This window comes from Scomber scombrus, chromosome 16 (genome assembly GCF_963691925.1).
Source record: "Scomber scombrus chromosome 16, fScoSco1.1, whole genome shotgun sequence".
NCBI lineage: Eukaryota > Metazoa > Chordata > Actinopteri > Scombriformes > Scombridae > Scomber > Scomber scombrus.
Genome location: NC_084985.1, coordinates 6,448,916 through 6,593,094, shown reverse-complemented (window position 1 = coordinate 6,593,094; position 144,179 = coordinate 6,448,916). Strand labels below are relative to the sequence as shown.

The window sequence follows — 144,179 nt, the reverse complement described above, 5'->3', positions numbered from 1 at the left end:
AGTAGATATGTTTCAACGTTATAGTCTTTTTAATGCCAACGTCCCTCTTTTTGTTACTTCTACTTGATACTTCCACCACAGCTCAACAGAGAAACACAAAGAGGGAATTTGATGCTAAAAAGTAGTCAAGTAAATGTGTCAGATATCCACTTTATATGACTAACTCAGACTGCTGAAGCCTCATTTAAGCTTCAGATAAACATTAGTGGACCCACTTTGGATTTTAGTTCCTCATCACTTACACCGAAAGCACATTTTTTAGATCTTTTAATAATCAGTATGAACAGGAGGAATGATTACAGCGAGAAAAAAACCTCTTTCTCTGCTCATATGGACACCTGAATGATGTTTTAAAGGTAAACACAAATGACTGTGAACCTCTCCTTTAACGATTTATTTATTTATCAAACCTACTTTAATCAGAAAACAGTTTCGGCTCTCATGCACCACAGCTCCCAGTTCCTCCCTGATGTGTGTCATTAATGTGTAAATCCCAGCAACATTTGCACACATGTGTATAATCTCAGAAACTTCTGTATATTGCAAATTTATGTATTGCAGATATAGTTACAGAGATTGTTTTAGGGTAACTTTATTGTTACTTTAATTTCACCCAAGAGAGGGGTGTTTCTGATATTTTGTCGTTCCCCAGCTTATACCCAACATGATTTTAGATAAAACAACCTCAGAAAAATGGACAGCACAACATAACACAGCCACCTAAATAGCCATTAAGTTGTATTAACTTCATAGAAAGACATAATTATTCCCTTACAGCTTCTTAATTAGTTAATAATGCTGTATCATAGCCACATATGTGTATTAATTAGTTAATAATGCTGTATCATAGCCACATATGTATTAATTAGTTAATAATGCTGTATCATAGCCACATATATGTATTAATTTGATATATTTTGCTTTAAAACAGCCTCTTTAATAAACAATCTCCAAACACTATATACAATAAACAATAATACATTAGTGGGAGTGGGAGGTACTGGGAGCTGTGGTGTTGTACAGGCTGATGACTGATGTATAAATAGTATTTTAATTGATTTATTTTATAACTTTCACCCTTATGCTGCTACTTTTTTCCACTATACTGCTGTGTCAACTTAAATTTCACCCAAGAGAGACCAATAAAGATACAAAGACACATCTTATCCTATAAAGAGTTAATACCTACTTAGTTAATAATGCTGAATTATAGCCACATATGTGTATTAATTGAATATATTTTACTTTAAAACAGCCTCTTTAATAAAACCCAATCAGGCCTTTGGAGAGCCGGCGCCGCCTTGCTAACACTTAGCCAAAGATGACATGTTTAAACCCAAATTACTGCACAGTAAAGCTTGTATTTAATTATAAAAACATAGTGTATAATAAAGCACACTGTTAGACAACTCTCTGATATGTTGCCGCTGTTAAATAATAATAAGTTATTGATTAATGGTGTTTTTTACCTGCGAGGTTTGTCTCTCTCTTCGCTCTTTGGTCGCTTTTCTTTTTGAATAGTAGAAGAAACTTTTACAGAAGGTTTGTAATCAGAAACAGCTGATAGTGGAGAGAGAGCAGCGCCCCCTATTGGTGTGGAGGAGTGATGTATTACCCACCCTATTGGTGTGGAGGAGTGGTGTATTACCCACCCTACTGGTGTGGAGGAGTGGTGTATCACCCACCCTACTGGTGTGGAGGAGTGATGTATTACCCACCCTACTGGTGTGGAAGAGCGGTGTATTACCCACCCTACTGGTGTGGAGGAGCGATGTATTACCCACCCTACTGGTGTGGAAGAGCGGTGTATTACCCACCCTACTGGTGTGGAGGAGCGGTGTATTACCCACCCTACTGGTGTGGAGGAGCGATGTATTACCCACCCTACTGGTGTGGAGGAGCGGTGTGTTACCCACCCTACTGGTGTGGAGGAGCGGTGTATTACCCACCCTACTGGTGTGGAGGAGCGGTGTATTACCCACCCTACTGGTGTGGAGGAGCGATGTATTACCCACCCTATTGGTGTGGAGGAGCGGTGTATTACCAACCCTACTGGTGTGGAGGAGCGGTGTATTACCCACCCTACTGGTGTGGAGGAGCGGTGTATTACCCACCCTACTGGTGTGGAGGAGCGATGTATTACCCACCCTACTGGTGTGGAGGAGCGATGTATTACCCACCCTACTGGTGTGGAGGAGTGATGTATCACCCACCCTACTGTCAATTTAAACACATCACTCCTGCCCTGCAGCAACTTCATTGGCTCCCTATCAAATCCCGCATTGACTTTAAGATTCTACTCCTCACTTACAAGATCCTTCACAACCTGGCACCATCATATCTCTCGGAACTGATTCACATCTACACACCCTCCCGAACTCTCCAATCCTCCTCCGCCAACCAGCTCTTTGCCCCATCTGCCAACTTAACTACCATGGGGTCAAGAGCTTTCAGCCGATCTGCCCCCCGCCTTTGGAACTCTCTCCCACCAGACATTTGCACTTCTGACTCTGTTTCCACCTTTAAATCCCGCCTGAAAACGCACCTATTCAGAGTGGCATACTCTGTCTCACACTAACTATGCAATCATGTTCTTGCTTATTTGTTGCACTGATGCATTTTATAGTCACATTCATATTTATTTCTTTATCTTTGCACTAAAATTTACCTGATTTTTATTGTTTGATGTACTGTTGTCGTGTTTTATGTGCCTTTTAAGGTGTCCTTGAGTGCTTTGAAAGGCGCCTTTAAATAGAATGCATAATTATTATTATTATTATTATTATTACTGGTGTGGAGGAGTGGTGTATTACCCCCATCTGAAAACATGGATTAATAGGGGTCAGTGATAAATAAGGGTTGGCAAGATGAGCAATTCAAAAATATCCTTAAAAATTGTCTTAAAAGCAGCGTCCAGGTGACTTAGAAGCTAAAATATCAGACTGACGTGGGACTTAAAAAGTCCACCTGGAAAAAAAAGTTTTGTCTGGTTCTTTGAAGCGACAAACATAGAGGTAGTGGTAAATTTGGTGGCATGTAAATAAAGTGAGGAAATATGTAATACAAGTAAAATTCAATAATTAAATATCATAAAACAATTGAGTCAAATCTTCAGTTCTCTTTGATGTATGCCTCTTTATGATATTGTGCAATCATCCTATCAACCTCACAAAAACAAATTAAAAATATAAATTAAAATATATTCTGTATTTGGGTCAGTGATAAATAAGGGTTTGGCAAGATGAGCAATTAAAAAATATCTTTAAAAAATAGTTTTAAAAGCAGCATCAGGTTTGTTAAAATGTGTGTTTGGAGTTTTTGGTGATTTTATAAAATTTGAAATGACATTTGCACCTTTTTTAAAAAACAGGAGTAAGACTTAATGCTCCTGAAAATGTCAAATGGTGCAAAAGAATGATAAATATTCAATATTTTATCCACCTACAGTGTATTTAAGTGTGCTTAATGTACAAATAATTAGTGTTTTTAAGCAAGTTTAATTATTTGGTACATCGTTTTTATGGTTACACCACATAGACATTTTTGCCATAAACCTAAAATATATTCTCTCAAAATGGATTAAAAGCAGAAATATGATGCTGGGTCCACAAAAAGAATGTGTGCAAGTTATTCATACGTTTATTTTCACATTTTAACCATTTTAAATTTGACTAAACCACATGGACACAAAAAACGTCATTGACCCAAATGCAGTGGTCGAAGCAGTAGTCAGATATTTTACTTAGGTAAAAATATTAAGAGTAAAAGTCCTGCATGAAAAATCGTTCTTAAGCAAAATTATATGCAAATGTTAGCAGCAAATGTCCCGACCTAAAACACACTTATTCTGATTGGCATATTCTGTCTTGCGCTGGTTACGTAATCACATACATGTTTATCTACTGTACTATTAAACTCCGTTTCCAATCTTTGCTGATTTTATTGTGTTTGATTCACTGTTGTTTGTTTTTATTTGTTTCTTGTAAAGTGTCCTTGAGTGTTTTGAAAGGCTCCCATGAATAAAATGTAATATCATTATTATTACTATTATTATTATTATTGATAAATGTGGTTAAAGGTTGGTGTCTGTGGAGGCTGTTGAGCATGCAACATACAGTGTGGATGCTTTTTAACCCTCACATACAGTACTGCTTGTATCGTGACTCATCATAATACTTCCTCGTAATTAGTCTCTATACCAAACTTCAGAACCACAAATCATTCATAAATACCTCATCATTTTTGCATCAGAGCAAAACTACTCAAATTGCAAGAAAGTAAGGACAAATAATATTTTAAAGGCTAACAGCCAGTTATTTGTTTAGTATCACCCTGGGATTTTCACTTGTTTGTCTTAAACATCTGTCTGTGAAGCTGGTGAATGTCAGACACATAAAGGGGAAAGACCCTAAGGATAACTAAAAGGGAAAGATTCAAGACTTGAGGACAGATTTTTGTGGCGTGGGAATTCAAGTATACAGTGTTGAACCACCTGTGTGTGTAACAATTTCACCAGATTAGTGATATTTACCGCTGCTTAATAATTAGTAGCATTTGATGTTCATTTCCGACTACATTTGTGTACTTCTGATAAAGATAATCCAGTGACCATGATGTTTTTGTGAAGAGCGTCCTTGTGTACTTGCTGAAACCCAGTTTTATTTATTCATGTCACGTGAATCAATAAATAACTGTTTTTTAAAGTTAATCAGTTAATTTCCTTGTTGTTTTCACTGTATAAAAGCTCGTTACTCCACAGTTTTGCAGAACATTCAGTGGAGAGATTCAACTTTGCTGAAGCAGGTGAGATTTACAGGTTATATCCATCCTACTGAGCAGCTTTTCATGAGATGTTATGATATTATGTCTTCATTTGAAGTTGGTGAGGAGTCCAGTGTAAGTCTTTTCTGTCATTGATGTTTCTTCTCTGTTTCATTTGTCCTGCAGCCGTCCAACACATCACAATGAGGATCGTTCTTCTTCTCTGTGCTGCCTTCGTTCTGAGGGTTGCAACAGGTGAGACTAACCACTACTCTAATAATGTACTGTCACACTGTTACAAAGACCAAAAGGTAACCTTTAGACGTCATGGGTGCTCACTCTTTCACTTACTCTGGCTATCATTACAAAATACACTGATGGAATAAAACATGGGAGATGTTAAAATATGTTTTAAACTACTAGTAAATGTTAATGGGGCACAATGTCTTTACTGGTCGTGATGATGTTGTTTTTAATGTTTCTCCAGTTGTGCTGCGTCTATACAAACAACTTTCTCATACTTCAGCCATAATGGCAGTAGAGCTAGTTTGGTATTTGAACTTGTTTCTGAAAAGAAAGAAAGATCTCTCCAATGATTTCTGTAGCTGTTGTTTTATTGATACTCTATACAACAAGTTTTAATGCCTCAAGAAACAGTGTAGAAATGTCATATTGTTGTGCTGTAGGCTCTAACATCCAGGTAAGCAGATACAGAAAATGGATGGATGATTGTCTATCAATGAGACTAAAGATTAAAATGTGTTCTGCAAAAGCTAGTAGATAAAAAGCTACTTATATTACATGTTGTTAATTCTAGCTTATTCTTATTCCACTGCAGAGCCAATTAAGTCAAAGTTGGCTGTGCAGCCGAGCATGACTCAAGGTAAGAGAGAAAATCTTGGATGGCAGATAAAAGCCTCACACTTCAATTCCTCAAATTTGAAATCATGACAAATGAAACAGGATGTGATGAGTGTCTTTGTAGATTGTACTTAATGATGCAGAAGTGCCACTGAGCAAAGATTCATAATCTCTACACAGGGAATTATTTTTTACAATGAAGTAAATGAATTGGTTTGTTTTCTAGAGGCGATGCCAGGACCATTGTTGACCAAGGCGGCTGAAAGAAAGACCAAAGACCAGCCACTTCCTGTGATGGAGGCAGGAGTGGGGACAATGGGTGACATGAGGTTAAGTGGGGAAGGTTGTTTTTCTGATTGGTACCGATATGGATCCAGATGTTTCAAAGTCTTCACCACACCAAAGACCTGGATCGATGCAGAGGTAGACCCTGACACAGAGCGTTGTTAAATCCACATCTCATTGTATTTGATCTACAGTACTTCTACCTAAATACTCACTTGAATAGGGGTGAAGCACTCAGAAAGTCATAGAGCATTGATATCAAATCAAGTCATTAAGAGCTCTTCATCTCTTCATTTACAGAAACATTGTTTGTATTTTGGTGCCAACCTCGCCTCCGTCCACAACCCGGGGGAACATGATTTACTCCAGGGAATGGCGTCACAGACAGATTACAACAGAGCCTGGATCGGTGGCTCAGATGCTGTTGAGGTGAGAAAGATTAATCCAGTTTAGAGAGACTGATCTGTTGTTGTTCTTAGTCACATCTGTCAATCATGTCTTTATTTCAAAAAGCAAAATGTTGAGTAATTTAATTTTTAATAGTTTAAATCTTTGAGATGTTTAACACAGACAATTTTACACCATAATTTAGATTTATGTAATTATTTTTTCTTAACAGACCTACACGTGGTTATGGAGTGACGGATCCATATTTTATTACTCTAACTGGTATGGTAGCAATCCAGATAACTGGTATGAGGAGGAAAAATGCATGGAAATTGACTTTAGAGGTACAGTATCAGTGATGTCTTTTTAAAAATGATTTCACACTTTGCAGATTAAGGACTAATCACATCAGTTTAAACCTATTTCTAAAATACTAATTAGGAAAAAATTGCATTTCTCTCTTGTTTCCTTTTTAGGGTGGAATGATCGCAATTGTGAAGATAGTCTTCCCTTCATCTGTGGAACAAGACCAGATCGACAACTTTAACTCATTTAATCAAAGTGTGTTAGGTGTGTGTGTGGTCTTCTACAGTCTGCACAGGATCACACGTTTATAACCTTTGTAGATCAGATGAAACTCTATCAGAACCAATGATAACATTTCTGTAATCTGCATTTGGAAAATAAAGCTTTTCCTCTTACGTCAAGAGTCAAGTCTTGTTTAACTTCAATTTTCTGTTTTATGACACGGTTAAACATGAGGTCAGTTAGTTAAATGTGCCGATATCCATATGAGGTGTTAGTTACAGAATGGTACAATCACTTTCACTTTTATGCTTCACAATTGGATTTAGAGGAATGTTAGTTGCCAGACACTTTGTGAGCTAAGATATGTGACCCATTAAGTCAAACACTCTTCCCCTTCTTCTTTCATTACAACTCAAATATGCTTTTTACAATATCTACCCATAGGTTCAAGACGGGAGGCTCTTTAAGAAACCACCTTCTTGTAATTACTGTTTTGCTTCCTACCATGAGAATTATTTAGTAAATATATGTCTCTGATATCCAGCTCCTTTGATATGTTTCCTAGAAAGAGATACAAGTTAATTCAATTTCAAATCCTAATATAGCCTCTTCTTAGTGGCAGCTTGAACATCATGTAAAATGGGACATGAATAAAGGATGTGTGTGTTCTTCCATTAAGTGACCAGCATTGGTTCTGAAGTCCCTGTTATGTTGATTTTATTTTGGGGCGTTATGAAAAACAGTTTTTCCAGCAATGTCTCTCCAACTTTGTGAGTTTGTAGTACTAGTTTGAATATGACTGGGACATCTGAGCAAAGGCCGGGTGGTTTGTAGGAGTTTGTCATCTTCCAGTTGGATCGTTTGGCGCCCCGAACCACTTTTTAAAGCTTTTGTGCTGTGACTATGCTGCAGCTCCAGTTGACTTAGAAGCTAAAATCTGAGACTAAAGTGGGACTTAAAAAGTCCACCTGAAAAAAAAGTTTTGTCTGGTTCTTTGAAGTGACAAGCATAGAGGTAGTGGTAAATGTGGTGCCGTGTAAATAAAGCGAGGAAAAATGTAATACAAGTAAAATTCAGTAATTAAATATCATAAAACAATTGAGTTATATATTTAGTTCTCTTTGATGTATGCCTCTTTATGATATTTTGCAATGATCCTATCAACCTCACAAGTTTGATGTTGATTTTAAACTAATTAAAGATATACATTAAAATATATTCTGTATTTGGGTCAGTGATAAATAAGGGTTGGCAAGATGAGCAATTCAATAATATCTTTAAAATGTTTTAAAAGCAGCATCAGGTTTGTTAAAATGTGTGTTTGGAATTTTTGTTGGTTTTATGAAATTTGAAATGACATTTGCCTAATTGTTTTAGAAACAGTGGCGATTTTAGACCCTTTTAGTGGTGTTCAAACACCACTAAATTTTTTCCCCCTAAAAATGATTTTATACAGCTTAAATTATTTTGCGAGCCCATCTGTTAGTGATGGGACAAACAATTATGCTACAGGTTCAAATGGTTTTATTTTAACAGCTTTAATGAACTTTGGATAGTTCTGTCATTTATACTGTGTTTCCCTCAGGGTTCATTAACTATCTTTTTTGTCCTCTCTGTAGAAATCTGTGATTGTTTATTCTGAACCATTATTATTATACATTATAGTAGACAACTCTACTATGTATTAACATTTCTTGTTGTAATTTACATTATCCACTGAAATGAGTCATTTAGCAGAGCGGTTTGAACACTTGCAGGGTGTTGTATGTTACATTCTCATTAGGAGCTGAGCCCCTCTAATGGTCTGATCCTAGAATTGCCTTTGTTTTAAACCAAAAGTAAGACTGAATGCTCCTGAAAATGTCAAATGGTGTAACCACAAAAAAATGATAAATATGAAATATTTTATCCACCTTTAGTGTATTTAAGTGTACTTATACAAATTTGATTTGTTTTTTTGTTGTTGAAAATTTTACTTTGAACATGAAATAAAACTTGAAAACAGAAAATATGAAAAGAGAGAAATTAAAAATTAAAAACACAACAAACAATCAACACCAGCAGACAAATGAAGCTCAACACAATAAATGTTCAAAAAGAAGTGAGAAGAAGTCAAGACTTATCAAATCCCTCCCTTTCTCCCTGTTCAAGGAACCAACATGTCTGTCCCGCTTCCTTAAGAATACTACTACTAATAATGGTAATCATAGTAATAATAACAATAATAATAATAATATTAATATTAAACATGTTTTATACAACATTTACACCTATACGTATACATCTTCTATAGAAAAGGACAAAGACAATATCACCAAACAATGACAAAACACAACATAGACAGAAAAGGACCAAGTTGAAAAAGTAGATAATCATTAACACCCTCCTTTTAACACCTAAAATAATTACTTCATTAAAAAAAAAAAAAGATTTACATGATTAACATGATTCAACCAGAGTAAAAGTAATATTTAGATCATGCCAAACTAGTTGATATGGTGTTTAATTGAGTTTTTATGGTTACACCACTTAAACATTTATATTCTCTCAAAATGGATTAAAAGCAGAAATATGATGCTGGGTCCACAAAAAAGAATGTGTGCAAGTTATTCATACGTTTATTTTCACATTTTAACCATTTTAAATTTGACTAAACCACATGGACACTAAAAAAAACGTCATTGACCCAAATGCAGTGGTGGGAGCAGTAGTCAGATCTTCTACTTAGGTAAAAATATTTAGAGTAAAAGTCCTGCATGAAAAATCCTTCTTAAGCAAAATTATATGTGTATTAGCAGCAAATGTTATTCTGTCTTCACCTTTAAATCCCGACTGAAACCACACTTATTCTGATTGGCATATTCTGTCTCGCGCTGACCCAGCGGTTGGATACAAGCGGGGAGTTCCGGTCCTCTGAAATGACGCCAACGCGGAAGTAACTTAAAGCTGCATTCTATCAAAAGGCCACCAGGGGGCGACCGTTTTGGTGTCAAAAGGACTTCCGTCTCTATACAAGTCAATGGAGAATTCACCAACTTCTCACTTGATTTCTAACCTCAGTAAACGTTTTCATAATGTGTTTATGGTCTCAATCGCTAGTTTAAAGCCTTTTTCAATGCAGTATGATGTTCATTTGTGAAATTTTGGCCTCCCTGATTTTATATTTGACGATAAAGCAGGGTATGCATTAGGGCGTGGCTACGTCGTGATTGACAGGTTGATTGGTTCACAGGTTCAGGAGGGCGCCTCTTGCTCCTCCTGATGCCCATATAAGTAGAATCCGGGGTTTTTTTTTACCCAGCATGCACCGGAAATGTTCAAGATGGCGCTGCTCAGATCCGAAACTATTTGCTTCCAAGCAGCAGTCCACAAACCAATGGGTGACGTCACGGATGTTACTTCCATTTTCTATACAGTCTATGGTTGGATATTGGTTGCAACGTCAGACAACTAAAAACCAACGTTTAGACAACGTCTAAAACTGACGTCAGTTTCACATACAAATATCAACGTCAAGCTGACGTTGTTATTTAGTTGGTTTTAAATTGTGTTGGCAAGCAACCAATATCCAACGTCTAGTCAACCTCACCTCTTTACGTAAAATTTACATACAATTCTGACATTCAGTTAAATAACCAAAGCCCAACGTTGTTAAACCTTATATACACAACATTGTTGGATCTTGACGTCAAGCCAATTTTAAAAATCCATATCAAAATCCAATAGAAATCCAACGTTGGAGTACAACGTTGTTCTAATGCCACATTAAAGTCAGGTGTCAGCTGGGTGATTACGTAATCACATACATGTTTATCTACTGTACTATTGCACTTCTTTTGCAATCTTTGCTGATTTTATTGTGTTTGATTCACTGTTGTTTGTTTTTATTTGTTTCTTGTAAAGTGTCCTTGAGTGTTTTGAAAGGCTCCCATGAATAAAATGTAATATCATTATTATTATTATTATTGATAAATGTGGTTAATGGTTGGTGTCTGTGGAGGCTGTTGAGCATGCAACATACAGTGTGGATGCTTTTTAACCCTCACATACAGTACTGCTTGTATCGTGACTCATCATAATACTTCCTCGTAATTAGTCTCTATACCAAACTTCAGAACCACAAATCATTCATAAATACCTCATCATTTTTGCATCAGAGCAAAACCACTCAAATTGCAAGAAAGTAGGGACAAATAATATTAAGGCTAACAGCCAGTTATTTGTTTAGTATCACCCTGGGATTTTCAATTGTTTGTCTTTCACATCTGTTTATGAAGCTGGTGAATGTCAGACACGTAAAGGGGAAAGACCCTAAGGATAACTAAAAGGGAAAGATTCAAGACTTGAGGACAGATTTTTGTGGCGTGGGAATTCAAGTATACAGTGTTGAACCACCTGTGTGTGTAACAATTTCACCAGATTAGTGATATTTACCGCTGCTTAATAATTAGTAGCATTTGATGTTCATTTCCGACTACATTTGTGTACTTCTGATAAAGATAATCCAGTGACCATGATGTTTTTGTGAAGAGCGTCCTTGTGTACTTGCTGAAACCCAGTTTTATTTATTCATGTCACGTGAATCAATAAATAACTGTTTTTTAAAGTTAATCAGTTAATTTCCTTGTTGTTTTCACTGTATAAAAGCTTGTTACTCACAGTTTTGCAGAACATTCAGTGGAGAGATTCAACTTTGCTGAAGCAGGTGAGAGTTACAGGTTATATTCATCTTACTGAGCAGCTTTTCATGAGATGTTACGATATTATGTCTTCATTTGAAGTTGGTGAGGAGTCCAGTGTAAGTCATTTCTGTCATTGATGTTTCTTCTCTGTTACTTTTCTGATTATTACATTTGTCCTGCAGCCGTCCAACACATCACAATGAGGATCGTTCTTCTTCTCTGTGCTGCCTTCGTTCTGAGGGTTGCAACAGGTGAGACTAACCACTACTCTAATAATGTCATATTGTTGTGCTGTAGGCTCTAACATCCAGGTAAGCAGATACAGAAAATGGATGGATGATTGTCTATCAGTGAGACTAAAGATTAAAATGTGATCTGCAAAAGCTAGTAGACAAAAAAGCTACTTATATTACATGTTGTTAATTCTAGCTTATTCTTATTCCACTGCAGAGCCAATTAAGGCAAAGTTGGCTGTGCAGCCGAGCATGACTCAAGGTAAGAGAGAAGATCTTGGATGGCAGATAAAAGCCTCACACTTCAATTCCTCAAATTTGAAATCATGACAAATGAAACAGGATGTGATGAGTGTCTTTGTAGATTGTACTTAATGATGCAGAAGTGCCACTGAGCAAAGATTCATAATCTCTACACAGGGAATTATTTTTTACAATGAAGTAAATGAATTGGTTTGTTTTCTAGAGGCGATGCCAGGACCATTGTTGACCAAGGCGGCTGAAAGAAAGACCAAAGACCAGCCACTTCCTGTGATGGAGGCAGGAGTGGGGACAATGGGTGACATGAGGTTAAGTGGGGAAGGTTGTTTTTCTGATTGGTACCGATATGGATCCAGATGTTTCAAAGTCTTCACCACACCAAAGACCTGGATCGATGCAGAGGTAGACCCTGACACAGAGCGTTGTTAAATCCACATCTCATTGTATTTGATCTACAGTACTTCTACCTAAATACTCACTTGAATAGGGGTGAAGCACTCAGAAAGTCATAGAGCATTGATATCAAATCAAGTCATTAAGAGCTCTTCATCTCTTCATTTACAGAAACATTGTTTGTATTTTGGTGCCAACCTCGCCTCCGTCCACAACCCGGGGGAACGTGATTTACTCCAGGGAATGGCGTCACAGACAGGTTACTACAGAGTCTGGGTCGGTGGCTCAGATGCTGTTGAGGTGAGAAAGATTAATCCAGTTTAGAGAGACTGATCTGTTGTTGTTCTTAGTCACATCTGTCAATCATGTCTTTATTTCAAAAAGCAAAATGTCGAGTAATTTAATTTTTAATAGTTTAAATCTTTGAGATGTTTAACACAGACAATTTTACACCATAATTTAGATTTATGTAATTATTTTTTCTTAACAGAACTCTATGTGGTTATGGAGTGACGGATCCATATTTTATTACTCTAACTGGGCCAGTGGTGAGCCGGATTACTTGTATGGGCATGGAAAATGCATGGAAATTGACTTTAAAGGTACAGTATCTGTGATGTCTTTTTTTTAAATTACTTCACACATTGCAGATTAAGGACTAATCTCATCAGTTTAAACCTATTTCTAACATACTAATCAGAAAAATCTCTCTCTTGTTTCCTTTTTAGGGTGGTATAATTACAATTGTGAAGATAGTCAACCCTTCATCTGTGGAACAAGACCAGATGGACCACTTTAACTCATTTAATCAAAGTGTGTTAGGTGTGTGTGTGGTCTTCTACAGTCAGCACAGGATCACACGTTTATAACCTTTGTAGATCAGATGAAACTCTATCAGAACCAATGATAACATTTCTGTAATCTGCATTTGGAAAATAAAGCTTTTCCTCTTACGTCAAGAGTCAAGTCTTGTTTAACTTCAATTTTCTGTTTTATGACACGGTTAAACATGAGGTCAGTTAGTTAAATTTGCCGATATCCATATGAGTTAGTTACAGAATGGTACAATCATTTTCACTTTTATGCTTCACAATTGGATTTAGAGGAATGTTAGTTGCCAGACACTTTGTGAGCTAAGATATGTGACCCATTAAGTCCAACACTCCTCCCCTTCTTCTTTGTTTTCCAACCCAAATATGCTTTTTACAATATCTACCCATAGGTTCAAGACGGGAGGCTCTTTAAGAAACCACCTTCTTGTAATTACCGTTTTGCTTCCTACCATGAGAATTATTTAGTAAATATATGTCTCTGATATCCAGCTCCTTTGATATGTTTCCTAGAAAGAGATACAAGTTAATTCAATTTCAAATCCTAATATAGCCTCTTCTTAGTGGCAGCTTGAACATCATGTAAAATGGGACATGAATAAAGGATGTGTGTGTTCTTCCATTAAGTGACCAGCATTGGTTCTGAAGTCCCTGTTATGTTGATTTTATTTTGGGGCGTTATGAAAAACAGTTTTTCCAGCAATGTCTCTCCAACTTTGTGAGTTTGTAGTACTAGTTTGAATATGACTGGGACATCTGAGCAAAGGCCGGGTGGTTTGTAGGAGTTTGTCATCTTCCAGTTGGATCGTTTGGCGCCCCGAACCACTTTTTAAAGCTTTTGTGCTGTGACTATGCTGCAGCTCCAGTTGACTTAGAAGCTAAAATCTGAGACTAAAGTGGGACTTAAAAAGTCCACCTGAAAAAAAAGTTTTGTCTGGTTCTTTGAAGTGACAAGCATAGAGGTAGTGGTAAATGTGGTGCCGTGTAAATAAAGCGAGGAAAAATGTAATACAAGTAAAATTCAGTAATTAAATATCATAAAACAATTGAGTTATATATTTAGTTCTCTTTGATGTATGCCTCTTTATGATATTTTGCAATGATCCTATCAACCTCACAAGTTTGATGTTGATTTTAAACTAATTAAAGATATACATTAAAATATATTCTGTATTTGGGTCAGTGATAAATAAGGGTTGGCAAGATGAGCAATTCAATAATATCTTTAAAATGTTTTAAAAGCAGCATCAGGTTTGTTAAAATGTGTGTTTGGAATTTTTGTTGGTTTTATGAAATTTGAAATGACATTTGCCTAATTGTTTTAGAAACAGTGGCGATTTTAGACCCTTTTAGTGGTGTTCAAACACCACTAAATTTTTTCCCCCTAAAAATGATTTTATACAGCTTAAATTATTTTGCGAGCCCATCTGTTAGTGATGGGACAAACAATTATGCTACAGGTTCAAATGGTTTTATTTTAACAGCTTTAATGAACTTTGGATAGTTCTGTCATTTATACTGTGTTTCCCTCAGGGTTCATTAACTATCTTTTTTGTCCTCTCTGTAGAAATCTGTGATTGTTTATTCTGAACCATTATTATTATACATTATAGTAGACAACTCTACTATGTATTAACATTTCTTGTTGTAATTTACATTATCCACTGAAATGAGTCATTTAGCAGAGCGGTTTGAACACTTGCAGGGTGTTGTATGTTACATTCTCATTAGGAGCTGAGCCCCTCTAATGGTCTGATCCTAGAATTGCCTTTGTTTTAAACCAAAAGTAAGACTGAATGCTCCTGAAAATGTCAAATGGTGTAACCACAAAAAAATGATAAATATGAAATATTTTATCCACCTTTAGTGTATTTAAGTGTACTTATACAAATTTGATTTGTTTTTTTGTTGTTGAAAATTTTACTTTGAACATGAAATAAAACTTGAAAACAGAAAATATGAAAAGAGAGAAAATGAAAATAAAAAACACAACAAACAATCAACACCAGCAGACAAATGAAGCTCAACACAATAAATGTTCAAAAAGAAGTGAGAAGAAGTCAAGACTTATCAAATCCCTCCCTTTCTCCCTGTTCAAGGAACCAACATGTCTGTCCCGCTTCCTTAAGAATACTACTACTAATAATGGTAATCATAGTAATAATAACAATAATAATAATAATATTAATATTAAACATGTTTTATACAACATTTACACCTATACGTATACATCTTCTATAGAAAAGGACAAAGACAATATCACCAAACAATGACAAAACACAACATAGACAGAAAAGGACCAAGTTGAAAAAGTAGATAATCATTAACACCCTCCTTTTAACACCTAAAATAATTACTTCATTAAAAAAAAAAAAAGATTTACATGATTAACATGATTCAACCAGAGTAAAAGTAATATTTAGATCATGCCAAACTAGTTGATATGGTGTTTAATTGAGTTTTTATGGTTACACCACTTAAACATTTATATTCTCTCAAAATGGATTAAAAGCAGAAATATGATGCTGGGTCCACAAAAAAGAATGTGTGCAAGTTATTCATACGTTTATTTTCACATTTTAACCATTTTAAATTTGACTAAACCACATGGACACTAAAAAAAACGTCATTGACCCAAATGCAGTGGTGGGAGCAGTAGTCAGATCTTCTACTTAGGTAAAAATATTTAGAGTAAAAGTCCTGCATGAAAAATCCTTCTTAAGCAAAATTATATGTGTATTAGCAGCAAATGTTATTCTGTCTTCACCTTTAAATCCCGACTGAAACCACACTTATTCTGATTGGCATATTCTGTCTCGCGCTGACCCAGCGGTTGGATACAAGCGGGGAGTTCCGGTCCTCTGAAATGACGCCAACGCGGAAGTAACTTAAAGCTGCATTCTATCAAAAGGCCACCAGGGGGCGACCGTTTTGGTGTCAAAAGGACTTCCGTCTCTATACAAGTCAATGGAGAATTCACCAACTTCTCACTTGATTTCTAACCTCAGTAAACGTTTTCATAATGTGTTTATGGTCTCAATCGCTAGTTTAAAGCCTTTTTCAATGCAGTATGATGTTCATTTGTGAAATTTTGGCCTCCCTGATTTTATATTTGACGATAAAGCAGGGTATGCATTAGGGCGTGGCTACGTCGTGATTGACAGGTTGATTGGTTCACAGGTTCAGGAGGGCGCCTCTTGCTCCTCCTGATGCCCATATAAGTAGAATCCGGGGTTTTTTTTTACCCAGCATGCACCGGAAATGTTCAAGATGGCGCTGCTCAGATCCGAAACTATTTGCTTCCAAGCAGCAGTCCACAAACCAATGGGTGACGTCACGGATGTTACTTCCATTTTCTATACAGTCTATGGTTGGATATTGGTTGCAACGTCAGACAACTAAAAACCAACGTTTAGACAACGTCTAAAACTGACGTCAGTTTCACATACAAATATCAACGTCAAGCTGACATTGTTATTTAGTTGGTTTTAAATTGTGTTGGCAAGCAACCAATATCCAACGTCTAGTCAACCTCACCTCTTTACGTAAAATTTACATAACATTCTGACATTCAGTTAAATAACCGAAGCCCAATGTTGTTACACGTTATATTCACAACATTGTTGGATCTTGACGTCAAGCCAATTTTTAAAATCCATATCAAAATCCAATAGAATAAAATAATAATAATAATAATAATAATAATAAAATGTGATATTATTATTATTATTATTATTGATAAATGTGGTTAAAGGTTGTGTCTGTGGAGGCTGTTGAGCATGCAACATACAGTGTGGATGCCTTTTAACCCTCACATACTGCTCGTATATCGTGACTCATCATAATACTTCCTCGTAATTAGTCTCTATACCAAACTTCAGAACCAAAAATCATTCATAAATACCTCATCATTTTTGCCTCAGAGCAAAACTATACAAATTGCAAGAAAGTAGGGACAAATAATATTTCAAAGGCTAACAGCCAGTTACCTACAATAATAATAATAATAATAATAATAATACATTTTATTTAAAGGCACCTTTCAGAGCACTCAAGGACACCTTTACAAGGCACATAAAACACAACAACATCAACATCAAACAATATAAATTAGGTAACATTTAGTGCAAAGATAAAGAATACATATGAATGTGACTCCAAAGTGCATTAGTACAATAAATACACTTGTTTTTTTGTTTAGTATCACCCTGGGATTTTCACTTGTTTGTCTTTCACATCTGTTTATGAAGCTGGTGAATGTCAGACACGTAAAGGGGAAAGACCCTAAGGATAACTAAAAGGGAAAGATTCAAGACTTGAGGACAGATTTTTGTGGCGTGGGAATTCAAGTATACAGTGTTGAACCACCTGTTTAATCCAGTTTAGAGAGACTTATCTGTTGTTTTTTTAGTCACATCTGTCAATCATGTCTTTATTTCAAAAAGCAAAATGTCGAGTAATTTAATTTTTAATAGTTTAAATCTTTGAGATGTTTAACACAGACAATTTTACACCATAATTTATATTTATGTAATTATTTTTTCTTAACAGCTCTTTACATGGTTATGGAGTGACGGATCCATGTTTTATTACTCTAACTGGTATGGTAGCAATCCGGATAACTAGTATGAGCAGGAAAAATGCATGGAAATTAACACTTATGGTACAGTATCTATAATGTCTATTTTTAATTACTTGATCACAACTTTGCAGATTAAGGACTAATCACATCAGTTTAAACCTATTTCTAACATACTAATTGAAAAAAATTGCATTTCTCTCTTGTTTCCTTTTTAGGGTGGAATGATCGCAATTGTGAAGATAGTCTTCCCTTCATCTGTGGAACAAGACCAGATGGACCACTTTAACTCATTTATTCAAAGTGTGTTAGGTGTGTGTGTGGTCTTCTACAGTCAGCACAGGATCACACGTTTATAACCTTTGTAGATCAGATGAAACTCTATCAGAACCAATGATAACATTTCTGTAATCTGCATTTGGAAAATAAAGTTTTTCCTCTTATGTCAAGAGTCGAGTTATGTTCTGTCAACGTCTCCTTTGGTCTTAATGCAGCATTTTGGATGTGATTAAAGAGAGCCGGGAAGTTGGAGTTTAGTCCAATGGTTCCCAACCTAGGGGTGGGGCCCCTCCAAAGGGTCAGCAGGTAAATGTGAGGGGTGGTGAGATGATTAATGGGAGAGGAAAGAAGAGCAAATCTGTTTTCAGTTTTTTTAACTTTTTCTCTAGTCTCGGATTTTTGCTGAAATATTGGATCATTTGAACATTTATTGAAATGAAACCATGTGAGATGTTTAGAGGGAAAAATCACTATTTGGTGGAGCTGTTAACAATTCACAGACATCTGAAATGTGAGCGTGACTACACACTGCTTTTTGTAAGAGGTCAAAAGACCAAAAGGTTGAAAACCACTGGTTTCATCTTTAACAATGTGTTGTTATTTAAAAGCTTGTTGTAGTATTCATTTTTGTCAAATCTTCATCTGAATAGTAACTAGTAAAACGTTTTTAAATGGGGTAGAAAGTAAAATATTTCCCTCTGAAATGTAGTGGAGTCCAGGATGTTGGATTAAATCCCTAAACTATAGGGAAAATTGTGTGGAAACTTTGACTGCAAAACAATACCTCCTGTTAGTTCAGTGAGTCAGAAACAAATGCAAACTCTGTGTTAGAGCTGCAGATGATGGGTTTACACCAAGATGAAATCTTGTAGTCACCATCTCAAAACAAAATGACAGCACATTTAGAGATGGTATTAAATGGAGCCACATATAATCAGGAATATATAAATGATTTTTAATAGTTTTGAAAGGATCCCATGAATAAAATGTAATATCATTATTATTATTATTATTATTATTATTATTATTATTATCATTGATAAATGTGGTTAAAGGTTGGTGTCTTTGGAGGCTGTTGAGCATGCAACATACAGTGTGGATGCTTTTTAACCCTCACATACTGCTCATATCGTGACTCATCATAATACTTCCTCGTGATTAGTCTCTATACCAAACTTCAGAACCACAAATCATTCATAAATACCTAATCAGTAGACTTGTAGTCAAGACCGCCTAAACCGAGACCAAGACACTACCAAGACCAGAGAGTATCAAGACCAAGACAAGACCAAGACCAAGACCAGTCGAGGTCGAGAACAAGACCAAGACCGAGACAGAAACCCCCCCCCCCCAAAAAAACCCAGTTACACCATATTTTGCATGAGTTGTAGAACATAAGCACCATACTGGGTTCAGCTGCTAAGTATAAATATTAGATTGTATTATTTCAACTACAGGCTTGGGGTGGGCAATATGGCAAAAATATCATATCACGATTTTTTTTATAATAAAATCACGATTCTTTTTTACATTGATTTTTGAGACTAATTTGCAAGTTTCTGAACAGTGCAACCAAACCATTTCCCTATGTAAAACATAGCCCTAAAAGAAAAAAGAAAACAGACAATTTAGGCCAAAGAACCTTTCTGAACAGATTTTAAATGACATAGTTTGTGCAAGTTTTCCAAATAAAAAGGCACATTTAAGTAACTGTGGTTATCAAAGTGCAACGATTTAGAACAAAAATTATCAAACTGCAATGTCTGTAGCAGCTCTTCTGCACTTTATACTTTATACTGGTTGAAGCGGCAATATGAAGTCTTCATTTAGTGAACATTTAATTATAATTCTTCATCAGCAGATGTTATACTATATCTATACTATAGATGATTGGAGGTGGATGATATGAGGATATGATGATATTTGGGTGTGTATGTGTGTATGGTCTGGAAACTATATAACAAACAGTAACGTTAATCACCATGGCAACAATGGTATACAATGTCAATGGAGGCTATAGTAAATCATACACATTCAATAAACATAAGAATTGACTTCAATACACTTTACAGTTTCTCTCAAAGCAATATATTAGCGTGTAAATGGTGATAAAATAACTTGTTACTATTTATAGCACTGATAACAGAAAACCGTTATAACCGTTATAGAAATGTGCTAGCATAATGCTAACGAGTGCTATAACTGCCGTTTAAATTATATAAATGCCGTCAAATGTACATAAATCAATAAACAGGTTATGGTCAAACAAACAATCAGTGAAACATCACTTGACATAACTTACTTATCATTTAAGGACGCAATTTAGGGAGTTAGCCGGCTTCATAGCATGTAACGCATTAACCGGACAGAAGGAAACCATGGCAACAACAAACTTAGGTTCCGCCCTCAAGTCTTTCTAACAATGTCTATAACCTGATTATTAAAAATACAGCAGCTTTAGAACATATTATTGTTCAGACATTGTTTCTATTATTTTTGGTTTAACACTAGCTGTTGCCTCTGGCTGCGGTGTGGCCGGTCTGCACGTAGTTCGCTATGATTGGTTGGTCAGGTGGACGTGAAACTTCTGATGCGTCTGTGCGTCATCATAGAACTGCAACATATAGAATGTGGCCCATAGACGATTCTACGATCTCTCTGCTTTGTCAGATCGTCGACACGTTCTAATCCTTCACGATCTAATATCATCATATCACACACCCCTAACTACAGGCACAACAATACAGAGACAGTACATGTCTTGTGTAGGATGAGCGCCAACACATTTGAGTCACAAAATGCATGTCATTGACACAAATCCCCTCGAGACCGCTCTGCCGGTCCAAGACATGGCGAGACCGAGAGACCCAAGACCAAGACAAGACCAAGACCAAAGACCGTCGAGGCCGTGACAAGACCAAGACCATTAAAAAGTGGTCTCGAGACCTACAAGTCTACTAATCAGTCACATATATATAAACTTGTGATTGATCCTTAAAGACCGTGTAAAGTGAATTCAGACATTTTCTTCTAAACACATTAAATAGGTCATAAATGTATTTCTAAAAGAGGTGTAAAAAGCATTTCAATCATTTCGATTCCAATTGTGGAGCTAGGCTTCACAAACTGTTTCAAGATTTCTGTCTGGATTTAATGGGCGGATCTGAAAATCACCACCGCGTTACTTAACGGTTAACCAATAGTACGGTTACACACCGGAGTATAAACCCGCCCCTGCTGCTGTAGGTATAAATAAATTCAGCACACACTACTACCACTACAGTCTACAGTTAGCCAGTTAGCTGAGTTAGCCGCCGAGTTAGCCATCGAGCTAGCCGCCGAGTTAGCAGCTGAGTTAGCAGCAGAAAGCTCTCAGGCCTAGCGTCCATGTTTCTGGTAAAGGTGGTGACTTTGATTGACAGGTGACACTTGGTAGGGGGCGGGGTTTCAGCGAACTCGGTGGGCACTCTCACAGCGTTTGGGAGCAGAGAAATAGGCAGACTTTTACACAACTTTGAAGCCTAATTTCATATGTTTGGCAATTTCTTTAATCATTCAAATTTGGCAGGGTGGTTAACAACACACTTTTCTGTGGTATGTCAAACTCAAAACACATATTTATTCTTACTTTACACGGACTTGAATGAAGCTATCACATTACACACTGGTCCTGTGATGAAAAAATAGTGTTGAGGGGGCCTTTGCTGCTCTCAATGTGACCCTGAACAGAACTTGTACAAGGGTTAAAGAGTGTTTAAAACTGCAACAAATATATACCAAACAAATATATATATATATAGAGGCTCTGATGGGAAATTCATCCATCATCCAGACTGTTTGTACCCTGTTGTGTGTTTTAAATGATCAAACTTTCTTCCACACAGTTTGATCATTTATGTGTGAACAGATTATGTTATATACTTGTAATTTTACCAGATCTGTCTGCCTTGATTTACTTTGGCAGAGTTTCACTGAATAAATCACCTTTTAATGACTTTGGATAATGTAACGGTCATGTTGTATTGACTAAAGGCTGACATATTAAGTTGAAGTACTTCTTGGTACATAAGAGCCCAACTTTCTTTCACTGAGTTGTGCAAGTAGTAGGAACAACTTTACATTTCACAAATCAATCACTATCTATATTAATGTATCCTATAGAATATACAGTATAATACACTATGGTGATTTTATTTGTAGCATATGATAGGATCTTATCCAAAGGATTTAGTATTTTTTGCATCAGAGCAAAACTACTCAAATTGCAAGAGGCTATCAGCCAGTTAATCACCCCCCCCCCCCCCCCCTTTGTATTCCACATACGTGTGTGAAGCTGGTGAATGTCAGATATCACTACATTTGTGTACTTTTGATAATCCAGTGACGTTTTTGTTAGTTCCAAGTACCTTGTTCCTTGTATTTGTTATACTGTTATTTCCTTGTTGTTTTCTCTGTATAAAAGCTCTTTACTTCACAGTTTTGCAGAACATTCAGTGGAGAGATTAAACTTTGCTGAAGCAGGTGAGAGTTACAGGTTATATTCATCTTACTGAGCAGCTTTTCTTGAGATGTTATGATATTATGTCTTCATATGAAGTCGGTGAGGAGTTCAGTGTAAGTCATTTCTGTCATTGATGTTTCCTCTCTGTTACTTTTCTGATTATTACATTTGTCCTGCAGCCGTCCAACACATCACAATGAGGATCGTTCTTCTTCTCTGTGCTGCCTTCGTTCTGAGGGTTGCAACAGGTGAGACTAACCACTACTCTAATAATGTACTGTCACACTGTTACAAAGACCAAAAGGTAACCATTAGACGTCATGGGTGCTCACTCTTTCTCTTACTCTGGCTATCATTACAAAATACACTGATGGAATAAAACATTAGGTTTTTTTGTTAATTAAGCCTGGGAGATATAAAGTTGTTTTTTTTACCTGCTGGTCAATGTTAATGGGGCACAATGTTTTTTACTGTTAGTGATGATGTTGTTATTTGCGTTGCCCCAGTTGTGCTGCGTCTCTTCAAACAACTTTCTTAAACTTCAGCCATAATGGCAGTAGAGCTAGTTTGGTATTTGAACTAGTTTCAGAGCAGAGAGAAAAATGTATCCACCGATTTAAAAAAACACAACCTCTTGGTTTACTCTGTAGCTGTTGTTATATACATGCTTTGTATAATATATTACAGGTACTTATATGGCGGATTGTTAATTATAGCTTATTCTTATTCCACTGCAGAGCCAATTAAGGCAAAGTTGGGCGTGCAGCCCAACATGACTCAAGGTAAGAGAGAAAATCTTGGACGGCAGTTTGTACATTGTGCTAAATGATGCAGAGGTGCAACTGAGCAAAGATTCACAATCTCTATAAATAATATATCCAAATTGCATTAATAGAAACTTATTATTATAATTATTATTTTTTATATAATGAAATAAATAAATTGGCTTGTTTTCCAGAGGCGATGCCAGGACTGTTGTTGACCCAGGCGGTTGAAAGAAAGACCAAAGATGAGCCACTTCCTGTGATGGAGGCAGGAACGAGGACATTGGGTGGCATGAGGTCGAGTGGTTACGGTTGTTTGCCTGGGTGGGAGCAATATGGATCCAGATGCTTCAAACTCTTCACCACACCAATGACCTGGATGAATGCAGAGGTAGACCCTGACACAGAGGGTTGTTAGATCCACATTGCGTTGTATTTGATCTACTTAAAACTAAATATTCACTTTAATGAGAGTGAAGCACTCAGAAAGTCATAGAGCACTGACACTAAATTATGTCCGTCATTAAGAGCTCTTCATCTCTTCGTTTACAGAAATATTGTACGTATTTTGGTACCAACCTTGCCTCCGTGCACAACCCGGGGGAACATGATTTACTACAGGAAATGATATTACAGACAAATTGCAACATAGCCTGGGTCGGTGCCTCAGATGCTGTTCAGGTGAGAAAGATTAATCCAGTTTAGAGAGATTGATCTGTTGTTGTTTTTTTCAGTCACATCTGTCAATCACGTCTGTATTTCAAAAAGCAAAATGTGGAGTGTTAATTTTTGATAGTTTCAATCTTCATGTAATTATTTTTCTTAACAGCTCTTCACGTGGTTATGGAGTGACGGATCCGTGTTTTATTACACTAACTGGTACCCTGGAGAGCCGAATAACAGTAATGGGAGGGAAAGATGCATTGAAATCAACATAAAAGGTATAATATGTGATGTCTTTTAAATTACTTGATCACAACTTTGCAGATTAAGGACTAATCACATCAGTTTAAACCTATTTCTAACATACTAATTGAAAAAAATGCATTTCTCTCTGGTTTCCTTTTTAGGGTGGAATGATATCAATTGTGAACATAGTTTTCCCTTCATCTGTGGAACAAGACCAGATGGACCACTTTAACTCATTTAATCAAAGTGTGTTAGGTGTGTGTGTGGTCTTCTACAGTCAGCACAGGATCACATGTTTATAACCTTTGTAGATCAGATTAAACTCTATCAGAACCAATGATAACATTTCTGTAATCTGCATTTGGAAAATAAAGTTTTTCCTCTTATGTCAAGAGTCGAGTTATGTTCTGTCAACGTCTCCTTTGGTCTTAATGCAGCATTTTGGATGAGATTAAAGAGAGCCGGGAAGGAAGGTCTAGGAAAGGTTTATTATATAAAGAAAAGATTGTTTAACTTTCATTTTCTGTTTTCTAACAGTTAAAAATGAAGTCAGTCAGTTAAACTGGATGATGTACATATGAGTTGTTAGTTACCGAATGGTACAGACTGTTACTGTTGTAGCTGCTGGAGGTGGAGCTAGTTTATACCACTTTATATACAGTTAGCTAGTTTAGTCCAATGGTTCCCAACCTAGGGGTGGGGCCCCTCCAAAGGGTCAGTAAGTAAATGTGAGGGATGGTGAGATGATTAATGGGAGAGGAAAGAAGAGCAAATCTGTTTTCAGTTTTTGGACTTTTTCTCTAGTCTCGGATTTTTGCTGAAATATTGGATCATTTGAACATTTATTGAAATGAAACCATGTGAGATGTTTAGAGGGAAAAATCACTATTTGATGGAGCTGTTAACAACTCACAGACATCTGAAATGTGAGCCGACTACACACTGCTTTTTGTAAGAGGTCAAACGACCAAAAGGTTGGAAATAGCTTTAACAATTAGGGACACCGATATTTACTTAAAAATGTAATATCGGGAAGTATCGGTATTGGGTTTTTATAACCTAGTTTGTTCTGTAGGCTTCAGCATTTCCGAGCCTGCATGAACGCAGCATGGGACGTTTACCGGCGCGCGCTTGATGACGTATAACAACAACAACACGCTAGACTCGTGGGTCGGTAACTATGGCTAAGCATGGCTAAAAAGTTCATAGCGTCCACCGCCATGTACACGAACCATAGACTGTATATAAAATGGACGTAACATCCGTGACGTCACCCATTGGTTTGTGGACTGCTGCTTGGAAGCGAATAGTATCGGATCTGAGCAGCGCCATCTTGAAAATTTCAGGTGCATGTTGGGTAAAAAAACACGGATTCTACTTATATGGGCATCAGGAGGAGCAAGAGGCGCCCTCCTGAACCTGTGAACCAATCAACGTGTCAATCACGACACAGCCACGCCCTAATGCATACCCTGCTTTATCGTCAAATATAAAATCAGGGAGGCCAAAATTTCACAAATGAACATCATACTGCATTGAAGAAGGCTTTAAACTAGCGATTGAGACCATAAACACATTTTGAAAACGTTTACTGAGGTTAGAAATCAAATGAGAAGTTGGTGAATTCTCCATTGACTTGTATAGAGACGGAAGTCCTTTTGACACCAAAACGGTCGCCCCTTGGTGGCCTTTTGATAGTGTAGTATATTATTTCTTAAACCTGCAGGGGTTTTTTTTGTGAGTCTGTAGGACGGTGTGAGTCATCACAATGTACATTCCAGCCCACTGGGCTGGGGAGCGCCTTTTACGGTAAAATCTATAGCAGAGAGATAAACAGAGCCTTGTAAGAGGTTCTGTGTTTACACTGTATAAACATGGAATGGTCATACGACGATGTTCTGTGTGTTGTATGACAAGACATGACGTGTATTTTAATAGGGGTATAAAGTCACTGTTCAGACGACACTGAGGGAGAGATATCATAAGAGTTGCATGATTGGAAAGGACCTCTGAGCAGCTTAATTTGAACATTGAGATTCTCCCGCTGTATTCAAACAGTGTATTTGATTTGTTAATAAAGAAAACTAAAAAGGAACAGAGACGTGAGTCTGAGGTCATCTTCTTCACCCTGGGTCGTGTTTATGTTACTATAAACACCACAATAGAATGCAGTTTTAAGTTACTTCCGCGTTCGCATCATTTCAGAGGACCAAAACTCCCGGCCTGACACGAACACACAAACCAGAAACGAGGTTTATTTCCTCGTTGTTTTCTCTGTTATGTTTTCGGTGAGTCGCCTCTGTGATGTCACCGTCAGAGTCCGGTGGGTCCTATCTGAGTCTTACTCTGCTGGAGACACAACAGCTGAGAGGACCGAGTGAGAGGACGTTCCTGTACAGGTCCCGCCTCCAGAAACGGGGCTTATGTCTGTGGTTTGGAACTATTTCCAAGTGTGTCCTACGGATAGTAAATTTACAATTTGCAATTACTGCAAAGCAGCATAATAAATATGGCAGTGCCATATTGTCACTTTTTCCATAACTTAAGTTGAAGTTGTTCTCTTATTTTGCACAGACAGTGTTCACATTTTGGAAAGCCATGTTGCATTTAAGTTTGCATCCAGTGGAGCATCACAATAAAATTAGGCATAATGGGTTAATTCAACAGTAGGAGATATGTTATGTTGTTACCTAACAGTTTTGGTGTAAAAAGCCTGCAAATATCGGTATCGGGTGATATCGGTATCGGAAATCAAGAGTTGGACAACAATGTTTTGTACAATTAACAATGTTTTGTATTTTAACAGCTTGTTATATTTCTGTCAAATCTTCATCTGAAAAGTAACAAAGCTGTTAGAAAATTCCAAAGCAATCAGTTTGGATAATGTATTGGTCATGTTGTATTGACTAAAGGCTGACCGATTAAGTTGAAGTACTTCCTGGTACATCAGAGCCCAACTTTCTTTCACTGAGTTGTGCCAGCAGTAGAAACAACTTTACATTTCACAAATCAATCACTATCTATATTAATGTATCGTATAGAATATACAGTATAATACACTATGGTGATTTTATTTGTAGCATATGATAGGATCTTATCCAAAGGATTTAGTATTTTTTGCATCAGAGCAAAACTACTCAAATTGCAAGAAATTAGGGACAAATAATATTTCAAAGGCTATCAGCCAGTTAATCACCCTGGGATTTCCCCCCCTTTGTCTTCCACATCCGTCTGTGAAGCTGGTGAATGTCAGATACCACTACATTTGTGTACTTTTGATAATCCAGTGACGTTTTTGTGAGTTCCAAGTACCTTGTTCCTTGTCTTTGTTTTACTGTTATTTCCTTGTTGTTTTCACTGTATAAAAGCTCGTTACTCCACAGTTTTGCAGAACATTCAGTGGAGAGATTAAACTTTGCTGAAGCAGGTGAGAGTTACAGGTTATATCCATCCTACTGAGCAGCTTTTCGTGAGATGTTATGATATTATGTCTTCATACGAAGTCGGTGAGGAGTCCAGTGTAAATCATTTCTGTCATTGATGTTTCTTCTCTGTTACTTTTCTGATTATTACATTTGTCCTGCAGCCGTCCAACACATCACAATGAGGATCGTTCTTCTTCTCTGTGCTGCCTTCGTTCTGGGGGTTGCAACAGGTGAGACTAACCACTACTCTAATAATGTACTGTCACACTGTTACAAAGACCAAAAGTAAACCATTAGATGTCATGGGTGCTCACTCTTTCACTTACTCTGGCTATCATTACAAAATACACTGATGGAATAAAACAGTTTTTTGTGTTTTTTATCAAACTTGGGAGATGTTAAAATATGTTTTAAACTACTAGTAAATGTTAATGGGGCACAATGTCTTTACTGGTCGTGATGATGTTGTTTTTAATGTTTCTCCAGTTGTGCTGCGTCTATACAAACAACTTTCTCATACTTCAGCCATAATGGCAGTAGAGCTAGTTTGGTATTTGAACTTGTTTCTGAAAAGAAAGAAAGATCTCTCCAATGATTTCTGTAGCTGTTGTTTTATTGATACTCTATACAACAAGTTTTAATGCCTCAAGAAACAGTGTAGAAATGTCATATTGTTGTGCTGTAGGCTCTAACATCCAGGTAAGCAGATACAGAAAATGGATGGATGATTGTCTATCAATGAGACTAAAGAGTAAAATGTGATCTGCAAAAGCTAGCAGATAAAAAGCTACTTATATTACATGTTGTTAATTCTAGCTTATTCTTATTCCACTGCAGAGCCAATTAAGGCAAAGATGGCCGTGCAGCCGAGCATGACTCAAGGTAAGAGAGAAAATCTTGGATGGCAGATAAAAGCCTTTCACTTCAACTCTTCAAATTTGAAATGATAACCAACTGTGATGTGTGTGTGTTTGTACATTGTGTTAAATGATGCAGAAGTGCCACTGAGCAAAGATGCACAATCTCTATAAATAATGTATCCAAAATGTATTAATAGAAAATTATCATTATTATTATTTGGTTTTTTTTTTTTAAATAATGAAGTAAATGAATTGATTTGTTTTCCAGAGTCGATGCCAGGACCGTTGTTGACCCAGGCGGCTGAAAGAAAGACCAAAGATGAGCCACTTCCTGTGATGGAGACATTGGGTGGCATGAGGTCGAGTGGGTGTGGTTGTTTGCCTGGGTGGGAGCAATATGGATCCAGATGCTTCAAACTCTTCACCACACCAATGACCTGGATGAATGCAGAGGTAGACCCTGACACAGAGGGTTGTTAGATCCACATTGTGTTCTATTTGATCTACAGTACTTCTACCTAAATACTCACTTTAATAAGAGTGAAGCACTCAGAAAGTCATAGAGCATTGACATCAAATCAAGTCCATCATTAAGAGCTCTTCATCTCTTCGTTTACAGAAATATTGTATGTATTTTGGTGCCAACCTCGCCTCCGTCCACAACCCGGGGGAACATGATTTACTCCAGGGAATGGCGTCAGAGACAAATCAAGAAATAGCTTGGATCGGTACTTCAGATGCTGTTGAGGTGAAAAAGATTAATCCAGTTTAGAGAAACTGATCTGTGTTAATTTTTGATAGTTTCAATCTTCATGTAAATATTTTTTCATAACAGACCTTTACGTGGTTATGGAGTGACGGATCCTTGTTTTATTACACTAACTGGGCCACTGATCAGCCGGATAACTGGCATGGGCAGGAAAAATGCAATGAAATTACCATTACAGGTATAATATGTGATGTCTTTTAAATTACTTGATCACAACTTTGCAGATTAAGGACTAATCACATCAGTTTAAACCTATTTCTAACATACTAATTGAAAAAATTGCATTTCTCTCTTGTTTCCTCTTTAGGGTGGAATGATATCAATTGTGAAAATAGTCGTCCCTTCATCTGTGGAACAAGACCAGATGGACCACTTTAACTCATTTAATCAAAGTGTGTTAGGTGTGTGTGTGGTCTTCTACAGTCAGCACAGGATCACACGTTTATAACCTTTGTAGATCAGATGAAACTCTATCAGAACCAATGATAACATTTCTGTAATCTGCATTTGGAAAATAAAGTTTTTCCTCTTATGTCAAGAGTCGAGTTATGTTCTGTCAACGTCTCCTTTGGTCTTAATGCAGCATTTTGGATGTGATTAAAGAGAGCCGGGAAGGAAGGTCTATTATATATATTTTTAAAGTGTTTAACTTTAATTTTCTTTAGTTTTCTAACAGTTAAAAATGGAGGTGGAGCTAGTTTACACTACTTTATATACACTTAGCTAGTTTAGTCCAATGGTTCCCAACCTAGGGGTGGGGCCCCTCCAAAGGGTCAGCAGGTAAATGTGAAGGATGGTGAGATGATTAATGGGAGAGGAAAGAAGAACAAATCTGTTTTCAGTTTTTTTTTTTTCTCTAGTCTCTGATTTTAGCTGAAATATTGGATCATTTGAACATTTAGTGAAATGAAACCATGTGAGATGTTTAGAGGGAAAAATCACTATTTGGGGGAGCTGTTAACAACTCACAGACATCTGAAATGTGAGCCTGACTACACACTGCTTTTTGTAAGAGGTCAAACGACCAAAAGGTTGGAAATAGCTTTAACAATTAGGGACACCGATATTTACTTAAAAATGTAATATCGGGAAGTATCGATATCGGGTTTTTATAACCGAGTTTGTTCTGTAGGCTCCAGCATTTCCGAGCCTGCATTAACGCAGCATGGGACGTTTACCGGCGCGCGCTTGATGACGTATAACGTATGACGTATAACAACTTTGCTGAAGCAGGTGAGATTTACAGGTTATATTCATCTTACTGAGCAGCTTACTGAGATGTAACGATATTATATCTTCATATAAAGTCGGTGAGGAGTCCAGTGTAAGTCATTTCTGTCATTGATGTTTCTTCTCTGTTACTTTTCTGATTATTACATTTGTCCTGCAGCCGTCCAACACGTCACAATGAGGATCGTTCTTCTTCTCTGTGCTGCCTTCGTTCTGGGGGTTGCAACAGGTGAGACTAACCACTACTCTAATAATGTACTGTCACACTGTTACAAAGACCAAAAGGTAACCTTTAGATGTCATGGGTGCTCACTCTTTCTCTTACTCTGGCTATCATTACAAAATACACTGATGGAATAAAACATTAGGTTTTTTTGTTAATTAAGCCTGGGAGATATAAAGTTATTTTTTTTACCTGCTGGTCAATGTTAATGGGGCACAATGTTTTTACTGTTAGTGATGATGTTGTTATTTGCGTTGCCCCAGTTGTGCTGCGTCTCTTCAAACAACTTTCTTAAACTTCAGCCATAATGGCAGTAGAGCTAGTTTGGTATTTGAACTAGTTTCAGAGCAGAGAGAAAAATGTATCCACCGATTTAAAAAAACACAACTTTTTGGTTTACTCTGTAGCTGTTGTTGTATAGATCAGGCCAGCTGACAAATCAACTGGTTTCCACGTTAACTGGTTACCTTTGTTTATAAACGTTGGGCCTCTCTCACTGTGACTGCAGATGTTTCGATCACGGAGAGAAAACGTAGCTGACCTCGCGTATGCCTGAATGTACTTCCATAAATATCTGATGATCTCCCGCTCCACCTGGTTAATCCAAGCATGATGCTTCATGTTGTGATGTACAACTGTGGGACCCGAAATACTGGTCACCATATTCTGTATAAATGTCTAAATAAAAATAAATAAATAAAAAGTCACCCGACACGGGATTTGAACCGAGTGTGTCACCAACTGCAAAACCATTACAGCGTAGTGTTTAACCATTACGCCAGGCAATTACACTGCCTGGGAATGCTGGAGTGCTGCTGCACCCTAATCCTGCATTCCATCCTAAAGTCTGGTCTGAGTCCCAAGCCAACCAATCTCTTGAGCTGCGCCCTTTCCGCCCTCCTCAGGATGGGGTATACAGTGTATAATATTAACGCTATTGACGATTTTTCACAATAGAATTCCCCAAAAATATGCAAACTTTTTTTCCCCCTTAAATCACTGTTGTAGTATGATTATCAGGTGACCCTTGTTGTGTAGCATGATTTTGGTCATCCTACACTATATAATATTAACGCTATTGACGATATTTCAAAATAAAATTCCCCAAAAATATGCAAACTTTTTTTCCCCCTGAAATAACTGTTGTAGTATGATTATCAGGTGACCCTTGTTGTGTAGCATGATTTTGGTCTTCCTACAGTGTATAATATTAACGCTATTGACGATTTTTCACAATAAAATTCCCCAAAAATATGCAAAAAGATTTATTTTTTTTATGAAATGACTGTTGTAGTATGATTATCAGGTGACCATTGTTGTGTAGCATGATTTTGGTCATCCTACACTGTATAATATTAACGCTATTGATGATATTTCACAATAAAATTCCCCAAAAATATGCAAAAAGATTTTTCTGAAATGACTGTTGTAGTATGATTATCAGGTGACCCTTGTTGTGTAGCATGATTTTGGTCATCCTACAGTGTATAATATTAACGCTATTGACGATTTCTCACAATAAAATTCCCCAAAAATATGCAAAAAGTGTTTTTTTCTGAAATGACTGTTGTAGTATGATTATCAGGTGACCCTTGTTGTGTATCATGATTTTGGTCATCCTACAGTGCATAATATTAACGCTATTAATGATATTTCACAATAAAATTCCCCAAATTATGCAAAATCATTTTTTTTTTTATGAAATGACTGTTGTAGTATGATTATCAGGTGACCATTGTTGTGAAGCATGATTTTGGTGAGTATACAGTGTATAATATTAACGATATTGACGATTTTTCACAATAGAATTCCCAAAAAAGATATGCAAAAACACATTTTTCTGAAATAACTGTTGTAGTACGATTATCAGGTGACCCTTGTTGTGTAGCATGATTTTGGTCATCCTACAGTGTATAATATTAACGATATTGAGAACTTTTTAATATAAAAAATGTCAAATTATATCAAAACTAATTTCCCCTAAATAAATGTTGTAGTATGATTATCAGGTGACCCTTGTTGTGTAGCATGATTTTGGTGAATATACAATGTATAATATTAACGCTATTGACGATTTTTCATAATAAAATTCCCCAAAAATATGCAAACTTTTTTCCCCCCTGAAATGACTGTTGTAGTATGATTATCAGGTGACCATTGTTGTGTAGCATGATTTTGTTGAGTATACAGTGTATAATATTAACGCTATTGACGATTTTTCACAATAAAATTCCCCAAAAATATGCAAAACGATTTTTTTTTCTGAAATGACTGTTGTAGTATGATTATCAAGTGACCCTTGTTGTGTAGCATGATTTTGGTGAATATACAATGTATAATATTAACGCTATTGACGATATTTCAAAATAAAATTCCCAAAAAATATGCAATTTTTTTTTCCTGAAATAACTGTTGTAGTATGATTATCAGGTGACCATTGTTGTGTAGCATGATTTTGGTGAATATACAATGTATAATATTAACGCTATTGACGATTTTTCACAATAGAATTCCCCAAAAATATGCAAACTTTTTTTCCCCCTTAAATCACTGTTGTAGTACGATTATCAGGTGACCATTGTTGTGTATCATGATTTTGGTCATCCTACACTATATAATATTAACGCTATTGACGATATTTCAAAATAAAATTCCCCAAAAATATGCAAACTTTTTTTCCCCCTGAAATAACTGTTGTAGTATGATTATCAGGTGACCCTTGTTGTGTAGCATGATTTTGGTCATCCTACACTATATAATATTAACGCTATTGACGATATTTCAAAATAAAATTCCCCAAAAATATGCAAACTTTTTTTCCCCCTGAAATGACTGTTGTAGTATGATCATCAGGTGACCCTTGTTGTGTAGCATGATTTTGGTCATCCTACACTATATAATATTAACGCTATTGACGATATTTCAAAATAAAATTCCCCAAAAATATGCAAACTTTTTTTCCCCCTGAAATAACTGTTGTAGTATGATTATCAGGTGACCCTTGTTGTGTAGCATGATTTTGGTCATCCTACAGTGTATAATATTAACGCTATTGACGATTTTTCACAATAAAATTCCCCAAAAATATGCAAAAAGTGTTTTTTTCTGAAATGACTGTTGTAGTATGATTATCAGGTGACCCTTGTTGTGTATCATGATTTTGGTCATCCTACAGTGTATAATATTAACGCTATTTACGATTTTTCATAATAAAATTCCCCAAAAATATGCAAAAAGTGTTTTTTTCTGAAATGACTGTTGTAGTATGATTATCAGGTGACCCTTGTTGTGTATCATGATTTTGGTCATCCTACAGTGCATAATATTAACGCTATTAATGATATTTCACAATAAAATTCCCCAAATTATGCAAAATCATTTATTTTTTTAATGAAATGACTGTTGTAGTATGATTATCAGGTGACCATTGTTGTGAAGCATGATTTTGGTGAGTATACAGTGTATAATATTAACGCTATTGACGATTTTTCACAATAGAATTCCCAAAAAAAATATGCAAAAACACATTTTTCTGAAATAACTGTTGTAGTACGATTATCAGGTGACCCTTGTTGTGTAGCATGATTTTGGTCATCCTACACTGTATAATATTAACGCTATTGACGATTTTTCATAATAAAATTCCCCAAAAATATGCAAACTTTTTTCCCCCCTGAAATGACTGTTGTAGTATGATTATCAGATGACCATTGTTGTGTAGCATGATTTTGTTGAGTATACAGTGTATAATATTAACGCTATTGACGATTTTTCACAATAAAATTCCCCAAAAATATGCAAAACGATTTTTTTTTCTGAAATGACTGTTGTAGTATAATTATCAGGTGACCCTTGTTGTGTATCATGATTTTGGTCATCCTACAGTGTATAATATTAACGCTATTGACGATATTTCAAAATAAAATTCCCCAAAAATATGCAATTTTTTTTTTCCTGAAATAACTGTTGTAGTACGATTATCAGGTGACCTTTGTTGTGTAGCATGATTTTGGTCATCCTACAGTGTATAATATTAACGCTATTGACGATATTTCAAAATAAAATTCCCCAAAAATATGCAATTTTTTTTTTCCTGAAATAACTGTTGTAGTATGATTATCAGGTAACCCTTGTTGTGTATCATGATTTTGGTCATCCTACAGTGTATAATATTAAAGCTATTGACGATTTCTCACAATAAAATTCCCGAAAAATATGCAAAAAGTTTTTCCTGAAATAACTGTTGTAGTATGATTATCGGGTGACCCTTGTTGTGTAGCATGATTTTGGTGAGTATACAGTGTATAATATTAACGCTATTGACAATTTTTCACAATAAAATTCCCCAAAAATATGCAAAAATATATATTTTTTTTAAATGACTGTTGTAGTATGATTATCAGGTGACCCTTGTTGTGTATCATGATTTTGGTCATCCTACAGTGTATAATATTAACGCTATTGACGATTTCTCACAATAAAATTCCCCAAAAATATGCAAAAAGTGTTTTTTTCTGAAATCACTGTTGTAGTACGATTATCAGGTGACCTTTGTTGTGAAGCATGATTTTGGTGAGTATACAGTGTATAATATTAACGCTATTGACGATTTTTCACAATAAAATTCCCCAAAAATATGCAAAAACACATTTTTCTGAAATAACTTTTGTAGTACGATTATCAGGTGACCCTTGTTGTGTAGCATGATTTTGGTCATCCTACAGTGTAAAATATTAACGCTATTGACGATTTTTCACAATAAAATTCCCCAAAAATATGCAATTATTTTTTTTCCTGAAATAACTGTTGTAGTATGATTATCAGGTGACCATTGTTGTGTAGCATGATTTTGGTGAGTATACAGTGTATAATATTAACGCTATTGACGATTTTTCACAATAAAATTCACCAAAAATATGTAAAAAGTGTTTTTTTCTGAAATGACTGTTGTAGTATGATTATCAGGTGACCCTTGTTGTGTAGCATGATTTTGGTCATCCTACAGTGTATAATATTAACGCTATTGACGATATTTCAAAATAAAATTCACCAAAAATATGCAAACTTTTTTTCCCCCTGAAATCCCTGTTGTAGTATGATTATCAGGTGACCATTGTTGTGTAGCATGATTTTGTTGAGTATACAGTGTATAATATTAACGCTATTGACGATTTTTCACAATAAAATTCCACAAAAAAATATGCAAAACGATTTTTTTTTCTGAAATGACTGTTGTAGTATGATTATCAGGTGACCCTTGTTGTGTATCATGATTTTGGTCATCCTACAGTGTATAATATTAAAGCTATTGACGATTTCTCACAATAAAATTCCCCAAAAATATGCAAACTTTTTGTCCCCCTGAAATAACTGTTGTAGTATGATTATCAGGTGACCCTTGTTGTGTAGCATGATTTTGGTGAGTATACAGTGTATAATATTAACGCTATTGACAATTTTTCACAATAAAATTCCCCAAAAATATGCAAAAATATATATTTTTTTTAAATGACTGTTGTAGTATGATTATCAGGTGACCTTTGTTGTGTAGCATGATTTTGGTGAGTATACAGTGTATAATATTAACGCTATTGACGATTTTTCACAATAAAATTCCCCAAAAATATGCAAAAACACATTTTTCTGAAATAACTTTTGTAGTACGATTATCAGGTGACCCTTGTTGTGTAGCATGATTTTGGTCATCCTACAGTGTATAATATTAACGCTATTGACGATATTTCAAAATTAAATTCCCCAAAAATATGCAATTTTTTTTTTCCTGAAATAACTGTTGTAGTATGATTATCAGGTGACCATTGTTGTGTAGCATGATTTTGGTGAGTATACAGTGTATAATATTAACGCTATTGACAATTTTTCACAATAAAATTCCCCAAAAATATGCAAAAATATTTTTTTTCTGAAATGACTGTTGTAGTATGATTATCAGGTGACCCTTGTTGTGTATCATGATTTTGGTCATCCTACAGTGTATAATATTAAAGCTATTGACGATTTCTCACAATAAAATTCCCCAAAAATATGCAAAAAGTGTTTTTTTCTGAAATCACTGTTGTAGTATGATTATCAGGTGACCCTTGTTGTGTAGCATGATTTTGGTGAGTATACAGTGTATAATATTAACGCTATTGACGATTTTTCACAATAAAATTCCCCAAAAAAATATGCAAAACGATTTTTTTTTCTGAAATCACTGTTGTAGTATGATTATCAGGTGACCATTGTTGTGTAGCACTATTTTGGTGAGTATACAGTGTATAATATTAACGCTATTGACGATTTTTCACAATAATATTCCCCAAAAATATGCAATTATTTTTTTTCCTGAAATAACTGTTGTAGTATGATTATCAGGTGACCTTTGTTGTGTAGCACTATTTTGGTGAGTATACAGTGTATAATATTAACGCTATTGACGATTTTTCACAATAATATTCCCCAAAAATATGCAATTATTTTTTTTCCTGAAATAACTGTTGTAGTATGATTATCAGGTGACCTTTGTTGTGTAGCATGATTTTGGTGAGTATACAGTGTATAATATTAACGCTATTGACGATTTTTCACAATAAAATTCCCCAAAAATATGCAAAAACACATTTTTCTGAAATAACTTTTGTAGTACGATTATCAGGTGACCCTTGTTGTGTAGCATGATTTTGGTCATCCTACAGTGTATAATATTAACGCTATTGACGATATTTCAAAATTAAATTCCCCAAAAATATGCAATTTTTTTTTTCCTGAAATAACTGTTGTAGTATGATTATCAGGTGACCCTTGTTGTGTAGCATGATTTTGGTCATCCTACAGTGTATAATATTAACGCTATTGACAATTTTTCACAATAAAATTCCCCAAAAATATGCAAAAATATTTTTTTTCTGAAATGACTGTTGTAGTATGATTATCAGGTGACCCTTGTTGTGTATCATGATTTTGGTCATCCTACAGTGTATAATATTAAAGCTATTGACGATTTCTCACAATAAAATTCCCCAAAAATATGCAAAAAGTTTTTCCTGAAATAACTGTTGTAGTATGATTATCAGGTGACCCTTGTTGTGTAGCATGATTTTGGTGAGTATACAGTGTATAATATTAACGCTATTGACAATTTTTCACAATAAAATTCCCCAAAAATATGCAAAAATATATATTTTTTTTAAATGACTGTTGTAGTATGATTATCAGGTGACCCTTGTTGTGTATCATGATTTTGGTCATCCTACAGTGTATAATATTAACGCTATTGACGATTTTTCACAATAAAATTCCCCAAAAATATGCAATTATTTTTTTTCCTGAAATAACTGTTGTAGTATGATTATCAGGTGACCTTTGTTGTGTAGCATGATTTTGGTGAGTATACAGTGTATAATATTAACGCTATTGACGATTTTTCACAATAAAATTCACCAAAAATATGCAAAAAGTGTTTTTTTCTGAAATGACTGTTGTAGTATGATTATCAGGTGACCCTTGTTGTGTAGCATGATTTTGGTCATCCTACAGTGTATAATATTAACGCTATTGACGATATTTCAAAATAAAATTCACCAAAAATATGCAAACTTTTTTTCCCCCTGAAATCCCTGTTGTAGTATGATTATCAGGTGACCATTGTTGTGTAGCATGATTTTGGTGAGTATACAGTGTATAATATTAACGCTATTGACGATTTTTCACAATAAAATTCACCAAAAATATGCAAAAAGTGTTTTTTTCTGAAATGACTGTTGTAGTATGATTATCAGGTGACCCTTGTTGTGTAGCATGATTTTGGTCATCCTACAGTGTATAATATTAACGCTATTGACGATATTTCAAAATAAAATTCACCAAAAATATGCAAACTTTTTTTCCCCCTGAAATCCCTGTTGTAGTATGATTATCAGGTGACCATTGTTGTGTAGCATGATTTTGTTGAGTATACAGTGTATAATATTAACGCTATTGACGATTTTTCACAATAAAATTCCACAAAAAAATATGCAAAACGATTTTTTTTTCTGAAATCACTGTTGTAGTATGATTATCAGGTGACCTTTGTTGTGTAGCATGATTTTGGTGAGTATACAGTGTATAATATTAACGCTATTGACAATTTTTCACAATAAAATTCCCCAAAAATATGCAAAAATATATATTTTTTTTAAATGACTGTTGTAGTATGATTATCAGGTGACCCTTGTTGTGTATCATGATTTTGGTCATCCTACAGTGTAAAATATTAACGCTATTGACGATTTTTCACAATAAAATTCACCAAAAATATGCAATTATTTTTTTTCCTGAAATAACTGTTGTAGTATGATTATCAGGTGACCATTGTTGTGTAGCATGATTTTGGTGAGTATACAGTGTATAATATTAACGCTATTGACGATTTTTCACAATAAAATTCACCAAAAATATGCAAAAAGTGTTTTTTTCTGAAATGACTGTTGTAGTATGAATATCAGGTGACCCTTGTTGTGTAGCATGATTTTGGTCATCCTACAGTGTAAAATATTAACGCTATTGACGATTTTTCACAATAAAATTCCCCAAAAATATGCAAAAAGTTTTTCCTGAAATAACTGTTGTAGTATCATTATCAGGTGACCCTTGTTGTGTAGCATGATTTTGGTGAGTATACAGTGTATAATATTAACGCTATTGACAATCTTTCACAATAAAATTCCCCAAAAATATGCAAAAAGTTTTTCCTGAAATAACTGTTGTAGTATGATTATCAGGTGACCCTTGTTGTGTATCATGATTTTGTTCATCCTACAGTGTATAATATTAAAGCTATTGACTATTTCTCACAATAAAATTCCCCAAAAATATGCAAAAAGTGTTTTTTTCTGAAATGACTGTTGTAGTATGATTATCAGGTGACCTTTGTTGTGTAGCACTATTTTGGTCATCCTACAGTGTATAATATTAACGCTATTGACGATTTTTCACAATAAAATTCCCCAAAAATATGCAAAAACACATTTTTCTGAAATAACTGTTGTAGTATGATTATCAGGTGACCCTTGTTGTGTAGCATGATTTTGGTCATCCTACAGTGTATAATATTAACGCTATTGACGATTTTTCACAATAAAATTCCCCAAAAATATGCAATTATTTTTTTTCCTGAAATAACTGTTGTAGTATGATTATCAGGTGACCATTGTTGTGTAGCATGATTTTGGTGAGTATACAGTGTATAATATTAACGCTATTGACGATTTTTCACAATAAAATTCCCCAAAAAAATATGCAAAACGATTTTGTTTTCTGAAATCACTGTTGTAGTACGATTATCAGGTGACCCTTGTTGTGTATCATGATTTTGGTCATCCTACAGTGTATAATATTAAAGCTATTGACGATTTCTCACAATAAAATTCCCCAAAAATATGCAAAAAGTTTTTCCTGAAATAACTGTTGTAGTATGATTATCAGGTGACCCTTGTTGTGTAGCATGATTTTGTTGAGTATACAGTGTATAATATTAACGCTATTGACGATTTTTCACAATAAAATTCCCCAAAAAAATATGCAAAACGATTTTTTTTTCTGAAATCACTGTTGTAGTATGATTATCAGGTGACCCTTGTTGTGTATCATAATTTTGGTCATCCTACAGTGTATAATATTAACGCTATTGACGATTTTTCACAATAAAATTCCCCAAAAATACGCAAAAAGTTTTTTTCTGAAATGACTGTTGTAGTATGATTATCAGGTGACCCTTGTTGTGTAGCATGATTTTGGTGAGTATACAGTGTATAATATTAACGCTATTGACGATTTTTCAAAATAAAATTCACCAAAAATATGCAAAAAGTGTTTTTTTCTGAAATGACTGTTGTAGTATGATTATCAGGTGACCCTTGTTGTGTAGCATGATTTTGTTGAGTATACAGTGTATAATATTAACGCTATTGACGATTTTTCACAATAAAATTCCCCAAAAAAATATGCAAAACGATTTTTTTTTCTGAAATCACTGTTGTAGTATGATTATCAGGTGACCCTTGTTGTGTATCATGATTTTGGTGAGTATACAGTGTATAATATTAACGCTATTGACGATTTTTCACAATAAAATTCCCCAAAAAAATATGCAAAACGATTTTTTTTTCTGAAATCACTGTTGTAGTATGATTATCAGGTGACCCTTGTTGTGTAGCATGATTTTGGTGAGTATACAGTGTATAATATTAACGCTATTGACGATTTCTCACAATAAAATTCCCCAAAAATATGCAAAAATATATATTTTTTTTAAATGACTGTTGTAGTATGATTATCAGGTGACCATTGTTGTGTAGCATGATTTTGGTGAGTATACAGTGTATAATATTAACGCTATTGACGATTTCTCACAATAAAATTCCCCAAAAATATGCAAAACTTTTTTTTCTGAAATGACTGTTGTAGTATGATTATCAGGTGACCCTTGTTGTGTAGCATGATTTTGGTGAGTATACAGTGTATAATATTAACGCTATTGACGATTTCTCACAATAAAATTCCACAAAAATATGCAAACTTTTTTTCCCCCTGAAATCACTGTTGTAGTATGATTATCAGGTGACCATTGTTGTGTAGCATGATTTTGGTGAGTATACAGTGTATAGTATTAACGCTATTGACGATTTTTCAGAATAAAATTCCCCAAAAATATGCAAAAAGATTTTTTTTCTGAAATGACTGTTGTAGTATGATTATCAGGTGACCCTTGTTGTGTAGCATGATTTTGGTGAGTATACAGTGTATAATATTAATGCTATTGATGATTTTTTAATATAAAAAATCTAAAATTATATCAAAACTAATTTCCCCCAAAAAAATGTTGTAGTATGATTATCAGGTGACCCTTGTTGTGTAGCATGATTTTGGTCATCCTACACTATATAATATTAACGCTATTGACGATTTTTCACAATAAAATTCCCCAAAAATATGCAAAAATATTTTTTTTCTGAAATAACTGTTGTAGTATGATTATCAAGTGACCCTTGTTGTGTAGCATGATTTTGGTCATCCTACAGTGTACAATATTAACGCTATTGATGATTTTTCAAAATAAAATTCCCCAAAAGTATGCAAAAACACATTTTTCTGAAATAACTGTTGTAGTACGATTATCAGGTGACCCTTGTTGTGTAGCATGATTTTGGTGAGTATACAGTGTATAATATTAATGCTATTGATGATTTTTCACAATAAAATTCCCCAAAAATATGCAAAAAGTTTTTTCTGAAATGACTGTTGTAGTATGATTATCAGGTGACCCTTGTTGTGTAGCATGATTTTGGTGAGTATACAGTGTATAATATTAACGCTATTGACGATTTTTCACAATAAAATTACCCAAAAATAAACAAAAACAAAATTTTCTGAAATCACTGTTGTAGTATGATTATCAGGTGACCATTGTTGTGTAGCATGATTTTGGTGAGTATACAGTGTATAATATTAACGCTATTGACGATTTTTCACAATAAAATTCCCCAAAAATATGCAAAAAGTGTTTTTTTCTGAAATGACTGTTGTAGTATGATTATCAGGTGACCATTGTTGTGTAGCATGATTTTGGTCATCCTACAGTGTATAATATTAACGCTATTGACGATTTTTCACAATAAAATTCCCCAAAAATATGCAAAACTTTTTTTTCTGAAATGACTGTTGTAGTATGATTATCAGGTGACCCTTGTTGTGTATCATGATTTTGGTGAGTATACAGTGTATAATATTAACGCTATTGACGATTTTTCAAAATAAAATTCCCCAAAAATATGCAAAACGATTTTTTTTCTGAAATGACTGTTGTAGTATGATTATCAGGTGACCATTGTTGTGTATCATGATTTTGGTCATCCTACAGTGTATAATATTAACGCTATTGACGATATTTCACAATAAAATTCCCCAAAAATATGCAAAAACATTTTTTTTTTTTTTATGAAATGACTGTTGTAGTATGATTATCAGGTGACCATTGTTGTGTATCATGATTTTGGTCATCCTACAGTGTATAATATTAACGCTATTGACGATTTTTCACAATGAAATTCCCCTAAAATATGCAAAAAGTTTTTTTTCTGAAATAACTGTTGTAGTATGATTATCAGGTGACCCTTGTTGTGTATCATGATTTTGGTGAGTATACAGTGTATAATATTAACGCTATTGACGATTTTTCAAAATAAAATTCCCCAAAAATATGCAAAAAGATATTTTTTTCTGAAATGACTGTTGTAGTATGATTATCAGGTGACCCTTGTTGTGTATCATAATTTTGGTGAGAATACAGTGTATAATATTAACGCCATTGATGATTTTTCACAATAAAATTCCCCAAAAATATGCAAAACGATTTTTTTTCTGAAATGACTGTTGTAGTATGATTATCAGGTGACCATTGTTGTGTATCATGATTTTGGTCATCCTACAGTGTATAATATTAACGCTATTGACGATTTCTCACAATAAAATTCCCCAAAAATATGCAAAAAGTGTTTTTTTCTGAAATGACTGTTGTAGTATGATTATCAGGTGACCCTTGTTGTGTATCATGATTTTGGTCATCCTACAGTGTATAATATTAACGCTATTTACGATTTTTCATAATAAAATTCCCCAAAAATATGCAAAAAGTGTTTTTTTCTGAAATGACTGTTGTAGTATGATTATCAGGTGACCCTTGTTGTGTATCATGATTTTGGTCATCCTACAGTGCATAATATTAACGCTATTAATGATATTTCACAATAAAATTCCCCAAATTATGCAAAATCATTTATTTTTTTAATGAAATGACTGTTGTAGTATGATTATCAGGTGACCATTGTTGTGAAGCATGATTTTGGTGAGTATACAGTGTATAATATTAACGCTATTGACGATTTTTCACAATAGAATTCCCAAAAAAAATATGCAAAAACACATTTTTCTGAAATAACTGTTGTAGTACGATTATCAGGTGACCCTTGTTGTGTAGCATGATTTTGGTCATCCTACACTGTATAATATTAACGCTATTGACGATTTTTCATAATATAATTCCCCAAAAATATGCAAACTTTTTTCCCCCCTGAAATGACTGTTGTAGTATGATTATCAGATGACCATTGTTGTGTAGCATGATTTTGTTGAGTATACAGTGTATAATATTAACGCTATTGACGATTTTTCACAATAAAATTCCCCAAAAATATGCAAAACGATTTTTTTTTCTGAAATGACTGTTGTAGTATAATTATCAGGTGACCCTTGTTGTGTATCATGATTTTGGTCATCCTACAGTGTATAATATTAACGCTATTGACGATATTTCAAAATAAAATTCCCCAAAAATATGCAATTTTTTTTTTCCTGAAATAACTGTTGTAGTATGATTATCAGGTGACCATTGTTGTGTAGCATGATTTTGGTCATCCTACAGTGTATAATATTAACGCTATTGACGATATTTCAAAATAAAATTCCCCAAAAATATGCAATTTTTTTTTTCCTGAAATAACTGTTGTAGTATGATTATCAGGTAACCCTTGTTGTGTATCATGATTTTGGTCATCCTACAGTGTATAATATTAAAGCTATTGACGATTTCTCACAATAAAATTCCCCAAAAATATGCAAAAAGTTTTTCCTGAAATGACTGTTGTAGTATGATTATCAGGTGACCATTGTTGTGTAGCATGATTTTGGTGAGTATACAGTGTATAATATTAACGCTATTGACAATTTTTCACAATAAAATTCCCCAAAAATATGCAAAAATATATATTTTTTTTAAATGACTGTTGTAGTATGATTATCAGGTGACCCTTGTTGTGTATCATGATTTTGGTCATCCTACAGTGTATAATATTAACGCTATTGACGATTTCTCACAATAAAATTCCACAAAAAAATATGCAAAACGATTTTTTTTTCTGAAATCACTGTTGTAGTATGATTATCAGGTGACCTTTGTTGTGTATCATGATTTTGGTCATCCTACAGTGTAAAATATTAACGCTATTGACGATTTTTCACAATAAAATTCACCAAAAATATGCAATTATTTTTTTTCCTGAAATAACTGTTGTAGTATGATTATCAGGTGACCATTGTTGTGTAGCATGATTTTGGTGAGTATACAGTGTATAATATTAACGCTATTGACGATTTTTCACAATAAAATTCACCAAAAATATGCAAAAAGTGTTTTTTTCTGAAATGACTGTTGTAGTATGAATATCAGGTGACCCTTGTTGTGTAGCATGATTTTGGTCATCCTACAGTGTAAAATATTAACGCTATTGACGATTTTTCACAATAAAATTCCCCAAAAATATGCAAAAAGTTTTTCCTGAAATAACTGTTGTAGTATCATTATCAGGTGACCCTTGTTGTGTAGCATGATTTTGGTGAGTATACAGTGTATAATATTAACGCTATTGACAATCTTTCACAATAAAATTCCCCAAAAATATGCAAAAAGTTTTTCCTGAAATAACTGTTGTAGTATGATTATCAGGTGACCCTTGTTGTGTATCATGATTTTGTTCATCCTACAGTGTATAATATTAAAGCTATTGACTATTTCTCACAATAAAATTCCCCAAAAATATGCAAAAAGTGTTTTTTTCTGAAATGACTGTTGTAGTATGATTATCAGGTGACCTTTGTTGTGTAGCACTATTTTGGTCATCCTACAGTGTATAATATTAACGCTATTGACGATTTTTCACAATAAAATTCCCCAAAAATATGCAAAAACACATTTTTCTGAAATAACTGTTGTAGTATGATTATCAGGTGACCCTTGTTGTGTAGCATGATTTTGGTCATCCTACAGTGTATAATATTAACGCTATTGACGATTTTTCACAATAAAATTCCCCAAAAATATGCAATTATTTTTTTTCCTGAAATAACTGTTGTAGTATGATTATCAGGTGACCATTGTTGTGTAGCATGATTTTGGTGAGTATACAGTGTATAATATTAACGCTATTGACGATTTTTCACAATAAAATTCCCCAAAAAAATATGCAAAACGATTTTGTTTTCTGAAATCACTGTTGTAGTACGATTATCAGGTGACCCTTGTTGTGTATCATGATTTTGGTAATCCTACAGTGTATAATATTAAAGCTATTGACGATTTCTCACAATAAAATTCCCCAAAAATATGCAAAAAGTTTTTCCTGAAATAACTGTTGTAGTATGATTATCAGGTGACCCTTGTTGTGTAGCATGATTTTGTTGAGTATACAGTGTATAATATTAACGCTATTGACGATTTTTCACAATAAAATTCACCAAAAATATGCAAAAAGTGTTTTTTTCTGAAATGACTGTTGTAGTATGATTATCAGGTGACCCTTGTTGTGTATCATGATTTTGGTCATCCTACAGTGTATAATATTAACGCTATTGATGATTTTTCACAATAAAATTCACCAAAAATATGCAAACTTTTTTCCCCCCTGAAATCCCTGTTGTAGTATGATTATCAGGTGGTGTGTAGCATGATTTTGTTGAGTATACAGTGTATAATATTAACGCTATTGACGATTTTTCACAATAAAATTCCCCAAAAATATGCAAACTTTTTTTCCCCCTGAAATAACTGTTGTAGTATGATTATCAGGTGACCCTTGTTGTGTAGCATGATTTTGGTCATCCTACAGTGTATAATATTAACGCTATTGACGATTTTTCACAATAAAATTCCCCAAAACTATGCAAAAACACATTTTTCTGAAATAACTGTTGTAGTATGATTATCAGGTGACCCTTGTTGTGTAGCATGATTTTGGTGAATATACAATGTATAATATTAACGCTATTGACGATTTTTCACAATAAAATTCCCCAAAAATATGCAAAAAGTGTTTTTTTCTGAAATGACTGTTGTAGTATGATTATCAGGTGACCCTTGTTGTGTATCATGATTTTGGTCATCCTACAGTGCATAATATTAACGCTATTAATGATATTTCACAATAAAATTCCCCAAATTATGCAAAATCATTTATTTTTTTAATGAAATGACTGTTGTAGTATGATTATCAGGTGACCATTGTTGTGAAGCATGATTTTGGTGAGTATACAGTGTATAATATTAACGCTATTGACGATTTTTCACAATAGAATTCCCAAAAAAAATATGCAAAAACACATTTTTCTGAAATAACTGTTGTAGTACGATTATCAGGTGACCCTTGTTGTGTAGCATGATTTTGGTCATCCTACACTGTATAATATTAACGCTATTGACGATTTTTCATAATAAAATTCCCCAAAAATATGCAAACTTTTTTCCCCCCTGAAATGACTGTTGTAGTATGATTATCAGATGACCATTGTTGTGTAGCATGATTTTGTTGAGTATACAGTGTATAATATTAACGCTATTGACGATTTTTCACAATAAAATTCCCCAAAAATATGCAAAACGATTTTTTTTTCTGAAATGACTGTTGTAGTATAATTATCAGGTGACCCTTGTTGTGTATCATGATTTTGGTCATCCTACAGTGTATAATATTAACGCTATTGACGATATTTCAAAATAAAATTCCCCAAAAATATGCAATTTTTTTTTTCCTGAAATAACTGTTGTAGTACGATTATCAGGTGACCCTTGTTGTGTAGCATGATTTTGGTCATCCTACAGTGTATAATATTAAAGCTATTGACGATTTCTCACAATAAAATTCCCGAAAAATATGCAAAAAGTTTTTCCTGAAATAACTGTTGTAGTATGATTATCGGGTGACCCTTGTTGTGTAGCATGATTTTGGTGAGTATACAGTGTATAATATTAACGCTATTGACAATTTTTCACAATAAAATTCCCCAAAAATATGCAAAAATATATATTTTTTTTAAATGACTGTTGTAGTATGATTATCAGGTGACCCTTGTTGTGTATCATGATTTTGGTCATCCTACAGTGTATAATATTAACGCTATTGACGATTTCTCACAATAAAATTCCCCAAAAATATGCAAAAAGTGTTTTTTTCTGAAATCACTGTTGTAGTACGATTATCAGGTGACCTTTGTTGTGAAGCATGATTTTGGTGAGTATACAGTGTATAATATTAACGCTATTGACGATTTTTCACAATAAAATTCCCCAAAAATATGCAAAAACACATTTTTCTGAAATAACTGTTGTAGTATGATTATCAGGTGACCCTTGTTGTGTAGCATGATTTTGGTCATCCTACAGTGTATAATATTAACGCTATTGACGATTTTTCACAATAAAATTCCCCAAAAATATGCAATTATTTTTTTTCCTGAAATAACTGTTGTAGTATGATTATCAGGTGACCATTGTTGTGTAGCATGATTTTGGTGAGTATACAGTGTATAATATTAACGCTATTGACGATTTTTCACAATAAAATTCACCAAAAATATGCAAAAAGTGTTTTTTTCTGAAATGACTGTTGTAGTATGATTATCAGGTGACCCTTGTTGTGTAGCATGATTTTGGTCATCCTACAGTGTATAATATTAACGCTATTGACGATATTTAAAATAAAATTCACCAAAAATATGCAAACTTTTTTTCCCCCTGAAATCCCTGTTGTAGTATGATTATCAGGTGACCATTGTTGTGTAGCATGATTTTGTTGAGTATACAGTGTATAATATTAACGCTATTGACGATTTTTCACAATAAAATTCCACAAAAAAATATGCAAAACGATTTTTTTTTCTGAAATGACTGTTGTAGTATGATTATCAGGTGACCCTTGTTGTGTATCATGATTTTGGTCATCCTACAGTGTATAATATTAAAGCTATTGACGATTTCTCACAATAAAATTCCCCAAAAATATGCAAACTTTTTGTCCCCCTGAAATAACTGTTGTAGTATGATTATCAGGTGACCCTTGTTGTGTAGCATGATTTTGGTGAGTATACAGTGTATAATATTAACGCTATTGACAATTTTTCACAATAAAATTCCCCAAAAATATGCAAAAATATATATTTTTTTTAAATGACTGTTGTAGTATTATTATCAGGTGACCCTTGTTGTGTATCATGATTTTGGTCATCCTACAGTGTATAATATTAACGCTATTGACGATATTTCAAAATAAAATTCCCCAAAAATATGCAATTTTTTTTTTCCTGAAATAACTGTTGTAGTATGATTATCAGGTGACCCTTGTTGTGTAGCATGATTTTGGTGAGTATACAGTGTATAATATTAACGCTATTGACGATATTTCAAAATAAAATTCCCCAAAAATATGCAATTTTTTTTTTCCTGAAATAACTGTTGTAGTATGATTATCAGGGGACCCTTGTTGTGTAGCATGATTTTGGTGAGTATACAGTGTATAATATTAACGCTATTGACGATTTTTCACAATAATATTCCCCAAAAATATGCAATTATTTTTTTTCCTGAAATAACTGTTGTAGTATGATTATCAGGTGACCCTTGTTGTGTATCATGATTTTGGTGAGTATACAGTGTATAATATTAACGCTATTGACGATTTCTCACAATAAAATTCCCCAAAAATATGCAAAAAGTGTTTTTTTCTGAAATCACTGTTGTAGTATGATTATCAGGTGACCCTTGTTGTGTAGCATGATTTTGGTGAGTATACAGTGTATAATATTAACGCTATTGACGATTTTTCACAATAAAATTCCCCAAAAAAATATGCAAAACGATTTTTTTTTCTGAAATCACTGTTGTAGTATGATTATCAGGTGACCATTGTTGTGAAGCATGATTTTGGTGAGTATACAGTGTATAATATTAAAGCTATTGACTATTTCTCACAATAAAATTCCCCAAAAATATGCAAAAAGTGTTTTTTCCTGAAATAACTGTTGTAGTATGATTATCAGGTGACCCTTGTTGTGTAGCACTATTTTGGTGAGTATACAGTGTATAATATTAACGCTATTGACGATTTTTCACAATAAAATTCCCCAAAAATATGCAATTATTTTTTTTCCTGAAATAACTGTTGTAGTATGATTATCAGGTGACCTTTGTTGTGTAGCATGATTTTGGTGAGTATACAGTGTATAATATTAACGCTATTGACGATTTTTCACAATAAAATTCCCCAAAAATATGCAAAAACACATTTTTCTGAAATAACTTTTGTAGTACGATTATCAGGTGACCCTTGTTGTGTAGCATGATTTTGGTCATCCTACAGTGTATAATATTAACGCTATTGACGATATTTCAAAATTAAATTCCCCAAAAATATGCAATTTTTTTTTCCTGAAATAACTGTTGTAGTATGATTATCAGGTGACCATTGTTGTGTAGCATGATTTTGGTGAGTATACAGTGTATAATATTAACGCTATTGACAATTTTTCACAATAAAATTCCCCAAAAATATGCAAAAATATTTTTTTTCTGAAATGACTGTTGTAGTATGATTATCAGGTGACCCTTGTTGTGTATCATGATTTTGGTCATCCTACAGTGTATAATATTAAAGCTATTGACGATTTCTCACAATAAAATTCCCCAAAAATATGCAAAAAGTTTTTCCTGAAATAACTGTTGTAGTATGATTATCAGGTGACCATTGTTGTGTAGCATGATTTTGGTGAGTATACAGTGTATAATATTAACGCTATTGACAATTTTTCACAATAAAATTCCCCAAAAATATGCAAAAATATATATTTTTTTTAAATGACTGTTGTAGTATGATTATCAGGTGACCCTTGTTGTGTAGCATGATTTTGGTCATCCTACAGTGTATAATATTAACGCTATTGACGATTTTTCACAATAAAATTCCCCAAAAATATGCAATTATTTTTTTTCCTGAAATAACTGTTGTAGTATGATTATCAGGTGACCATTGTTGTGTAGCATGATTTTGGTGAGTATACAGTGTATAATATTAACGCTATTGACGATTTTTCACAATAAAATTCACCAAAAATATGCAAAAAGTGTTTTTTTCTGAAATGACTGTTGTAGTATGATTATCAGGTGACCATTGTTGTGTAGCATGATTTTGTTGAGTATACAGTGTATAATATTAACGCTATTGACGATTTTTCACAATAAAATTCCACAAAAAAATATGCAAAACGATTTTTTTTTCTGAAATGACTGTTGTAGTATGATTATCAGGTGACCTTTGTTGTGTAGCATGATTTTGGTGAGTATACAGTGTATAATATTAACGCTATTGACAATTTTTCACAATAAAATTCCCCAAAAATATGCAAAAATATATATTTTTTTTAAATGACTGTTGTAGTATTATTATCAGGTGACCCTTGTTGTGTATCATGATTTTGGTCATCCTACAGTGTAAAATATTAACGCTATTGACGATTTTTCACAATAATATTCCCCAAAAATATGCAAACTTTTTTTCCCCTTGAAATGACTGTTGTAGTATGATTATCAGGTGACCATTGTTGTGAAGCATGATTTTGGTGAGTATACAGTGTATAATATTAACGCTATTGACGATTTTTCACAATAAAATTCCCCAAAAATATGCAATTATTTTTTTTCCTGAAATAACTGTTGTAGTATGATTATCAGGTGACCATTGTTGTGTAGCATGATTTTGGTCATCCTACAGTGTAAAATATTAACGCTATTGACGATTTTTCACAATAAAATTCACCAAAAATATGCAATTATTTTTTTTTCTGAAATGACTGTTGTAGTATGATTATCAGGTGACCATTGTTGTGTAGCATGATTTTGGTGAGTATACAGTGTATAATATTAACGCTATTGACGATTTTTCACAATAAAATTCACCAAAAATATGCAAAAAGTGTTTTTTTCTGAAATGACTGTTGTAGTATGAATATCAGGTGACCCTTGTTGTGTAGCATGATTTTGGTCATCCTACAGTGTAAAATATTAACGCTATTGACGATTTTTCACAATAAAATTCCCCAAAAATATGCAAAAAGTTTTTCCTGAAATAACTGTTGTAGTATCATTATCAGGTGACCCTTGTTGTGTAGCATGATTTTGGTGAGTATACAGTGTATAATATTAACGCTATTGACAATCTTTCACAATAAAATTCCCCAAAAATATGCAAAAAGTTTTTCCTGAAATAACTGTTGTAGTATGATTATCAGGTGACCCTTGTTGTGTATCATGATTTTGGTCATCCTACAGTGTAAAATATTAACGCTATTGACGATTTTTCACAATAAAATTCCCCAAAAATATGCAAAAAGTTTTTCCTGAAATAACTGTTGTAGTATCATTATCAGGTGACCCTTGTTGTGTAGCATGATTTTGGTGAGTATACAGTGTATAATATTAACGCTATTGACAATCTTTCACAATAAAATTCCCCAAAAATATGCAAAAAGTTTTTTTTTCTGAAATGACTGTTGTAGTATGATTATCAGGTGACCTTTGTTGTGTAGCACTATTTTGGTGAGTATACAGTGTATAATATTAACGCTATTGACTATTTCTCACAATAAAATTCCCCAAAAATATGCAAACTTTTTTTCCCCCTGAAATCACTGTTGTAGTATGATTATCAGGTGACCCTTGTTGTGAAGCATGATTTTGGTGAGTATACAGTGTATAATATTAACGCTATTGACGATTTTTCACAATAAAATTCCCCAAAAATATGCAAAAACACATTTTTCTGAAATAACTTTTGTAGTACGATTATCAGGTGACCCTTGTTGTGTAGCATGATTTTGGTCATCCTACAGTGTATAATATTAACGCTATTGACGATTTTTCACAATAAAATTCCCCAAAAATATGCAATTATTTTTTTTCCTGAAATAACTGTTGTAGTATGATTATCAGGTGACCCTTGTTGTGTAGCATGATTTTGGTGAGTATACAGTGTATAATATTAACGCTATTGACGATTTTTCACAATAAAATTCCCCAAAAAAATATGCAAAACGATTTTGTTTTCTGAAATCACTGTTGTAGTACGATTATCAGGTGACCCTTGTTGTGTATCATGATTTTGGTCATCCTACAGTGTATAATATTAACGCTATTGACGATTTCTCACAATAAAATTCCCCAAAAATATGCAAAAAGTTTTTCCTGAAATAACTGTTGTAGTATGATTATCAGGTGACCCTTGTTGTGTAGCATGATTTTGTTGAGTATACAGTGTATAATATTAACGCTATTGACGATTTTTCACAATAAAATTCACCAAAAATATGCAAAAAGTGTTTTTTTCTGAAATGACTGTTGTAGTATGATTATCAGGTGACCCTTGTTGTGTATCATGATTTTGGTCATCCTACAGTGTATAATATTAACGCTATTGACGATTTTTCACAATAAAATTCCCCAAAAATATGCAATTATTTTTTTTCCTGAAATAACTGTTGTAGTATGATTATCAGGTGACCATTGTTGTGTAGCATGATTTTGGTGAGTATACAGTGTATAATATTAACGCTATTGACGATTTTTCACAATAAAATTCCCCCAAAAAATATGCAAAACGATTTTGTTTTCTGAAATCACTGTTGTAGTACGATTATCAGGTGACCCTTGTTGTGTATCATGATTTTGGTCATCCTACAGTGTATAATATTAACGCTATTGACGATTTCTCACAATAAAATTCCCCAAAAATATGCAAAAAGTTTTTCCTGAAATAACTGTTGTAGTATGATTATCAGGTGACCCTTGTTGTGTAGCATGATTTTGTTGAGTATACAGTGTATAATATTAACGCTATTGACGATTTTTCACAATAAAATTCACCAAAAATATGCAAAAAGTGTTTTTTTCTGAAATGACTGTTGTAGTATGATTATCAGGTGACCCTTGTTGTGTATCATGATTTTGGTCATCCTACAGTGTATAATATTAACGCTATTGACGATTTCTCACAATAAAATTCCCCAAAAATATGCAAAAAGTGTTTTTTTCTGAAATGACTGTTGTAGTATGATTATCAGGTGACCCTTGTTGTGTATCATGATTTTGGTCATCCTACAGTGTATAATATTAACGCTATTGACGATTTCTCACAATAAAATTCCACAAAAATATGCAAACTTTTTTTCCCCCTGAAATCACTGTTGTAGTATGATTATCAGGTGACCATTGTTGTGTAGCATGATTTTGGTCATACTACAGTGTATAATATTAACGCTATTGACGATTTTTCAGAATAAAATTCCCCAAAAATATGCAAAAAGATTTTTTTTCTGAAATGACTGTTGTAGTATGATTATCAGGTGACCATTGTTGTGTAGCATGATTTTGGTGAGTATACAGTGTATAATATTAACGCTATTGACGTTTTTTCACAATACAATTCCCAAAAAATATGCAAAAACACATTTTTCTGAAATGACTGTTGTAGTATGATTATCAGGTGACCCTTGTTGTGTAGCATGATTTTGGTGAGTATACAGTGTATAATATTAACGCTATTGATGATTTTTTAATATAAAAAATCTAAAATTATATCAAAACTAATTTCCCCCCAAAAAATGTTGTAGTATGATTATCAGGTGACCCTTGTTGTGTAGCATGATTTTGTTGAGTATACAGTGTATAATATTAACGCTATTGACGATTTTTCACAATAAAATTACCCAAAAATAAACAAAAACAAAATTTTCTGAAATCACTGTTGTAGTATGATTATCAGGTGACCATTGTTGTGTAGCATGATTTTGGTGAGTATACAGTGTATAATATTAACGCTATTGACGATTTTTCACAATAAAATTCCCCAAAAATATGCAAAAAGTGTTTTTTTCTGAAATGACTGTTGTAGTATGATTATCAGGTGACCCTTGTTGTGTATCATGATTTTGGTCATCCTACAGTGTATAATATTAACGCTATTGACGATTTTTCACAATAAAATTCCCCAAAAATATGCAAAACGATTTTTTTTCTGAAATCACTGTTGTAGTATGATTATCAGGTGACCATTGTTGTGTATCATGATTTTGGTCATCCTACAGTGTATAATATTAACGCTATTGACGATTTTTCACAATGAAATTCCCCTAAAATATGCAAAAAGTTTTTTTTTCTGAAATAACTGTTGTAGTATGATTATCAGGTGACCCTTGTTGTGTATCATGATTTTGGTGAGTATACAGTGTATAATATTAACGCCATTGATGATTTTTCACAATAAAATTCCCCAAAAATATGCAAAACGATTTTTTTTCTGAAATGACTGTTGTAGTATGATTATCAGGTGACCATTGTTGTGTATCATGATTTTGGTCATCCTACAGTGTATAATATTAACGCTATTGACGATATTTCACAATAAAATTCCCCAAAAATATGCAAAAACATTTTTTTTTTTTTCTGAAATGACTGTTGTAGTATGATTATCAGGTGACCCTTGTTGTGAAGCATGATTTTGGTGAGTATACAGTGTATAATATTAACGCTATTGACGATTTTTCACAATAAAATTCCCCAAAAATATGCAAAAACACATTTTTCTGAAATAACTGTTGTAGTATGATTATCAGGTGACCCTTGTTGTGTATCATGATTTTGGTGAGTATACAGTGTATAATATTAACGCTATTGACGATTTTTCACAATAATATTCCCCAAAAATATGCAAAAAGATTATTTTTTCTGAAATGACTGTTGTAGTATGATTATCAGGTGACCCTTGTTGTGTAGCATGATTTTGGTCTTCCTACAGTGTATAATATTAACGCTATTGACGATTTTTCACAATAAAATTCCCCAAAAATATGCAAAAACACATTTTTCTGAAATAACTGTTGTAGTATGATTATCAGGTGACCCTTGTTGTGTATCATGATTTTGGTCATCCTTAAGTGTATAATATTAACGCTATTGACGATTTTTCACAATAAAATGCCCCAAAAATATGCAAACTTTTTTTCCCCCTGAAATCACTGTTGTAGTATGATTATCAGGTGACCCTTGTTGTGTAGCATGATTTTGGTCTTCCTACAGTGTATAATATTAACGCTATTGACGATTTTTCACAATAAAATTCCCCAAAAATATGCAAAAACACATTTTTCTGAAATGACTGTTGTAGTATGATTATCAGGTGACCCTTGTTGTGTATCATGATTTTGGTGAGTAAACAGTGTATAATATTAACGCTATTGACGATTTTTCACAATAATATTCCCCAAAAATATGCAAAAAGATTATTTTTTCTGAAATGACTGTTGTAGTATGATTATCAGGTGACCATTGTTGTGTATCATGATTTTGGTCATCCTACAGTGTATAATATTAACGCTATTGACGATTTTTCACAATGAAATTCCCCTAAAATATGCAAAAAGTTTTTTTTTCTGAAATAACTGTTGTAGTATGATTATCAGGTGACCCTTGTTGTGTATCATGATTTTGGTGAGTATACAGTGTATAATATTAACGCCATTGATGATTTTTCACAATAAAATTCCCCAAAAATATGCAAAACGATTTTTTTTCTGAAATGACTGTTGTAGTATGATTATCAGGTGACCATTGTTGTGTATCATGATTTTGGTCATCCTACAGTGTATAATATTAACGCTATTGACGATATTTCACAATAAAATTCCCCAAAAATATGCAAAAACATTTTTTTTTTTTTATGAAATGACTGTTGTAGTATGATTATCAGGTGACCCTTGTTGTGAAGCATGATTTTGGTGAGTATACAGTGTATAATATTAACGCTATTGACGATTTTTCACAATAAAATTCCCCAAAAATATGCAAAAACACATTTTTCTGAAATAACTGTTGTAGTATGATTATCAGGTGACCCTTGTTGTGTATCATGATTTTGGTCATCCTTAAGTGTATAATATTAACGCTATTGACGATTTTTCACAATAAAATGCCCCAAAAATATGCAAACTTTTTTTCCCCCTGAAATCACTGTTGTAGTATGATTATCAGGTGACCCTTGTTGTGTAGCATGATTTTGGTCTTCCTACAGTGTATAATATTAACGCTATTGACGATTTTTCACAATAAAATTCCCCAAAAATATGCAAAAACACATTTTTCTGAAATGACTGTTGTAGTATGATTATCAGGTGACCCTTGTTGTGTATCATGATTTTGGTGAGTAAACAGTGTATAATATTAACGCTATTGACGATTTTTCACAATAATATTCCCCAAAAATATGCAAAAAGATTATTTTTTCTGAAATGACTGTTGTAGTATGATTATCAGGTGACCATTGTTGTGTATCATGATTTTGGTGAGTATACAGTGTATAATATTGACGATATTGAAGATTTTTCACAATAAAATTCCCCAAAAATATGCAAAAATATTTTTTATGAAATAACTGTTGTAGCATGATTATCAGGTGACCGTTGATGTGTGGAGTGAATTTGGTGATACTACAGTGAATAAAAGTGGAGATATTGAATATTTTTTGCTAAGCGCTCGCCTCTCCGCCCGCAGCGCATAGAGAGCAATATATTTCCTGCAGCCTGGAGGACGACTCGTTTTGGCGAAAATGAGTTTGTAGTCAATAGTCTACCTTACTACGATAGGAAAGAGACATTTTTTATGTTTTAACAATGTTTCGTTTGTGAGCTATTGATCGCTGAAGTTCGAATCTGCCAATCTCTTTCTAACTTTACCTAAGTTACTTTACCTAAGTTAATTAAATGTCTGATCAGTCTCTGATCCATCCTGCTCAGACTCTCTGCGCGGGGCAGCTCTCCCGCATCACTCTCTCGGTCACCTGACTGTAGCTGGATCTCTCTCCTCTCTGACGGAGCTACCAAACTCAACTGTTTCTGTCAAAGATAACGTGTTGTGTGTCAGGCTTTTATACAAGCTAATGGACGTTAACATTAGAGCTGACCTGTTAGGTTACGTTACAAGGCTGCCGGTAAACGTTGGCTGCGCTGTTTCTTACCTTGCTCTACGTTGACTTTACTAGTTCAAGCTTCACCGTCACCACCTTTTTTTTTTAAATATTTGTTTAGAAAATCTCTAAGGCCTCTATTTTCCTCTTATCTTTTCTTTACTTTTCTGAGCACCGGACTTGGGCTGACCGGACATTTTTGGCGTGCTGAACTTCAAATGACAACATCAAATCCTGTCTGAGCTTTCAAAATAAAACCTTTGCTATTGTGCGCTTCTTATTATTATTAATAAACAAATTTGGGGCTTGTCAATTACAGGAGAAATGACGGGAGGGCGGCGGGAGATGGGTTCGAAATATGGGAGAACCAGGGAAAAACGGGAGTGTGAAGGCATTGTATCCAAACGTAATGATCTGAGGCACTCCTGCTGAACTTGTCGCACTCGCCATTGTCAATGTCTGATACTGAAGATGCGCGCTTCACACACGGCGCATGCGCGTGGCATGACGTTGGTGTTTACATCTAGCTCAGAGCCAGAGATCATACAAAAAGATGAATGACAGATAAATGATGAGAATAATAATAATAACATGAAATAAAAGTTGTTCGCGAGTCTCAAGCCTCGAGTCCAAGTCGAGTCTGAAGTCACAGTTTAGTGAGACTTAAGTGCAACTCGAGTCAGAGTCGCGAGTCCGAGTCCCCAGCTCTGCAAAATACACTGATGGAATAAAACATTAGGTTTTTTTGTTAATTAAGCCTGGGAGATATAAAGTTATTTTTTTACCTGCTGGTCAATGTTAATGGGGCACAATGTTTTTACTGGTCGTGATGATGTTGTTTTTAATGTTTCTCCAGTTGTGCTGCGTCTCTTCAAACAACTTTCTTAAACTTCAGCCATAATGGCGGTAGAGCTAGTTTGGTATTTGAACTAGTTTCAGAGCAGAGAGAAAAATGTATCCACCGATTTAAAAAAACACAACCTCTTGGTTTACTCTGTAGCTGTTGTTGTATAGATGCTTTGTATAATATATTACAGGTACTTATATTACAGATTTTTAATTCTAGCTTATTCTTATTCCACTGCAGAGCCAATTAAGGCAAAGTTGGGCGTGCAGCCCAACATGACTCAAGGTAAGAGAGAAAATCTTGGACGGCAGTTTGTATATTGTGCTAAATGATGCAGAGGTGCAACTGAGCAAAGATTCACAATCTCTATAAATAATATATCCAAATTGCATTAATAGAAAATTGTTATTATTATTTTTTTTTAATATAATGAAGTAAATAAATTGGTTTGTTTTCCAGTGGCGAAGCCAGGACCGTTGTTGACCAAGACGAGTGAAAGAAAGACCAAAGATGGGCCACTTCCTGTGATGGAGACATTGGGTGGCATGAGGTCGAGTGGGTGTAGTTGTTGTTTGCCTGGGTGGGAGTCACATGGATCCAGATGCTTCAAACTCTTCAACAACCCAATGTCCTGGATCAATGCAGAGGTAAAGCCTGACACAAAGCGTTGTTAAATCCACATTGTGTTCTATTTGATCTACTTAATATAAGTATATAACTACTAAATATTCAGTTTAATGAAAGTGAAGCACTCAGAAAGTCATAGAGCACTGACACTAAATTATGTCTGTCATTAAGAGCTCTTCATCTCTCCGTTTACAGATACATTGTATGTCATTTGGTGCTCACCTCGCCTCCGCCCACAACCCGGGGGAACATGGTTTACTCTTCAGATTGGCGGCACATGCATATCAAGGAAGAGTCTGGATCGGTGCCTCAGATGCTGTTCAGGTGAGAAAGATTAATCCAGTTTAGAGAAACTGATCTGTGTTCATTTTCTTTTGTTTCAATCTTCATGTAATTATGTTTTCTTAACAGCCCTTAAAGTGGTTATATACTGACGGATCCAAGTTTTCTGAACCTCAATGGGCCCCTTTCGAGCCGAATAACAGTAATGGGCTGGAAAGATGCACTGAAATTACCCTTCAAGGTACAGTATATTTGATGTCTTTTAAATTACTTGATCACAACTTTGCAGATTAAGGACTAATCACATCAGTTTAAACCTATTTCTAACATACTAATTGAAAAAATTGCATTTCTCTCTTGTTTCCTCTTTAGGGTGGAATGATTTCAATTGTGGAAATAATCTTCCCTTCATCTGTGGAACAAGACCAGATGGACAACTTTAACTCATTTAATCAAAGTGTGTTAGGTACGGTGGTCTTCTACAGTCTGCACAGGATCACACGTTTATAACCTTTGTAGATCAGATTAAACTCTATCAGAACCAATGATAAGATTTCTGTAATCTGCATTTGGAAAATAAAGTTTTTCCTTTTATGTCAAGAGTCGAGTTATGTTCTGTCAACGTCTCCTTTGGTCTTAATGCAGCATTTTGGATGTGATTAAAGAGAGCCGGGAAGGAAGGTCTATTATATATATTTTTTAAAGTGTTTAACTTTAATTTTCTTTAGTTTTCTAAAAGTTAAAAATGAAGTCAGTCAGTTAAACTGGATGATGTACATATGAGTTGTTAGTTACCGAATGGTACATACTGTTACTGTTGTAGCTGCTGGAGGTGGAGCTAGTTTACACCACTTTATATACAGTTAGCTAGTTTAGTCCAATGGTTCCCAACCTCCAAAGGGTCAGCAGGTAAATGTGAGGGATGGTGAGATGATTAATGGGAGGAAAGAAGAGCAAATCAATTTCAGTTTTTGGACTTTTTCTCTAGTCTCTGATTTTTGCTGAAATATTGGATCATTTGAACATTTATTTAAATGAAACCATGTGAGATGTTTAGAGGGAAAAATCACTATTTGGTGGAGCTGTTAACAACCCACAGACATCTGAAATGTGAGCCTGACTACACACTGCTTTTTGTAAGAGGTCAAACAACCAAAAGATTGGAAACATCTTTAACAATGTTTTGTATTTTAACAGCTTGTTATATTATTAATTGTGTCAAATCTTCATCTGAAAAGTAACTAATAAAAAGTTGTTTAATGGAATATAAAGTAAAATATTTCCCTCTGAATTGTAGTGATGTCAAGAATGGATTAAATCCCTAAACTATAGGGAAAACTGTGAGGAAACTTTGACTGCAAAACAATACCTCCTGTTAGTTCAGTGAGTCAAACAGATGCAAACTCTGTGTTAGAGCTGCAGATGATGCGTTAGTGGTTGGCAAACAGAGAACACATATAGAGATGGTATTATATGCACCCATATACTGTTTTAAAAAAATATATATATATAATTTTTTTTTTCATAGTTTGAGAATGAATACAATTCTGTAAGAAAACAGAAGCACAGTTAATTGTGTGACTGGGTCTCTTGTATGAAGTCGAAGTCGAAGTCAAAAGTCAAAGTCGGCTTTATTGTCAATTTCTTCACATGTTAAGGCATACAAAGGAATCGAGAAGACGTTTCTCACTATCCCACGGTGAAACAGATAAAGTGCACAGGCACAACAGATAAGACATTTACTAATAATAATATATATATATAAAAAAAAAAAAAATAGAATAGATAGGCATAAGATAAGATAAAATAAGATTTTGGAGTCTACTTTTGTATATGTAGGAAGTAGCAGCATACGTTTCTGTATAGTTAAGCTGTGGTAGTGCAAAAGGGCAGTAATAGCAGCAAAAAGTTCTGTAAGATGTATTTTTTAACAGAAACAGTGCAACAAGAACAGTCATTTAATAGCAGCAATTTCAGTCTGTGTGTGTGTGTGTGTGTGGGGGGGGGGGGGGGATTCAGCTTTCTGACAGCCTGGAGGATATGGTTGGAGGGAATGAGGGGAGATAGGAGAGAGTTTAGGTTTCCTAGAATATATATATATATTATATATATATATATTATATACAGCTGGATGACTTATCCAGAGTCCTACAGCAGGCAAACACACACACAAAACCAGGAGTGTTCAAAATTATAGTAATTAACATTAATTCATATACAGTAAGTCGCCTGGAGCTGCAGCATAGTCACAGCACAAAAGCTTTAAAAAGTGGTTCGGGGCGCCAAACGATCAAACTGGAAGATGACAAACTCCTACAAACCACCCGGCCTTTGCTCAGATGTCCCAGTCATATTCAAACTAGTACTACAAACTCACAACGTTGGAGAGACATCTGCTGGAAAAACTGTTAAATAAATAAAGTCATCATAACAGGGACTTCAGAACCAATGCTGGTCACTTAATGGAAGAACACACACACATCCTTTATTCATGTCCCATCTTACATGATGTTCAAGCTGCCACTAAGAAGAGGCTATATTAATTCACTTGTATCTCTTTCTAGGAAACATATCAAACGAACTGGATATTAGAGACATATATTTACTAAATAATTCTCATGGTAGGAAGCAAAACGGTAATTACAAGAAGGTGGTTTCTTAAAGAGCCTCCCGTCTTGAACCTATGGGTAGATATTGTAAAAAGCATATTTGAGTTGTAATGAAAGAAGAAGGGGAGGAGTGTTGGACTTAATGGGTCACATATCTTAGCTCACAAAGTGTCTGGCAACTAACATTCCTCTAAATCCAATTGTGAAGCATAAAAGTGATTGTACCATTCTGTAACTAACACCTCATATGGATATCGGCACATTTAACTAACTGACCTCATGTTTAACCGTGTCATAAAACAGAAAATTGAAGTTAAACATGACTCGACTCTTGACGTAAGAGGAAAAACTTTATTTTCCAAATGCAGATTACAGAAATCTTATCATTGGTTCTGATAGAGTTTCATCTGATCAACAAAGGTTATAAACGTGTGATCCTGTGCTGACTGTAGAAGACCACACACACCTAACACACTTTGATTAAATGAGTTAAAGTGGTCCATCTGGTCTTGTTCCACAGATGAAGGGTTGACTATGTCCACAATTGAAATCTTGCCACCCTAAAGAGGAAACAAGAGAGAAATGCAATTTTTTCCTAATTAGTATTTTAGAAATAGATTTAAACTGATGTGATTAGTCCTTAATCTGCAAAGTTGTGATCAAGTAATTAAAGAAAAAAAACATCATAGATACTGTACCATCAGTGGACATTGCCATGCATTTTTCCTCCTTATTCCAGTTGTCTGGCTGGCCACTCATCCAGTTAGTGTAATCAAACTTGGATCCATCAGTCCATAACCACGTGAAGGTCTGTTAAGAAAAATAATTATATAAATCTACATTATGGTGTAAAACTGTCTTTGTCGAACATCTCAAAGATTTAAACTATTTAAAAATAAATTACTCTACATTTTGCTTTTTGAAATACAGATGTGATTGACAGATGTGATTGAAAAAATCAGATCAGTTTCTCTAAACTGGATTAATCTTTCTCACCTCAACAGCATCTGAGCCACCGACCCAGACTCTGTAGTAACCTGTCTCTGACGCCATTCCCTGGAGTAAATCATGTTCCCCCGGGTTGTGGATGGAGGCGAGGTGAGCACCAAAATACATACAATATTTCTGTAAACGAAGAGATGAAGAGCTCTTAATGACGGACTTGATTTGATATCAGTGCTCTATGACTTTCTGAGTGCTTCACCCCTATTCAAGTGAGTATTTAGGTAGAAGTACTGTAGATCAAATACAATGAGATGTGGATCTAACAACCCTCTGTGTCAGGGTCTACCTCTGCATTGATCCAGGTCATTGGTGTGGTGAAGACTTGGAAGCATCTGGATCCATATGACTACCACCCAGGCAAACAACCACTCCCACTCGACCTCATGCCACCCAATGTCCTTGTTCCTGCCTCCATCACAGGAAGTGGCTCATCTTTGGTCTTTCTTTCAGCCGCCTGGGTCAACAACGGTCCTGGCATTGCCTCTGGAAAACAAACCAATTTATTTATTTCATTAGAAAAATATGAATGATTATCTTCAATGTTCATCCATTTTAGATATATTATTTATAGAGATTATGAATCTTTGCTCAGTTGCACCTCTGCATCATTTAGCACAATGTACAAACTGTTGTCAAAGATTTTCTCTCTTACCTTGAGTCATGTTGGGCTGCACGCCCAACTTTGCCTTAATTGGCTCTGCAGTGGGATAAGAATAAGCTAGAATTAACAACATGTAATATAAGTACCTGTAATATATTATACAAAGCATCTATACAACAACAGCTACAGAGTAAACCAAGAGGTTGTGTTTTTTAAATCGGTGGATACATTTTTCTCTCTGCTCTGAAACTAGTTCAAATACCAAACTAGCTCTACTGCCATTATGGCTGAAGTTTAAGAAAGTTGTTTGAAGAGACGCAGCACAACTGGGGCAACGCAAATAACAACATCATCACTAACAGTAAAAACATTGTGCCCCATTAACATTGACCAGCAGGTAAAAAAACAACTTTATATCTCCCAGGCTTAATTAACAAAAAAACCTAATGTTTTATTCCATCAGTGTATTTTGTAATGATAGCCAGAGTAAGAGAAAGAGTGAGCACCCATGACGTCTAATGGTTACCTTTTGGTCTTTGTAACAGTGTGACAGTACATTATTAGAGTAGTGGTTAGTCTCACCTGTTGCAACCCTCAGAACGAAGGCAGCACAGAGAAGAAGAACGATCCTCATTGTGACGTGTTGGACGGCTGCAGGACAAATGTAATAATCAGAAAAGTAACAGAGAAGAAACATCAATGACAGAAATGACTTACACTGAACTCCTCACCGACTTCATATGAAGACATGATATCGTAACATCTCATGAAAAGCTGCTCAGTAGGATGAATATAACCTGTAACTCTCACCTGCTTCAGCAAAGTTGAATCTCTCCACTGAATGTTCTGCAAAACTGTGAAGTAAAGAGCTTTTATACAGAGAAAACAAGGAAATTAACTGATTAACTTTAAAAAACAGTACAGTTATTTATTGATTCATGTGTCATGGGTTTTACACAAAGATGCAGAAATACACAAATGTAATGGGAAATTAACACTGGACTTCGATCAAATGCTGGTAATTCTTAAGCAGCGGTGAATGTAACTAACCTGGTGAAACATAGCATTGTTACACAAACACCTGCATAGATAGTCGAGGTGGTGCAAAACTGCATACTTTAATTCCCATGCCAAAAAATCTGAAGCTTTAACTTTTAGTTATCCTTTGGGACTTTGCCTTCACGTGGTAACATTCACCAGCTTCAAAAACAGACATGCAAGACAAAGAAGTCCCAGGGTGATACTAAACAAATAACCTGCTGTTAGCCTGAACATTATAATATTATTTGCTTTCTACTTTTTGAAGGTTTATCCTTTGAGACCTTCATCTTATGTGCTGTCTGATATTCACCAGCTTCGCAGACAGATGTAAAAGACAAATGATACAAACCAAATAACATACATATATACATACATATAATATTATAAAATATAATATTATTTGCTTCTACTCTTTTTAGTGGCTCTGTTAACAAATTCCCCAAAACTGTCACCTGTCTTTGAGACTACTGCCTCGGTAGAAAGTAGTTTTGCTCTGATGCAAAACTATTCAATCCTTTGGATAAGATCCTATAGTACTACAAATAAAATCACCATAGTGTATTATACTGTATATTCTATACGACACATTAATATAAATATTGATTGATTTGTGAAATGTAAAGTTGTTCCTACTGCTGGCACGACTCAGTGAAAGAAAGTTGGGCTCTGATGTACCAGGAAGTACTTCAACTTAATTGGTCAGCCTTTAGTCAATACAACATGACCATTACATTATCCAAAGTCATTAAAAGGTGATTTATTCAGTGAAACTCTGCCAAAGTAAATCAAGGCAGACAGATCTGGTCAAATTACAAGTGTATAACATAATCTGTTCACACATAAATGATCAAACTCCGTGTGGAAGAAAGTTTGATCATTTAAAACACACAACAGGGTACAAACAGTCTGGATGATGGATGAATTTCCCATCATATGGAGTTTATTTACTGTTGGAATAAAATATCATTTAATAAATATTATTATTATAATACAATATAGCTATTTTAATGAACATCACGGACGCTTGTGTATTTATTAAATTATATTTGATTCCAACAGTGGTCAAAAAAATGAAAGAAACCACATTTATTACAGCACCGGAGGTCAGGAGTGGATAAACCCGGTTGAAAGAGTGCCCGCCCGTATGCGACGCTCCTCGAAGAGCAGCGAACGCACCCGTTTACAGTTTTGATTCGAGAGCACAGCAGAGATCCGCGAGCACAAGCTCCCTGAGCGCGAGAGGAAGAACTCGAGTGTGAGCGCAGGAAATCTGCTCGAGCAGCGTTGTAACCGAGTGCGAGGACACAGTGCGAGCATGCGCACAGCAAATTTGAGCGCGAGAGCAGAGTTTTGAGAGTAAATATCCCAAAATCTGAGCATTAAATCAATAAATACTGCTCTCAAATCCATTTAATATGCTCTTGAATTAAGATAGGGAATAAACTCCATACCATCAGAGCCTGAATGAGTTTGGTAAATATTCGTTGCTCTTATACAAGTACTGTTCAGGGTCACATGGACATATTTCACCTTATAAAAAAAAACAACCTTTCTGTGCATCTAATACACATTTTCTACTTAAAACATTCAACAATCAACATTCAAACATATTATAGCATTCATCACATTTAACATAAGTCATTTAAGTCAGTTATCCTGTTTTATATAGCATAGGATCATTGTATCATGTGACAGCTTCGTTAAGGATTAATCTCGTTTATCTGTGACTGATGAGGTATTTATGAATGATTTGTGGTTAAGACGTTTGGTATAGAGACTGATTACAAGTAAGTAGTGTGACGGGTAAAGATATGAGCAGTATGTGAGGGTTTAAAAAGGCATCCACGCTGTATGTTGCATGCTCAACAGTCCAGATGATTAACCTCTCCACAACCTTTAAAAAGATTCAGACGAGGAAAAACAATGCTCACAATTTAAACACAGTTTCATCACTTTATTACAGTAAATGAGTCCATATCATACAACACACAGAGAACAGAGACAGACAGGTTTGTTTTTTTTCTTTCTCTCTCTCTCTCCCTCCCTCTCTCTCTCGCTCTTTCTGACACATCTATCCACCAGGGGGAAATTAAATGAAATCAAAGTCGACAGCATTGAAATGGAAAAATTAAAAGCAGACAAGAACAAAGTGATTTATCCACTTTAAAGAGATGCAGTGAAGGTGTGTAAATGAAGTAGAGAATAACACAAACAAAACAGGAAGAAGAATTTGAAACATGTCTGCATGATGCCTGGTCTCTCTCACACACACACACACACACACACACACAAACACACACACACACACACACACACACAGCGACAGCAAAATAAGCGTCTCTGTCTGCAGTCAGTCGCAATACAAATATCTACTTCTGCTTCTCTCGTGATCTTTAGCAGCAATTCTGAATGCCGTACAGCACATAATACATAAAAAAAATGCCCACGTTGAGTACTAGCCGGACATCGTAATGCGACTTCTAAGTCCAACTAAACACTTTTGTGATCACTCAAGTCATGACGTTGCACTTTCTCTGAAAATGCCAGCGACCTGTAGCTTTTTGTATTTATTTATTTATTGTTATTTTATCAATACTGCACAGTAATCATATATTGCAATCTGATACGACACACTAAGAAAAGGAGCTCTGTTCCAAAATTATGACTATCTACTATGTGGTAGGTGTGCCAAAAGCTTGTCATCTTTAGGTACGTTAGGTAGAAACTGCAGCAGCTTTTTCTCTCTTTTTAAGCTTTACATTTTTTTTTATTTTTATTTTTTACAATTTATTAAATATAACTGTGTGTGACTGCGTTTCCTCTTTTTTGGTTACTTTGGAAGCAGGAGGGAGGTTGTAATCAGATTTTAACTGCAGGAATAAAAAAAGGTAGGAAGATACCGAGGTCAAAAGAGAACTATAAAATTAAATAAGCAATGTGGATTGACTAAGATCCTCGGAGGCGGCGCAGGTTGGCTGGTATTAAACGTGAGAAAGTGTGATTCTGAGTCACTTACGAGTCACTTCCAATAAGGTGCTTTATAAAAAAAAAAAATCAGCACACTGAAATTTGTGTATGTATTTTCCACCCAAAAGAAGATAGAGATAATTTTTGGAAGAGAGTCTTCGACGTATTCATTCAACAATCAGAAAGTCCCACAGAGGACTGAACAGGGTTGAGTTAACGGTGATGTTAACAGCTTACTTTACAATTTTAACTGGACTACAAGAAAAATAGAGAGAGTGAGAGAGAGCGAGAGAGAGAGGAAGAGAAAGATCATCAACAAACATGAGGCTTAGGCTGTTTTTTTTTTTGTTTTTTTTTAACCTTTTCTCTTTTGCAATATTTACACATTTTTGGAATCGTGAAAAAAGAAACGTATTTACAAAAATGCACAAATTAAGACGGCTTCATCGACAGAATGAGAGGGAAATAAGATATAAACAACTCTGTAATAAAAAGTAAAAAGAGGAGGAAAAAAAATAAAAATCAGTGATATTTACACGTGCGATAAGAGGAGATAGGAAAGTGAAGAGGAGGAAGGAGGGGGGGAAGAGAAAAAAAATCAGCCATGTTTGATTCCTCACACCTTTTCATAGCCGCAGAGAGTCTGACAGCTCTGAGCGTGAACAGCATCGACCCGACGCTCCCCGCAGAGTTAATCAAACATGCTGGTTGGACTCTTTACAGGAAAGAAAACAACAAGAATATCTCCGGCAGTGACCCACTGGACTGGGAAGTCGCCAGTTTTTAAAACCTTGATGAGGAAAGAGAATGAAAAAAAGAAAGAAAAAAAGAAAGAAAAAAAGAAGCTCTCCACTCTCCTCATATATATATTTATATAATTAATGTGAATGTGCCGAGTGTGGTGGAATTAAAAAAGCATCGGGGCTCATCAGAGTCCGTCACTAGTATTAAAAAAATGTTCAAAACCAACATGGATGCAGTTTAAAAACAGCAGGTGGAGGCATGGTACGATAGTATCAAATATACTATACTACAAACTTTCAAGTGGTCTGCACTGCTTTACTAAAATCTGTATTGTTGACTGCTCTAAATCCTAAAACACGGGCTTTTTCAGACTGCAGTTTGGAGTATGGTCAGACACACACACACATTTTGTATTTCTATACTTATTATGAGGATGCTAATTGAGATGATAGCTTTCTCTGGGCTCCTGACAACAAACCAAGTCAAGACTCCTCTTTTTCTTTTCTTCTCTCGTTCTTATTAAATTCAAATTGGTCCTCACAATGATAGAAGTACAAGATCACACAAACACACGATCACCTGCTTTGATATTCATGTTTTAGCTACTATTCACATTTAGCCTTTTCATCCATGTTGCTTCTGTACACGTCCGCACTAATAAACTGAAGCAAACGTCCTATTTTATCCTCAACTATTTTTTTGTTTTGTTTCTACAAGACGACTTCTTGTATAACTCTAGGGAGAAGTTTTCAGTCTTTTTCCATTTTTGACATGAAGTACAGTTTGAAACCCACTTTACCAATAACTGACATCCAACTCTCATCCAAAGAACCAAACAGATTTACATGACGTACGCACAAAAGCAACAGATTTTTTTTCCCTCCCCGCTGATGAAATCCTGATCCAAGCATTGTTTAGTTGCTCTGCTGCTTTTAATCAACAGGACCAACAGTCATTTTGCTCTTGTTTCCACACAGAGTAGGAGTACACTTTTTTTTCTCTCTCTACACTAAACACCAGAACAAGAAGGATCTTTGTGCTTAAAGGGGAATTCCACCAAAAGTGCCAATTTTTTTCTTTCTTTCAGGGGGAATTTATAATGAATTGAAAACAGATTTTTAGAGCAAAATTAAAGATCACAGCAGGCAAAACCTCCGTAATGTAGCGTCTTCTGTATTTATACACTGTAAAAGGGAAGAGTAGGAAAACATGTAAGAGCAAGGGGCCCTTAATGTATCTTAAAACTTTACGACAGCATCACCCTAGAGCTCAAGTCCTAGAGTCCTGCTTTGAAATTTGAAGTTTAATTTTAGTTTCATTAAAAAATATATAATATATTACAGCCAATTTTAGTGGAATACACCTTTAAGACATTTCTGAGCACAGCTGTTTCCTCCACAATAAAACGCTGTTTTTCTCCATCAGGACGTGACTCACTGACGCCTTCTGACACAAAGACACGTGAAACTACTGAAAGTTGTTGCGTATAGCCAGTTTTCTCTTTTGGAGGGTTGAAGGACGTAAATGTTGGTTGTTTTCTTTCAGCGAGTACATTTTGGTGACAAATTATCGATGTTATGATACAGGATGACTATTGAGATTCATTAGATAAGCTCCACTATCCAGATTTGTAAGACAGTAGCATCCATAGCGCGGCTGCTTTTTCTTTCAAGCCGTGTCATCGTCAACCCGGACGACTAACTGATACTGATCGCTACGACGGAGAGCAGGAAGCGCTCTGAGCACAAAGCAGCAGGATTGAAGTCCAGTAATCTAGGAGCGCCTCTACAGTACTTTGACATTAAAAAGCTTATTTTAAATCTAGATCAGTATCTCAAACTGCTTTTTGCCGAGCGTCACATTCACACATTTCTTCACGAGTGACATTTACAAAACGTTTCATGTGGTGATGAGGAACAAGAGTATGAGTAGAGGTGTTGTTTTTTTTTCTCCTCTGGGTGTTTGATGCCTTTTCCTGGATGTGTAAATACAAATAAAATCACTATTACAAGCTAAGACTGAGCATAAATCTGTGATTGATTCGACCCATATTTGAGTGCGAGTGGTAACACATCTAAAGATAAAATAGGATTCTTTCTGTGGACAGGTCACGGTGCTATTTTTCCACTTTGTTACCAGACAAAAATCTGTAAAATAGGAAACGACTGGTTGAATACAAAGCTGGCAGAGTCTGTATTTGGCTGTTGGCTGATTGTGTTCAGTCCTATTTATACATCCAAACATCCTGGATGATGTGAATCAGGATTGGCGGGGGGGCTTTAACGCTTGGTTTAAATTCAGGTTTAGACGTGATTTTAAAGATAAGAATCTAAAAATGAAAACAAAAAAAAAGAAAAAAAACATCCACCAGCCACCTTCGCAGGTAACTACACAACGACTGGAGGTTTAATTTTTTACCCTGAACATCACATCAGGCATGCTGTTGGTAAAATAATGTCGCTGAAGACTTTATGAACTTATCAGTCCCTGCATCCGTTCTCCTGAGTTGAATTATGAATCCTTTTTTTTTCTTTTTATCTTACCCTGATGACCTATTTGGAGCCAGTTCTGGTTTTTGCTCAGGCAGTGTGCAGTTCACCTCTTTACACACCAACAGGTATGTATAAAAAAACAAAAAAAAACACTGAATAATAATTATAATAAAAGTGGGGAAACAAAAACTCTTTAGAGACAAAATGTGTGATAGCATGATGCTTTCCATTTCTTAAAATAAATAAAACACAAATAAAGAGAAAAAAAAAAAGTTGATTTTTTAAAAAAAAAAAGGAAAAAAAAGGTTATATTACAGAGGACCAGCCCCCACTACACTATTGAACCTTCACATACCACCTTAGCAGCAGCGAGACAACTCTGTGTTTGTGTGTAACAATCTCCTGCCTCAGTTTCAACCCCCCTGGCAGCTAAGGAACTAATGGTTTGTTCAATGCAGTTACTGTACAAAAACATAATCTAAGAGGAGAGCAAGCAGCACGGAGGAAAGCAGTGAAGTGTGTGTGTGTTTTATGAGTGTGTGTGTGTGTGTGTGTGTGTGTGTGTGTCTGAGATAAGGGTGAAGCTGTCAGGCAGGCAGGCGACAGGCGGCTTCAGATGCTGTTAAGAGATCCTGGTACTGAACTGTGTTGAGAGGAATCTGAGCCGGTACCATCTAAAAAGGGAGAAAAAAGAAGAGGAAATAAATAAGAAGGTAGAGTGAGCCGTGATTTATTGTTGCACAACAGACGTTATAGTAAAATATTACGTGCTGCACAAATTCAAAGCTTATTTCACAGTCCGTTGTTTAGATTTCATTCATTCTTCTGTCATAAAAACACCTTAAAAAGTACAAATCAGCTAGGAATAGTTTATCTTGTAATACGTTTTTAATATATCTGCTGTATAATCTGTAGAAAGATGCTTAGGGATCAAATCATAATTGCAAACTTAAAGCTACTGTGCCACTCACTACATATTTATAAGACACTGTTTTACATTAATAAATGATGACATCATATCAAAATATTTTAAAAAATGTGTTTTAAATCTTTAGACAGAAAAAGAAGGATATTTGTGCTAATTTGTTTTTCTTTCGGGGAATTTATAATGAATTGAAAACAGATTTTTAAAGCTAATTAAGGATCACAGCAGGCAAAAACCTCCCTAATGTAGTGTAATCTGTATTTATACACTGTAAAAGGGAAGAGCAGGATATTAACCATGTTTTAACACTTTAAATAAATATTTAATCATAGTTTTGAGTTTGTATCTTTAACAATGACATTTCACATTTTACCACATCATAGCTCAGACTCCTGCCTTGAAATCTCAAAATGAAGCACAAAACTGTGTTCTTTAAAAAAAAAAAAAAAAAAAAGGGATACAACTTTAGGACATTTCTGAGCACAGCTGTTTCCTCCACAGTAAACCGTTCTCTTTTTTATCTTTAGACATGATCATAACCAATCAATCCTGCTGATTTTGGAGTTCTTATTTCTATATATATATATGAAAATATCTCAAAATCTGCTGGATGGATTACTGTGATATTTAATAAAAACATTCATGGCTCCCAGATGATGTATCCTAATGACTTTAATAATAATTTTTCCTCTCGTATCACTGTGAGATTGATATTTTTGGCTTTTAGTGAAATATCTCAACTACTATTGGATGGCTTGCTATTAAATGTGGTTCAGACATTTGCGCCACCTGCAGGATGAATTGTAATCCCTTAATTTACATCCAACACCATCATCAGGTTCAAATCTTAAGATTGTAGAATAAAAGACTAAAAGGCTGCACTTAATGTTCCTTTCTAATTAGCCAATGTTAACATGCTATACTAAGATGGTTAAAATTAAACAATACCTGAGTTAAGTATGCAGAAGTCTCACAGCACTGCTAACATGAATCTGGATTTTTATGTAATCTTATTAATTTAAAACCTTCTTCAGCCGACACAAAACAATGATATTAACATTAACACTAAAATATAATGAGAGTAACGTAAGAGTTTCCCACCGTGGGCGGAAGCAGCTGTATGAGAGCGAGCGTGAGGAGGAATGAGGGTTGAGTTCAGCTGGGGCTGGATTGATAGCTCTGCAGAGAGGAGGGGAGACAAAAAAAAGAAGAAGATTTGAAGCTTTTGATGTAATGATGAGTCACATAACAAGAGGAGAGTGAAATTTAACAATAAGATAGTGTGCGCTGAATTAATTGCAACTCCTTAGAGTGTTGGAAACAAGGAACCTGATTGTAATAAGCAACAAATGGTGAGTCTATCCAGTGTTACCTCAACTAAACTGAACAATCCTTCAACCAAATCTGAGGAAAGTCTGATTTAAATGATGTTTTGTGTGTTAAAAGTTGAACTAAATCCCAGAGGAGGAGTATGATTCAGCATGTAAACTGTGAGTCTGTGTGTGTGTGTGTGTGTGTGTGTGTGTGTGTGTTACCAGTGGTGCTGAAGTTGAAGAGCATTGGCAGTTCTCGGCCACTGGGCAGTCGTGTGTTAGGCTGGCGCAGCTCATCGAAGAAGGCATGTGAACAAGCCTCTAGTGGAGAGAAGCGTGAGGCCGGCGTGTACTCCAGCAGCCGAGAGCAGAGAGCGATGGCTTCTGGAGGGGTTCGTGGTTTAAACACCTGGAGGAACAACAAGAGTTTTATTATTCTTGAGGCACAGAAAATATCAGGCGTATCCGGTTTTCCTCCAAGACATGAGATAGCTGAGGTTGTAGGTTTATAGTTTATATTTATATCAGTTTATGTGACACTCTGAGGTTTTCTTCTTTAATCAAAACATGTTGAATGTTAAACCTCAAAAAGGAAAGAAAGCACAAAAGGTAACAGCTGTATCTGTCAGGGACAACCACTTATAGTTGTAAAAAGCAGGAGCACGCAGTCTTTGGAGTAGAAAACTATCCGCTTTGTAGTAAATGTTCAAGGGGCCACTTCTCTTGGTTTTTATGTTGCTTTTGAACTGTTTAGGTATCAGGGTTAATCGACTTTCAGAAGGAGGACACGAAAGCACTTCAACTCGTAGGTTTGAACAGCCTGTGTGGGCTGAAACAAGTCCTCGGGTTTTTGTGTGTGTTTTGACCTAATAAACTAGTGAAATCTAGAATACTTCTGTATATCACTTTGAGTGTATACAGAAATTCTTACCATTCCCAAACCGTATAACAATTATAATGCTAATAATAAATATATATCTCAGTGTTTCAGACTTTCTTGCTGGATTTCAGCACTTTAAAACTAATTCCTGGTATTTCTTTACCTTGGTCCATGGATGAGCTTTGATCTGAGGGAACTTGAATTCTGTGTAGTTTGGGTTCATCTCTCGGATTTGTTCCCTTGTTGGCGTGCCTAGCACCTGAAAGCAGAGATAAAGGAAGTTATGAGCTGCGTCCTGTAGATTCAAAGTGGCCACGTAAGTTTGGATTGATTGATAATGATTAAAAAGACAAAATAAGACAAAAAGAAACAAAGAAAAATCACCAAATAGTGAGTGAGCATGTAAATATCGTGAAACACAAACCTCTCGTACTGTCATAATCTTCACAGAATACATCAGTGACACACCGAAACCTGATAAACACACACACACACACTCACCTTGATAATCTCTACTAGCTGGTCCACCCCGCTGTCACCAGGGAATATAGGCTGGCCGAGCAGCAGCTCAGCCAGTACGCAGCCTGCTGACCAGATGTCAATGTTTGCCGTATAGTCTGTGGCACCAAAGATGAGCTCAGGGGCGCGATAGTACCGCGAGCAGATATACGACACGTTGGGTTCGCCGCGGATCAGCTGTTTGGCGCTGGGGAAACACAAGAAATCAGATTCAAACAACAACAAAGATTGCGGCAAAGAATGACAGGGGGTCGAGTTGATGATGTTGTGATGAAAAACACTATTCTGGAGGAAAATAGTGTCACAAGTTGTGTGGTCTGTTGTTATTCCCCTCACAGTAGAGAAGAGAAACATTAAAGCACCAGAGTGAAAGTGTCCACCTCGCAAAACAACTCCAACTTATTGAATTTGATCCTATAATACTGCTGAGCTTATCACACTTATCACAGCCTGAATACTACATTGCTTATTAAGATAAAACAAAAGAAATAACACTACATACTCCCAAAGGGGGAAAAAAACAAACACTTTTAAACATCTCGTTTTCAGGGTGTAGGAACCTGCTCACCTGCCAAAGTCACACAGCTTGAGGATGGCAGTTTCGGGGTCAACGAGCAGGTTTTGTGGCTTGATGTCTCTGTGACACACACCCTGGGAATGGATGTAAGCCAGACTGCGAAACAACTGGTACATGTACACCTGAGGAGGTAAAAAAAAAAAGGGGGGGGGGGAACAGAAGATCAGATCTCTACATGGTTAAAATGCGAACAAAACAAAACCTATACAATATTCTACTGTGGCTGGTTTTAATGGGGGTTTAATTTAAGATGTTTAAGAACAACACAGTCAAAAAAACATGCATCAAAATACAAATATCTGTGTAGAGAAAGTGAATATTTCAATTTTAAGACATTATTTTTTAGAAAGTATGAACATAAGAGGATGAAGTGAAAGCAGACGGGTGGATTGGATGAATATTACCTTCACATATATAATAGGAATGATGCTCTTGGCCTTGTTAAAATGTCTGGCAACCCTGTAGACCGTCTCAGGGACAAAGTCCAGCACCAGGTTGAGGTACACTTCATCTTTCTGGAGAAAAAAAAAAAAAGATGACAGAAAGAGAGATAATAGCGTTTAAAATATGTATGATTTAACACATTGTAACTGGTGCCTATACTTTCTGAGGAGGAATAGGCAATGTTACAGCCATTTTCAAAGCAGATGAAAACACATATAACACATAAAAACTGCCTGCTGGGACTCTTGATTAAGAAGTTAAACCTCTTCATAACATTTTTATACTGTTACAATGTTGGATGTCAGTGTTAAACACGGTCAAAGCTCGAGAAACTGAGATGAATATATGTAAAAAATGCCACTTTTAAGTTAAGAGCCAGGGCTTGAGCGATATCTGAACACTGTTCTACTCCTCATGACGTCAGATTGTTCACACACGACCACAAACAGCAGGTCGTCTTGTAGCTTTTGTTGCTACGGTTGTTTTATGTGCCGTTTGCATTGTCCGCTCTCATATTTCAGATCAGATTTCAGCTCAAAAAATGTTCGGATGTATCTGAGAAGTTTATGTTTCAAGTAAAGACGTGAAATCCAACTGTGTCTGCTGTGTAGCTCACTGATCAGAACAGAGTGGATTCATCGGGAGAGGAGCCTTAAAGAGTCAGGGGCTAAAATGGTCTATTTCAGACAGAGGCTGAACTGATGGGCTTCATTAAGGGTCACTATAAGAGTTTTCTTTACTGTAAATCATGTGAAGATATTCCAGTAGAGCCCCAGAATATAAATATCGACCTGAAAACATGCAGAATATGTCCTCTTTAAATAATAATTTCTAAAAAACAGAACAGGAAACATACACCGAATCTTGTTTCCAGTAATATACTTATGCAACATTACACTAAAAAGTGTTTTTTTCTATATTTGTCAGTCCAAGAAATGGACCACTTCCCTTTTTCTTTTTTACGCTGCGTCTGAGTATCGGTAATCCAATTTTTTATGTGCACAAATAATTTCCTGTTTCACTGTTGTAATCTCCTGACAGATATGAGTATGTGGATATTATGATTTTGCATGTTTCTCTATCATTTCAGTTTCTGTGTATTCTGTGTGTTCTCCTGTAAAATGTTTTGATTTATTTTTGCATTCCTCCTTCAACTCTTTTTAATGTTACCCGCAGGACAAAAATACCTTCTCGCCACTGGAGTAGAAGAAGTAACGTAGTCTAACTATGTTGCAGTGGTCCAGCTTCCTCATGATCTGTAGTTCTCGATTCTGTAAATACAAGAAAACACAGGAAAGTGTTGATTGGAAACCTATTTAAAAGAAACTGAGCAAGAACTTTTAAAAACAGGAAACCCCTTACACACATAACACATTTTTTTCAGGATCTATCTTATTCATAGTATTTCAAAAGTGATGATGTGACACACGTGCGCACCTAAAACTTGCATGAAAGATAACTTCTGACCCAAGAACAGATAACAAAAAATCAGATGATAAGAGAATATGAGGAGAAATAACATTTAAACCCTACCTTGAACCTCTTATCCTGCAGAACCTTCTTGATTGCCACCATCTCTTGGCTGTCGATGAGCCGAGCTTGGTACACGACTCCGAACGACCCATTGCCAATCACCTGGGAGGTTAGAAGAAGAAGAAGAAGAAGAAGAAGTAGAAACAGTCAGACACTGAACTGAAAAATTTTGTCAAGTGAGATGCAAATACTTGACATTTAAAAAAAGGTTTGAAAACAAAAGCTGGAGTTCTCATCAGCTGAAAGAGCAAATTAAAGCTCATTAGTGTCGGTCCAGATACGGCGACTCCTTTTCAAACAACCTCTGTCACAACTTTCCAGCTCGTGTTCATCTTCAGTGTGTCTAAACTGGTACAACCTGTCTGTTTAAAGTAGGCCAGCTGTAAATTGTGATGTTGGTTTTAGGGGGAAGAGTCTGACCATCACACGTTGTTTTAAGAGCCGTGTTCACCAGTGCACAGCAAATTATGCCAAATCTCCTCCGTTCCACTTACTGGACTAGATTTACCTGTCTGCAACAAGTAGTCAATTAATCAACAGACAATTAGTCGCCAACTATTTAATAGTTGTGAGAAATGTGTTAAGAAAAAGAAAAAATGTTAAAAGTTTCTGCTTCCAGCTTCTCAAATGTGAATATTTTCTGGTTCCTTTCGTCCTCTGTGACAGTGAACTAAATATCTTTAGGTTGAGCACTGCTGGCTGGAACAAAACGAGACATTATAGGTTGCACGTTGAGCATTGGGAAGCTGTGATTGACATTCTTCACCTATTTTCTGACATCTTATAGACCAACCAACAAAATTTGAAAATTATGAACAGATTAAATCGATAATGAAAATAATTGGTGGTTGCAGCCCTGCTCAGGCGCCTGAATGAAGCCAAAAAAACATGATCTTCACTATGAGTGCAAAGTTTGTAAAGAGACGGTGTACTCTGATCATTTGCTGGCAAGGTCCAAGATAGACGGACTACTGAGGATATGTAACATAAAACCTGATCAATAATAGACAGATAGATACTTTATTGATCCTTCTCTGGAAATGTCTTGATTACAGCAGCTAAATCCACAGTAAAGACAGCCACACATAACATAAAACACATCTGTAAACATAAGAAAACTAAAATAATAATTACTAAAATACCTCCAAAACTGCACTATTAAAACAAAAAGTATATGTATTAACCACTAATCAAAATACTCAGTGTGTAAAAAAAAAGTGTCCTGCAATATCTTAAAATATCTAAAAGATACAATGAACATATACAATATATATAATAAAGTGAATCTGCCACCTTTGTCGAGGGCCTTTTAACACACACATATTTGTGGTTTAACAAACATTACACATGTTAAGCATTATTTTAATCCTGTTGTATAAAAAACAGTTTCTGTGTATTGGAGCAGGTGTTAATGTGTCATCCTGTAGTGGAGCTACATAATTATGCTTATTGATTGTTTTTTTCTCTCACGAGTATGACAAAAATTCTTTCAGTATATATTTTGTAACACCTCGATAACCTTCAACTAGAGCAGTCATTGGAAACGTTTCAATACTCGTGATAAGCCAGCAGAGAGCGATGGTTACCGACTCGGAGATAAAAGCTATGATAACAATATATGTTTATAACCATTTACAGAGACATTAAGTAATCCCTGAAGTGATAAGAAAGAAACCAGAGCGACCTGCTGGACACCAATCTAATCTTATGTAATTCTTTTAGCGTGTGACTGGCAAAATTATGACACATTTTTAGGAGGGAGCCAGGCTTGGTAGCTAAGAGGAAGCAGGCTATAAAACGAGCCATGAAGCCATAAATCTCAGCAGCTGGCAAAATAATTATGGAGCCACTGGTATTGATCAACAACCTTATCAGATTCAGACAGATATATTGCGGTCATTTTATGCTGCGCTGTGATAAACGTCTTGGTTACAGTCGTAGCTGAGTAATAAAGTTGTACTTTTGCACATGATTATAAAAAAAAAAAGGACGGAGCTTCTTGTAAGAGACGCTGGTTTTTCCTTCCTCGCTCACCTTGATGTCAGTGTAGGAGACTTCCTGTGGGCGGTCCGGGCCCTGACCCGGCGTGGCCACGACCGTCGTCACCTTCCCGCTGTCTCCTAGGAAACGAGAAGGAGCAGGAGGGTTAATGTGAGGTCAGGGTGAGAATATGAGGGTCAAAATGACGTGATGTAACCCCGTGTCAATTGGTGTAACCAGTATTTCTTTCTTCAAAATTTGATTATCGACAGGAAAATAAATGGGAACTAAAATGTGGAATAAATATAATCCACTTTTAACAACACAACACTGTGTTTATAACATATTTTACATCATTTGTTTTGAGGATATGTCCTGTTCAATATTGACAAAATGCTTTCATATTTAAATGAAGGAATTTGTGAGTTTTCATTTGAAATGTTTAAATGAAGTAATTATTTGTATAAGTTCACTTAAATACACTGTAGGTGGATAAAATGTTTAATATTTATCATTCTTTTGTGGTTAAACCATTTGACATGTCCAGGAGCATTCAGTCTTAATGCTGCTTTTAAAACTATTGTTAAGATACTTTTGAATTGCTCATCTTGCCAGCCCTTATTTGTCACTGACCCATGAATATTAAAAAATGTGGTATTTAATCCCCTCTTATTTCCATTTGAAGAGTAACAGCAGGTTATCTGTTAATTCGATTGAGGTACCAGAACGTGTGAAGTTATTAGAAGAATTAAAAACGTACTGTAATCCCTTTGGCTTCGTTTCTACAACAGTTAAGGATATAAAACCCCTTCGCTCTTTGGTTCACAATGTGGCCAAAACAATAACCCCCCCCCCCTTCCCCGATATTCAACCCGGGACACTTCCTGCAGCCAGCCAACCTCAACATCTGGGCCGTCTCTCCCGCTGGCCATTTTATGAATATTTAGGTTAATGACGGCCTAGTGAATGGATGTCAACTTTACGCAGCCTCCAAGGAAGGATAAAAGGGATGGCAGAGTTCATATTCAAGACACTGCGACTAATTAAACTGGGAATGAACCTAAAAATAGGCCAACCACATTCTTTCTTTCTTTGTCCTGATAAACTAAAGTTTTAATCGTCTATCACATAAGGATTCATTTCTTAAATCATCTGGTGGCAAAATAAAGCACTGACCAATAAAATAAGTAGGATTTTACTTATTTTCAGTTCCTCAGAGACGGATAAGAAACATACCGCAGCCATGAAAATCCCACTTCAGACGAGTATAAAACACCTTGTAGTGCCTTTGTGTTCGATAAGCCTTCAAAAAGGATTTCCAGGTTCATTTTTGGTCAAAAAAATAAAATCATTGGAGCTTATTCAGCTAAGTGTGTCCTCATCCTCTCTTCTAAAAAAGCACAGACACAACCAGGACCAAATCTTTTGTGAGTGCATTCACCATAGAGTCATCAAAGAGGCTTTAATAGTAAGTATAGGATGTTATTAATCTGTATACACCTACTCTAAAATCACCTCCACAGCAGACAGTTTCATTCAATTTATTAAGTATTTTAAAAAAGGGGGTAAAAAAAATAATGAAAAGCTTTTACGCAACAGTCTAGACAGTAGTTTTGTTAAGAAGTAAACCCTTTAAATATTAATTTTAAAGTTAATAACTGCAACTTTTTATTCTCTTTATTAAACTCGGTCTTATTCTTTTTTTAAAGCTTAATTTTATTTCCAAAGTAACACTTTTAAATAGTATTTAAATGTATTTTAAATGCCTTGTTGTTGAACTGTGCTATACAAATATATTCGCCTTGCTTTACTCATCACAGGAAGTGACCTCGAGGATTATGTAGCAAACGTTATTTTCAGCTACTAAAAAGATTGAAGCTATTCTTACTATTTAATCCCAGGAACATTGCACACTTATATATATATAGTATATATCTGATACTATATATAGTATCAGGAATTTATGTATATTGTAGATTTATATATTGCAGATTATTTTACACAGAGATTGTTTATTGCTTAGTATTTTACTTTATTACTTATTTGATCATTTTCACCATTACAAGGCTACTGTTGTGTCAATTTTGAATTTCTCCCTATGGGGGATCAATAAAGATACCTTACCTTAACTAATCTCAACATCATTACAACATAGTCAGAAATGTGAAACCTTTTCTTTAAGCCACTATTTGTTGGTTAATTGCATGGAAAAAACAAAAAAACACAACTACAATGTGGAATATTTGTCCAGTTGTAGCCAGTTCAATTTACAAAAGCCACAATGTTAAAAAAATATATTAATTTTGATTAATTTAAAGGTTTTTTTTCAACCAGCCACCTTGAAAATCAAAATCAATTAATCTATCAATCAAACTTCACTTATATAGCACCTTTCATACAGGTTAATACAGTTCAAAGTGCTTCACAGTCGATTGACAAGCTGATAATAAGACAGAAACGGACTTAAATGATGCAGGAACTAAACCAAAGGACAAATTAAAAAGAAAAAGACTGACAACCAATCACTACAATCAGCAGGTTTGTTTCTGTGGTTTGGACTGACACAGCACTTTTAAAAAGCTATCAAGTTTCTCTGCCTTTCTCCTGTTGAGGCCTGTGGAAAGAAAATTAATGTTTCCATTGCTAATCTGTGGCGCTGGAATAATTAGAGCTCTCTCCTTTATACCATCTAGCTGTCATGGTGCTGTATCACTATCAAACCCACTGCCCACATACTTCATGCTTTGTTTACCAAACAACACAATGCACTTATTGACATGGCTCTGTCGCAGCCAGAACTGCATGTCCTGGCGTTTGAGTGTGTGTGTGTCCATATCCGAACACACACACACACACGCACACGCACACACACACACACACACACACACACACATACACATACACATACACATACACATACACATACACATACACATACACACACACACACACACACACACACACACACACACACACACACACACACACAGAGTAACCTCAGCCATAAAAGTGTGGGGTCATCCAATCTGCACGCTGTCGGTATCTGTTACAGCTGAATCCGTGAGGCCCGCGGAGTGACCGGGCCATTGGGTTCTCCGACTCAATGACTCAGGGTTCATCCTCTGGACAGGAATGAATACGTGCGCGCACACACACACACACACACACTCACTCACTCACTCAAACACCAGGACATACACTCACAAACACACAAACACACACACACACACACACACACACACACACACACACACACACACACACTCACTCACTCAAACACCAGGACATGCATTCTCACACACACACACACACACACACACACACTCACTCACTCACTCACTCACTCACTCGACTCCAGGTTAAAAGTAGGAAAGTAGGTTGAGAGATAAGTTTTGTCGACTGTAGTCTTTGCTCTTCCTCCTGTTGCATTTACAGTGTCGGAGATATCGGGGCTCTCTTCCTGCTGCCATTTATTTTATTAAGTATATATTTAAAAAAAACATTTGAACAGGGGTTAAAACTTGCCTTCCGAGGTCAAATAATCCATCATAATAAAAACAAGGCCTCACTCTCGGCTTTGTCAGTGTTTCAGTTTTATCGTCGCTTCATTGTGTCCGACGACAGTATTTTCCTATCAGCACCACATTGTGTCAAACTCGGCTTCCTGTCATTCACCTGACATTCGCAGGAGGAAACTCAAGTCTGTGAGGCAGAAATAATCCTTAAAAAAAACAACAAGACATTTTTCAAACTTTGTCACATCCACATCTAGGGCAGGGTGATATGCGAAAAAACTCAAATATACCTCGATATCAATATTGCAACAGTACTGTAGGGATGACTATTGCTAGAGAAATCATCTGATCAGTAATCATCAGTAACGTGGAAATAATGACTAAGTGGGTAAAGGCAAACAACAGACCAGCTAACACAGTCTAATAAGTTCAGAAAATGACTTCAGTTTTATTTTAATGCTGCTTTTAAAACTAGTAATAGACACTTATAATATTACAATATTGAATAATAAATCTAGTTTTATATCAGGATATAAATATATTGCCCAACCTTAGCCACATTCGTATTTAGTATTTTAAAGCTCTAACAGCATCTGACAATAAACAAAGTGTATATTTCATTAAAGATAAGGTAAAAACAGGGACAGGTTTAAACAAAAGGTTGAATATTTTGTCTCATCTTCACATAAAATACAAACTGTACCAAATTAAACTTCACTACATAAAGCAAAAAGTAGCTTCAAGAGAATTAAGTTTACCCTATTAATATGCAGTTTAATGCAGCAAAGATCTTCCCAAAATCTAACCAGGCCATCTACTCTGTGGGGAGAACCTCTGGTGTAAGAGTAAGGGTTTCTATTGAGTATCTATTGTTTTCCGAGTTACTGTGATCATGTGACAATCCACCACAGAGTGAGAGTTTCCACCTCCCAGTGGATCAGTGGTTTCAGTAAGCCCAAAATGCGTAACCAGAATATTTACATATGGTAGTTGTGGGAATTAGCATTATGAATAAAAACAGGCTTCTAAACACCACAATCCCTGCTACTGTCACATGAGTTTCTTCCTTACTCTCCCTGTAGTGCCTCCAAAAAGACACAATCATTCATCTCAAAACTGCTTTTCTATTTAAATGTAAAAAAGAGTTACTATAATCAGGGTATCTGCACATTTTTTAGAACAAATTTAACGACTTTTAAGACCTTTTTAATACCTCTTTAAAGAAAAATTAATACCATTGCTGAGACACATATTTACTGTTGTAGTGAGTTGAAATGGGGCTTACTTTAAAGTAATTTATACATATAGGACTAACTTATGATTACTTTCATTATAGTTCCACCTGCTGATTTAAAAAAAAACTTTAATTAATAAGTTAATAAATAATATAAACTGGACTAATATAATAACGCTCTAATCAAATTTAATGCCTTAACTCTTACTATTCCAGACATTAAAGACAATGAATATCAAAAACTAAATGTAACCCTTAAACAGGCAACATGCACCAGAATATACAGACTCGTTAACACCCTGTTAGGAGCATGATTGGTTAAAAGTGGTTGTTCAGTTGTATGTGCCTTGATTTGGTAGCATTGAAGCTTGTGGTAGGTCAATACTTTGATAGAAATGATAAAACTTTAGAAACTAGTATGTGTGATATTAATGACCTGAGAAAACGAGAATGCATCAATTCTCTTTATCAAATAAAGCAATAAAGTGTTATTGTTGTAACCATTATGACCATTTTTATACCTTAATAGGGACAACGTATCTTGGAGGAGATACAAGTCATAAAAATCCCAAATATACAAAATATATTAAAAATATATTTATGGAAATGTTTTACTTATGTGCTCAAGAGATAACTAGGATTTTATTCTTCACATCTCATTTTCCACTCCTGCCTGTTTAAGGGTTAAGCCATTTTAAGACTTTCTAAGGATGTGCAGGGACCCTGACTATAACGCTTCCCAGTCCCGTTTATTATTTGTGTATTTGAACCCGTCTCTCTTCATGCCGTACAGTGAAAAAACACATGATGTCATCCAGAGACAGATCCTGGAGCTGCTCCACGGACAGTGAATAATGGAGTGACTGTCACAGCAGTCATTGTGTGTGTGTATTTTTACAGGCATGCAGGAAAATATAAAGCAGTAAACCCTCATCTTCAATCCTCTATACCTTACAGATGCAGTTGGGTTTTTTTTAGCTCGCTAATCCAACCTGATGCAATGTCACATCATTATTAACTCAAGAAGTGATACAAAAAATGATACCGCTGACTGAAGGAGAGAAAATGGAAAATTGTTTAAATACGGAAATGAAGAAAAAGACTGAGGAAATATTGTTTTTAAAATCTGCTTTGCAAATGTTTTATGAGGAAGGAAACGGACTCAAAGTGTCCATTAAGGCCTCAACAATACACACAATGTTTGCTGTCTGCTGAGAAACACAGAAAGCTATTTATTCTACTACAGCTACAGCAAAATAAGTGTCATCCTAGTACAGTGGCACCTTTTTATTCTCTCTCTGTCTGAGCTTTCACAACAGCTGCTAAAATACGTGTTAATTACAGAATATTAACTGAGTCTATCAACAGTTACCAAACTATTTCAGCAGGTGGGTACTTAATGTATTACTTTATCCACCAGATACTCAAATGTTTTTGGTATTTTTAAATAAACTTCACACTTAAAGGCTTGCTTGTTTTTATTATTTGTATCCTTTTATTTGTCTTCCAATTCATTTTTTGTATTTTTATTTCATTTTTGTTAGTTATGTCGGTATGCGTCGCCTGTCCCTGTTTTGTTCGGACCTTTCTAGAGTGGGTTTGGGTATAGAAGATTTTTGACATACTGGTGTACAACTATGTCTTTTTTTCACACTGTTTGTTACCACTGTATGTCATTTTGCTGGAAAATCCACATAAAAATAATTGCGGGGGAAATTCACACTAAAAAAAATGATGCATAAGCCAATGTTTAATCTAGAAAAAAAAGAAGTTTCTTTCTAGACTAAAACATTTCAAGATACCGCACTCTGGAGCGAAATACTAAACTTAAGACCATAAACAGTAGTGCTTTGAAACCCCTTCATATGTCATAATGAAATATCTTCCAGTGTAGTTCATAATGACAGATCACCGGTTGATATGGCAACACAACATCCCCTTAAAACAATGTGGCCAAATTGAATTTTTTTTAAACCGGTAATCCAAAAATGCCCAAATCACATCTTTTCTCCTTCTCAAATTGTCTGGCTAGTTGGGGTTAATCCTGCTCCAAGTGTCCACACACCTGATAATATATTCACCAAGCATACAAAAAATAGTATATTTAATAGTCTAAGGCGATATTTGCTTTTAAAAAAGCTTCCGGTTGTGTTAAACTACTGCTGATGCTGAGGGAGAAAGCAGGGGAACAAGGGTGTCATGCTTTGACCTGGATATGACCTCCCATTTGGGCTCTAGTATCAAAGTCATACACCACTGCCTGCTAATGGACGATAAGGTTTGGATTAACATTCACTCACACACACCTTCATGTATACAGTATCTGCTTACAGCAGGCCATACTTTAATATCATCTCAGACTATTGGGGGTGTGTGTGGATAAAAACCTGCTCCCCGGGAATCACAGCAGACTACATTTCCTCTTGTCCTGGATGTCCATCAATTGCATCCTGCAGGCGTCGGCCACCTGCTGCTAAGCCTTTGCCTCACAGGTGACCTTGTGGTGTGAAAAGACAACTTTTTTTTACGCCCTTACCTCCTTCTCCAGGCGAGTCAGACTGACTGGCATTAAAAAAAAACACTGGACCACACAAGCACCATCAAGTTTAAGGATTTGACCACAAAGAGCCGAGCCTGTTTCACTTACATTTGGCTTGACCACAGCTTAACTTCACATTTATAAAACAAGAAAAATCAGATTAACTCCTCATTCATGCTAAATTCAAATTGACTGACTTGACTATGAACTGAGATGATAACCAACCAGCTAAGTTTGACATCATTGTGGAGCTGACGAGGAACTACTAACATACATTTCTTCTTGTCCTGGATGTCCATCAATTGCATCCTCCAGGCGTTGGCCACCTGCTGCTAAGCCTTTGCCTCACAGGTGACCTTGTGGTGTGAAAAGACAACTTTTTTTTACGCCTTCGCCTCCTTCTCCAGGCGAGTCAGACGGATTGACTTGATGCTACTTGATGACGACACCCATTTAAAAAAACCCACACAAGCACCATCAAGTTTAAGGTGTTTTGACCACAAAAGAAACAGAGCCTGTCTCAATTACATTTGGCTTGACCACAGCTTAACTTCACATTAGTAAAAGTAAGTCTTTATTTAAGCTACATTCAAATGGCCTGACTTGACTATGAGCTGAAATGATAACCAGCCAGCTAAGTTTAACATCATTGTGCAGCTGATTTACATCCAGTAACACACAAAAACAAGTGGCTAACGTTAGCATGCTAGCTACTGAACCGGACCAATATCACCTTTTTCCTCCAAATTATGACAAATAAATCACTCAGGATAAAACCCACATGCTAGATTATACTTATCGTGAATGTTTTGATGGTGCATTTGCAGCTAATAACTTACTGGCGAGCTTTAGGTTCGAGCATCCCGATGAGCTGCTGCCGGAGGCCTGTGCGACCCCGGACTTTCCTGTGCTGCTCCCCACGGCAGCGGCTGTTCCGGCGGGCGCAGCGGAGGCTCCTGGTACACCTGGCGGCTCAGCAAACGAGCTGGTCCTGGGCCGCCCGCTGCCGCTCATATCTCTGTGCAGGGGTCAGGGTTGTTGTTGTTGTTTTTTTTATATCACTATTTCTATTTTTTATCACCCCTGGCAACGAATAATCGTGGGAAGACACAGTGTAGAAATACTGCTCCCGTTGCCCGCCGGCTGTCTGGGCTGATAGCTGTTGCTAGACACCTAGAAAACAGACCCGCTCGCAATGCCTTCTGGGAGATGTAGTTCGAAGGAGGCTGTTGCGAAGATTAGGTTCTATGGCGTTCACACGTCATAAGAACTACACATTTTAAAATGACTTGACAGTGGATGTAGGCCCAAAGAAGAAGAAGAAGAAGAAGAAGCAGTGGTCAATCTATTAAGAATAGATTAAGAATTATTTATAGTTTTTTTTATTCTATTTGTTTTGATGTTTTCACATTTTGTTCTACTTTATATTATGTTTTTTTCATTTTATATCAAAGCCCATTTCCGTCAATGTGATGTAACATTTTTTTTATGTAAGTCATTATAATGAGAAACTTTCTCAAAATAATGACTTGATATCTCAAAATATTGACATAGGATCTCAAAATAATGATTTAAGATCTCAAAATATTGACTTAGTATCTCAAAATAATGACTGAAGATCTCAAAATATTGACATAGTATCTTAAAATAATGATAGACGTACTCAAAATATTGACTTAGTATCTCAAAATAATAACTTTGGATCTCAAAATATTGGCTTAGTACCTTAAAATAATGATAAACTTTCTCAAAACAATGACTTATGACATATTAGTATCTCATTACTACGTCATTATTTTAAGAAAGTTTCTCATTAAATTGACTTTTTTATCACATTGGTGGAAATGGGCTTTGATAATTTTATCATTACCATTCTAGTTTTCAAAATATTGACTTAGTATCTTAAAATTATAACATAGTGTCTCAAAATATTGACTTTTCTTATGATTTATTGGTATCTCATTATTTTGAGATAATATCTTATTTTCGATATAATAAGTCATTATTTTGAGGAAGTATCACATCACATTAACTTACAGGATCGTTTTTTCAACACATTGGCAGAAATGGGTTTCGATAATTTAATCATTATCATTCTATACATGTTATCTTATAAGTCTTATTCATGTTTATTTTGTCTCTTAATCTTTTTTAACCTAGTTTTAGTCCAGCTTTTATTAAACTTCATCTCTTTTATTTCATTTTACTTTTGTTTTTTCTTTTTAATCTATTTTAACCTAGTTTTTACTCTAACTTTTAATCAACTTTTTCTCTTATTGTCTCTAAATATTTTATCATCCTTATTCTCTCTTGCGTGCATTGGTCTCACTTTTTGTCTTTTAATCAACTGTAAAACACTTTAAAGTACACTAGCCTGTATGAAAGGTGCTATATAAATAAAGTTGGTTTTATTGATTACTGGATATCTTACCACAAAAAAAGGAAAAAGATTAAATTAATTCACTTTAAAAATTGCCCACCACCATAATCCAATGATAGATTATATTATCAGTATAGCTGGTCCATTTAGCACTTTGTCACCTTATTTAGATACCTGCTCATTGGTACTTCAACTGATTATGAAATTATAATATCTAAGTAATAATAAAATAATATTGCAAATTGAATTGAAACAGTTTTTGACACTGGAAGGTTCAAATTTAGGACAGTGTTTAAATCTTCATCTGGATTTGGTTTAAAAGAGGGGCTTTACTCTAATCTTATTCAATTTAAAGCCATATGCCTTGCTTTGGGAAAACAACATATTTAAGTGACAAAGGTCTCTTGGCTTATTTAGGACACAGCAGTGTCATCTCAGTGCCGTCTCCATCTTCTCTTTAATGAGTTTGCTGCTGGTGGTGATGGTAAGCCCACTGATCAGGCCCTCTTACCTTAACCCACCACTCACCTAAAATAACCTACATCTGAAAGACAACTGTAATCCAATAAATACTCTTAATTAACAGTGAGATGCTTGGTAAAGACCAGCTGGACAGGTACACACTGTATATTACAGGGATTTCGGGGACTGGCCCAGTGGGTTAAAATCTATGGATCCTCATTTGTTCAGGTGAGGATGAATTAGCGATAGATTGTCTTTCTTGTCTCTTTTAACCATTCTGAAAAGAGCAAAATCAGAGAGGACACGGCTATGAATCAGAGAGTCGTATCAAAGTCATCTGAAACCAACGTGAACTGATATATTGGTCAGAAATGATGAAAATATTAAAGAAATACAGGAATATGAAATAAACCCAAGGACATAAGACATTGTGTTAGATCTTTAATATTTTCAATATTTAGTTTTTTTTGTTGTTGTTTAGAAATATTGCACATGGTCAACATGCCTGCTTATGAGATAACACTCACCTCGCTCATCCTAAAATTCCTTCTCCAAAGTAAGGACAGTTTATTTTTAAGCACAATCATACAGTGTACACGCATACATGTGTGTGTATGCACATATGTCTGTCTGGGTGTGTGCACACTTGCATGTTATTGCACATGCATGCAGATGGACACATTACAGCCCTAACCCCCAAGAGATCCGAACTGATAGTCTTCTATTACCTGTGTGTATTTATATATATATATATTTATATATCGTATATCCTGAATATATATTTCCTATATATCCTGAATCATCTGGGTTTGATAACAGTCAAGATGGCAGACAAAATAGTCATGGTGACTATAAAAATACTGTCTCTAGAGTAGAATATAGAATGTAGATTACACTGAAAAATATACTATTGACTATGTTGCTGTGTGGTGAAAGAACGAGAGGTTGGTCATGTTAACACGCTACCTGCATGTGCCAAAACATACAAACACACCCAAACATAGACCTAAATGCACATATATGGAAATACCGGTATATATATTTTTTTCACACATCCAACTGTATACAGAGAAATAAAAGAGATACCCATAATAATAACTACCCCCACTCTTCACCACGGAAGCAAAGAGCCAAAAAGTGCTATTCAAAAAATTGTCTTTGACTTTTAGTAAGTTATACTCTCTATCTCTTCAACAAGAACAATAATTGTGTGATTCTTTTTTTTTTGTTTTTATACCATAGTTAAAGATAGTATCACAACAGCTCATTCCTCTCACTGACTGACTGCACTGGATTTAATATCTATGGCACAGAGCCTTCCCCCGAAAAAACAAAATAACCCACCCATTCCCAAAAAAATAAATGTCCTATTGCACCATTTGATGGGAAAGGATAAAGTGTCAAGAAGAGAGGGAAGAGGGGAGGGCTCCAGAGACTGCCCTCCAGGGCTGGTCTAGGATCTGCTTTCCCTGAACTAACCCTAACCAGAACCATCCTGAGCTACATAGCGCTTGACCCGGGACCAGTGCTTAAGGGCACTTTCTAACAACACTTGAGGAGTCGAGGGAAGGAGGGGAGGCGGGGGAGGAGAGAGGAAAAGAGAGGGAGGAGAAAGGGGTTGAGAGAAAAGCAAAGGGGGGGACAAGGGGAGGAAAAAGATGGTTGATAACATATGGAACAAGGTTATTATTTCTACTAAAACAATCTCTAAAAACAATACTTTCCTGATTTAACTTGCGGCGGTCCCAGACGAGAAGGGCCGCACAAATTGTGCAAACACCTGATTTCAACGTTTTTACAAAACGACAAACGCCCCCTGCTTCCCCACTTCTGTGTCTGGTGAGAAACTGTAGGGGAGGGGAGAGGGGGGGTAGGAGAACCACCCCAGGTACAATTAAAAGTGGGGGGCCACAAACTGATTTTGTCCCCTTCTTAGTCCAAAGTTTGTTTGTTTTTTGTTGTGATTTTTTTTATGCTGGAGAAGAAACACAATAGAGCCACGAGAGAAAAACAGGCCACGGTAAAACTGGTTATTTCCACGGCAACGATAACGAGAGAAAGCAACAACATATCCACTGGGAGATTCAGAGAAGTTTGGTTAAAATTAAACTTTTTCTCTCTGTTGGTAAGCTTGTAATGTTGTTGTTGTCCTTATTTAATATTACTATGTGTCTTCTTCCTGTCGTTGGAACATGAATCTTTCATCCAATGAACACCATCCAGTTTCTTCTTCTGCCTTTTTCTCTGGAGCTCTGTCAGGAGCCGGTCAGTGTCGAACTTAACGTTGATTCTTCAAAGCCTCACAACCAAGAGTCTCTTTACATAATCTCTTTACGGTGCCTGTTCACACAGGTTTTTGGGGTATGGGAGACCCCAACAGACATACAGACATATATAATCAGCTCCCGCCAATGAGGACACAAGTCTTTCAAAATGGCAATAACTGAAGGTGCAAAGATTGGTCACACTAAATCCCAACTCCTGCCTTCTTTTTGTTTTTCAGGAACGAATAGAACTCATGCTTTCAGTTTGTCTTCTCATTACAATCACTAAAAACTGTGCAGGCCAATGGCTTGGTCAGACCAGGGTTGACTATGTGTGTGTGTGTGTGTGTGTGTGTTGTATAAGAGTGCTCACACTGCACAGATATGCCCATGCACTGCGTGTGTGTGCCTGTATATATGTATGTATGTATATGTGTATGTGTATGTGTGTGTGTGTGTGTGTGTGTGTGTGTGTGTGCTGTCTGTCTTGCAGCATCGAGGGGCTGTGGAATATCAGTAGAGGTCGTTGGGGTTGTATTTGTGTCCCGACCACTGTGCTGAGGAGTGGAAGGGCAAGAAGGAGGTCAAGTCAATGGCATCTGAGGGCTGGCTGGCTGGCAACAGCAAACTGCATCTGCACAATAAGTGACAAAGTGCCTTTGTGTGTCATGGTCCTTGGTAGCAGCTCCTGGGAACTGCCAACCAAGAGTAACAGTCTGATTTGGTAAGGGTGCGTGTGTGTGTGTGTGTGTGTGTGTGTGTGTGTGTGTGTGTGTGTGTGTGTGTGTGTGTGTGTGTGTGTTTGTGTATGTGCGTGTGTGTTTGTGTGGGATCATGTGCATGCTGGAGATTACATATGCACCAGGGTTTATGTGTGTGTGTATGTGTGTGTGTGTGTGTGTGTGTGTATGTGTGTGTGTGCCAGAGAGATAGAGAGTGTGTACCACAGAGTTTGTGTGTCAAACTACAAACTACTGTACAAATGTGCTGCGAGCAGACCTGGGCAAAGTAGTAACTGAAAATATTCTGGATATTTGGAACAAAAAAAGGGAAAAAAGGGAAACAATACTACAAGAAGCACTTGACTCATCATGTCTTGCATGTGACTTGTCCACTTTTGAGGCTTTTTTAAAAATGTCTGATTAGACAAATCAAGCGCACCTTGAGTAGTTTGAATGTTTGTGACCATATTTAAATGTATTTCTGCCCAGGTCTGGGTGGAGATTAGTGCCAGTAGAACGGACCCCCCACAAAGTACTGGTTCAACACATACAAGAATATTCTGTGGGGATGACACACTCCGCTCTCTTGTCTTCTTCTCCTCGATCTTTCCGCTTTGTCATCCTCTCCAGCTTATGAACCTTCGCTGTTGGGGTCCTCGGGGCTCCGGCCTCTGTCTCCCTGCTGCTGCTGCTGCTGCTCCACCCCTACGTCCTCCCGGGCTGATTGATTGAAAGAGGAGCTGTGGGACGGGGCGGGGTTGGCTTCGATCGACCCTCCGGGCTCGGGGGCTCCGGGCGTGGCCGTCTGCATGATCTTCTGACGGACTTCGCGGATCTTCAGCTGCAGACACACCTTGGTGGGGAAGGTGTCCGAGTAACGTGCCTGGAAGGCAGCGGTGGCCTGAGCTGGAGAGTGGAGATGAGATGGGAGGAAAAGAGGAGAAGTGAGTGAATATAGGGAGCCAGGAGAAAAGAGGAATGTATGATATCAATTATTTTTATATATCCTGTATGCTATTCTTAAAGGGAATAATAAGGGTGCAATTTCAGCAGATTGTTGCAGTTTTTTGCCTTATTTTTTGCCTTTTACCAATTTTTTTGAGCAGTTTCCATCACACCAATGACTCACTTGCTCAGTTTAACAATTTTAATAAAATCCACTTGACATTTAATCAGTGACTAAATAAAAAGGAACAGAAATATCTAATGAAATAATTACTGAGAAGAGCAAGAAAATAATTAAGAGCCTCTAAATATCAAATTGAGAGGGTTGTTTTTTTTAAAGTTTTATTAAAAGTTATCTTAATTAAGCTTCTCAAACATGTTTTAGTGGTTGGTAATTCTCTTTTATTATGTGAGCATGACTTTTTATGAAGCAATATTTGCCTGTAGAGTTTAATAACCACCAAAGGTTAAATCTCCTTAGTCGTTCTTACTGTGTCATCTTGGTTTACCTGAGGGGAAGAAGCCATGTTCCTGAAACAACTGCATAACCAAGGCCCGCCGCTGATCCAGAGTTCTGCGTAGAGACGAGTACGGGACCCGGTCCAAGTCTCCGAGAAGATCCTCTCCCTCTGTGCCTGGAGGAGGGGCATCAGGACACTGTCAGCTCACCTTGTGGAGCAGTTCAGCATCTGTATCTGTACCTGCTGTAACCGTCCTACCTGGTCTGTCAAAGGTGAAGATTTCTCCCTCGCACTTGGCGGCGCTCTTCGGGGTGTTGGGCTCCGAGCTGCAGCTGGACAGGCGGCGGGTCTTCCTCCTCGGCGAGTTGGGTTCCTCCGCTGTCACTTCCAGCTCTTTTGGTGGTGGAGAAGACGGCATGACGGGTGAAGAAAGATGATATAGAGAAAAAAAGGAAGGGGAAATAGGTACGGACAATCAGGGAAGGAAAGAATGATTTTCAAGAGAGAAAAGAGGGGTTATAAAGATCAAGAAGAAAGGGTGAAAGAAAAAATGAATAAACGAAATGAGAGAATTAGAGGGAAAATGCAGGTAGAAGGTGAAGAAATTGAGGTAGAAAAAAAAAAAAAAGAAGTCCTGGTTCAAAATAAGGTATCCAAATAAAAAAGCATATTGCTCTCTATGTTATCATTTGTTCTAATAAAAAATGAATATATTGATAGAAATAGAAGGAAAACTAGGGTGAAAATTGTATATAATATACAATAAAGTATCCAAATACAATGTTGCTCCCTATGTTAGAAGAATTTCATTTGTTTTATTATATTTGTTAATTATCACTTTAAATCTTTGTTTGGAGCAAATATATCATTGTTCACATGTGTCTGTCTCTCCGTCTTACCGGTGGAGTTGCGCCTCTTCTTGCGGTAGCTTCCCAGGATGGCTCTGGGCGAGGTGGCCAGACTCTGCAGAGTGGGCGAGGGCAGGACCTCTTCTGGGTTAAACTCTGGAAGCTCAGCAAAACGCTCTTCGAAGTACATCTCAGATAAAACCCTGCACACATAAAATAAAACACACACACACACACACACACACACACACACACACAGCCTCCACATCAGTCCCTGCTGGCCCAGTGATCCTCTACTTGGATGAGTTGAGACATAACAAATAAATAAAAATCAGTGCATGCCCATTTCTCATGCCTTAGGAGTGAATTCTGCCAGTGCTTCCTCTCTCTTTAACTGTGGCATCCTCACTACTTTCCCACTGTCTGTCCATATAAAGAATAAAAGCGGTGAACACTCTGCCCACTCACATTTGGTAAACAAAGAATTCCCACCGTGATTTTTATAAAGCTTTTATTGGAGTTTTGGTCACAGAATTAAAAAAAAACAAATGGAGCTCCAAAATTAGCGCTAAATAAATTCAACAAGCGGGAGTCCTATCCAAGCTGCTTTTACACCATAATTACAGAAGATAAGCTACTGTTTGTCTGAGCTCTCTCAGCTTGGGAGAATGTAAACTGTTAAAATAGACAGAACGTTGTCTAACAAGCACCAGCAAGCCAGACGGATAAGACAGACTTGTTTTATTTTGCTTTGGCACCGATTCTGTGAGAGTCATAACTTAAGTCTGTGGCTTTGGACGTGAAGATGAAGAAGAGTGAAGAATACATTACAAACAAACACTGAATTATCTGTTTAATGCAAAGTTCCCAAAGCTAATGATAGTCTATGGTGAACTTCCAATTGAGATATTGTCCCACTTACGAGTCAGGTGTCTTTTTGAGCGGCGGGGGTCGGAACTTGATCTTCTTTGAGGAGGAGGAGGAGGCGGGCTCTCTTTCGGCAGGGGGAGGGGGAGGGGGGTCCAAACCTGAGGGTGGTGGAGGAGGAGGGGAACGAGGTCCAGCCTGGGAAGAGAGTGGTTGAGGGTTGAGAGAAAGATTGATGTCAGAAGGGTTCCCATTGTAGCTCTGGCTTACAATTTGTTAAGTGAGGGTCAAAATCAGTCAAATGACGTGTTAAATTGGACTGAGAGGCACCACATGTTTGTTTATTAAGATAAGGGGGGGGTAAATATGGGTTGTTATCTCCTGGCAGTGGCAGCTATTTTTTGGCACTTGTGTGTTCACATTGGCCGATTCTCATGTCTTCATGTTTTCATTTCAGTGAAGTTCCGATAATCGGGTGAAAAGCACTAAAGCTAAGAAAGTAAGTGTGAAACAAGCAGAAAAACACATCCTGGTCTAATCCTGTAATATTGCTAATTTGCAAAATTCACAAATATTTTTTTTAACTTCCTCAAAAAAATCCCCCAACTTTTCACTGTGCACAATGCTGCAGAAAACCCATCTTGGTATGACGTGAAACTTTTAGAAGAGGCGTCTAAACATCCTAAACCAACAACACCAACCAAATGAGTCTAGACACGTTAACTGTTAAAGTAACGTCTGATGAATCACCTCTTTGCTGTTGTCGCCCATGCTGTGGTCCTCTCTGTCCATCTCTCTGCCGCTCTTCCTGTCGCTGTTCTCCTTCATCGCTCTCTCGCGCTCTCCGTCCATCTCACTTCGTTTCTCTCTGCAGTATCCGTCTCTCATGTTTTCCTCCTTGATGTGACGACCGATGTCCTCTTCTATTTTTGCTGGAACAGATAGAGATCATTTCAAACGTTGATATGAAACTGTACTTAACTGTTGTTGTCAGTTGTTTAAAGGTTGTAAACTACAACTTCCTACTAGCTTTGCAGCATCAGCTTTAATCCACTAAATTTAGTTTCATTTCAAGATTTTTATCAGGGGCATTCACTGGAAACTGACTGATCATGAAACCACAGTATATACCTTTTCTTTACTCAGATTTATACAGAAACTGATTCCAGTGGATAATTTAGAAAAAATATCTGTTGTTTCTGCAGCCAAGCTTGAAAACTGGAAGCAAGCACTAATGATAGCCAAGAAGCAGATATAAAACAGGTTCATTTTGATGTCAGCGAAGAAGACTTGTCCATACTACTAACTTTATTTAGATTTTAGAGCAAAAAGAAGCTTTAAAAAAGGGAGTAAAAAAAACAAAACTGAAACTTAAAACCAAACCAAGTTGAACCAAACAGGAGCGTTACCTGCTGTTGCGTTACTCATGCAGCTGTATGAGTTAAGGGCACAGCTGGACATCCCTTCTTCCTCGGTCAGAGCGTCCAGATCTCGCTCGATCTTCACCTCTAACTTCGGCTCCAACAATGCCACCGCCGCACTGGGCTGAGGGGTCGCCGCCGCTGAGCCCTGCGCCCCCGTCGCCAACGGAGACGAAGGGTTTAACACGTCCTGGGCTGGAGCCGCCACAGCGGGCGGTACCGTTGTCACGGAGACCACGCCTGTCGCCAGTGGAACGGTCGGTGCAGGATAAATGGCAGTAAGTACCTGATGAAGAAGACAGCAAAGACAGCATGTCAATACACAGATTTAAGACGGGTAAAATACACCTCGGTGTCCGGGAGTTTTATTTCTTCTTTTAAAGTGGATGTTTCTTTTCCCACCTCCACCTAGTGTTGTTGTTTTTTTTTGTGAAGAGCAAGAAAAAGAGAAGAGGTGATGACAGCCTTTGCCAGCAGTGAACATGTGCTGTGAAGGTGAGGTAAAAGCAGCCTGTGTGAAAAGTGAGAAAAGTGGACATGGAATTAAATTGTTTCTTACTCCCAAAGTATAAAATCGATATTTTTACAAAGCTGTAAATCAACCCAGCAGTTTATCCGTGTGTGTGTGTGTGTGTGTGTGTGTGTGTGTGTGTGTGTGTGTGTGAGGCTGCCAATAATTCCCCTTGGTTTGTATACAGTAATTTCACTAATGTCCCTGCACCGATGTAGTGATAATTATCTCTATCAGTCTGCACCATCTAGCACCTTTGATCACGCTGCCTCTGGAGCTCCGTGTGCTGCTTTTTTTTTGTCTCCTCCTGTTTCTCCACCTCTGTCAAACTATCTGAACAAATCACTTTAAAAGACAAAAAACAATAACAACAAATATTGAAGATACATGGGATGAAGTCTAATTAAATCTGCAGTGTTTTTTTTATTGAAAAGAAAACACTCACACATTCATTATCTGCTCAAGCTCAGCAGCAGAAGTCTTTTGAAGAAAAATGGGAAGATAAAAAAAAATCATAGACTACTTTTTAATATACATTTTATGTTTTAAACACTTTTTTTGATGTTTCAATTTTCACATTTCCTTCATAACCACAGGCACTGAAGGTTTTTTTTTTTTTTTTTCTGCTGCCAGGGTGCCCCAGTGGCTGAATTTTTAATATGCATAACGTTTTAAATACTTAGGAATAAAAATCACGCCTGAAAACAGAAAATTTTGTTTTAACGAACTACAACTCAATCAGATTCTTTCAGTAGACGGACGCTACTCCTTTGATCCCTTATTGGATGCATTAATATTGCCAAGATGAATATACTGTCTAGATTTCTGTACTTATTTCAATCTCTACCATTAAAGAGCAGCAATATGTTGGCTTTTAGAGGGAACTTCTACACTTTGGGATGAAATAAAGCAGATTCCAACAACTCTATTACCACTGAGTCTGTATTTTGTCCTCTGGCTCTCCAATGAAGCTAAAAAAAAGTCTGGTTAAAAGTACAAATTTAGGCACAGATATCCTCGTTTATTCCTATATGGGGTTACGAGATATGTAAGCCGGGAACACATGATCCTTTCTTCAAATTATGAGCTGATAAAAAAGATCAGATATTATAATGACACACTTCTTCTGACCTTTGAGTCTCTAAAGAATAAACACAGTATCCCCTTGACACATTTTCTTCAAGTGTCTGCAGCTCAGGAGTTATATATCAAGGACACAAAAATCACTCACTTCTATGTCCATGTTGGAGGAAATGATAGTGTATTATTCCAGCAGTCATGGTCAAGTGTTATTAATCTGTAACCTACTTAATACTAAATCAGAGGAGTCCTCAGAGAGCGTGAGTCTTGCTTGGTGTAATGACTTGAATGCAGAGATGACTGGGTGCAGATAAGCCATAAAACCCAGGTTCAAACTATTAACGCCAGATTTAGACTCCCGTAGTAGGAAATGGATCATGCGTACTTATATAACACCCGTCCCCCGCTGCATGATTTAGACGCCAATAATCCAGACCGATGTGTGAAATAATACGACGCTAAAAAAAAAAAAAAAAGGCAAACTGTTTCACTGATTATGGGTTTGTCCAAGGATCAAAGAATATTTGGAGAGATGTACTCGACACATTACCACGAATTATTTCAGCCAAATTACCAGAGTGTCTAAAACTGTCTTCTTGGTCTATTCCCTGAGACTCTAAAGGCTTAACAGCACCAAGAAAGAAAAATATTGATTTCTCTCTTTCTCTTTCTCTAAAGCTTAACACATAATATCTCTCTTTTGGAAAAACCCAGAATGACCGTCTAACAGTCAGTGGCTGAAAAAAACACTCTCAATGTCTTTGCCTTAGAGAAATGAACCTTTCCTACACTGTCTGGAAAATAACTAGATGCAACCTTGTAGAGTCAATAAGAAAGATATGACCGGATAATGTTCTTTTATGTGTCAGCTCTTCAACTCATTGTCATCTCGAGACCTAAAAAAACATTTTACTAGCAAGATGCTGCTTATTATTTAACTAATTATGATTTATTTCTTTTCGTTATTTCATTCAATTCCACATTATTGTTTAGGTTATTTGTTATTTATGTATTTGGTTGACTAAAAAATTTCTATGTTGTTTTTAATAGCACTGATATTTATAATATTTTTGAAAATTGTTGACAGAGGACGATTGGACATTTCTCTATAAGTGTAAGTCGATTATCAAAAAAGGCAAAAGGCCAAAAAAAAAACCATTCTGCTGCTAAGCCATACTTTGTTCCTCTTTACGTGTAAGATGCCTTTTATCCAACTAACTATGATTTATGCTTACTTTTTTTTCACTTCATTATATTCCACTTATAATAATAATTGGTTATTGGTTATTTATGCATTAGGCTTCCTAAATAATATCTATGTTAATTCATTATTGCTGATATTTATATTATTTTTGGGTAACTTTGTGATAAGATTGTTAACAGAGGAGGAGGAAGATGCGATGGGATGAAGGTGATTGGCAGAGAAACATCTGCATATGTCTGAAAGTGCCGAAAATCTAAATGCCATTACGCATATTTGTCCAAAAGAAAAATGCATAACGTCCTCAATTCAGGGTGCTTGTGCTGCATATCATCCCCTCATTTCTCTAGAAAGTCAACCAAGGCCAAAAACATTTAAATTCTGCTGGCTACACTTCACAGTACTTTGTTCCTCTTTACCTGACGACCAGCGGTTGCCGAGGCCTGGCCTGTAGGGGTCTGAGATTGACAGCTCAGGGGCGGGGCGGGAGCTAGCAGTGGAGGTTGTCCAACGAGGGGCTGAACCAGGGTTTGTCCAGCCGGGGCGATGGCGGTGAAACCCAGGGTCGCCAGCGATGATGGGAGATACGCGGGACCTGAAGCGGGTGGGGCTTGTTGGGGCATTGCCGTGGTAACACCTGGACTGGACTGGACATACGTGATCCTGGAGGAGAGAGGATGCATGAGCGTCAAAGCTGAGTATACCTAAATAACATAGATTTACACCCTTTTACAGCGTAGTGGGTGTAATTGGCGTCACGACCTCGCTAAAATCGTAATCTGACATCATCTTGTGATCTTGTTGAACTTCGGCTTCCCATACCAGCTGAGTCAGTCGCTACGGAGAGTGAAAAAAGCGGGGTGTGTAACAGCGTTTCAGGTGTTAACGCATGTGTGTTAGTGACCTGGTGGGTGGAGAGGTCAGAAGAACGGTCTGTGGGGGCGCAGCACCGGGAGACATCACTGTTGCCATGGAAACAGGAAAGGGGTTCCCAGGGTGCACTGCTGCGGCGCTGCCAGGGTGAACGTTGGTCTGGACCACAGGCATGGGAGCGATCTGGATGATCTGCGGAGGACACGAAAAGATGTAAATACAGGATTTACTCACAACCGACAACTATAAAAATATTTCAAACAATTAAAAAAAACTATATTTAGTTGTTTATTTCTTATGTATCCAGTTAGAAGAACAGTTTCAGCACTTTGTTAAAGTAACTGGAGCCAAGTTTAAACTTAGTGGTTGCTATGAGGAGATATATGCGTCACTAAATTAAAATGAGGTGCACAACCAAAAATAGCCGACTGATAATGTAAGCTTACTAATATAGCGGGAGTTGCTCATATTGAAGAGTAAAGAAGTAGTTTAATATGGTTGACGTACAGTAGCTGACCCAACAGTTGATGCTGTTTTAATAGATTATTTAATAGTATAAACTGGAAAGATTATACATTTTATGATAAAACACTATACCTCAAATTATAAAATGTTGACTAAAGGGCAAGAGGATAGAAATAAAGTCATCATAACTACATTTATAAGTGATGGTTAGTTATTTTTAATCTTTCTCTTGACCCCTAAAACTGTTATTTTTTGAGGTTTTGTTTCACTGTTGATCACTTTTGATTGGAAGATGCTTCCTAACATTATTAAAACCTTTTTGAGCCATTTAAACTTTTAATAGTGCAATCCAATTTAGTAACTATTTTAGTTAGTAATAGCTGGTGCAACCAAGTCCTGTTACCTGTAGAATAAAATGCAGAAGAGCAGTTTGAAGGCTTTTCTGAACACAGTCAGTAAAAAGATCCAAATCAGATCATTGAAAAAGGAACAAAGCAGTAAAATATAAAGCAGACTTCCTCTGTGACGTTATTCAGACCTTATAAAGCTATCTGCTTCGTTCCCTCTGAGGAACATCTAGTTTCAATGCTGCTGATGCTGTAGCGGATGTAACTACTTAGTCACCTGTCAGCAAACACACTGTCATCTATTTCTCTTTCACGCTGCTGACACTTGTTTTAGTTCCCATGTTGACGTCTCTACCTTGTTTCCTGTCGCGGGGCCGTTCTGCACAGGAAGAGGCGGAGCCACCAGGGAAATGGAAGGATGAGGAGGAGTAGACCCTGTTCTCACTGTTGCCATGGGAACCAACATCTTGCTCTGCAAGACCGGCGACTGGGTTTGGACTAATGAGAGAGAGAGAGAGAGAGAGAGAATTAAATCACTCAGCGTGAGGAACAGATGAATAGAGTCATAAGAGGGGAGGTGAAGATGGCACAGGAGCGGCGGGCGGGTGGAGACACTGAGACAGGGAGGACATTTCTGCTCATCATGTATTAGAAATTCATGGCTGATAAGAAGGTGGAACGATGTTTGCTTCTGACTCTTATGAATGGAGTGACTGAGGCGGCGGGCTCCTATACTAATGTCAACAGTGTCGCTCCTGTCAATCATTTATCTCCCGTTATGTTAGCCAATCAAATCTATTTTCAGTGTTTCTACCGTGGAAATGTTTAACAAGAAAAAAGAATAAAGGGGGGTGGAAGGGGGGGACTACAGACATTTTTCTCCAGTTTTCAGTCGTCCAGTGAAAACACAGAAAAGAAACTTGTTTTGTTCTTTTCTGTCCGCCACTCCTTGATCTCTGTCTCACCTCTAGTGCCGGGGCTGACTGATGCAACTCTGATTCTCGCCCCTGAGTGCACGCCATTGGCCAGGGCCGCATTGGTGGGCAGGGAGAGGATTTGCTGCTGGGTGAGCAGAGGGGACGAGGGGCTGTCGGTGGGCAGGATGTACTGGACCTGCGCTAGCTGCATGGGAGGTGTGAGAGAAGAGGTGGCGGAGGGGCGGAGCTGAGGTTGGATTACAGGAAGGGGGGTTTGTGCGTGCTGCGGCAAGGGCTGCGGAGTGAGAAGCTGCACTGGTTGGGCGGCCAAAACTAGGCTAGTGACCAGGCCGCTGCTCCCTACAGGGGTTACACTGACTGGACCAGGGGAGGAGGATGATGATGATGATGAGGACGGGTACCCACCCCCTGCGTTGATTGGCAGCTGCTGGGGTCCGCTGCCTCCAATCAGGAGAGTGGCTTTCTTGTCCTGAGGCAGGGAGCTGAGGGTGACGGCGCCTTCCGCGGGTTTGCTGGCGATCGGGATGAGCGTGCTGGCGATGGGTCGTACCACGTTGGTCACCATAGTGGGAGCCATGCGGACGGCGCCGAGGAGCTGGGTGCCACCCTGCTGGGTGTAAGTGAGCGGAGCCTGGGTGCTGGACGCTGAGCCTGCGATGGATAGAGAGGAGACACCCTGCCCACCTCCACCGCCTGCTGCTTCTCCTCCAGTCGCCACTGCTTCTTCTCTGACGGATCCTCCCTCGTTCCCCTCCTCTCCTGCGTCCGCGCCTCTCTTTCTCTTCTCAGACCCGTCCTCAGCACCTCCTCCTCCTCCTCCTGAGTTCCCTTTAGCTGAAGTGGAGTCGGAGTGTGGGATAGAGGGAGAGGAGGAGGGGAGAGAGGAGCGAGCCACTGGCTGGAAGCCATGCTGGAGGGAAGGGAGAGATGGAGAGAAGGAGAGAGAGAGAGATCAAAGCAGGAAAGTTACAATGTAAAGTTCTTCTCTTCTTTCTTTCTCAACTTACAGTAACTCGGAAAAGTCTGTAGCTTTTTTATGATAAGATAAAGGGAGTCAAAAAGTACAAAGCTTTAATTCAGCTAGCAACAAGATGGTGGCTTACATGCTGAATCACACTGTTGAGAAGAAGAATTCTCCATTTACAACAACTCAACAAGTTATATAAACTTTGGGGAAAAGAAATAAAGAGAGAAATACCTGAGGAGGTGTGAATATAAACTGAGGAAACTCAGAATATTTCTATCAATTCATCGACTTACTTGGAGAGATTTTAGATTTTTAACTCCTACGCAGAAATCCACATGAACTGGGTTCCTAGTACATTTGCTGGAGGAAGTGTTGATCTGCACTGGCGGACCACGCCCACATATTTTGATTCTGTCTATAAATATAGCCTTTTTAGGGAGGAAGTGGGCTGCTTAATACGAAGGATATTGGGCTTTTAGTATTAAGGTTTCAATTTTTTACTCTGTATTTTGGAGATGTGCCTAAAGATTTTCTGTATAAGTGATATCTACCTCCTCATGGGTGCAAGTAAAAAAAGACCAACACCAAATGCTGGCTTCAGAGAAACCCCCAAAAGATACTTGGATGAAATTGGATTGTTTCTCAAAGGAAATGGACACTTAACTAATATTTTCTTGTTTGTTTGTCTTTAATTTTTTTTAACCATTTCTTCTTTTTTTGCCTTCAAAACTATGAGACAACCACGCCTGAGTATATGTGTATTTTTGAGTGAATTGATGACCCATAATAGATAAAAAGATTAAAAAAAGCAACTCTTGAAGGCTCTCCGTATATAATCTGACTGATAGAGCTACAAATTTAAGCATATCGGACTGTATAGCTCTTCTGCTAAACGGTCCACCTCTTGAATCAACATTTCCTCTCTATATATTTAGTACATTGTATCCTCTATGGATACAAATTCAAGTTATGTGATCATCATTGAACCTACCTGTCCATCTGGCTCATCCTCATCACTGTCCGTCACTCGCTCTTTACACTTGAGGTCGATGGAGCCCTCGGGACATGAATCCTCTGAAGATTGGACATAAAAATATCTGATTTTATTGTTTGAAATACTCCCAACACTGTGATATAAGAAGAAGAAGAAGAAGAAGCATGTTTTCAAGGACTAATGAATATGTGTGACATTGTTTGTTCATATGTTCAGTTAGCTACTCGAGGTAAAATGAAAGGGAGAAGGCAAATTCTTATTTAGACAAGGCTTAATGCAAATATGTCAATACTATATTATTATGTATTTTTTGTAAAAGTGATGTATGTTTTATAAATGTCTTTCCTGGAATGTGAATAACCTCCCTGATAAAAATAAAATTACTTAAAAGTTAGGGCACGCTTTCTCATTTAAGGCGATTCCAATCTTTCGATACCGCATGTCTAACTACTTCCTGGTGGTGATGTCATTTGCAATCAGAGCTGAGTGATGGTTTCTATACAAGAGGAAGAAAAGGAAATTACCTGCAACTGCCAGTATTGTCTTTCAAGTAAATCAATTATGGGTAATTATTGTTGTTGCTACTTTAAACCTCTATTCATTGATTGGTTTTTTAGCCATGTGAGAGCAGTTTGAGGAGCTGTCAACACTGCATTGATACATTATTAGTTCATTAAGTTGATGAGGTGAAAGGGTTCACAAACTATTTATACATACATTCAAATTGGACACCTGATGAATGTATGTCAAATATTTACTCTCTTTTTAGCTCAGTTTATTTCCCCCTTAATCAACACCCGAGAGAAACAGCTGCCTCTTTAGCTGTTAACCCTTAAAACAGGCAGGAGTGGAAAATTTAAATCCTAGTTATCTCATGTGCAGTGAAACATTTCCATAAATAGTTTGAAATGTCTGATTTTTATGGAGTTGTATCTCCTGAGAAGTGATACATTCTTGCTTTCTCTGGTCATTAATATCACACATACTATAAAAGTATAAACCTTCCACAAGCTTCAATTCTACCAAATCAAGACACACATACAACTGAACAACCACTTTAACCAATCATGCTCCTAACAGGGAGTCTGTATCTCCTGGTGCACGTTAAATGTTCCACTAACTTTATCCGTCTGTTTAGAGCTGTGCAGGTCGAGTATAATCAGTTCATCAGAGCTTTTTTTGCTGCTGTTGAAATGAGATCTGAATGAAATGTGATGAGAACCAAAACAAAAAGGTGAAAGACAGTCAGGTGATGATGAGTTTGACACTGCAAGCGACCGCTTTCTATACACTTAAAGTCATATAATTAATTATTATGATAAAAAGTAGTGATTATAGCAGTTTCACATTTTTAATAAAGGTCATTAAATATATAATATACTTCTAATAACTTACTGAAAGTGAATTAATTTGTAATAAAAGCTAAAGAAGTGAAGAGGTACTGTGATTCTTTTTTTTATTTTTGTCCCTGGATATAAATAAGGAAAGGCTGCCCTAAAACTAAATATCACCATCAAGTATCCAACAATAGAGGTGAGAGTGTGAGCTGTCTCATCAAACCTTTTTATAAACTCGTAGTAGCTAACACCTACGACAAGCTGCTGACACACACACATTGTGACAGGCTGAAGTTAGCTTGTGTGTTGTTGCTCAGACACACTGACCATTGTGGGAAGTGAAACTGTGACTATGCAACAGCGTCTCTAACCACCGAAACCACCGTGCTGATCGAACAGCTCACCCATGACATCATCGTCTCCCTCTTCCTCGCAGATGACCATGCGCTCTTCGTCGCTGGTCACGTCCTCGCTGGCGCCGCCCTGGTACATCGACTGGGTCGGCGGCCGGTTACGAAACAAACTCGCTCCTTCCTCCTTGACACAATGAAGGAGAAAAAATGATTATGAAATGATGATTTGAGCACTTTTTTTGACATATCATGGTGAATACAAACTCAAACCTGAAAAGAAAAGCCTTTACTACTTACTAATAATAATAATACTTCACATTGAGGTAATACAGCTATTATCAAAGCGTCCATACACACATACAGCTTTGCCACCAGCGTTAGATAAATGCCTTCAAGACAAAAAGAGCTCACATGCAGACCTACTCCTCTGTGATTAGGAGCTAAAGCGGCAAACACCACCGTCTCATACCTTCAAAGGCACTAAAAAAAGTAGAAAGTGGAACCTTTGAAGTTAGAAGCTAAGCTCCCCCCCTGAGCTTTTCGGGTGGGTTTTTTCCAACAGCAGCAACAACTCCAGCCCTCACACAAAGAACCAAACAAGTCCATTTGAACTGGTTTTTTTTTATTTTTTATTATTTAGTATTTTCAGTTGTAGAGTTCAACCAAAATGCCCTGCAGTGTGAAGGACACACAGCTGCTGTCTGAGAATACACATATGTATGTTTTTTTTGTTGGGTAGGCGCCACACACACACACACACACATACACACACACACACACGTATGCCTGCTAGAAGTTCTTCAGTCGCTTGCTTTTAGCGTCTGTTTGTTTAACTTTGCTCTTTATTCTCTTGGATGCACACTGCAGCAACAACATTGTTAAGAGTCTTGGAAAATTACTCTTTGACTCAGCTGAAAGCACATGATCTTAACTTTCTTTTAACATTGTGACTATTCAGAGATCGAAAAAAGCACAGAAGAAAAAAAGAAAAATAATTAAACTGGATGTTTTTCTGACAGATTACACCGTTAAGTAAGTAGTTTGTGGTAGCTAGCGATCTGGAACAGTATGCTTCACATTCTTAAATCTCCTGAGTATGTTTGCTGCCTTTGAGCTACAGATTAACAACCTTCCTACCTTCTCCAGGTCTCTCTCTCTCTCCCTCTGCTCCAGGGTGTGCACGGCGCTCTGGGAAAAGGCTCGGGGACGGGGGTGCTGCCCGCCGAACAGCCCCCCTCGACGCTCCGATCCCACCGGCCAGCATGAGCTTCCTACCTTCCCCTCTAGCACCTGGGACTCTGTGTGGGGATCTGGAGAAAGGAGAGATGAAATAACATGATGGACCATCATGAAACGGATCAATAAAACATAAAATCCTCTCTACCTTTTTATAAAGATGATAATATAGGAGTTTGAGATTATTGTTGTTGCTTATTAGGAGTGTGAGCGCATTTTCTTGCACAGTTTAATACGAATATGTCACCTGGACAGACAAGAACATCTCAAAACACATAAGTATGAGGACTGAAACCATTAATTCCTACATCACACACACCTATACTCTCTGACATGCTCCTCTCCCGCGACTCTTTAGGGGTGCCACGGCCCTCTGACAGTGACTTCCTGCGGTCCTTGTTACACCATTTCCAATCAGGGTGGGCTCTGAAGTGGGCCTCCTTCACCTGGAGGAGGGGAGAAAGAGGGGAGGAATGTCTTTCACTGCTAATATCAGACAAATTGCTGTTGCCGAATCGGTTAAATGCATCACATCCTTTGCACAACACATCTGGAAAAACACTGAGAGTCCAGAAATTAGAAGTTTTCATATTGCAAAAGCCTTTAGTAGTAAATTATACATTTATTTATAAGAAAAAAGTGATTTTATTCTCTAGAGGGATGTGCACCCTTTCAGCCTGATAATGCAAAATGCAATGTGAGAAAATAAGCAGCAATTAAAGAAATTTAAAAAAAAAAAAAAAAAGAAGAAGAGAAAAGTGTCTCCACCTGGAAGGCTAGATCGTAGGTACTGCTGCTTCTCGTTGGGGCCCAGAGCGTACCACCACTCCCCGAGGATCTTGCTGGACTGTCCGGTTGTCCTGGTTGGGATGTCGCTGGTGCACGAGGGCTCGGTGGCGCTTGCTGAAGATCATGAAAGCGTTCTATGGGACGGCGGATGTGGTCTTTCTCCCTCTAGAAGGAACCAGAAAAGGAGAAGAAAGTTGACAGATAGAAACGTTTATACCACTTTTAGCCGTGGTAGTGTCATTTTTAAATAAGAAATAACCTTCTTGTTTTTCGTGTTTCTTTTTTTTTTCTGATTCACGGGCCAATTGTCTCGGCTCGGCGGACTGACCTTCCTGTCTCCGTCCTTGGGCAGAGCGCTGAGGGACTGCGTGCGTCCTCTTCATGGTGCCAGCGGAGGGCGCCGGATCATTGGCCACACCGGCGAGAACCTGCAGTTAACACACACACACACAGAAAAAAGGAAAGCAATGAGGCTAAAAAAGGGTGATGAAAGGATTTAAGGATGAATAAAACTGGATCAATTTATCCTGTTTTTTCATGACGTGAAGCACAAAACCAGGTTAAACATGTTATTCTGTATAAACCACATACATTTGGCTATTCATTATATTGATTATCTGCAGAAATTGATTTGACAGCACCACAGATGCAGAGATCACATGCCACTACACAATGGTTTCTCTTTGTGATCTTATCTGTCTCTTCCTTTCATTCACTGTGATATGTATGCACATTTATATTCACATGTTCAGTTGTGGTTGTTACTATATTTTGTACAGAAAACTACAAAGAACAAATAATACACAGTGCAAGGAGTGGCAGACAAAAACCCCAAATTGGCTTATTTGAAGCCTCCGAAAATTTCACAGAAAATAAAATTACCACACAAGAGTGACAGCAAATGAAAGTCATCCTTTGATATAAGCACTAAAGCAGAATCACATGTTGCTCTGTATAAACCACATACATTTTGCCTATTGATTATATCAGCTATCTGCAGGAACCTGTTGTTTTTATTACTGAATTGATATCACCATATCTCCAGAGATCACATGCCAGTCTGTTTCTTCCTTTAATTTACTGTTAAACGGATGCACATTTATTCACATGATCCGCCGTGGTTGTTACTGTGTCACAACATGCATGTGAGCTAACTAGTTTAGTTTAGTTTCTATTTAGTTTTCCACAAACCAAAAATGACACAGAAAACTACAAAAGAACAAATAATAAACACTGCAAGGAGAAGCAGAAAAAGCCCAAATTGGCTTATTTGAAGCCTCCAAGATTTCACAATGTTACAGAAAATAAAAATGACCACACAAGAATGACAGCAAACTAAAATAACTACTGAGACTACTGACTCCTTCTTCAATTATTTTCACAGAAACTGCTGTTTACTACTACGGCTAAATTGCAATCTTCCTGTGAGCCGCTGGATTGTTATCGGGACGTTTTGAAGCACCGTAGTGTTACAGGAGTTTGGGGGGGGGCAGAGTAGTCAAACAGAAATGATTATTATTATTGTTATTCAAATAATACAACAATTTATATCACAGTGTAACAGCTTGGCAGCCAAAAAGAGAACATGAATAATAAAGCATAAATCAAGATCGACCGAGCAAAGAGAGAGAAGCCAGAATCTCCCAAACACTAACAATCAGTCAATTGGTGTTTACAAAGTGCGGTTTCGACTGGTTATTTTCATGCAGTTTGGGGGGTTTTTTTATATGTTTTTTTTAAGAATTACCATCATAGGCCACACAACTACTGGCAATGGAGCAAAACTGTAGTCTGATAAATCAGTGGTGTATAAACCGGAGTTAATGGTTTCTTGGCACGACTAGTAAAAAAAAAAAGAAAATCGTGTGCAGAACAGTTCCCATCACCAGACGTCAAGTCTTTTGAAATTGTAATCTCTCTCTCTCTCTCTCTCTCTCTCTCTGTCTCTCTGTCTCTCTGTCTCTCTCTCTCTCTCTCTCTCTCTCTCTCTCTCTCTCTCTCTCATCTCTCTCTCTCTCTCTCTCTCTCTCTCTCTCTCTCTCTCTCTCTCTCTCTCTCTCTCTCTCTCTCTCTCTCTCTCTCTCTCTCTCTCTCCAGTAAGAGAGTGAACTCAGTGTCAAGCCGTGACTACGCGAATATGCTGCTTTTTGTTTTCTTTGTTCCTTCTATAGTTTTGCAGAAGTTTTTTAATCAAATATACAACACACACACACACACACACACACACACACACACACACACACACACACACACACACACACACACACCACACACACACACACACACACACACACACACACACACACACACACACACACACACAGAGTAGAGACAAAACAAAAAACAAAATACAACATTAATATCAACGGTTACCATAGCAACAAAAAAAGGTGTCAGGGAGTTTTGGGTTTTACATGACTTTCGGAAGTCAGATGTGCTATTTGTGTGCATGTGTGAATAAGGTGCGTATATGGGAGTGTGTGTTTCAGTTTGTTGGCCTGCATGAGGATAATTAGACTAAGAGTCCTGCTAGCGGCTCTGCTAATGATTATTTTCATTATCGATTAATTCATTGATTATTTTCTTCATTAATCTATTCGTTTTTCGGTACGTGAAATGGCAAAAAATGCTGAAAAATGTCTCACAAATCCTAACAAATAGTTCACAACCTAAAAATATTCAGTTTACTATCACTCAAGACTAAAGCAACCAGAAAATATTCACATCTGAGAAGCTGAAACCAGATTTATTTATTTATTTATTAGAAATGAGGGGAACATGAGTTTCTGCCATTTCATAGCAATAGTTGTATATATTGTGTCTGGACTAAAGTGGTGCTTCATATCTAGTGGCATGGTTAAAAACACACAAATAAAGACAAGAAAGAGGCTAAAAGACTGAGAATAGACATACAGGAGCAAAGAATTAAAACTAATTCAATTTGTCTGTTTGGGAGCATTTAATCTAGAAGCAGGGTAACAGAGGTAAAAAAAAAAAAAGAGCTCAAATCTTATCAAATGTGTTGTTTTTGTTTTTATTAATACCATCACTCTCTCTATAGAGATGTACTGAGATAACAAGTGTAACCGCTGCAACACACAGAGATTGCTGAAGCATTTCTCTTGGTGGCGGTGGCAGCAGCAGCAGCAGCAGCGGCCGTGGCGGTGGCGGCGGCCATTGTGAGCACAGTGACCCTGAACATTCAAAAAACCACACAACCAGCCAGCCAGCCAGACAGCCACGCAGCTCGTCTGAGTCACTCTGAAAGAGCAACAACACACAGCCAGACGCAAAGACGCAGCCTGAGACTGAGAGAGGAATGAGCAAGCACAGACTGCACAAGCTCTCAGCACACACACACACACACACACACACACACACACACACACACACACACACACACACACACACACACACACACACACACACACACACACACACACACACACACACACACACACACACACACACACACACACACACACACACACACACACACACACACACACACACACATTGATTCAGCTGGTAGAAAAAGTTTAGTTTCTTTAGAGTTTGCTGTCAAAGGTGGATTTTTAATACACCTGTTGTTGAGTTTAGCACCCTTGAAAGTTTTGAAGCGGGGGATTAAAAACTTCAAACTAACAAACTGAGTGTAAATATAATCAACGGTTACTATCTGCCTTTTTTTACACTGACTCATACCAAGAGTTGCAGAAAGGAAACAAACCCTGGGGATGCACTGTATGTGAGTGTTTGCTCAAAACGACCTAACACCATTTTACAAGCGGCACCAAAATATGTTATGATGCTTTTTAAAGAACAAAAGGTTAACAAAGGTTACGTAGACCACACTTTTTGTTTTGTTGCTGCTTCATATTTGAAGTATGTGGAATAATGAAACCGAGCTGCAGAAATGTTTTTTTTAATGGAAAAACATGAAATTAACACTTGAGGTTAAAATGTGGAAATAAACGTATGAATAAGTTGCACACATTGTTGTTTTTTGTGGCACCCGGCATCAAATTTCTGCTTTTAATCCATTTTGAGAGAATATATAAGAAGATTATGGCAAAAATGTCTAAGTGGTGTAACCATAAAAAACAAATAATACCAAATAATTCAACTTGCTTAAAAACACTAAATTCTCAATAAAACACCATATCAACTAGTTTGGCATGATCTTACATTATAACTTTTTATATTAAATAAAGGTAATGGAATACAATTGATCTAAATATTACATTTAATCTGGGTTACCATGGAGATCAGGAATTTAATGTTATTTTTAAAATGAAGTAATTATTAGTATAAGTCCACTTAAATACACTGTAGGTGGATACAATGTTTAATATTTATCATTATTTTGTGGTTACACCATTTGACATTTTCAGGAGCATTCAGTCTTACTTTTGTTTGTTTTTTTAAATGATGCAAATATTTGTTCAAATGTATATTTTAACAAACCTGATGCTGCTTTTAAACTATTCTTTAAGATATTTTTGAATTGTTCATCTTGCCAACCCTTATAAGTAGTTTGTAAATCATGCATACTGATAGACGTTATGTAAAAATAGATTCCTGGATACAATGTTAATGAAGCGGTATGTATGCCAGTGAGTCAGTGAGTTTATCCAACAGATATATAACAGATGAAATATTGCACTTGCATGTAAATTGGATTGTCTGTTGTCTGTTCCTGACTGGAGGTCGCTACTCTACACCTGCATTTAAATCAAATCTGTGCTTCTTTCTCTTCTTCTCTTGATTCAAATTACGCCGTACGCTTTGCTGAATTACTTTCTGAATCTGAATCTTCAGTGCTCCAGAAATTAAATTTGCAGAAAACATCTCACAATTAAAAAAAATCAAGCACCTTCATATGCTTCATGAACTTGACACGAACAGGAGGAGGAAGGGGAGGGGGAGAAAAAATGCTGCTAAAAGGTGACAAATAAAAAAAAGAAACCACAACTTTGTACTTACGGGTCATCTGTGTCGCTCTCGGTTTCGCTGTCAGCCCCGCCTCTATCTGCTGGAGGATTGTCATTGGTCGGGGGAGGTGGGCATGACGGGGATCCTCTCTCTAAGTCTGGAGGGCCGGTGGATCGCCCGTCGCTCACCAAGGCGACCGCACAACGAGGCTCTGAAAAAAAAAAAAGAAGACGACGCCATTTGAAAGCTGAAGAGCATGTAATGGTGACATATGTAAATCTCATATCTGCCTTCATACAGTCTGGGTGTTAATTAGCTCTATTCTTGCCGGCTGTGTAACTGTCTGTGGGAGGCGTGACAAGCTGCGGACACATGTATGTTATAATCTGCTGCAGTAGTAAAGAAGAACGGTCCACAATAGTAAATTAAAAGGCATTTAACACATAAAGGGATTTCACAGGTGTCTTGTTTATTGTAACCATTTAATAAGCTTGCTTCCTTTTTCTCGGCTATTACAGATACGCCTTCATTTCTGAAGCCATTGTAACCTAGCCAAGGTTTCTGTTGCATTTACTGAGATGGGTGAATGCATAGAAGACCATATAGAGAGTGGTGTTATATGCTTGTACATCCTTTAATAGAAAATTGTCTGGCAGAAAATTGCTTTGGTTGACATGACTTCGGCTTATTTAATAGTAGACATCTGAAATGACAAGTAATTGCAGACTATTCTGACAATAGATGAATCATTTCAGTAATTTCACGAGCAAAAAAAAAAAAAAAAACATATGATTCACTGGTTCTGGTTTAATAAAATGTGAGAGGTTGCTGCTTTTCATATGTTTTAGAAAATTAAATAAATGTGTGCTTTGGATTGCTGGTGACATTAGGCTCTGACAGAAACATATCCACTCTTTTATTGACATTTCATGAACTAAAAGATGAATCAAAGCTGCCTTCAATCAGTCTACAACACATAAAGACATTAATAAATACCTAAAAACAAAGCTTTGCAGTCTTCAAGTTAGCTTTTTGTAATGGCTAATTCTCTCTGCCAGTTTAAAATCGGCTTTAAATACAATTTAGCACCACAACTCAATAAATAGTATCATCAACAACATTACTGGACGTGTATAGGTGTGAAGTCCAACTGTGCTGATTTGCAGTTCAGTCGTAACTGTTTTAAGAAACACTGACTTGGCTGCTCGTTTGTCCAACCAACATTTGGACTTGAGTGTTTTGGCAGTTGTTATTTGAGCCGTAAAGCCCCGCGTAGTATTTCCTGTTATGTTTATTATGTAGTGAGAAAAGTTGGTTGATAATAGTAGTGTGGTTTTATATATATATATACACATGGTTATATTCAGAGGAAATCCGCTTTCTGGGTAAAAAGTCATGATGTCATGTCCAAGCAAGAAAGGGAGTGGGGTCATTTTCTACCTTTGCCCTGATTGACAAGTTGCTGGCCATCAGCGGGCTGGGCGGCCGCTCCTGGTTGGCTCGGCTCCAGGAAAGGGACGAGAGAATGCCAAGGGAACACTGGCACCGACCGAGGCTCCACGTTGGTCCAAACTGTGGGAACACGAAGGGAGAGAGAAGAAGAAGAGAGAGAAAAAGTGAAATGTCATCATGTTTATCCACTTCAGTATCGGGGAGTGTAGACAGAAGATAGCGCTGTGCCCTCTGGCAGCATGTGAAACCCTATATGACGGACATCCAGCGATGAGCTAAAGCGCTACTAAAAACTACAGTTTCATAGAAAGTGCCAGAGATTGAACGCCATGAATGGAGTTGTGTATTCAGTCACCTACGCTGCCCCCTTCCCTAACACACACACACACACACACACACAGAGAGAGACCATCCCTCAGGATAATGAGAGTTGAGGGGTCATGTGGTGTGTGATGTGATGAGGGAACCTGTTATTTTATCCACAGAGATTCCAGACTCCAGTCTACTCACTGTCTAGACTGCCGCCACATTGCTGCCGAGCTTTGGACTCTCAAATGATCTGTCTCAGCAGCACGACCCAATTCATGCCAGGACGACTACGGAGTACAAGTCGAATATGTACAGATACAGTATGCTTAGTGTATGTATGCAAATTCACATGTAAAACATTCAAATTGATGCATGACATGAGATAAAACTCTGCGTCAGACGTATCTCCAAATTTGGTGAATTTGTGGGTTAAACTGCAGGATTAAGTGTTCCTGAATGTGTTGAAGAAAATGCTCCAACCTCCATTCAAGTTTTAAGACATGGAATAATCATTTGAGTCTGACATTTCAGTGTTTTTTTTTATTTTCCGCAAAAAAAAGTTCAATTACAGTCATAAAAAATCGTAAAATTACATCTTCTGTGAGCGACCTGGCAGATGCATGTGTGCACGCAACACAACTGGGATGTGCCTGGTTTGATTCAAGCCTGGGACCTTTGTTGCATTTCATACCCATTTCTCTCTCTCTCTCTCTCTCTCTTTGCTTGTTTCCTCTCTGCCTCTTTACTAACCCCTGTCCAATAAGGCAAAACTGCCAAAAGAAATAAAAAAAATGACACATCTACTCCTTTGCCCTACTGAAAGGCCTTTAAAATATCCAAATAATGTTCATTTTAAAAGTTTAACTAATGGGTACAAGATGTTTTTCCTTCTTATGTGCACTGGAGGCTGAAGTTTCCACACCACAGATACAACTATATTTGGCTCCACACACTAGTTTTGATGTCACACATCATATTTAAATGTTAGATGACCACATAGTAAGTTTCCCACTACGGCAGAAACACATGAAAACAGCCTCGAAGTGTCAAACTCTGCACAAACTGTACGTCAGTCTGCTCAAACATCCATGTGAACAAGAAGTGAAAGTGGAGATAGATTAAGGTATATTATCAACCATTTAAAAACATGTTGAATTACCTAAAAAAAACACTGAAAACAGATATTTGTATTAGCTGAAAACAAGCTGGCAATCTGTTGATGAATGGTTCTCACACCACAGCGATGATGTGTAAAATAAAACCTTAAATAACTATTTTTATAAGCTCATAATTAAATTTCACCTGAATAATTCATTTTAAAAACAGAAAACACAACATGCTCACATCATCACACTACAATACCACTAAAAGCAGCTACTACTTGTACTATTATTACCTTTTACTACCGCTGCTAATACTAACACCATAACCACTATCACTACGACTACACCTTCTACAAACACAACTACTACAAACAACAGCTACTACTACTGATGCCATCGCTACTGCACTTTTGGATATTTCTACTCTGAGAATCAGCGGAGTGCTGCATTGTTTTTTTTTTTACCAGCAGCAGCGGTTCATTCTGTTTGTGAGCCGGCTGTAAATTCATATAATAAAGACTTCAGCCTGGACTGACTGCGGTATTCCACATACAGGTCTGGCTCGGTGGAAATAAACCGCCTATGAAATATATGCTGCAGCACTGCAATGTCCAGTGTCTGTTTCCATTAATAATCTTTAAATAAAGTATTAAAATGGTCTATATATAGCCAACCATTCGCCCGCTATGGCTCATCTAAAATGGAGATTCAGACATCGCTCAGCTTGACTGCTTGGAAAATGTAAATACGTCCTAGATGTAGTAGTAGTTGCTCCTCCAGACTGACAGTGTTCTTTCTTAAAATGCTGATCGTGGTGTCGCATGACTATGATCGCTGCGTTCTGACCTTTGCACTTCTTATTACTTACTGGTTGTTTCTGGTTGCTGCTGTTTGCATCAGGAACTTCAGCTGAGGAAGTGAGGCTTATGCAAATGCTTTTTTACGCACATCACTACCAGCAAAAAAGTACAGATGATGCATTTTTCTGGGAAAATTTCAAAAAACAACAACACTCATTTCAACGTGTTCCTCCTCCTTATTTGGCTATCCACAGGTAGGTAAGAAGTCACACTGTGCTACACTGCAGCAGCTCTATAGTTTATAGGGAAGGAGACATCAAGGAGACACCAGCAGGGGATTAAATTCAGGTGATTTGTCTCCTTTCCCGTTTAAATTGAAATGCTGAACAAAAAGCGATGTGACTGAATACTCTGTGGGTGCACTTAGCAGCAGGTTTAAGCCGAATTAAGACACCTTTTCAGAGCTTCCACAGCTAGCTTTGAATTGGATTTAAGATCAATTTAATAATGAAAATAAATAAACAACACCAGCAAAAAAAAACAACCTGTTTCCACCTGAATGTAGCGTGTGACAGTTGTGGGAGTGTATTAACCCGGCTGGGTATTATTGTAAGAAGAGAGGAGATGCATGACAGTCACAATGTGACCCAGTGGAAGTGCAAAATCAACACTCTTGCATTTTCCACCCACAGCTGTGGTCAAACTACACATAATTACAGTTTGGTCTGCCTTACGTTCCAGCTCTGTCTCGACTAAATATCACTGTGTGAAGACATCAAATTAGACCAAAACCTTTACAAATCGTTTTTTTTTTTTTAGCACTCTGTAAAAAAGGAGAAAGATGGTGATATTCTATATTATTCTCATTGTCACTAAATCCCACAAAAGCACCAAAACTAACAATGTATTAATCCTATTAACAAGTAACTAACAGTGTAGATGAAGCCTGATATACCGTACTGTGCAAAAGCCTTAGTGTTAGTGTTTTAGCAATGCTATATATTATATTATATATATATATAATTATGTCACAGTCTCTTTATTAGAATACAACCAGAAAATACAGGAAATGTGTATTCAGTGTTAAAAAAGAGAAGAAAAAATATAGGCTAAAGTACCATTTATTTAGTGTGATCTCCCCTTACACTTGGAACCTTAATTCATAATAATAATATTTCATAATTAATGTTACATTTTGTGTACATATTTCCTGTATTTTCTGTTTGTATGATGGTGGTGGCTGAAGGCTTTTGCACAGTACTGTATATCTCTCAACCCTCTGTGCTATTGACTAAAATGGAGACTGTAGCTTAATATAAATCCTTACATATAGTGTCCTGCTGCTGTAATTACTCAAAAAAAAGGGGGACAAAATTTGCATTAGCCTAAATTACTGAGCCTTTTTAGAAAATGAAACTATACATCCGAGACCAATTTTTAAAGATTTATGCCTGCAGAAGGAGCCAATGAACTTAAAAAGTAATGAGAGGGCTGACTGTAGGTTTTGGGACTTTTCATGAAGTGAGAAAAATATAGAATAAAATCAGCCTCATCCTTCAAGGTGCTAAATCTGACTTGAGATTCTTCAAACTTTTAAAAAGGACCTGCTAATACACAGAAGAGGCGAGGCATGAATATTCCAGTGAAGCACAGACAGCGGCGAGTTGTGAAAAATATCAGTGGGGTGGCAGTCTCAATATCAGAAGCAGAAATACTGCACAGATCCATCCATCTGTCTCTTAAAGCGTTGACAGTGACGACTAGCAAGATGCCGCAGTGTTAAAGAAATACACCTAGAGGGGTCTCGATGCTCTGAGTGGGAAACATTACATAAGTCAACAGTAGATATCCACCTTTCCTATAACTACACATGAACACCGGAGAACCTTCTAAATAATTACTCCTGTGGGTGCAAAAGCAATAATGCGGTTCTCGAGCTGTGCAACAAGATGAGACCTCAGCTTCACTTCTACACGTCTTCACTGAAAGGCTGCAGATGCACTGAAAGAGTAACACAGTAATGAAACTTGTGATGCTAATGCAGCTGCACTTGAGCTCGGGCTATATTTAGGAGAGATCTCAGCCGTGGGGGCCTCCACTGGCTTCTCTGTGTGTGTGTGTGTGTTTGTTTCTGGGGCCGCTGTGTGGCTCTAGGTGTTTTTAAAAATGTATGGCGGAGGAAACGTTACGCTACAGAGGCAGGTGGATGTGAGAGAAGGTGAGAGGGAGAGAGAGAGAGAGAGAGCAAGAGAGAGAGAGAGGAATAAAAAAGCGCGCTCCGGTAATCAGCTCAGGCCTCAACGCTTTACTGCGCTAATTCTACCGGTGGAAACAGCGTATCCATGACAACACACCGGCAATACGATTACTCCTTCAACTGCTGAGAACGATGAAACACATTCACATCACGCTGGACCTGCCCTTGATGCCCTGTCTGAATTTGTTGATTGTCTGGAACGCCGAGATGTGTGTGCGTGAGTGTTCATGTGGTAAAGAAGAAGGAGGAGGAGGAGGAGGAGGAGGAGGAGGAGGAGGAAGAGGAGGAGGAGGTGTGAATGTCCTTGTTGCACTCATGCTCTCAGTCTTGCATGTCTAGACATGTCAATATTCTCGCCCTTTTAAAGTTTCAGGAAAACACTCCTTATCTCTTTCTCACACACATGCACACACGCACATGTAAAAAGGGTGACACCCCCGGCACACACACACACACACACACACTCGCTAACTCTGACACCACACACACACACATACTGAGTCACAAATTACACACAATTAGCAGCAGGTCTGGCTGGCTGCCTGAGCGACTGATATTTTAAACCTTTCACGCCTCAGAAAACCTGGTTTCACTCTTTAGTTGACTTTACCCGTTTAAAAGCAAGCCATAAAATTACCACTGAATCAGAAAAGGAGGTTATTAAATATTAAATATTAAATATTAAAAAAAAATTAAGCATGCACAAAGCCTCATAATGCACATCTGCTTTTGCCAGTCTTGTGGGTTTTTAAAACAATACTCATTTAGCTGCATTGCCGTGCCACGTGAAAATGTACACACTAATTTCAGTAAGAGCTGTGAAACTGAACAACCTATAAAATTGCCAATATCTCTCAACACCGAGACAAATTTCTGTACATCTATTACACTTTCAGTTTTCAGAGTTGTGTCAAAATGATAGAAAATGAGAGATCATGCATTTCAAATTGCAAAGATCTTCTAGCTTATTTATATATTCAAAGCAACATCACTGAGTTTGGCCATACTGTAATATCGCAACGTTGGCATGGAAACAAGCATACAGTATATGATTAACCCAAACACCTCTATTTCTCAGTGGCTAATTTTCTTGCATCCAACAGCGAGCTCAAAGCTGGCTAAATATTTTCACAACCGCATGTTGCTCAAATACATTCTTAAAAAGAGAGAACATAAAAACTGTGAAGAAAGAGCAAGATGATCCCCTTTTTTCACCCTCCAACAATACACTGCTCCTTCTCACATTAACACATTTTAGTTTAAAAGATAGCTGATGTTCTTATTTGAGAATATAATGAATCAAAGAGCTTCATAAAAGTATTTTTTGTGATGCAAAGTGCTTGCCACATACAGAACAAAAAAGTTTAGGTCATCTACCTTGAAGAAAATTTAAAAAACACTTAATAAAAAGGTCAAAATGTCCTAAAAAAGTAGTTCAAAGGGGTAAAAAAATGTCCTCAGAACAAAGGTTATTTTCTTACGCTGCAAGCAAACAATAGTAAAGTGTACGTGAGTCATAGCCTTAGCACTCTGATGACACTACCGTAACCCTAGAGAGATAATGAAAGCGAGAAGTACCAAGCTAGAGTACATAAACTACCATATGACCATACCTTCCTATTACAGCATGGGAGAAGTGTGGCTCAGCAGATTTTTGCGACTGATAAGGAACAAAGGTCAGACAAGACAAAACACTGCAATGATGAGCTCCTTTTCCCTCCTTACCAGTCCCCGGGCGTCCCATGATGATCTGCTTGCGCGGAGCAGGGTGAGGAGACTCGGCTGGCAGTATGAGCGGTAGCAGGGCGGTCGGTGTGGGATGACAGGCTACTGGCTGTGGCAGCGACCCGCCAGATCCCTCCTGGTGTCCCTCAGGTTTCCTCTCCCTCTCCCTGCCGCCGGATCCGGAGGAGGACAGGATCGAGCCCACCGAGGTGGACATCGACCCGGGGATGGAGGAGCTGGAGAGGGAGGCGTGGCCCGCTGTGGCTGGTGTCAAGGACTAGGAGAGGAGAGAGGAGAGATGTATAGTTTGTTAGATGGTTAATCCAACATGACAGCGAACATCAAATATGCTTTTTTTTATTTGGTATTTGAAGAGCAGACTCATAGCGACGATACACTACATGTTATCATCGTATGGCTGGGCAATATATTGAAATTATATCGATATCCTGATATGAGACAAGATATCGTCTTAGATTTTGGATATCGTAATATCGCGATATGTCGTCAGAGTTGTCTTTTCCTGGTTTTAAATGCTGCATTACAGTAACATATGTTATTTTCTGAACTTACCAGACTGTTGTAGCTGTTCTGTTATTTACTTTTTATCCACTTTTTCATTATATCCACATTACTGATGATTATTTATCAAAGATTTCATTGTGTAAATATTTTTTGATAGTATCGACAGTCATCTCTACAATATTGTTCTAATATCGATATCGAGGTATTTGGTCTAATATATCATGATATTTGATTTTGTCCATATCAGCACATATCATATTCAGCTCTATGTTATCATATTGAAAATGTACATGTTGAGATTCAGCTGCTATACTCAAACTAGGTCTGCAGCATAACCCAAGTCTTCAAGCGTTGAGCAATACATTCAGTGACTTTCAAACACTTGTGGATTCTTCGCAACATCGCTATAAGTACACCACTTTCATGTCAAGCTATCATTTTAAGTGCAGAAGTGGTTTCAGAGGTTTCGACGGTTGTTTTGATGGTCTTTTTTTTTTTGCCTTGACTACGGGTCTCTATTGGACTTCATTTGCTTTTGTGAGAGACACCTTTATGGTCTGTTGTGGTTAGTATTTAAAATATAGATCAGTGGAGAGGTCTTTTATTTCATTTTCAAGATGGGTTTTCTAAATCATCAAAAAAGAAAATTATAGAGCCAAGGTTACAATATCCACACAAGATAATTAATCAGTGGAGGTGGACGCTTTTGCAAAATCAATCTTTGGCCAACATTAAATTATTGTATCAGTCAAAAAAAGGAGGACTTTTTGTAGTTTTTGCTTAGAAAATTGTACAAAATGAAATAATACAGCAAATCTTTTACTGTTTTTAAGGCCAGAGACGTTTAGAAGTCACCCACTTCATACATAATGTAATACTATAATATATTTACCTAATAGCACTTTTTAAAAACATGCAAACAAAAGGCAGCGATGCCCAGGGAATAAGGTAAAGAAAAAGAAAAGGAAATCAATAGAGAAAATAAAACCCTGAGTACTAAATAATAAAAAGACTGAAAGACGACAACACAAAAACACATCCATAAAAGAGAGTTTTTTTTAGAAAGGATTTAAAAGTGTGTACTGAATCTGTAAGCCTGAGATCCTTTTGGCAGGCTATTCAATAATTTCGGGGCCCTGACCGAGAAAGTTCAGTCCTCCTTTGTTATAAATTTGGATTTTTGGAAAAGTAAGTAAATATCTGCCAAAGGATCTGTGCACTGGCTCATAATGAGTCAGTTCTGCATTGTATGAATGGGCTGGCTCATGTTTTGAGGTGGATAAAGTGTGATTTAACTGTTTTCATGATGTGCGGTTTGAATGTGAGGTCTGAGTCAAAAATTACACCTAGATTTCTTGCTACTGATTCAACATTTACAGATAGTGGTTGAAAATCATTCATAGAAAATGCGGTGTGGCTCCAATTTGTGAAATGTCAGACTTAAATAGTATAAAAAAATAGTGGCCATCCAACAATTGATACCAATAACAAAGTTTAAAAGAGCAGCAAAGAGGAATTTGTGTGTCATCTGCATAAAAATGATAAGAAATGTTCATGATAAGAAACATTATGACTCTGTAAATGTTGATCTACAGGCTGCATGTGTACAGAGAATAAAATTGGACATAGGATAGAGCCTTGAGGTGGATAAATAGGTCAAATATAACCATGTAAGAGCTGTGTCTTTAAAACACGATTGATTCAAATATCATGGTCCACTGTCTCAAAGGCTGCACTTTGGCATAAAATAAATAAAATGGTGGTTTTCCGATGATCTGCCGACATTAAAAGGTCATTGGTGACTCTTTAATGAGTGATCTCAGTGCTATGCTGAGCTCTACAACCAGACTAAAACTTTCCAAATAAATTACTTTCAGAAATGAAATCTAAAATCTTGTTGGAAACTACCTTTTATAAGAATTTTGCTTAAATAAAATGGCAGCTTAGAGATGGTTCTAAAATTATTTAAATCTAGGGATGCCCCTAAAAAACCTGGCTCTGAATTGGAATTGGTTCACTAATTTAAAGGATGATAAAAGTATTGATAAAGAACTGAACCAATAAAGAGTATCAATAAGAGTAGTAGTATCAATGAAATCCAAAAGATAGCCATGCCTATTTAAATTCTTTAAAATGGGTTGAACCATAGCATGTCTATTTACAGGGTGGACCATACCATCTAAAAAGGAGCTCTTTATGATTTCTAAAATATTTTTGATTGCATTAAAAACCACTTTAAGAAATCTGGAGGGAAAAGGGTCTAAGATGCAAGTAGTTGGCTTTATATAGAGTAATATATCTTTTAATGTGGACGAGGTTAAAGGATTCTGTCCAAATTCTGTAGTAGGTTTAAATAAAATGACAATATATACCATGAGTTGATATGTATATATGATCACATATAACAAAAACAAGAAATAGTGACTTCCTTACCGAGCTGGAGGTGACCAGGACCAGTGTGGATGTGGGATTGCGCAGAAGAACAGCACCGTTGGTGGTGGCTCCGTTGATCGGGACGGGGGCCTGCAGGCCAGGTGGAGCTGCGTGTTGGGGCTGGTTGTGCTCCCTGGACCTGCTCCTTTCTCTCCTTCCTAACGGGCCGTCGGAGAACTTGGCCAGGGGTACATCTGGGTTGCGGACAATGACTGGGGAATCGCGGAGGGGTACAATGCGGCGTGGAGAGGGTTCCTGGGGCAAAGGAGAGGGAGGAGTAGGAGAGACTAGCATGGGCGGAGGTGTGGAGGCAGCAGAGGATGGTGGCCTGCTGGTGGCACTACGTGGCCTGGGGAAGGAAAGCGAGGGGGTTGTGGATTGACTCTGGGGGGACAGGACTCTGAAGGCAGCAGGGCTGTGGCCAAGGTTGGGGTCTACCATCACCCCTATCCCTATACCATGCTCAAGTTTGGGCTGGTAGTCCTGGACTGTAGGCAGTGGAGGAGGTGGGTGCGTGTCCAGCTTCCTCTTGCTGGGGCTCATGGGCACTGTGAACGTGAGGTTGGTCTGAAAAGTGGGCACGATTCCTGACAGGTGGCGTTCTCGTTCGGTGCCTGGCGTGCCCATTTTAGTGCCACTGAGCTGGCGATGGCGGCGTGGGGTAAGCGAGGCGGGAGCGGTGATGGGGCTGAAATTGGCCGGGCGGAAGCCAAAGAGAGGAGAGGGCGAGGGTGATGGGGTAGGGGAGAAGGGCGACTGGTTAGATATGGGGGAGTACGAGGGTGTGCCTGCACGGGAGCCCCCCAAGGACACAAGCATGGTGGCCGCCTCGCACTCATCAAAGTCAAAGCGAGAGAGGTCCTGGGGGAGCAGGGAGGGGAGGACCAGGCGTGGTCGGGAATCTCCTCCGCGGCTGCTGGCCTCACTGCTTTCCCGTGATGTCTCATCCCAGTCAAACTCTGAGCTGGCTCGCCCCCCGCCAAGCCGGAGGTCAGATGGCGTCAGGGTTCCTGTGCTGCTAGCTCCACCCCGTTCCCGGCCGCCTCCGCTGGCCTCCATCTCCTTGGTCCTCATCGAGAGGTGTCTGGAGCAGTATCCTCGGCGCTGCGACTCTTTAGAACAGCCCTCGCGCGAGCACAGCCTCCTCCACTGCTTCCCGTTGAACTTCTTGCGGATGCCTGTTGGCGTGCACACCACATCTCCCTTCTTGTACTTCTGCTGGGCAGCTGTCAGTGGGGTGCGGGAACGTGAGGAAGAGGAGGAGGTTGAACCTGATCCAGATCCACCACCACCACCTGCTCCTCCACCAGAAGAGCCTCCGCCTGAGCCCTTCTCTCCTCTGGAGGATGATGCAGAGGAAGAGGACATGGGAGGGAGAGGGGGGAGCTGAGGGGCGGCGATGACTGCAGTTACTGGGTCCAGGCCTATCAGGACAGGTGAAGGAGAGGGGTGAGGGTTCAGGGTGAGGTGGGCAGAGGGGATCCCGATGCCCCGCACCACGGACAGGTGGGGATTGAGGTAGCCGGGTGGGGGCTTAGAGACGATGTGGCGGTGTTGAGGAACTCCCATGGGTTTGGCCCCAGGTATAATCCCCCCTATAGGGCCCATGCTGAAGTGGGTCACCTCCATGTCATCCTCAGGGGTGAGTGGCATGTACTGGTGGAGCTGCTGCTGCTGCTGCTGCTGCTGTTGTTGTTGTTGCTGCTGCTGCTTTGCATTGTTCTCCCTTTCTCGCTCTCTTTCCCTCTCTCTTTCCTGTTTTCTCTGGAGGTCCCTCTCCCTCTCAAGGTCTTTATCTATTTCCCACTCTCGGCCAGGAGCCATGCTGAGGACTGAGGTTGGGGTTACTAAAGAAGTGATGTTGTGGACTGAAGTGGAGGAAACGGGGACCATGCCTGGGTAGGGAATATCTCGCTCCATCACCGATCCCACACCAGGTGCCATCCCTCGGCTCAAACGACACACCTCCTGCTCCACGTCAATCTCCTCCCTATCGTCCTGCTCCCTTTCCTTCTCTCTAACACCCTCTTCTCCCTCCCTTCCTCCTCCAGACGGCAGATCCAGGTCCCAAGGTGGCACCAAGAGCCGAAGTGTTTGACGGGACACCCAGACTGCCTGAGTACCACCAGCCGTAGCCCTGCCCTCCTCTTCTTCACCCACAGCGGGAAGTCTTTCCTCAGACAACAGTACGCGGTAACGATTGGCCACTGCTGGATGTGTATCCACCTGGGTCACCACGCCTTCTCGGTACCACTGCCACTGTCCCTCGCTGCCCTCCTCATTCCCGAATGGTACACAGACGCGGGTTCCTATTGGTATTGGGTGGACACCAGGTGGCTGAGCATCTAGGATGATGTCCACAACCCCTGGGGGGATGTCATGTCTATACGGATAACGACACAGCGTCTTCTCCCCATTTAGTTGTACCTCCAGACTTCCGTATTCACCGCTGACCTTACGGACCACGCCAGCCCGGAACACCAAGTCCGAAAGCCTCCCTTCATCCATCCTTTCTCCTCCTGCCTCCTCGTCACTTCTTCTCCTGAGCTGGCGGGCGAGGACACGCTGGTTCTTCATCCCTTTGGCCAGGGCATCGGATAGTGCATCAGGGAGACTGGAGGGTGTGTGTGTAGACAGTGGCGTGATTGTGTGCGCGTCGCTGACTACCTCCAGGTCAGCTGAGTGCTCGCTGGCGGTGTCTGTCGAAGAGCAGCGGGGTAATGGGCTGGGTGATATTCTCTCTCCTTCTCTTACCCCTTCAACTTTTACCGGCCTTTCGCTCTCGCCTCCCCCCAAGGACAGGGTTGGGGGTCCCGGGGAGCTGTCCTGAGGTGCTTCCCTGCCAGTGTTCCTGCTGTGGAAATCGGCCATCAGGCTTCGACTCTGACCGTTGCCGTCAGGTTGCGAGATGCTAATGTCACTTCCTGAACCTGTGGACCCCTGATTGTGACTACTCAGAAGTAGAGGAGGGGGCGTGCTGGATGCAGGGTGGCTATGGTTACCAACAGTATTAGACGAGCAGTGTTCGGATGTGTACTTCTTCTTGGGAACGCGGGCTTTGAAGGTGGCTGTCTTGCGACTGGAGGCGGGGTTGGGGCTGTTGTTGGCGCTCGGTGTACTACTGTTACTGCAGCTGCTACCGCTACTATCACTGTGGCTGCTACCGCTCAACACCGACCTCACTGACCTATCATCCGAAGATGTCAACAATTTCCCAGAATCCATCCCAAGCGATACCGTCGTCTCTGACAGCCCTTCTCTGTGTAGTCCTTCCCCTTCTGAAGTGTCCCGCGCTCTGATTGAGTCCGCCTGGGAGTCTGAGTGTGAATTAGATGAAAAAGAGGAGGAGGCGGTCTGGTTTTGCGGCGATCTGCTTCTGTCTCTGTTCCCGTCTGAGTCTCTCTTCTCCCCTCCTTCAGGGGCATCCCCCGCTCCACGACGCTTCCCCCCTTTGGCCCGCGTGGAGGGGGGAGAGCGTCGGCCCTGCTTTTTTATCGGCTTCATCTTTTCATCTAGCTTTCCTTTTGCTCCAAACAAGTCTTTTTATTTATTTATTCCCGAGATTCTCCTTGGCGTTCCTCTATTGCTCTGCCTCGTTTTTGCTTTTCTTCTTTTCCCCCCCGCCTCCTCCCTTCCTTTCTCTCTATTTTCCTCTTCTGCCAGGGCCTCTCTCTCTCATCCTGTCTTGTCTCTGTTGCGCGACTTCGGCACTTGCCCACCTTATTCCAGAGACTCTGAAAGAAAGGGAACCGGGAGTGTGAGTTACTCATGTGGCAAACACATTCAGACATGCACAAAGCCTATTCACGGCACAAGATAGCTACTAAACTGCATGGCTTTGAGAAGAAAAGTGACTGCTTGAATCAAAATCAAACATCTGTTAAAAAAACACAAACAAGTGACACCAAAGTAATTCAAAAAATACAAGCACGGCAAAAGTGGGAACCTTATGATTACGGCAGGCCTCGTGAAAAATAAAGAGTAATACATTTTTAAAGAAATGTATTCCCCGCTAAATGATGCACCGTCGTACTAGAGTAGTAATAAATGTGACTCATCTACAAATTCATTACACATTAATTCATTACATAACAGGTTCCACTCACGTTACACAAGGCCTGCATCCATACAAGGTACATACTGAAAACAGGAGGCCTTTATTGTAGGGTAAACACAATGTAGGCTTACAACGCGGTATGGAAATAGTGAAGAGCACTTTGCAATTTGCCCAGACAAGCCTTTCTGCATGCACACACACACACACACACACACACTACTTCTTGGCCAGGGCAGTAGAGGCGGGGGAATTCCTTCTTCGCTCGCATACTGAAACCCTCCCTTTCTCTCTCTCTCTCTCTCTCTCTTTCTCTCTCTCTCTTTCTCTCTCTTTCTCTCTCTCTCACTCACTCCCTCTCTCTCTCTTCGGTGGCGACCTTTATCTATGTATTTCAAAGCAGAGTCAATCCGCCCCTACAAACTCCATTTCCTGTGGAAGACCATTACCTAACTTCCCGTTACTTTATTCCTCTCTCTCTCTTTCTCTATCTCTGTCTCTCTCTCTCTCATTGCCACTATTACACATTCATTCTTACCCCCCCCCCCCCCCCCTCCTCCTCGCCTTGCCTGCATTTTCTCTTCTTCTTCTCATTCTAATATCGATTCCTATACCTCTCACTCTCTCCTCGTCTTCCACTTAGGTCTACTACCCCTCATTTGTGCTGCAGTGATCCAGAATGGCCGAGTTGTTTCCGAATAATTGTTATTCCACACCAGAGTCATTCAGTATCACACTTAGCCACCGCCAGAGTCATTCAGAATATCTCCTTATTCCACACCAGACTCATTCACAGTTCTGGCCCCCTGTTTAAAAAAAAAAGTGAAACAGATTGATTTTGCTGACTTGTTGAACGAGGGGGTGGTGATGAGGGGTGGTGGGTGGGGGGAGTGTTGTCATTTAACTGGTTTGTTTGCTGTGTGGCTGATACACGCGGGACTTGCCTCAGGTCCTAGCTGCTGTGTGCTCTGCCTCATTTCTTCCAATACAAGAGTCTCCACAGAGCCAGACAAACGTTAACAACAAGTGTATAAGAGGGAGACTGAAAACAACCATTATATTGTCTGTCTTTTTTTTCCCTTTTTTTCCATATATATTTTTAACTCCAACTGTGATGTCTACTGTCAAAATGTTCTGGATGTATGTCAATCAAACCCCCACTGAGCATTTTCTACTTGTCAGCGACTATTTAAATGTCTGTTAACTTGCACGTCTGCCTTGTCTGTCCGTGTTTTTCTACATCCATCCTCCCACCAGTCTCTTTCTCTGTCTGCCTGTGTGACCGTCTCTATTCCCCTTTGCTGCCTTCCTGTTTGTCTGTGTGAAGGCTCGCATTCATTCAGGTTCCTTTTCATATCTGCTACATCACACCGGCTGGAAGAGAAATCCATTTTTCAGTAGACGAGTGCCTACTGTCTCAAGGCCACACACACACACACACACATTTACACACACAGCAAACACGTAATGATAGTTTGATGGTGCACACGGAATTAGACAGCTCACAGCCATCGTCGTGCTCTATGTAAATCCCTATTTAGGACAGACAGCCGTAGAGCAGCCACCATAAAATAATTTGGCAGTCGGCCTTACTTGGTCACGATAGAGGTATGCTACGTGTGTTTACTCAGTAGTGCACTGTGTACAACAGCTGGTGTCAGAGTCATGGGCCTAATGATAACAGCTTAAAGACAAACTGACGCAACTCGCACTCCTCTCTGTGAAATATGGAGCATAGAAACCATATGGGAGATATAGTAGACCTGTGTCTCCTATGTTAAACATTATCAAACATATTCTGCTCATGGGGGAACACGTGTAGCCCAGGGGTAACAAGTTCAAACGTATTTTATTTGGAGAACAGTGTTTACCCTCTTAAATAGGTGTACAAGAATACATAGTAAACATGACTGTAGGGCAGCATCAAGCTGTTATAAGTCATGTGAGGTGAGAAAAACATGCACTGTCGCCTTTCTGGAAGCATAATTTAGTTTAGCTAATTGATTGTCCAGGTTTAGGTCATGGTTTATTCACTTTTTCAACCACAGCTGCGCTATTAAAGCAAACTGATAGCAGTTAAAGCAACATGCAACTGACTATTAGGGTATATTATATATAAAATGAGTAGGCTTCATTATGTTTATGCTGCAGATGGATGGGTATCATGTATAAAAAAGTAAATACGTCATCTCCAAAATTAGCCAACCCTGCTCATACATTCACTATAATAATCCCAAAGGGGCATGTAGTATGTGTGTAGTAGTGACCTTTTAATGCCTTATAGTATTATTCTAACCACCTCAAATGATATACATGAATCAAACTAGCATCAAAATGGCATTCACAAGTTTTATAAGCAAAGGACTTTTTTTTTATAATATAAAAAAAGTGATTACTACAGTACTTTCGAGGACAGGCCGTATAAACACACACTGACATAACAATAATAATCTAGAGTAGATAACAGCTGTTAACTTTATCTAAGTAAGGCCACACGAAACTTAGTATTACATCAAATATAAATAGAGCTGTCTTGATTGATCTAATGTATAAAAAAACTAAATATGGCCTCCCCAATTTAGCCAGCCGTGCCCATATATTCACTATGACAATCCCAAAGGGGCATGTAGCAAACTATGTGTGTAGTAGTGAACCTTAACAGACCTTTAAATGCCTTATAGTATATTTTAACCAACTGTGGTTATGTGTAAAGCAAAATTCAAATGATATAAACACACTAAACTTAATGACATTCATAAGTTTTATTAGTAAAGTGATTACTACAGCTGCTTTAAAATACAATGACATCATAATTAATAATCTAGAGTAGATAAAAGCTGTTAACTGTATCTAAATAAGGCCACATGAAACTGAGTATTACATCAAATATATATAAAGCTGGCTAGACTATGTTCATGCTGCAAATGTGTAGGTCTAATGTAGAAAAAACTAGATATGTCCTCTTCAAATGTATCCAACCATGCCCATACATTCACTATAAAACACATGTAGTATGTGTGTAGTAGTGAACTTTAACAGACCTTTTAATGCCTTATAGTATATTTTAACCACCTCAAATGATACACACGAATCAAACTAGCATCAAAATGGCATTCACAAGTTTTATAAGCAAATAACTTATTTTTATTTTCTTCAAAAACTGATTACTACTTTTATCTAAATAAGGCCACATGAAACTATATCAAATATAAAGAGAGCTGGCTTGATTATGTTATATTAACCCTATATATTCATAACCCATACATTCACTATAACAATCCCAAAGGGGCATGTAGTAAACTATGTATGTAGTAGTGAACTTTAACAGACCTTTCAATGCCTTATAGTATATTTCAACCAACTGTGGTTATGTGTAAATGAAAATTCAAATAATATAAACACATTAAATTAAATGATATTCATAAGTTTTAATAGTAAAGCACTCTCTCTTTTAAAAAGTGATTACTTATCTTAATAAGGCCACGTGAAACTAGGTATTATATCAAATATAAATACAGCTGGCTAGACTATATTCATGCTGTGAATACATAGATCTAATGTATAAAAAACTAGATATGTCCTCCCCAAATGTATCCAGCCGTGCCCATACATTCACTATGACAATCCCAAAGGGGCATGTAGGAAACTATGTGTGTAGTAGTGAACTTTAACAGACCTTTTATTGCCTTATAGTATATTTTAACCAACTGTGGTTATGTGTAAAGCAAAATTGAAATGATATAAGCACCCTACACTAAATGACATCCATAAGTTTTATTAGTAAAGTGATTACTACAGCTGCTTTACAGGACGAAGCGTTTTTAAAATACATTGACATCATAATAAATAACCCAGAGAGTAGATGACAGCTGCTAACTTTATCTAAATGAGGCCCAAAGCCCAAAATACCAAAACTACAAGAGGTGATGTCGTCACCTCTGGTTTAGCTGGATAGTACCGTGTATGTGTCAAGCCCTCGTAGTACCGCGATTACTACCAGTTTTACTCCACAACACAGCAGGCCGAGGCGTGCAGCGACCAGGCCTCAACTTACACACAAGGCCGCTTGGAAATCCTCCACTCACACTGTCACCGGGAAATAACCCTTAATACCACGTAATACTGCAACTATGACAGTGTTAAATGCCCCAAAATGATGATTAACTTTGTCAAATCTAGTCCAGACACACACACGCACGCGCACACACACACACGTACACACAGACAGAGAATATTAAAAAAAAGTCGCTTGCTTGTTTGGCCGATATGAAAGTGACATTTGTCAGCAAAGATAGGTTAAAGCTTGTCTGGATAAACTTTAGTATTGAGTCGTGCTATTCAACTTGCATGACACAAGAGAGAAAGAGAGAGAGAAAGTAGTCAATATGTTGGCCACAAAAACTAGTCCAAGAAGAAGAAGAAGAAGGCCTGTTGGAAAAGCTCCCCCCTTCTTTCCTTTCTTTCTTTCTTTTTTTTTTTATATAACAACACGTCTAAAAAAATAAAACAGCCACGTTGATTCATGAAAAAAGAGGAAGAAAATTGATCAATGCAAAAAAAAAAAAAAAAAAAAAAGGAGAGAGGAGAGGAGGTTGAAAGGGAGAAAAGCGAGGAGTTTGAGTTTTTTTATTATATATATATTAGTGACAACGCAGGGAGAGAATAAAATAGTGGTTGTAGGAAGTCCAGCGGGTAGTTATGGCGTTGAATTTATTTCTAGTGGAAAAGTTTCAAGCTCACTAGACTTAGCCGCACCGCTCCCTATTTTTTTTTCTCTCTCTCTCTATCGTAGAAGACACCCAATCCGCCCTCTATATACTCCTTTTTTTCCCCCACCTTTCATCGTAAAGCCACCTACATAGGACGTGGTGAAAATATGCTGATCAACTCAACCTTGCTTATACATTGTATCCACAGTAAACATGAAACAACGTTTGCAAGCTCGGCACACACACACGCACACACACATAGATACAGGGAAAAAAAGCACAACAAGCTCTCTCCCCTACTGCAGTGCTGCAGGAGGAGAAAGATTTGTGGGCAGCTTATACTCACCAGAGATAATATAGTACCCCAGTGTGATTCTCTGATGAGTCCGCTGGTTAAAATAGGGCAGAGTGGCCGGTAGTCCGCAGCTGCCAATTATCGGCTGTTCATGTTTCTCCTGCAAAGCAACTTAAAAGGAGGAAAAACTACTGCCCTGTACATTCTACGCTACAGTCGCAAAATGGTGAATGAAGCCCCGAAGCCTCGACAACCAGCCGGCGCGACCAATCAGGGCGCGCAGAAGCTGTACAGTAGCCAATGGAATGCCGAGGAGAGAGTTCGGGGGCGGGGCCTCACGTCAAAGTGCGTTTGACGGACGGCGCGCCTCGGCCAATGACAGTGTGGGAAAACAGTGAACAGCTGTTGGGAAAGGGAGGCCGAGGCTGGCCAATGGGGCGCCGCTTTGTGGGCATGTCTGTGACTTCTACAGGCACGCAGGACAGGAATTAGATCTTTTTTTTTTCTTCTTCTTTTTAGTTTGTCTTTTTTCTTCTTTTTTTTTTAAAAGCTATGAATTTGCAAGTTTCAAAAAACGTGCAGGATTCCCCATTTAGTGAGTCAGGAAATGCTGACATGACTATCAAATCTATTAGAGAACAAGATGTAATGTCCCAACAGTGATAGATTATCATAACATCAGCTCATATATTATTTAAAAAAAACAACAACAGCTTAATCAAGGCTCTGCATGTGCTATCTCTGTCTCTGCATGCACTACTGTCTGCATTGTAATCCGTGTAAGCCACAGGTTGAGTGTAGTTTCAACAGGAACCACATACAAGAGAACACCAACTCCCAAAAATTCGCATGCTGCCTTCTCTCACAAACTCACTCTCTATCTCTAATGCCCTCCCCTCGCAGCTAATCAGAAGTGCCTCTAAAACAGCAGAGCATGCTTTAGTCCCGCCTCCCCGGCCAATCGGGAAACGCGCTCGGAGGCTATACGTCACCGGAGCTGAGTGCGATTGGCGGAGATGCCCGAGGTCTGCAGGCCAATGACCGAGTACTGTGGTGAGGTCATTATGCTTGTTGCTATCAGCTTGGCCAAACAGGAAGAGTGAAACCCCAGTGAGTAAATTGGTCCAAACGTGGGATTATGGTTCCTAAGAGAGTGACCCATATACACTGTGGGCGTCCCTGCACACACACACCTACACAAAAACACACACACAGAGGCATGCATGTGTGCAAGCAGGTACAGGCTGTAACACACTCATGAATAACAAGGGAACATGCAAACAGGCACACGCACACAAAGATTATGTAGTTAATCACGCATGAGTGCACACACGCAAACACACACACTGACACGCAGGTACGTGCATGCCCAGCAGCATGCGCACAAGCAACACACTGGCACCCTGCTGCAAGTTTTTTCATAAAACACTAATGGTGTGTGTAGCAGCGCAACACCCTGTTTCTATAGCTTACAGGCACAGATGGCGAGTTTGGTCAATGATGATACAGAGCTGACTGGTTGCGGCATTGCAGTTTGTCTGACACACACGCACGCACACACACAGACACACACAAGCGGGTATACTTACCACAGCTACACACACACTGGTTGCACGCATACAAGCAAGCACCTACACACATGCACACACATACAAGGGCGCAGTGGAGTTATAACATGCCTGGGTGTTACATAAGCTGTATGTGTACTGGAGCATACACACACATACACACACACACACACATACTCACACAGATTGTGCCCAGCCCTATGCAAGCACAAACACACACATACACACTTCTTTTGTGTCAATCGTGTAGACAATATTGCCTGTCTGAGCATGCAAACACACAGCAGCAGACATGCACTGTTGCACATACAACAAAGTACAGTTCAGGTTTATTATTAGCATTGAACTTGCACATTCATGCACACAGGTAAATCCCCCTCAGCACACACACACACACACACACACATAAAAACACAAATTATGTATTTACTGTTCACATTCATGGCCATAATATGCACAACTTGTGACTAATAAATCTGTGAAAACGCACTCGCAGCCATACAGCACATGTAAGCGCGGAGTGAGTGGGATCTCCAGACATCTTCCACACCCCTGATAGTGAAGCACTGCAGTCTCTGTCTCTCTCTCTCTCTATCTTTCTCACTGACTGCTCATTCACCGTACATGAGTGTGTGTATTCAGAAAATGTAGGGCGACTAACAGCTAGCGTGCAACTTCGAGGGGCGGCTGGTTTCGTAGGCGTCGCCGAGAAACACTCGAGTGAGGAAGAGGAAGGCAGAGGCCTGAGATTTAAGTCTCGGTGAAGCTTAGAAAGGAGGCTGGAAATAAGAGTGTGAAAGACACATGAGTGGTAAAAAGGTAGAAGTGAGACAGATGGTGAAGATAATTATGAGTGACAGGTTGTTGCACTGACACCAAGAGACAGATGTGAATCATGCAAGGCTCTGAAAACAGCGAGGAAGAGGGGAGATGAAGAGCTTTGGGAGGCAGATAGAAACAGGGAGAAATGACCAGCGAGCTAGACTCAGACGCTGACTCTTTGCTGCAGAAGTCGAGCTGTTTGTGAATGAGCACCATAAATCCGGCTGGTATTAGCACCTCTGAGCACTTTCTAAGAATGAGGCGGAGAGCTACAGCTAAGCCCCCCAATCCCAGTCACTTTACACTAAATGCATTACCACCACTTAACTGCTAAACAGCTCCGGGGACCCTGCACTGTGCCTGACCCAACACTCTAACACTCTCCAATTCAAGTGTGTGGTGTGTGTGTGTTTTTAAAAAAAGAACGATTCAAGAGTGGACCAGTCCAACTCTACTCTTTTCTACTCTGGCCGATACTCTCAGGTTGAGTACATGTACAGTAGATTTTAACAGCCCTGCACCAGCTGTGAACTGTGAAATCTGAGATGAGTGTTAGTCATCCACCGCCAATATATTCGCCTCTTACTTGTATGCAACCTTAAATATCCTTAAACTTGATCTTATCCAGGGTTATAAAGTTAAACAAGCTATGATGTCCTATATCCATTTGCATACAGAAGGCGTATAAATGTGTAGTCATCGCCACTGGAAACAGAAAGCGATGAAAGGCCTACAACAATTGAAATGGTAATGCATGTAAATGTATGAAACAAGTGTTTTGGCAGTGATGAATTAGTTTGACTTTAGTTTTGAGTTGCCCCCTTTTTTATTTTTTTAAAACTTTATCTTATCCAGGGTCAAGTTAAATAGGCTATAATGTCCCAAATCCATTTTCAGAAGATGTATTATCTGTAGTGAGCACTGAGTGATGTTCGGCCTACAACCTTAAAACTAACACCACTTTTACAATTGAAATTTCATGAGTTTAAATGTATGAGACAAGTGTTTTTGAGTCACAGTTTTTAAATTATATAAGTAAATTTTTTTCTAAACACCTAATTCTTGCTTTGTGGGTCAACATGAGTCCACCATCAAGCTCAACAAGTAAAATGTTGGTATGAAACTGGGCAAAACACTGTTTAATTTGAAATAAAGACCTTACATGCAGTGTTGGTTTACTTGGCTCTCCTCTGTGCAACATTAATCAATTATAATCACTGTCAAAAGAAAAAATGCAGACTTTCTGTGCAGAAGTTAAGGAGTTGAAACATTTAGAGCAGCCTTGTTTTATTTTCCCCCCTCTGCTTGCAAATCAAATAATAGCCTCCAACACCAATTTCTTCACTTCAGTTTGCATATTTGTAACGTATGATCACACGTTAGCTGCTGCCCTCCTCCAACATGGAAGGAACAGCTTTAAAAACACGTCAACATTTCACAATCCAACAGGTTTATACATCGAGAAAACGTCCTGCTTGCTGTTTGTGTGAGTGTTGAACTCTTGCTCCGCTTGCTGCACTTCATCAAACAGTTTGTGGCGAGAGAGAGAGCACCGACTGACATTACAATAATAAACCTTTATTCCCGTGACATCAGCATTGTTCCCACTTGTCAATGTTGCTTATTAGAAGTGAGCCAAATGACTCCCTAAAAAGGAGGTGACTCAGCAAACCCCCCCAACCCCAATGCACGACCAAGCAGAGAGACTAATTAGACGAGGTTGGACATAAACCAAGCAGGACAATGCCACCGTGTCAGTGTGGGACTCCTTTCCATTTAGTCTTGATGGTGTTTTATTTACTTCTACAGATTCTGTATCAGGTGCTTCTATCGCTCAGTAGATGGCGCCATCGACATGCATGCACTGCTCTGAGAGCAAGTGGAGCTGGACATATGTGAGATGTTGTTGAAATCTACTGTGATATTTGAGATACTTCATATTGGACACTGTCACATATGCAATGATCTTGCAACTAGAATTATGCTCATTTTCACTTAAAATGTGACAATTTGCTGCAATCTACTCTAAAACTATAGCGGATATTTGATATACTTCATATTGGTCACTGTCATGTACAAATTTGCAATGATTTTGCAACTAGAATGATTTTAATTTTCACCCAAAATCTGATAATTTGCTTCAATCTACTCTAAAAGTACAGATATTTGAGATATTTCATATCAGATGCTGTCAAATACAAATATGCAATGATCTTGTAACTAGAATTATGTTAATTTTCACTTAAAATTTTACATCTGGAGCCAATTGGCACTAAAGTTTATTAGTAAAATGTGAAGGAACAGGGGTTGCAAACAATAAGCGACTCTCAGAACGTTTTATAATTATAGCACATGCAGAGTATTAATAGACTTTCTTGAATCATGGTGTGAATTCAAGTTCAAGTTTATTAATTTGCCATTCCAACCACATCTATTTAACATACAGTGAAACAATTTTTTTTTTCTCAGTATGGAAGTGCAAGAGAAAATAGAATAAATAATTAATCAGGCCTGACAAACACAGAAGAACAATTAAAAGTAAAGGAGTTGAAACATTCGGGCAGTCCTATTATTTGAGAGTCTGTCATTTGAGGATCAGGTGAGCAGGATTTGGAGGCTTGTTCCATGCTCCAGGTAAATATACCCCCCCCCCCCCCCCCCCCCCCGCCCCTAACGAGGGTCCAGACCCTCAGGGTTGGAAACTGTTGCATGATGAGACAGCGGATCTGAGCTGCAGCGAGTAGACTCTTTTCCTCTCATGACTCTCACAGATAATGAATCCTTATTACTGAAGTCGCTGCTCTGCCGGCTCACTGAGCCACGAGGACAATCTGCCTCCAGAAATACCCTCACAAGCCTGCTGCTGCTGCACAGGTGCTCAACTGCCTGCACGTAATCCTGCTCACACACTGACAGACCTGCTGAGGCACCAGGAAACTGGACCTCAGGCGGGTATACCGGGGTTTATGTTTTAAATTAAACTTCTTCTTTACTTGCTTGTTATTAATTATGTGATAAATGATGTCTGTATTGTTTTATAACCCACAATTGATCATGTTTGAGCAGCTGTAGTTGAAATAGCATGAACTCAAATCATAGAGAGGAAGTAGTAGAGAAAGGAAACGTAGATAAAATGATGATCCAGAGTAAAACATTTATATATTTAAAAAATATATATAAATTACATGTTATTTATTATATCATATTTAATCTTATATATGAAATATCTTAAATATCAGTTCAACTGTGCAATAACAATATCAAACTCAGGTATATAATCACTCAACACCAATATTACTCTTGTACATAATGTTACGATTATTTTATCATATTTTTTACGACTGTTGTTTTTATTGCTTTTGTACTTATTATTTATTGTTCTTTATTCCTTTTTATTGACACTTTTCTCTTTGTACTGTCCACTTTGCTGCTGCAATAATGTAAATTTCCCCATCGTGGGACTAATAAAGGAATATCTTGTCTCAAAAGTTATCAAAAGTAGCAGTTTAAAAAAAAAAAAAAACATATTTTTTATTATTTTTTTTATTAATTTTAATTTCTAATGAGATTTTTATCGAAATTGATTTAAATTTACATAAGATCAGTGTTTAATTGAATTTATTTTAAATTTTTATGTCAAATATTTTACTGTTTGTAATCTGATTACATAGTTTTAACATAATTAGTCAGTTATTATAAAACTTAGAGTGATTATTTTTAGTTTTTAAGTAGATTAAGTTAAAGTATGCCGCTCATATTAAACATTTTAAATCAGCTTATCGCTCAGAAGAAACGTCTCATAACTCATTTTTTAAAAGAAATATCATTTCAATCACGAGTCTCACCGTGAAGATATTAAATGTTGTAGGTCCCGAGTTTTCAGTGTGACTCGGTGGTGAAAGTGAAGGCGGAGTCCCAGCAGGAGCTCCGCAACAATGCATGATAATTAGCCCTCTGTTGTGATCTGCTTTCTGTCTCGGGCTCTCTGGACCGTGACCTTTGACCTCGTCCCACAGACAGACAATCAGTCTCCGCTGGAGGCCAAACAGCCCGTCAGTCAGCCCTCCTTTTAAACACGGCCCGTCCCCTGTTGAGATCAGCAGCTGATGAATGCTTCAAAGAGAGATTGGAGGGGAGAGACGGAGAGATGGAGGGGAGGATGAGAGCTGCTGGTCGGAGAGACTGAAACAAATGATAAAAATGATTAACAGGATACTTAAAGTGAGAGGAGGGAGAGTAAAAGTTGGCTTTGTGAGGTGAAGTCTGTAAAATGAGATGTGTAGGTAAAGAGAGAGGTGGTGTAGCAGTCAGTTATGGGTAAAATAGCAGCTACACGAGCATCATTTAGCCCAAAATTCAACCACAGAAAAGTAACTAAAAGTCAGATATTCAACATTTTAGTTGCAGAAAATCAGACTTAGCTGTGTTTGACACAGGGTTAAAAAAAAAGAAGAAGTAAAATAAAAACTTAAGAACCTTTGAAATGGACCACAAATGTTGGGAAATATACGTATAGCTGTTATTTGCTTCCTGGTGGAGGAACGGTTGCCTGGCAACTAGGAGAAATTCCAGGAAGTTACAGCTCCTAGCTAAGAAATAGTTAAAAATATAACCTATAAATGTTATTATTTTATTGTTTTTGTGCACTAAAAAAAACAAAAACATATTTAGTGAGCTCTACAGGTGCTGCTAGGTGTATTTTGTGACCTTTGGACAGAGCCAGGCTAGTTGTTTCCCTCTGTTTCCTGTCTTTATGCTAAGCTAAGCTAAATGAAGCTAAGTGGCAACTACCTGTTGCACAATGCAACACAGGGGATTAAAAATAGAATAAATAGATAAAATAATAATAATAATGAAGAAATAAACAAATTAAGACTAAAATAAAACATTTTAAATTTGAAAATCATTGTTTTTCAAATGCAAAAAGCAAACTGGAAATTTAAATATAGACTGTATAAAGGAAATATTGACTGTGCTGCAGACAAAGATGTGAAGTGCATGAAATATATGTGAAGGTGACAAGTGAAAAAATATATAATTATGTGCAATAAATCATACATAATGATACAATTATGTGTAATAAGTAATAAAATGATGTAACAGTGGAGGTTGAATAAAACTTACAATGTAATAACCATAAAATAATAAAATAATAACCATAAACATTTGAGAGTGACATTTAACTTGACTTTGTACTTCACCAATTTTTAAAATGTTCCTTGAAATGTAGCTACACATTTTCAGCAGATTAAACCTACATAAGCAAATCTATACGGACATATGTCAATGTTGGAGTGAAAATATAGACATGTTTCACTATAATTGTGAGAATATATCACATTATTTAAGATTTACCTCACTGAGAACATCAGTTTCATCCTGCAGATGTTAAAGAAAATCTGTATTTAAGTGTAGATTGTAATGTTTTAACCTGACTCATAATTAGTCTTTAGATTATTTCACATTCATAAATTCCCCCATCAGTCATTAATAAATGTTTGATTCATCCTTAATGAAGCTGTCAGAGAGCGAACTGAGTTTATTCTATTTATTCATCACTATTTTATGGTCCGGGAGAATATTTTATAGACTATAAAGAATAAAATATGTTTGAATTGTGTTGTTTTTAAAGATTTTGTACATTTGCATATACAAAAATGTGTATCAGCTGCACAAAAATAAAAAAAAACATGCATTTTATTTCGATTTTTGTATATTTGGGGTCATATTAGGAAAAATCTGGCTAAAATAAATATTTTCAGGGTGTTTTTACAACTTTAAAATGTATAAAATGAATCATATTGGACCCTGAGCAGTATGTAAGAGTTCAAAGAGACATTCACCTTCCACTTTTTCCATCATTACAACCCTCCAGACGGACGACTCGATCAGTCTAGACAGAAATGTGTGTTTATATTTTTTATGTAAACAATCTGCAGGGAAACACTCAATTATAAAACCATTATGCCCCCCCCCCTTCCTCCCTAGTCCCTGATAAGCCTCGCGAGAGTTTGCAGAGCCGGATCCTGAGCTGGTTTGTGTGGTGCTGCTTTAAGTCAGCAGAGGGAGCCACGGTATTAATGTAGAATAAGGTAGAAATGAGTTGAAGGTTTAGACTCCAGCAGATTTTACTGGTTGTAAAGTGATCATTATATAGAAACAGGGTGGAGGAAAAACAGCTCCTCAGGCTGTATGTTTGTTTTAATGAGCGTCAGTCTCTTTGTGGGCCTCAGACTGAAACATTAAAGCTGGTTTGGTCACATTTATGAGTTTAGACCAAGTTGTAAATCTGTCCATTAATGAGTGTAGAAGTATGAGGCAGACTTGGGTTAAAAAACACCAACAAAAAAAAAAAAAAGGCTCAGAAAAATGGGAAACAGTTTACACATAAGATTTAGTCTGTGAGAAGTTATTAGTTTTAGAGCTTCACTGGCGGTTTCAGAGGATTTAAACTGGGAACTTGTCATATTTGGCTCTATTTTGATCATCAATTAATCATTCCAGCCATTTTTTAAAGGGAAAAATGGCCAAAACGTCACTGGTTCCAGCCTCTCATATCGTCTCTCTGGCTGGTTGTCTTAGTTTTCTGTCATCGTAGCTGAATATCTTTGGAGTTTTGGGACTGTTGGCTGTAAAGCTGCAATAATTAAGTGAATAACAGATAAGTTGATTGACAGGAAATTAATTGGCAACTATTTTAATAATTGAATAATCATTACAGTGTCTTTTTTTATTTAAAGAATGCCAAATACTTGCTGGATGTAGTTTCCTAAATGTGAGGATCAAACTTATACATGATAATAAACTGAATATATTTGGATTTTGGACAAAAAAAGGCATCTGAACATATTATAACGGGCATTTTCTTCACATTTTGCAGACAAAATGAATAACTGAGAAAGTAATTGGCAGAATAATCAATAATGGAAAATAATGGTTAGCTGCACTTTTTGTTGGTTGGACAAAGAAATCAATTTGAAGATGTCACGAAGAGCCTTCAGAAGATATGACTCATATTACTCCCTTTATTATCTGACATTTAAGAGACCAATTGATAAGCTGATGAATGGAGAAAATATCTGGAAGATGTTTTTTTTTTTGGTATGTGAAGAAAAAGAAAAACCTTTTAAAAATGAGCCTTTTATGAGAAAAATAAAAATAAAACCTTGAAGGCCGGAGTCTCAGTGTCAAACACAAGGTCTGAACTTCTAGACAAACCAGAGCCGTAAGAACAACAAGCACCCAAAAATTTAGTGTGGGGGCACAAAACACGCCTGTGATTCAAGTCATGACGCAGAGCTAGAAGATAAACCCACATCATGAATGAAATGAGATTTGCCAGTCTGGTGAGTAATTCAAACTTCCATGTCGGCAGAAGTTACAAAAAAAACAAAAAAAAACTGGAGGTGGGTGGATCACGGAGGTGTCATCCCGGACGCAATTATCATAATTATTGAAAAGGTCTCAGGGATTTTGTCGGGGCACTCATGATGACTAATGCAGCAATCTAAGAAGGGAAGTATATTTACTCTGCGGCTGCTGCTGCTGCTGCTGCTGCACTCACACACAACAACTGAGCCCTTAAAATGTGAATATTAGGAGCAAATTTAACAAATTGAGAACCCTAAAGTTGAGTAATGTTTATATTTATTAGATTTTTATAAGTGTATGCATGAGAAAAGACAGAAAAGACAGTAACAAGGTCTGCTTCAACATCCCTTCTTCCTCCCACTGAGGCCTTTTTGTCACAACTGTCTCCAATCATGGGTAGTAAAATAAAGTAAAACCCTTCATGTGCCTGTTGTGTGCAGAAGTGTGGATGTTTATCTCTGAGTGGCTTTTCTTTCATAAAATGTGCTTATGTGGACTTTGACAAGTGCAAAGTACTTGACATGCTGTTGACTTGACTCGAGTCAAGAGGCAGGACGAAGCTGCAGGCTGTCAGATACTAAAACCTGCAGCATGAAAAAAAGAGATTTAACACAGTTGGACCAACATCTCTGTGTGTAAATATGTCCCTTTTTTCCCCCAGTAGGTGACCATTATTTGTACTTTTCATTATCAAGATAAAGAGTCCACAGTCACACTTGCAGCTGTACTTTAACACAGTGGTTCTCTGAGCTAAAGGTTAACGTCGCCGTGCCAATATATTCATTATGACAATGTCAACATGCGGATATTTAGCAGCTGTAAAGTTCACCATCATCATTGTAGTTCAGTGTTTTGCAAGCTAATGAGTGTAATAATGTGAGCTAATTAGCAGTAAACACTAATTACTTATGAGTGATATCATTAGTTTAGTAAATATTTGGTCATAAAATAAACTACTTGGCACATTTTGACTTTATATTGGCACTAATTGAAAACTCATATCCACCCATTGTTGAGATATAGATTAGGTTTGTCACTGTAACTACTCGTTGGACGACATATTGTCGACATATAATCACGATAAACGATATTATTGTCATTAGAAGATCATTTTTATACCACTGATATAATGATGATATAATAGCATAATAATGCAAAGCGGAGCAGGAGGTTGGGATTGGAGAGTGGGTGCTACTCAGACTGCCATTATGTTTGGGGACAGATTTATTTACCTTTAGTTCTTCTGCAGTCTCCACTCAGGACATGAATAGCCTCTTAGGTGCTAATGTGAAGTGTGGCAATACTGAGGTCAAAGGTCATGTCCATGTATCATACCATATGTCGATGTATAGACGTGATGATGCTGATAATTACGTTATTGTACAATAAGTCGATCATTATTGTGAGACTTAAACTCAGTGTTGGAGAGTAACTAGGTACATGTACGTAATATAATTTATTATTATATTTAAGTTACTTATGAAAATGTTGATGATTACAAAGGAGGTTACATCTGAAGTCAGACCTTTAACATTTTGCTGAGGAGGGTTTTTTTTCCTAATTCCTTAAATATTTAACATGTTACTGAATACATATATGGCTGTTTTTAATTCTCTGAAAACAATATTTTTCTATATTTTGTAAATAAATCATGACGTGAGCTTAAATGGTGTCACAGTACCAATTAAGCCCATGCCAGACTTTTGACTTTTTTCCACAATCTACATGAACTAATGAATACATTTTCAAATGAGAGATAAATGTCGCTTTATAAGAAATGATCTCCCTTATAAATCATGTCAGTATCCATGAAAAACACCTGAACTTAGATTTTGGAGTTTAACACTTACCCTAACAGCTGAAAACATTCATTAGAAAAAAGTCATCAACAAGTAATCAAATGTAATAAGTTACATTACTCTGATTAAGCCATTGAAATAGTTACATTACATATTACATTTTAAATAGAGTAACTACTAATCTGTAACATAATACACTTCCAAAGTAACCTTCACAGTCCTGATTATTGGTTGAAGTGATTTGACATGGACGATCA

The 144,179-nt window shown here is 37.4% G+C and overlaps 4 protein-coding genes across 4 annotated transcripts in view; 1 reads left to right on the top strand and 3 right to left on the bottom strand.

The window, feature by feature from the left end:
* The window catches only part of zgc:91910 (Zinc finger protein 706-like), a 7,253-nt gene extending 5,750 nt beyond the window's left edge, over positions 1–1,503 (bottom strand). Inside the window, exon 1 of the mRNA XM_062435949.1 lies at positions 1,470–1,503. The gene's annotated coding sequence lies outside the window, so the exon portion shown is untranslated. The remainder of the gene's footprint in view (positions 1–1,469) is intronic.
* A 26,167-nt stretch (positions 1,504–27,670) lies between these two features.
* LOC133996388 (ladderlectin-like) lies at positions 27,671–29,846 on the top strand. Its single transcript, XM_062435948.1, has 6 exons — positions 27,671–27,680; positions 27,840–27,908; positions 28,516–28,560; positions 28,807–28,991; positions 29,158–29,286; positions 29,374–29,846. Exons 2-6 carry the CDS (start codon positions 27,857–27,859, stop codon positions 29,506–29,508), a joined length of 546 nt encoding a protein of 181 aa, XP_062291932.1. The 5' UTR covers positions 27,671–27,680; positions 27,840–27,856; the 3' UTR covers positions 29,509–29,846.
* Positions 29,847–70,472: 40,626 nt separating this feature from the next.
* Positions 70,473–87,448, bottom strand: gsk3aa (glycogen synthase kinase 3 alpha a). Its single transcript, XM_062436579.1, has 11 exons — positions 87,144–87,448; positions 79,071–79,156; positions 77,037–77,138; positions 76,691–76,774; positions 75,464–75,574; positions 75,051–75,181; positions 74,465–74,669; positions 74,127–74,222; positions 73,306–73,492; positions 72,872–72,949; positions 70,473–71,519 (listed from the first exon to the last, which is right to left on the bottom strand). The coding sequence occupies exons 1-11, from the start codon at positions 87,316–87,318 to the stop codon at positions 71,458–71,460; spliced, it is 1,317 nt and encodes a 438-aa protein (XP_062292563.1). The 5' UTR covers positions 87,319–87,448; the 3' UTR covers positions 70,473–71,457.
* A 2,126-nt stretch (positions 87,449–89,574) lies between these two features.
* Positions 89,575–132,647, bottom strand: cica (capicua transcriptional repressor a). The gene is given in 26 exon segments (XM_062436583.1): positions 89,575–93,038; positions 93,587–93,712; positions 93,797–93,931; positions 94,438–94,589; positions 95,309–95,451; positions 96,004–96,185; positions 96,663–96,960; positions 99,886–100,129; positions 100,371–100,531; positions 101,507–101,649; positions 102,117–102,999; positions 104,048–104,130; positions 105,792–105,924; positions 106,878–107,050; positions 107,296–107,422; positions 107,745–107,762; positions 107,764–107,820; positions 107,822–107,899; positions 107,901–107,930; positions 108,094–108,138; positions 108,140–108,193; positions 112,748–112,911; positions 114,141–114,272; positions 120,347–120,623; positions 123,305–127,038; positions 132,414–132,647. Coding segments are annotated over 25 exon segments (7,617 nt in total). The 5' UTR covers positions 126,809–127,038; positions 132,414–132,647; the 3' UTR covers positions 89,575–92,763.
* Positions 132,648–144,179: the final 11,532 nt, after the last annotated feature.

What these genes read in the sequence shown, in the direction of transcription:
- LOC133996388 (XM_062435948.1), top strand. Translation starts at nt 27,857, where the DNA reads ATGAGGATCGTTCTTCTTCTCTGTGCTGCCTTCGTTCTGGGGGTTGCA. An exon ending in CGTTCTGGGGGTTGCAACAG is followed by an intron (nt 27,909 to 28,515) that starts GTGAGACTAACC and finishes ATTCCACTGCAG; the next exon opens with AGCCAATTAAGGCAAAGATG. An exon ending in TGACCTGGATGAATGCAGAG is followed by an intron (nt 28,992 to 29,157) that starts GTAGACCCTGAC and finishes CTTCGTTTACAG; the next exon opens with AAATATTGTATGTATTTTGG.
- gsk3aa (XM_062436579.1), bottom strand. Translation starts at nt 87,318, where the DNA reads ATGAGCGGCAGCGGGCGGCCCAGGACCAGCTCGTTTGCTGAGCCGCCA. An exon ending in TCTCCTACACTGACATCAAG is followed by an intron (nt 77,139 to 79,070) that starts GTGAGCGAGGAA and finishes CTAACCTCCCAG; the next exon opens with GTGATTGGCAATGGGTCGTT. An exon ending in TTCCTATTATATATGTGAAG is followed by an intron (nt 75,182 to 75,463) that starts GTAATATTCATC and finishes TTACCTCCTCAG; the next exon opens with GTGTACATGTACCAGTTGTT.